General features: G+C 43.4%; 3 protein-coding genes and 1 long non-coding RNA gene across 5 annotated transcripts; 2 read left to right on the plus strand and 2 right to left on the minus strand.

The window, feature by feature from the left end:
• The first annotated feature begins 29,715 nt into the window (after nucleotides 1–29,715).
• Nucleotides 29,716–45,622, plus strand: LOC115105878 (hsp90 co-chaperone Cdc37-like 1). 2 transcript variants are annotated; one of them, XM_029628341.2, is made up of 8 exons: nucleotides 29,723–30,421; nucleotides 33,274–33,579; nucleotides 38,514–38,610; nucleotides 38,725–38,840; nucleotides 39,859–39,981; nucleotides 41,981–42,157; nucleotides 42,314–42,385; nucleotides 43,527–45,622. In XM_029628341.2, exons 1-8 carry the CDS (start codon nucleotides 30,314–30,316, stop codon nucleotides 43,644–43,646), a joined length of 1,119 nt encoding a protein of 372 aa, XP_029484201.1. In that variant the 5' UTR covers nucleotides 29,723–30,313; the 3' UTR covers nucleotides 43,647–45,622. The 2 variants fall into 2 exon arrangements, with proteins under 2 accessions (XP_029484210.1, XP_029484201.1); XM_029628350.2 differs by lacking the exons at nucleotides 38,514–38,610; nucleotides 38,725–38,840 and having other exon boundaries at nucleotides 29,716–30,421.
• Nucleotides 44,612–79,238, minus strand: LOC115105889 (GTP:AMP phosphotransferase AK3, mitochondrial-like). Its single transcript, XM_029628370.2, has 5 exons — nucleotides 78,815–79,238; nucleotides 56,281–56,400; nucleotides 52,926–53,098; nucleotides 48,010–48,128; nucleotides 44,612–45,769 (listed from the first exon to the last, which is right to left on the minus strand). The coding sequence occupies exons 1-5, from the start codon at nucleotides 78,993–78,995 to the stop codon at nucleotides 45,670–45,672; spliced, it is 693 nt and encodes a 230-aa protein (XP_029484230.1). The 5' UTR covers nucleotides 78,996–79,238; the 3' UTR covers nucleotides 44,612–45,669.
• Nucleotides 79,239–81,146: 1,908 nt separating this feature from the next.
• rcl1 (RNA terminal phosphate cyclase-like 1) lies at nucleotides 81,147–98,334 on the plus strand. The gene is made up of 9 exons (XM_029628383.2): nucleotides 81,147–81,325; nucleotides 81,823–81,894; nucleotides 82,645–82,820; nucleotides 87,522–87,596; nucleotides 87,848–87,972; nucleotides 88,211–88,336; nucleotides 90,478–90,634; nucleotides 94,540–94,643; nucleotides 98,163–98,334. The coding sequence occupies exons 1-9, from the start codon at nucleotides 81,196–81,198 to the stop codon at nucleotides 98,314–98,316; spliced, it is 1,119 nt and encodes a 372-aa protein (XP_029484243.1). The 5' UTR covers nucleotides 81,147–81,195; the 3' UTR covers nucleotides 98,317–98,334.
• Nucleotides 92,228–93,623, minus strand: LOC135571423 (uncharacterized). Its single transcript, XR_010463795.1, has 2 exons — nucleotides 92,994–93,623; nucleotides 92,228–92,575 (listed from the first exon to the last, which is right to left on the minus strand). It is a non-coding gene; the product is annotated as an uncharacterized LOC135571423 (long non-coding RNA).
• Nucleotides 98,335–119,922: the final 21,588 nt, after the last annotated feature.

The raw sequence follows: 119,922 nt of genomic DNA on the forward strand, positions 1-119,922 counted from the left end.
CGGACATCCAGAGCGGGGTCTGTCGATTCCATCCCCCAGCACCACTGCTCCGATTCCCATGGAGTTGGGAGGTGCTGCACTCATTGAGACCGGAGGAGGTTCCGTCTCGTGCACCATCTGTGGCCGCAGAGGTCACACTGCCGGTCGGTGCCGGGTTGGTTCCTCTGGGGGTCGAGGCAGCAGGCAGGGCACTCTGGCGTCACCCCAGGTGAGAAGGCACCATTCTCACCCAGAGCCCTCTGTTGCCACATGTTTTTGTTTGTTACTTTTCCTGAGTTTTCCCCGCATTCCCAGCATAAGACGCTCGTCGATTCAGGCGCGGCTGGGAATTTTATAGACAGATCATTTGCACATAGTTTAGGGATCCCCATCATTCCTGTGGCTATGCCCTTCCCAGTTCACGCTTTAGACAGCCGATCATTAGGGTCAGGGTTCATTAGGGAGGCCACCGCTCCTCTGGGCATGGTGATGCAGGGGGGTCACACGGAGAGAATCAGTCTCTTTCTCATTGACTCTCTGGCATTTTCCGTGGTGCTAGGCCTATCCTGGTTAGCTTTTCATGACCCCTGTTTCATGGCAACAGAGGGCTCTCACGGGGTGGTCGCGAGAGTGCTCGGAGAGGTGTTTAGGGGTTTACGTAGTTGCTACTGCGGTGGAAAGTCCAGACCAGGTCTCCACCGTAAGCATTCCCCCTGAATATGCCGATTTGGCTCTCGCCTTCTCCAAAAAGAAGACGACTCAATGACCACCCTATCGACGGGGCGATTGTGCAATAAATCTCCTGGTAGACGCCGCACTTCCCAGGAGTCACGTGTATCCTTTGTCACAGGCGGAGACGGCGGCTATGGAAACATATGTCTTAGAATCCCTGCGTCAGGGATACATTCGGTCCTCCACATCACCTGCCTCCTCGAGTTTCTTTTTTGTGAAGAAGAAGGAGGGAGGTCTGCACCCATGTATTGACTATCAAGACCTAAATCAGATATCTGTGAGCTACAGTTACCCGCTACATTTTATCGCCACGGTGATTGAATCAATGCATGGAGCGCGCTTCTTCACCAAACTAGATCTCAGGAATGCAACCTTGTTGGTATCCGGGAGGGAGAAAAGTGGAAGACGGCGTTCAGTACGACCTTGGGGCATTATGAGTACCTTGTCATGCCGTACGGGTTGATGAATGCTCCATCAGTCTTCCAGGCCTTTGTAGATGAGATTTTCAGGGACCTGCACGGGCAGGGTGTAGTGGTGTACATTGATGACATTCTGATATACTCCGCTACACGCGCAGAGCATGTGTCCCTGGTGTGCAGGGTGATTGGTCGACTGCTGGAGCATGACCTGTACGCCAAGGCTGAGAAATGCCTGTTCTTCCAACAGTCAGTCTCCTTCCTAGGGTACCGCATTTCCACCTCAGGGGTAGAGATGGAGAGTGACCACATCTCAGCCATGCGTAATTGGCCGACTCCCACCACTGTAAAGGAGGTGCAGCGGTTTCTAGGGTTTGCCAATTACAGGGCTTTTGGTCACCTGAGAGCTCTGTTTACCTCGGCTCCCGTGCTGGCCCATCCGGATGCCTCTTTGGCATTCATAGTGGAGGTGGACGAGTCCGAGGCTGGGATAGGAGCCGTGCTCTCACATCGCTCGGGTACGCCACCGAAGCTCTGCCCCTGTGCCTTCTTCTCGAGGAAGCTCAGCCCGGCGGAGTGTAACTATGACGTGGGGGACTGGGAGCTGTTGGCTGTCGTTAAGGCTTTGAAGGCCTGGAGACATTGGCTTGAGGGGGCTAAACACCCTTTTCTCATCTGCACTGACCACCGCAATCTGGAGTACATCCGGGCGGGGAGGAGACTGAATCCTCGCCAGGCAAGGTGGGCCATGTTTTTCACCCGTTTTGTTTTCACCCTTTATTACAGAACAGGTTCCCAGAACGTGAAGGCAGACGCACTGTCCCGGCTGTATGACACAGAGGAGCGGCCCGTGGATCCCACCCCCATACTCCCGGCCTCCTGCCTGTTTGTTGTAAGTGCTTGTGCACATTGTTGTCTGGTGCGCGACGGGTTTCGTACCCATACGGTGTTATTCTGGATGCCGGTGATTTTGAATATTAAACTGCTCCGGTTATTACCCAGTTCTGCTCTCCTGTGTCTGACTTCTCTGCCAGCAGTTACGCACCCATTACAAAGAGCAACAGTTACAACCTAGACTTTCTATCAACAATCATTTCTACAGTAAGATGTACAGTAGGCCAGATACATTTTTATCTGTACTGTTACTGAGTGTTGCACGATCAAAAAGCCTGTGTGTGTGTGTTCTGTTATAGATCGGTGTGATGTTATCCATCCGTTCATTCCAGTTCAGAATTAAATGATTCAGAATTAAATTATTTATTGTATTTTAACAGAAACAGTTCCAACCTAGACAGGTACAGTTGAAGTCAGAAGTTTACATACACTTATGTTGGAGTCATTAAAACTAGTTTTTCAATCACTCCACAAATTTCTTGTTAACAAAATATAGTTTTGGCAAGTCGGTTAGGACATCTATCACAATTCCAGTGGGTCAGAAGTTTACATATCCTAAGTTGACTGTGCCTTTAAACAGCTTGGAACAACTTTTTGGAGAAATGTCCTCTGGTCTGATGAAACAAAAATAGAACTGTTTGGTCATAATGACCATCGTTATGTTTGGAGGAAAAAGGGGTCTTTCAAATGGACAGTGACGCCAAGCATACTTCCAAAGTTGTGGCAAAATGGCTTAAGGACAACAAAGTCCATGTATTGGAGTGGCCATCACAAAGCCCTGACCCACTGAGAACATTTACATTTACATTTAAGTCATTTAGCAGACGCTCTTATCCAGAGCGACTTACAAATTGGTGCGTTCACCTTATGACATCTAGTGGAACAGCCACTTTACAATAGTGCATCTAAATCTTTTAAGGGGGTGAGAAGGATTACTTTATCCTATCCTAGGTATTCCTTAAAGAGGTGGGGTTTCAGGTGTCTCCGGAAGGTGGTGATTGACTCCGCTGTCCTGGCGTCGTGAGGGAGTTTGTTCCACCATTGGGGGGCCAGAGCAGCGAACAGTTTTGACTGGGCTGAGCGGGAACTGTACTTCCTCAGTGGTAGGGAGGCGAGCAGGCCAGAGGTGGATGAACGCAGTGTCCTTGTTTGGGTGTAGGGCCTGATCAGAGCCTGGAGGTACAGAGGTGCCGTTCCCCTCACAGCTCCGTAGGGAAGCACCATGGTCTTGTAGCGGATGCGAGCTTCAACTGGAAGCCAGTGGAGGGAGCGGAGGAGCGGGGTGACGTGAGAGAACTTGGGAAGGTTGAACACCAGACGGGCTGCGGCGTTCTGGATGAGTTGTAGGGGTTTAATGGCACAGGCAGGGAGCCCAGCCAACAGCGAGTTGCAGTAATCCAGACGGGAGATGACAAGTGCCTGGATTAGGACCTGCGCCGCTTCCTGTGTGAGGCAGGGTCGTACTCTGCGGATGTTGTAGAGCATGAACCTACAGGAACGGGCCACCGCCTTGATGTTAGTTGAGAACGACAGGGTGTTGTCCAGGATCACGCCAAGGTTCTTAGCGCTCTGGGAGGAGGACACAATGGAGTTGTCAACCGTGATGGCGAGATCATGGAACGGGCAGTCCTTCCCCGGGAGGAAGAGCAGCTCCGTCTTGCCGAGGTTCAGCGATCCGTCATCCACACTGATATGTCTGCCAGACATGCAGAGATGCGATTCGCCACCTGGTCATCAGAAGGGGGAAAGGAGAAGATTAATGTGATGAAAAAAATAAAAGCTGAAATAAATTATTCTCTCTATATTAATCTGACATTTCACATTCTTAAAATAAAGTGGTGATCCTAACTGACCTAAGACAGGGAATTTTTAATTGGATTAAATGTCAGGAATTGTGAAAAACTTAGTTTTATTGTATTTGGCTAAGGTGTATGTAAACTTTCGACTTCAACTGTATGTAAGAGTGTTTTTAATTAAAATAAACATGAAAATATATTTATGGGTATTTCATTGCTTTTTTTTTTAGGCATAATGGCAGTGAAATGTACCGATATTTACTTATAGTTGCATATTTTCCTAAGCTTGGGTCCCAGGCTGAAAAAGTTTAAGAACCCCTGAAGTGGATACTCACCTTTTCTCTCTCTTTCTCACACACACTCAGACACCCAACGTGAAACAGCCAAAAGAGAGTGGGAAGGAGAAAGAGATATAGACGGAGCTAGACAGACAAAGAAAAAGGAGATTACTGAGATAACAGTCTTTTCTCAGGCCGTGGGTCGGCAGTGGAGGGGTTAATCATTGGCCGTGTGTATCAATGGGCCACACAGGGGGTTTAGAGGGGGTCCAGCACAAGGAATGTCCTCAAGTGTCTCCCAGAGAGAGAGAGAGAGGCTTTCAGGGGGAAGGGGTCTGGAGGGGGGTCTGAGTTGAAACGGCTGGTCAAGAAAGACACCCATCCACTGTGTGTGTGTGTGTGTGTGTGTGTGTGTGTGTGTGTGTGTGTGTGTGTGTGTGTGTGTGTGTGTGTGTGTGTGTGCGCACACACGTGTGTGTGTGTGTGGAACAGGGGAGCGGGAAGACAGGGCTCAGTAGGGTTTTGGTGGGGGGGGGGTTTGAGTTGAGCTGGGCCTGGTCAAGAGAAAGACACCCATCCACAGCTAATCAAAGGACTTTACAATCAGATAACAAAGGGGTTAACTTCGCCTGGGTGGGCTTCCAACACACCACCAGCCCCAGGGATGCAGCGAGAGCTCTCACAAATACCCACCCTTCCCAATATCAGCCCCTCTCCCCCTTTGTATCACGCATTCCTTCACATGACTTGACCTCACTCATCTTAACTTCACTCATTGTTTCACCCCATGACAGTATATAGGGCATTTCACCTCTGTTTCATGTAGTTGAACTCTATCTATTTATCAAGACGATAAACTGAACTTAACTTAGTTTATGACAGTGGTTTTGCTATGCAGCTTCTTAGGGGTTCAATTGGGAAAATGGTATCAGATCTGTTTCCAAAATGTATTGCTTTTTTTCATGATAGCAGGAATCTGACCACAAAACAACTCTCAGACTAAACTAAGGTCCTCTCTCTTCCCAAACTTGCCAGATACCATATAAGGGGAACAAGCAGTGTGGTCAAAGACAGAACCATTTGTGACAAACAGTCTCTGCCTGGGACAAATGGTGGATGGAGGTATGGGGGGGGCTCAGGAGGCACAGGTGGTTACAGACAAGTTGACACATTTGAGAGGGAAGGATGAAATCTGTTCTGTAGTCTGACTGACTGACTGAAGCCCATTGGCGTAGTTTTCTGAGCCATCAGAGCTAAAGGCTCGGACACACCAACAGCGTTTGACGGCCGAGAGTACTTAGCACCTCTGAACAGAGTGTGGGCCGTAGTTTAGGAAACCGAGTGCAAACCGATATTTTATGTAGAATCTTTATTTTGTAAAGTGGATTCCCCCACGCTTAATACACATAAAGTAGAAAACAACAACAATTGATCAACAATTACTAAATTTCCAAAGTAAATGTAGTCATTATGGATCTGGCCCCATAGAACAGTTAAGGGCTCCCGAGTGGCGCAGCGGTCTAAGGCACTGCTATTCAGTGCAAGAGGCGTCACTACAGGCCCTGGTTCAAATCCAGCTCTTCCATTTCATCCCCTCTTTTCTCTATCAATCTCTTTCGGTACGCTCTAACGACATATTTCACCTCCTTGCTCTGCTCTACATCCATCTCCCTCTCCCCCATCCTCCTCTTGGCCTCTTCTCCTCTCTGTGGCTGGGCTGTCTGTCCTGTCGGTTCCCAGCAGTCTCCTCCTGTTTCCAGCACACAGTAAATATCCCATTGTTCCAGTGATTACCACATTAGGCACATCAAACATTATGATTCACAGGATACTGGTCTCCAGCGCAACTATATCTCTCTGCTACTTCCTGACACACTCAGCTCCATTCCACCATTCCAGGCCATTACATTTGTATTAAAGATACTGTACTGGACACCCCCTTGAAGGACAAATGAGTGACAAATCATCCTGCTAACACGTCATCCCTAAGAACATGCCTGACTAACAGCCATGTGTTATTCATTATATACCATGTTTAAAAAAACATAATTCATGACTAATACATTAAACATAACGACACTGAATTTACCATGAGCTTTCATGCCTTACTCCATACATATCCCCCGAGCAACCAATGTTTTTTTCTGAGAGATTCACACTCTTAATTTTCACATCTTTCTTTAACCCTTAACACGCTTTGGAATCGGCCTATATGTCTAGGACTGATTGAAATGTTTCTTACAGAAGAAATATGAGAAGCATGTGCATAACCATGGTAGAAATTGAAAGCGAACAGTTTGGAGAGGATGGGGAAATGATGACACCAAAGGTGAAGACCAAACTACAATTCACCTGACACAGAGACTGAATCCAAACATTACACTGTTGGTTTTCTGTACATTTGACCCGTACCATACTTTGACGCGTTTGTTGATAACGAAATCAAAATCATCTGGAGACATTCAGTAACATGATCAGGATATTCCTGGAGAATGTGGGGTAGGTGAAACATAAGACAACAAAAAAAAGATCACAAGGGTTTGAGTGAAAGGACTAACTAAGTGGCCACACACCTCTCCAAAGTGTACAACGTGATTGTTATGCACCTTTATGACTCAAAGAACAGTCTTCAACTGTAATGTGCTTCTTTTTTTTTTAAAACTCTCCTAGCTGTGCCTTTGAGGAGCTAGAGCAAGCACACCTGTAGTGTTTTTGTTTGGAACGCAACCCTGCATCCACGTCCTCACACAACGACTGTTGTTGTTCACGCAATCCAAAACCGGCCCATTATGCACCGCAATCTGGGTCAGGTGGGCATCACTTGAAAGCTTGCTCTATTGCCAATAGGAAATCAAATCAAATCAAATCAAATGTTATTTGTCACATACACATGGTTAGCAGATGTTAATGCGAGTGTAGCGAAATGCTTGTGCTTCTAGTTCCGACAATGCAGTAATAACCAACGAGTAATCTAGCTAACAATTCCAAAACTACTACCTTATACACATAAGTGTAAAGGGATAAAGAATATGTACATAAAGATATATGAATGAGTGATGGTACAGAGCGGCATAGGCAAGATGCAGTAGATGGTATCGAGTACAGTATATACGTATACATATGAGATAAATAATGTAGGGTATGTAAACATTATATTAAGTAGCATTGTTTAAAGTGGCTAGTGATATATTTTACATCAATTCCCATTATTAAAGTGGCTGGAGTTGAGTCAGTGTGTTGGCAGCAGCCACTCATGTTAGTGGTGGCTGTTTAACAGTCTGATGGCCTTGAGATAGAAGCTGTTTTTCAGTCTCTCAGTCCCTGCTTTGATGCACCTGTACTGACCTCGCCTTCTGGACGATAGCGGGGTGAACAGGCAGTGGCACGGTGGTTGTTGTCCTTGATGATCTTTATGGCCTTCCTGTGACATCGGGTGGTGTAGGTGTCCTGGAGGGCAGGTAGTTTGCCCCCGGTGATGCGTTGTGCAGACCTCACTACCCTCTGGAGAGCCTTACGGTTGTGGGCGGAGCAGTTGCCGTACCAGGCGGTGATACAGCTCGACAGGATGCTCTCGATTGTGCATCTGTAGAAGTTTGTGAGTGCCTTTGGTGACAAGCCGAATTTCTTCAGCCTCCTGAGGTTGAAGAGGTGCTGCTGCGCCTTCTTCACGATGCTGTCTGTGTGGGTGGACCAATTCAGTTTGTCTGTGATGTGTACGCCGAGGAACTTAAAACTTACTACCCTCCTCTCCATCGATGTGGATAGGGGGGTGTTCCCTCTGCTGTTTCCTGAAGTCCACAATCATCTCCTTAGTTTTGTTGACGTTGAGTGTGAGGTTATTTTCCTGACACCACACTCCGAGGGCCCTCACCTCCTCCCTGTAGGCCGTCTCGTCGTTGTTGGTAATCAAGCCTACCACTGTTGTGTCGTCCGCAAACTTGATGATTGAGTTGGAGGCGTGCGTGGCCACGCAGTCGTGGGTGAACAGGGAGTACAGGAGAGGGTTCAGAACGCACCCTTGTGGGGCCCCAGTGTTGAGGATCAGCGGGGTGGAGATGTTGTTACCTACCCTCACCACCTGGGGGCGGCCCGTCAGGAAGTCCAGTACCCAGTTGCACAGGGCGGGGTCGAGACCCAGGGTCTCGAGCTTGATGACGAGTTTGGAGGATACTATGGTGTTAAATGCTGAGCTGTAGTCGATGAACAGCATTCTCACATAGTTATTCCTCTTGTCCAGATGGGTTAGGGCAGTGTGCAGTGTGGTTGAGATTGCATCGTCTGTGGACCTATTTGGGCGGTAAGCAAATTGGAGTGGGTCTAGGGTGTCAGGTAGGGTGGAGGTGATATGGTCCTTGACTAGTCTCTCAAAGCACTTCATGATGACGGAAGTGAGTGCTACGGGGCGGTAGTCGTTTAGCTCAGTTACCTTAGCGTTCTTGGGAACAGGAACAATGGTGGCCCTCTTGAAGCATGTGGGAACAGCAGACTGGGATAGGGATTGATTGAACTAGATAAGTCATAAAATACAATATTACAGAAACAGGTGAGAAGTTTGGCGAGCAGAGTGCGTGGGAACGCAGAGAAGTGTCTTCCCAATAGATAAACGACAAACCCTGTTCAGAACCCAGGGTATGACGTCATGTCATCTTGCAACGGTATACCAATCATACTGATCACAAACGTTGACACTGTGTATGGCATGAGTTTTATGACATGGAAATAGGAAGTGCTCACTTGGACTCACGGGTGTTGGGCTTGCTTGTATTTATTGTCATCCTCAACGTCTCATTTCTCTAAAACTCCTAGTCTTCTTAATTTACAGCATGGAGGGGTGAGGACAGCTTTGTGTCGTGCTCCAGTTCAGAGCTGCTGTCGGTGAAAACCCTTACGGCGCTGTGAAGTGCCGAGACAGAGCTCTGACGTCATGTATGGCATGTTACTGTGTGTGTGTGTGTGTGTGTGTGTGTGTGTGTGTGTGTGTGTGTGTGTGTGTGTGTGTGTGTGTGTGTGTGTGTGTGTGTGTGTGTGTGTGTGTGTGTGTGTGTGTGTGTGTGTGTGTGTGTGTGTGTGTGTATATGTGTGTGTGTGTGTGTGTATGTGTGTGTGTGTGGTGCGTGCGTGCGTGCGTGCAAAATTATTCCTGTGGGGACATTTTGTTGGTCCCCACAAGGTGAAATGCTATTTCTAGGGGGTTTAGGGTTAAGGTTATAATTAGTGCTAGAGTTAGGTTTAGGGTTAGGAGCTAGGGTTAGGGTTAAGGTTAGGTTTTTGGATTAAGGTTAGGGTAAGAGTACAGGTTAGAGTTAGGGAAAATAGGATTTTGAATTGGACTGAATTGTGTGTCCCCACAAGGTTCACTGTACAAGACTGTGTGTGTGTGTATGTGTGTTTGTGTGTGTGTGTTGGAGTGTCAGTGTAGTATGTGTGAGTGTGTGGGTAGAGTCTAGTGGGTGTGCATAGAGTGGTCTAAGACTGTGTGTGGTCTAAGTCACTGCATCGCAGTGTTAGCTGTGCCACTAGAGATTCTGGGTTCGAGTCCAGGCTATGTCGCAGCCGGCCGCGACCGGGAAACCCATGGGGCGGGCACACAATTGGCCCAGCGTCGTCCGGGTTATGCGAGGGTTTGGCCCGGGAGGGATGTCCTTGTCCCATCGCGCACTAGCGACTCCTGTGGCTGGCCGGGCGCAGTGCACGCTGACACAGTCGCCAGGTGTATGGTGTTTCCTCAGATACATTGGTGCGGCTGGCTTCTGGGTTAAGTGGGCATTGTGTCAAGAAGCAGTACAGCTTGGTTGGGTCGTGTTTCGGAGGACACACGGCTCTCGACCTTCGCCTCTCCCAAGTCCGTACGGGAGTTGCAGCGATGGGACAAGACTATAACTACCAATTGGATATCACGAAATTGGGGGTGAAAAGTACCAAAAATTATAAAAATAAAAGAGGGGGTGCAACTCAGTATTAGGAAGGTGTTCTTAATGTTTTGTACACACAGTGTATGTCTCTATGTGTGTGTGTCTGTGTGCCTCTATACTTCTATCCCTCTTGTGCAGCCACCCTGTGGTCGTCAGAATTCTGCAGTAGCAGCACGTTGACCCCAAGACAGTGCAGGTAGCGAACTAGACCCTGCAGCATGTTGTCACACACCACACGCAGCTGCCATGGGGGGACATGGGATCCCTGGCTCTCCTCCCCAGGCTGGGGTCTCTTATTTCAGCCTAGGCTTGGCGTTGGACCTTGGGGTGAGGATGGGGCCACTGAGTCCTCCTGACACCCCTGATAACATGGAGAAAGAAAGAGACCATATTAAACCTGACTAGAAACTCCCATGTTGCCATCTAACAGGTACAAAAGACATTCGGTAACACTTTACATGAAAGGTACCTATATAAGGACTTCATAACACAGTCAGAAGCCTTACATAACACATTCATATGCCAAAGACTCATATTCCTTTGTTCCATGTTGTAGAATAAGACTATTGAAGCCCTTGGTTGCGGGAACTTGTCATGAATTGTGTTGTAATTTAATTGTATTTGAAGCACCAAAGTGTAAATTTCCCCAGGCCTTCCGATCAAGGGAGTATTCAATTTGTAGCCAAAAAACTGCAGCCATGACAATCCTGGCTCACCCTAAACAAAAACAAAACAGTGGTGTCATGATGTGGAGGAGTAGACTGGCCTGCTTCTTCTCTTCTTTCTCCTCTTCTTTACTCTTCTCCATCTGAAGCGAGGAGATGGAGCGGAGTTCTTGTGGCAGCCCAAAGCATGCTGGATACTGGGAGAGGGCTGAGTAGACGTCCCATAAGCATCGACAGCTATAGAGAGACAGAGAAAAAAGAAAGAGATAGAGAGAAGAGGGTCAGAGAGAGGACAGAGAGAGGGGGTGGGTGAAAGAGAAAGTGAAATAAACAATAGTAAACAGTAAAAAAATAAATAGTAAATGAACAGTAAACATTACACTCACAAAGGTTTCAGAGGAATAGAAACCTTTTAAATGTCATATTATGGCTATGGCTTTTGTTTGGCAATTCTTTATTTTTTTATCCACAGGGCCGAGGCAGGGATGTAGCTTGAGCCCCACCCTCTTCAACATATATATCGACTGGCAAGTGCACTAGAACAGTCTGCAGCACTCTGCCTCACCCTACTAGAATCTGAAGTCTACTGTTTGCTGATGATCTGGTGCTTCTGCCCCAAGCAAGGAGGGCCTAGTGCACAGATTCTGTCAGACGTGGGCCCTTACTGTAAATCTCAGCAAGGTAAAAATAATGGTGTTCCAAAAACGGTCCAGTTGCCAGGACAACAAATACAAATTCCATCTAGACACTGTTGCCCTGTAACACACAAAGAACTATACCTACCTCAGCCAAAACATCAGCACCACAGGTCATTTCCACAAAGCTGTGAACAATCTCAGACAATTATTATTATTTTAATGTATTTTTTTTAACCTTCATTTAACTAGACATAGCAAGATGGGCTTTCTACGTCATCAAAAGGAATATAATATTTGACATCCCAATTAGGATCTGACTAAAAAATACTTGAATCAATTATAGAACCCATTGCCCTTCATGGTTGCGAGGTCTGGGGTCCGCTTACCAACCAAGAATTCACAAAATGGGACAAACATGCAGATTTCTGCAAAAAATATCCTCCATGTACAACGTAAAACATCAAATAATGCATGCAGAGCAGAATTAGGCCGATTACCACTAATAATCCAAATCCAGAAAAAATCTGTTAAACTCTACAACCACCTAAATAGAAGTGATTCCCAAACCTTCTGTAACATAGCCATCGCCTACAGAGAGATGAACCCAGAGAAGCAAGCTGGTACTGGGGCTCTGTTAACAAACGCAAACAGACCCCACAGGGCCCCAGCACAGCAACAGCAACACAATTAGACCCAACCAAATCATGAGAAAACAAAAAGATAATTACTTGACACATTGGAGATAAATTACAAAAAAACAGAGCAAACTGGAATGCTATTTGGCCCAAAAGAGAGAGTACAAAGGTGACAGAATACCTGATCACTGTAACTGACCCAAGATTAAGAAAAACTTTGACTATGTACAGACTAATTGAGCATAGCCTTTAGGCAGAGGTTGCCGTAGGCAGACCTAACTCTCAAGAGAAGACAGGCTATGTGCACACTTGCCATAAAATGAGGTGGAAACTGAGCTGTACTTCCTAACCTTCTGCCAAATGTATGACCATATCAGAGACACATATTTCCCTCAGATAACAGACCCACATAGAATTTGAAAACAAATCCAATTTTGATAAACTCATATCTACTGGGTGAAATACCACAGCGTGCCATCACAGCAGCATGATTTGTGACCTGTTGCCACAAGAAAAAGGCAACCAGTGAAGAACAAATACCATTGTAAATGCAACCACTATTTATGTTTATTTATGAGTGTAATGTTTACTGTTTATTTTTTATTGTTTATTTTACTTTTGTTCATGATCTACTTCACTTGCTTAGGCAATGTAAACATGTGTTCCCATGCCAATAAAGGCATTTGAATTGAATTGAATTGAGAGAGAGAGAGAGAGAGAGCGAGAGCAAGAGAGAGAGAGAGAGACTTACTGGTCCGAGGCCAAACCACACGACTAACAACATTGGACACTCTATCCCATCCTGGAATATCCCAGGCCTAAAGTCATCTGCATTTGGCCTAAAGAGCAGGAACATGGACTTCAAAGAAATTATCACGTTTCAGGAGAAGACTCAGATGCAGACATTGCCGAAGTAACAGAAGTTTATTACTAGAACAGGCGGCATGCAAAACTACAGGTCAAGGGCAGGCAGAGGTCAGTAATCCAGATCAGAGTCCATAAGGTACAGAACGGCAAGCAATCTTGGGGTCAGGGCAGGCAGAAAAAACTGGGAAAACTAGAAAACAGGAACTAGAAAAAGACTGGAGCAAGGGGAAAAATGCTGGTAGGCTTGACGAACAAAATGAACTGGCAACAGACAAACTATAACGTCACAAGGTGAGACCCAAATGCAGACACAGAAGGCAGATGGTTAGAGTCTCTGATATTTATTGAACAACGAGGGGCAGGCAAGAGACAGGTCTGGGACAGGCAAGAGTTCATAACCAGGTCAGAGTCCAAACGATACAGGGCGGCAGGCAGTCTCGGGGTCAGGGGCAAGCAGAATGGTCAGGCAGGCGGGCTCAGTGTCAGGGAAGGCAAAAGGTCAGAAGCGGGAGGATAAAAAAAGAGAGACTAGGTCAAAACCGGAGCTTGGAAAACCGCTGGTTGACTTCGCAAGACAAGGCAAACTGGCAACAGACAAACAGAGAACACAGGTATAAATACCCTGAGGATAATGGGGAAGATGGGCAACACCTGGAGGGAGGTGGAGACAATCACAAAGACAGGTGAAACAGATCAGGGTGTTACATAAATCAGAAATACATACATCGTCATCCTACAACAAACATGGTACAGAGGAGATGGACCCACTGGTTGTCCTATAGCTTACAGAGAGCTGGTAGTCCCATCTACCAAACTACCTGGTGTGAAACAGGGAAGGGACTCAAGGGGTATGCTAATTTGGTATAGAGGCAGACCTAACTCACTCTATTAAATTAATCAAAACAGGAACATTTTACATTTGGCTAGAAATTCAAAAGGAAATTATGTCAACAGAGAAAAATGTCCTCCTGTTTGCTACCTATATCCCCCCACTAGAATCCCCATACTTTCATGAAGACAGCTTCTCCCTCCTGGAGTGGGACATCAATCATTTCCAGGCCCAGGGACATGTACTAGTCTGTGGCAACCTAAATGCCAGAATTGGACAAGAACCTGACACCTTCAGCACACAGGGGGACAAACACCTATCTGGAGGTGACATCATTCCCTCCCCCATATGCCCCCCTAGGCACAACTACCACTAAATAATCAACAAAAATGTGTCCCAACTCCTGCAGCTCTTTTGCACGCTGGGTATGTACATAGTCAATGGTAGGCTTCGAGGGGACTCCTATGGTAGGTACACTTGTAGCTCATCTCTTGGTAATAGTACTGTAGACTACTATATCACTGACCTCAACCCAGAGTCTCTCAGTGCGTTCACAGTCAGCCCACTGACACCCCTATCAGATCACAGGAAAATCACAGTATACTTGAACAGAGCAATACTTAATCATACTTATTCAGGAATTGAATAATATTAAGAAATGCTATAGATGGAAGGAAAGTAGTGTGGAAACCTACTAAAAAACAATTGGGCAACAACATATACAATCCCTTTTAGACAACTTCCTGGACAAAACTTTCCACTGTAACAGTGAAGGTATAAACTTGGCAGTAGAAAACCTAAAAGTATATTTGACTTCTCAGCTACCCTATCAAATAAAAAAATGTCAAACAGAAAACCAAAGAAAATGAACAACAGTGACAAATGGTTTGATGAAGAATGCAAAAACCTAAGAAAGAAATTGAGAAACCTATCCAACCAAAAACATAGACACCCAGAAAACCTGAGCCTTCACTATGGTGAATCACTAAAACAGTGCAGAAATACACTACAGAAAAAGAAGGAACAGCACATCAGAAATCAGCTCAATGTAACTGAAGAATCTATAGACTCTAACCACTTCTGGGAAAATCGGAAAACACTCATGAAAACAACGAGGAGTTATCTATCCAAAACAGAGATGTATGGATAAACCACTTCTCCAATATTTTTGGCTCTATAACAAAGAACAAACAGCAAAAACATAAACATGATCAAATACAAATCTTAGAATCAACTATTAAAGACTACCAGAACCCACAGGATTCTCCAATTACATTAAATTAACTACCATGACAAAATACAAACCTCAATGAAATGATAAAATATATAGACCACATCCTTGGTGCTGGTATCTTCCCCAATTTTTGGAACCAAGGTGTGACAATGTTGCGTTAGGAGGTAGGTAAAGGAGTCAAGCGCAGGAGAGCAGAGATGTCTGAGAGGCATACTTTTAATAGGCAAGTTCACCAAGGTATGGCACAATCCAAAAGTCAAACGCCCTCGACAACAGAGACACCCGTTACTCTAGCAAGGAGGAACAAACAAAGCTCCTAAAATAACACACTCTCATTAAATACGTGAAACAAAAAATTGGACACAACCTAACCGAGCTAAATCACAAAACAAAACAATCCTGCACACACCTAGGCAGACAACAGGGTAAATATATACACACAGAAATTAAGGCAAATTAAACCATGTGTGAAAGAAGCACAGACAAAACCAACAGAAAAGGAAAAAAGGATCGGTGATGGCTAGTAGGCCGGCGACGCCGACAGCCGAGCGCCACCCGAACAGGGAGAGGAACACCGGGGCCTCGCTGTGGTGGCGGTCAGCGCTTGCCTTCTGCCGCCCTTCGGCCCGTTTAAGGTACCCGTGGGCAGCCTCCCAGGTTTCGCCTCACCCAATCATCCACCACAGGAGCCTTGGTCTGGCTCTGATGCCATGGTACCAGGACCAGCTGATACCCCAACACGAACTGGAAGGGCGACAGGTTCATAGAGGAGTGGCAGAGTAAGTTCTGAGCCATCTCTGCCCATGGTGTATACAGTGGGGGGAAAAAGTATTTAGTCAGCCACCAATTGTGCAAGTTCTCCTACTTAAAAAGATGAGAGAGGCCTGTAATTTTCATCATAGGTACACTTCAACTATGACAGACAAAATTAGAAAAAGAAATCCAGAAAATCACTTTGTAGGATTTTTAATTAATTTATTTGCAAATTATGGTGGAAAATAAGTATTAGGTCACCTACAAACAAGCAAGATTTCTGGCTCTCAGAGACCTGTAACTTCTGCCCCACTGTACTTCGCCCACTGGCCGGTCCTGGCAATAGGACCGCAGAAACCTACCCACATCCTGGTTCACTCTCTCCACCTGCCCATTACTCTCGGGGTGAAAACCCGAGGTAAGACTGACCGAGACCCCCAAACGTTCCATGAACGCCTTTCACACCCTGGACGGGAACTGGGGACCCCGATCAGAAACAATGTCCTCAGGCACCCCGTAGTGCCGGAAGACGTGAGTAAACAGGGCCTCCTCAGTCTGTAGGGCCGTAGAGAGACCGGGCAAAGGGAGCAGACGTCAGGACTTAGAAAACCGATCCACAACGTCCAGGATCGTGGTGTTGCCCTGTGACGGAGGCAGATCGGTCAGGAAGTCAACCGACAGTTGTGACAAAGGCCGCTGTGGAATGGGAAGGGGTTGTAACTTCCCTCTGGGCAGGTGCCCAGAAGCCTTGCACTGAGCGCGCACCGAGCAGGAGGACACATAAACCCTCATATCCTTGGCCAAAGTGGACCACCAGTACTTCCCATTAAGACATCGCACCTTCCTACCAATGCCCAGATGACCAGAGGAGGGGGAATTGTGAGCCCACCAGATCAGCATGTCCCGAACCTCCAGCGGAACGTACACCCGTCCCACTGGACACTGTGGTGGAGTAGGCTCTACACGTGATGCCCGCTCGATGTCTGAGTCCACCTCCCACCTCACCGGTGCCACCAGACAAGAGGCCAGAATGATGGGAGTTGATCGATGGACTGCTCCTCCGTATCATACAGTCGGGACAGTGAGTCTGCCTTAGTGTTCTGGGAACCTGGTCTATAGGAGATAGTAAACCTAAATCGAGTGAAAAACATAGCCCACCTTGCCTGACGAGGGTTCAGTCTCCTCGCCCCCCGGATGTACTCCAGATTACGGTGGTCAGTCCAGATGAGAAAAGGGTGTTGAGCCCCCTCAAGCCAATGCCTCCACACCTTCAGAGCTCTGACGACAGCCAACAACTCCAGATCCCCCACGTCATAGTTTCGCTCCACTGGGCTGAGCTTCCTCGAAAAGAAAGTACATGGTCGAAAAGAAAGTAAATATCCTCCATGTACAACGTAAAACACCAAATAATGCATGCAGAGTAGAATTAGGCCGATAACCACTAATTATTAGAATCTAGAAAAGAGACGTTCAATTCTACAACCACCAAAAAAGGAAGCGATTCCCAAACCTTCCACAACAAAGCCATCACCTATAGAGAGATGAACCTGGAGAAGAGTCCCCTAAGCAAGCTGGTCCTTCACAAACACAAACAGACCCCACAAATCAAATCAAATCAAATCAAATTGATTTATATAGCCCTTCGTACATCAGCTGATATCTCAAAGTGCTGTACAGAAACCCAGCCTAAAACCCCAAACAGCAAGCAATGCAGGTGTAGAAGCACGGTGGCTAGGAAAAACTCCCTAGAAAGGCCAAAACCTAGGGAGAAACCTAGAGAGGAACCAGGCTATGTGGGGTGGCCAGTCCTCTTCTGGTTGTGCCGGGTGGAGATTATAACAGAACATGGCCAAGATGTTCAAATGTTCATAAATGACCAGCATGGTCGAATAATAATAAGGCAGAACAGTTGAAACTGGAGCAGCAGCACAGTCAGGTGGAAGTTGAAACTGGAGCAGCAGCATGGCCTGGTGGACTGGGGACAGCAAGGAGTCATCATGTCAGGTAGTCCTGGGGCATGGTCCTAGGGCTCAGGTCAGTTGAAACTGGAACAGCAGCATGGCCAGGTGGACTGGGGACAGCAAGGAGTCATCATGTCAGGTAGTCCTGGGGCATGGTCCTAGGGCTCAGGTCCTCCGAGAGAGAGAAAGAAAGAGAGAAGGAGAGAATTAGAGAACGCACACTTAGATTCACACAGGACACCGAATAGGACAGGAGAAGTACTCCAGATATAACAAACTGACCCCAGCCCCCCGACACATAAACTACTGCAGCATAAATACTGGAGGCTGAGACAGGAGGGGTCAGGAGACACTGTGGCCCCATCCGAGGACACCCCCGGACAGGGCCAAACAGGAAGGATATAACCCCACCCACTTTGCCAAAGCACAGCCCCCACACCCACAGAGCCCCATTAACACAATTAGATCCAACCAAATCATGAGAAAACAAAAAGATAATTACTTGACACATTGGAAAGAATTTACAAAAAAACTGAGCACACTAGAATGCTATTTGGCCCCACACAGAGAGTACACAGTGACAGAATACTTGACCACTGTGACTGATCCAATCTTAATGAAAGCTTTGACTATGTACAGACTCAGTGAGCATAGCCTTGCTACTGAGAAAGGCCGCCGTAGGCAGACCTGGCTCTCTAGAGAAGACAGGCTATGCGCACACTGCCCACAAAATGAGGTGGAAACTAAGCTGCACTTCCTAACCTCCTGCCAAATGTATGACCATATTAGAGACACATATTATCCTCAGATTACACAGATACACTAAGAATTAGAAAACAGACCCAATTTTGATAAACTCCCATATCTACTAGGTGAAATACCATAGTGTTGCCATCACAGAAACAAGATTTGTGAACTGTTGCCACAAGAAAAGGGCAACCACTGAAGAACAAAAACCATTGTAAATACAACCCATATTTATGTTTATTTATTTTCCCTTTTGTACTTTAACTAATTGCACATAATATGAAATGTGTAATGTCTTTATTCTTTTGGAACTTTGTGAGTGTAATTTTTACTGTTCATTTTTACTGTTGAATTCAGTTTAGTTTATTATCTAGTTTACTCGCTATTGCAATGTTAACATATGTTTCCCATGCCAATAAAGCCCTTAAATTGAATGAAATTGAGAGAGGGGAGAAAAGAAAGAGGGCTAGAAGGAAGGCGTGAGAGAAAAACACTGTGAAAAAATACAAGATTCAGAGATAAGACAGACAAAGATAAGACAGAGAACATTAAAAGAGAGAGACAGAGAGATAAAGGGACAGACGATACTATCTCTTCAGAGACAGACAACGTTTCAGTGTCCACACTAGGATACGGCTGAAGAATGAGGTCATATACTGTATCGGGCATGTATTCTAAGAAGTATGATAGCAATAATGGTCATTAGAACAAAGGCTTAAGTTCACTTTATTGGTCTTTGCAGGAATTATTCTCACATTCTCCAGCACTGAGAGAATGCTAAAGAAGATGACAAAAGGCTGCTCACCTGCGGGGCTGGCTGTACTGGAGCAGTCGTCTCTCCCAGTTGGTGTGTGTGTGCCTACGTGTGTACCTGCGTAGCAATGCTAGTGTGTGTGTGTGTGTGCCTGCATAGCAAAACTAGTGTGTGTGTATGTGTGTGTGCCATGTGTGTGTGCCTGCCTGCAAGTGTGCGTGTGTGTGTGTGTGTGTGTCTATACAATGCATTCTGAAAGTATTCAGACCTCTTCCCTTTTTCCACATTTTGTTACATTACAACCATGTTCTAAAATGTATTGAATGCAATGTTTGCTCATCAAAAAACACATAATACTCCATAATGACAAAGTGAAAACAGGTTTTTAGAAATGTTTGCAACTTTATTAAAAATAGAAACAGAAATACCTTATTTACATAAGTATTCAAACCCTTTGCTATGAGACACGACATTCAAATCAAATCAAATCAAATTCATTTATAAAGCCCTTCTTACATCAGCTGATATAAGACATTGAGCTCAGGTACGGCCTGTTTCTACTCATCATCTTCGAGATGTTTCGACAACTTGATTGGATTCCACCTGTGGTAAATTCAATTCATTGGACATGATTTGGAAAGGCACACACCTGTCTATATAAGGTCCCATAGTTGACAGTGCATGTCAGAGAAAAAAACAAGTCATGAGGTTGAAGGAATAGTCGGTAGAGCTCTTAGACAGGATTGTGTCGAGGGAGAGATCTGTGGAAGGGTACGAAAAAATGTCTGCAGCATTGAAGGTCCCCACAAACACAGTGGCCTCCATCATTCTTAAATGGTAGAAGTTTGGAACCACAGAGACTCTTCCTAGAGCTGGCAGCCCGAACAAACTGAGCAATCAGGGGAGAAGAGCCTTGGTCAGGGAGGTGACCAAGAACCAGATGGACACTCTGACAGAGCTGCAGAGTTCCTCTGAGGAGATGGGTGATCCTTCCAGAAGGACAATCATCTCTGCAGCACCCCACCAATCGGGCCTTTATGGTAGAGTTGCCAGATGGAAGCCACTCCTCAGTAAAAGGCACATGACAGCCTGCTTGGAGTTTGCCAAAAGGCACAGAAAGGACTCTCAGACCATGAGAAACTCGATTCTCTGGTCTGATGAAACCAAGATTGAACTCTTTTCCCTGAATAACAAGTGTCACTTCTGGAGGAAAACCTGGCACCATCCCTACGGTAAAGCATGGTGGTGGCAGCATCATGCTGTGGGGATGTTTTTCATTGGCAGGGACTGGGAGACATGTCAGGATCGAGTGAAAGATGAATGGAGCAAAGTACAGAGAGATCCTTGATGAAAACCTGCTCCAGAGCGGACCTCAAACTGGGGCGAAGGTTCACCTTCCAACAGGACAACGACTCTAAGCACACATCCAAGACAACAAAAGAGTGGCTTCGGGACAAGTCTCTGTATGTCCTTGAGTGGCCCAGCCAGAGCCCGGACATGAACCTGATCGGACATCTCTGGATAGACCTGAAAATAGCTGTGCAGTGGCGATCCCCATCCAACCTGACAGAGCTTGAGAGGATCTGCAGAGAAGAATGGGAGAAACTCTGCCAAGTACAGGTGTGCCAAGCTTGTAGTGTCACACCCAAGAAAAGTCAAGGTAGTAATCGCTGCCAAAATGTCAAAAAGACTGTTTTTGCTTTGTTATTATGGGGTATTGTATGTTGCTTGATGAGGATGAAAAAAACAATTAAATCCATTTTAGAATAAGGCTGTAACGTAACAAAATGTGGAAAAAGTCAAGGGGTCTGAATACCTTCCGAATGCACTGTACCTAGATTTCCCTGCTGACCAGGCGGGCGTGTGCTACGGCCGTCTGGGAGAGAGGAGAGGAAGAGCTGGGATCCTATGGGAGGTTCATTGCTCTGTTCAGAGGAGTCTTCGATTTTCAACCGGGGGGCTGAGCACCTACTCCAACCATGGCAGAGAGGACCAGACTGCTGCAGAGTACGGCCTCACCTTCCGTACAGTGGCAGCATCCAGAGGATAGAATGAGCCGGCACTCCGCACCTTATTCAGAAGAGAATTGCGCGAAGAGGCCCAGACGAAGTTGACTTGCAAAGACGACACCCTCTCATTGAACGCACTCATCGCGGTGCCCATCCATCTGGATAACCTCCTTCGGGAGCGTCAGCACTCCCATCAACTCTCTCCCTCATTCGTCGACCAATCTGAGTCCGAGTCTGAACCCATGGAGGTAGGGTCCACACGCCTCCCGCGCCTGAGCGTCGCCTTCCGAGACAGCTGGGTCTCTGTCCCTATTGTGGTCAAGAGTGGCACCAGCTTCAACGGTGTCAGCTACGTCCCAACACGGGAGCCACCAGAGCAGAGGAACGGCCCCGTGATCATCCGTTTCCTGGGATAGGTGTGAGTATTTCATCATCACTCTCCATCAAACCCTTTTTAGTACCATTTTCACTAGCTGGCTGTCCTTCGTGTTGTTTCTACAGCTCTAGTGGACTCTGGTGCCGTGGGGAATTTTATTGACCAGGCCCTTGCCTCCTCCCTGAACATAAGATCATACCCGCTCTCCTCTCCGTTTCCGGTTCAAGCGCTGGATAACCAACCACGGGGATCTGGAACAATGACACACATCACAGCACCACTCCCCATCACCGTGGCACCCCAGCACCAAGAACCTTTTCTCATCATCCAGGCACCCGTACACAAAGTCGTCCTTGGCCTCCCGTGGCTCCCACTCCACAACCCCACCATTTCCTGGTCAAGGATGGAAATCACGGCCTGGGCACCCGGATGTCAGAAGACCTGCTTTCCCTTACCCTGTGGTTCCACGTTGGTTGAGAGTCGTGTGGTTGGCCTCCATGTCTTTATTAAATGTTTATTGTTAAAATAACATGTTTTTGACGATTTTTGAAACACGCATTGTCTTCTCCATGCTGTCTGCGCCTATACCGTGGGTCTCCCATCCTCCTCAATTTTTCAAGTCACCAGCCTCCACTGACACACACACAGGGCCTGACTGTGAAGTTGATGTAATTGCATCTCGTTCTCACCGCCTCCAACTCTTTTCTGGTCCAGAGGACAGCGTTGTTCTTTCAGTGCCGTGGGGTCAGCACCTGTAGGTCACACAGGTGATATGGGGTTACACGGACCAGTACTGACCTCTCACCCCAACCTGTCAACGGCTATGCGGTTACCAGCCTAATCCTTCACCCAATGCTGGAGAAATCCACCCATCCTATTGTGTTTCTCACTTTCCTTTCCCCCCCATTTTTCACACACACTAGATACACCTCAATCCTGATGCATGGCAAACTGAACAAATAACATACACACACATTAGCCTATTCCTCACTAACTACTCCTTCACAACGTGTGTCACTAAACCTTAAAGTTTGTATCACTGCTAAGAATAGCTGGGTTATCATTAACTCAAAAGAGTGAGATAGGATTAACAGCAGTTGTTGAGGGTTACTGACTGATGTTTGGACTAGTTCTGCTTAGCTTTTGGTTTGATTTAAAGCCCTAATACCCACTGAGAAGACAGGGCACATTTTTTGGAAGGCTGGGGTGAGTTTAAAAAAAGGCCTGTTAACAAAAGGGAGACAAGGGGAGGTATAGGCCGGGTATGTTCCTAAACATTCCCAAATGCTCCTGCCTATCTCGCTCTCTCTCTCTCTTTCATGCTGTTTGGGCTCTGACTCCCCCCTCCACCCCACCCCCTGTCTCCCTCCTTCCCAGGCCGAGTATTCCTATTCCCCTCTCCCCACCGCTATCTGTTTGTCTCGGATATCCCCAGGAAAAGGCAACGCGGTGATCATGGTGTAAAACATCCAACCTTCCTGACGGACAGCCTGGGGAAGCAGACCAAAGGGTTTCTCTCTTCCCTCTCTCGCCACACTTTAACTCTCAGGTCCTCACAGATCGGAGCTGGCTAATGCATTGCCTAACAGCAGAGAGACAGAGCGGTGTGTATTGTAACATAGCTCAGAACAGGTCTGCGAAGCACGGGTATGAATTGCACTAAGGAAAGACACTTTTCACTGACTCCCCAGAGCAAAGCACAGCACAATGCATGGCGGTAGAGAATTGCATACTTCACAGAAGTTATACCAGTTATCCCCCCCCCCCCCCCCAACCATTCATCCCAGAAAAACAATAAGGGAGGGGGGGGGCTAAGGAATGTGGAACATGTAGCTTCTGAATTGCGTGGGTGAGCTACTGAGAGACAGGTAAGCAGAGCAGAAGACTCCACCTGGGAGTGAGTGAGTTTGTTTGTGTGTAGAGATCGACCGATTAATTAGGGCCGATTTCAAGTTTTCATAACAATCGGTAATCTGCATTTTTGGACACCGATTGTGGCCGATTACATTGCACTCCACAAAGAGCCTGCGTGGCAGGCTGACTACCTGTTACGCGAGTGCAGCAAGAAGCCAAGGTAAGTTTCTAGCTAGCATTAAACTTATCTTCTTAACATCAATCTTAACATAATCACTAGTTAACTACACATGGTTGATGATATTACTAGTTTATCTAGCTTGTCCTGCTTTGCATATAATAATAATTTCTCTTCGGATCACAGCCTACTTCGCCAAACAGGTGATAACAAACGCATTCGCGAAAAAAGCACTGTCGTTGCACCAATGTGTACCTAACCATAAACATCAATGCCTTTCTTTAAAATCAATACACAAGTATATATTTTTAAACCTGCATATTTAGTTAATATTGCCTGCTAACATGAATTTATTTTAACTAGGGAAATTGTGTCACTTCTCTTGCATTCCATGCAAGCAATCAGGGTATATGCAGCAGTTTGGGCCGCCTGGCTCGTTGCAAACTGTGTGAAGACCATTTATTCCTAGCAAAGACCGTTATTAATTTCCCAGAATTGTACATAATTATGACATATTATGTTATTATGTTATAATTAAGTCTATGATTTGATATTTGATAGAGCAGTCTGACTGAGCGGTGGTAGGCAGCCGCAGGCTCGTAAGCATTCATTCCAACAGTACTTTCGTGGGTTTGTCAGCAGCTCTTCGCTGTGCTTCAAGCATTGAGCTGTTTATGACTTCAAGCCTATCAACTCCCGAGATTAGGCTGGCGTAACCAGTGTGAAATGGCTAGCTTGTTAGCGGGGTGCGCGCTAATAGCGTTTCAATCGGTGACGTCACTCGCTCTGAGACCTTGAAGTAGTTGTTCCCCTTGCTCTGCAAAGCCTGCAGCTTTTGTGGAGCGATGGGTAACGATGCTTCGAGGGTGGCTGTTGTCGATGTGTTCCTGGTTCGAGCCCAGGTCGGTGCGAGGAGAGGGATGGAAGCTATACTGTTACACTGGCAATACTAAAGTGCCTATAAGAACATCCAATAGTCAAAGGCATATGAAATACAAATGGTATAGAGAGAAATAGTCCTAGAATTCCTATAATAACTACAACCTAAAACTTCTTACCTGGGAATATGGAAGACTCATGTTAAAAGGAACCACCAGCTTTCATATGTTCTCATGTTCTGAGCAAGGAACTTAAACGTTAGCTTTTTTTCATGGCACATATTGCACTTTTACTTTCTTCTCCAACACTTTGTTTTTGCATTATTTAAACCAAATTGAATATGTTTCATATTTATTTGAGGCTACATTATTGATGTATTATATTAAGTTCAAATAAAAGTGTTAATTCAGTATTGTTGTAATTGTCATTATTACAAATAAATAAATAAAACATATTTTAAAAATCGGCATCTGCTTTTTTTGGTCCTCCAATAATCGATTTCGGCATTGAAAAATCATAATCAGTCGACCTCTATTTGTGTGTGTGTCATTCCACTCATAGACCTTTACACCTGCCATGACTATCCTTTCTGTCTCGCCAACATAGGCAAATACATACCAGAACATTGTGTATTTGAGCCTGGTGTCTGAGTCTGAACTGATGTGTGTAGGTCCCAGACAAGTGTTTGTTTGGCTTTACTAGTACTGACCCACTGGTTGCATAGCCTGGCTCATTCCTCTCCAGTGGGTGGCGCTGCATTGTTGGTCTGAGGGGTCTCACGCCCCTGGGTGGGAGGAGGGGATACAAAGTGAGGGAGGGGGAGACAAGCACGTCAACTTAGAGTTGTGAGAAAAAAAACATACCGGTAGTTTGGTTCCGCAAAAAACGGGAACACTTGGGACACACCTTGACTGGCATTTTAGGCAATATTAACCACACCTGATTGGTGGGAATTGTCATAATAATGAGTATACACTTCCTGGCTCCAAGGACTTTTATTTCGTTATGGACTTCAGTTTGGTTATGCATCCCAAACTATAACACTTTCATCCACATTAGAAATTCAGCCTTTTTTTTATTTGTGTCTCATCAAATCATTTTCACATTTCTGATTGTTTTTTCATTTAAACCGCATAGTTGCTAGTATAATTCCAGAGCCTCTCAAGAGCTGCATTTACAGTGCATACACCTTCACTTTTTCCACATTTTGTTAAGCTACAGCCTTATGATAAAATTGATTAATTCATCAATCTACACACAATACCCCATAATGAAAAAGCAAAAAAATGTTTTTTTAGAAATGTTTGCAAATGACATTTAGAGACTTGCTCCGAAGCCACTCCTGTGTTGTCATGGCTGTGTGCTTAGGGTTGTTGTCCTGTTGGAAGGTGAACCTTCGCCCCAGTCTGAGGTCCTGAGCGCTCTGGAGAAGGTTTTCATCAAGGATCTTTCTGTACTTTGATCCGTTCATCTTTCCTTCGATCCTGACTAGTCTCCCAGTCCCTGTCGCTGAAAAACATCCCCACAGCATGATGCTGCCACAACTAAGCTTCACCGTAGGGATGGTATTGGCCAGATGATGAGCGGTGCTGGTTTCCTCCAGGGGTGACGCTTGGCATTCAGGCCAAAGAGTTCAATCTTGGTTTCATCAGACCTGAGAATCTTGTTTCCCATGGTCTGAGAGTCCTTTAGGTGCCTTTGAGCAAACTCCAAGCGGGCTGTCATCTGCATTTTACTGAGGAGTGGCTTCCGTCTGGCCATTCTACCATAAAGGCCCGATTGGTTGAGTGCTGCAGAGATGGTTGTCCTTCTGGAAGGTTCTCCCATCTCCACATAGGAACTCTGTAGCTCTGTCAGAGTGAACATCAGGTTCTTGGTCACTTCGCTGACCAATGCCCTTCTCCCCCATTTGCTCAGTTTGTCCGGGCTGCCAGCTCTAGGAAGAGTCTTTGTGGTTCCAAACTTCTTCCATTTAAGAATGATGGAGGCCACTGGGTTCTTAGAGACCTTCAAAGCTGCAGAAATGTTTTTGGTACCCTTGAATTGACCACAGGTGAATTCCAATCAAGTTGTAGAAACATCTCAAGGATGATCAATGGAAACAGGATGCACCTGAGCTCAATTTAGAGTTTCATAGCAAATGGTCTGTATACCTATATAAACAAGGTATTTCTGTTTTTTATTTTTAATACATTGTTCGAAAATTTCTAACAACCTGTTTTTGCTTTGTCATTATGGGGTATTGTGTGTAGATTGATGAGGGAAAAAGGCTGTATAGTAACAAAATGTGGAAAAAGTGAAGGGATCTGAATACTTTTCGAAAGCACTGTACATGGCTCTGTATAAAACTAAAATACTGACGGACTCATAAAACGCCAAACTTTTATTTATTAACTTAACTCTCATCTTACATATTTCATAATTTCACTCTTGAGCAAGTTATTAACCGGCGCTTAAGCCTGAAGGTCTAACTCTCTCTCACGCATACACACACGCACACACCCTCCCTGTGGGAACAGCAGCCCAAGAAAGGGCAGGCTGCCAGCTGGCTATGAGACATGCTTTTGAGGCTGAGGATGTTTTTTTTAGGTCTGGAGTCTGGACTGTTTCTCTCCCTTTCTCTCCCTGGTCCCTGTGGGAGGTTCTTGGCTCTCACTGCTCACTTCTACAGCAGTGGGGGATTCTGCAGGGCGCTCTGCTGTACTCTGCTACCACCTATTGAGCAGTACAGCATGGTGAGGTCCTCCTTAGGTGAGGTAATAAAGTGTATAATAATGCAGTGCCTTCAGAAAGTATTCATACCCCTTGACTTACTCCACATGTTCTTGTGTTACAGCCTGAATTCAAAATGAATTACAATTTTTTTCCTCACTCATCTACACACAATACCCCATAATGAAAAAGTGAAAACATTTACATTTTTGCCAACAAAAAAAATGAAAAAAATGAAAAACAGAAATCTCTCATTTACATACGTTTTCACACCCCTGAGTAAATACTTTATACCACATTTGGCGGTGATTACAGCATTGAGTCATCTTGGGTATGTCTTTGCACTTTGCAGCTTTGCACATCTGGATTTGGGGATTTTCTCCCCTCCCATTCTTCCTTGCAGAAGTTTTCAAACTCTGTTAAATTAGATGGTGGTGAACCGCAATCTTCAAGTCTTTCCACAGATGTTCAATGGAATTCAAGTCTGGGCCACTCAATGACTTTCACATTCTTGTTCTGAAGCCATTCCAGAGTTGCTTTTGGCTGTATGCTTGGGGTCATTGTCCTGTTGGAACTTAAATTTCTGTCCAAGTCTACGGTCTTTTGAACTCAGAAGCAGGATCTCGTCGAGGATTTGCCTGTATTTGGCTCCATTCATTGTTCCCTCTGTCCCCGACCAACCCTATTCATTGACGCTAACTGCTATAGCGCCTATTGACGAAAGTGTGTTCTTTGCGGTGAGCTTTTGGTTAAGAGCTCTGGCACTCGGTCTGAAAGTTAACATACATCGGATATCAGCGAGAAATAATAATACATGAAAAAAAAAAGGTTAAATTGACACACACCTCGTTAGGGTTTAGTGTCACCACACGCCATGTCGCCATAGTTACAGCGCTTGTTTGCGGAATACAAGAGGCGACAAGTGCTAATGAACTATCTAGCGTAAACCAAACACTTGTGTGTAAACCTAACCCCAGAGAGGAAGAGAAAATCTGTCTCCCTCCAGCAGGTGGCATTTTTTTCGTTTTGCCCAACAAGCAGGTTTTATGGAAGTCGATGAGTGTCTCGAATTTGGTCAACAAAAAAATGAATGGCTTATTTGCTACGTGAGGTTTATTTGATTGAATAGAATTTTCGTAATGCTTAAGTTGTTACAACTGTACTGATATTAGTAGGACCTATGACATCCCGGCAACATTGAGAAAAATCACTTTATTTATGAGTTGTCTCTAGCAGCATAGCATTTGTCAACAACCTTCATCAAATATTTAAAAAACGATTGTAATAATGAGATGTATCCACCAATCCAAAGAAAGGATTTGCGGGTGCTAGATAGCATGCCGTTCCGTTTTGTGGACACTTTGTACAAGATAATCAAATGCAGTACTACAGGATATTTCTTAACGTAGCTCTTTATTAGCTAGCTATAACTGGCATGTTCACGTATCGCCAACCAGGATCAAACTGACCATGACCTAACCATTTGGGTGGTCTTAACCAATCATAGCACAGTATGATATGGCGGTAAAATGCATCCAATTTACAATTCAGTATGTTTACACATATGAATATTACATGGACAATGACTCCCATTGTTAGGTTGGAGAGACATGTATCTTGTCAGTATATTCATAATCTTTGGTAACTCAGGAAATGTAGCGGAAGTGTAGTTTCGTCGGATGGAGGCCCCCTTAGCTGTATGGATCTGTGCAAAACTGCTACAGTATCTTTTTTTATTTGAATGATTTTTTCTCGCTGATGAATGTTTCGAAAGCAATGATTATTGACGTTTCTCAATGTTAAAACACAGCGTTGGGATTGTGGTTCACATGAAGTAGTCATGGGCAAAGCTAATGGCTGAAACTGTACGAAGGTAGAATGCCACCTAGAGTTTGAGAGCGATCCCCGAACATGTCTAGATAGATAGCCCAGCCTGCTGCTAACTAGCTACTAGGTATCGTTTATAGTCTTTATTTCATGTGTGAATGTTAGATCTGCCATGTTTTTACGTGGGTTAAATGTTAACCGAATTCAACAGGTGTCATATGTTATCTTACAATGTTTTAAAGGTTTCATTAATGGAAAGCGAAACAATGGACTTGTTCTATATTTTTGAAAGCTTATGGAACGAAACATTCCAGGGGTTAAGGGTCTGCACGGAGGGCATTGCGTCCTGCCTAAGACCAGCCCTTAGCGGTGGTACAGTATATTCAAAGGGTTTTAAGACTAGACCACAGCCTGTCGTTTCCAATGGGAACAAATTAGTGATGGTGGGCAGAGCCAAGCCCGAGCTAGCGAGACTCTATTTCCGCTTTGCATATTTCCGTTAGGGAACGCATCTCCTTTGCGCTCCTTATAAACAACGCGACATTTAAAAAACAATTTTTGCAAAGGGAAAAGTCTACAAAACTTAGTCCACACTGTTCATAACATACTATAGATCGTGCATTGTTTCCCTATAACGCATAGTATTTTTGCACTGTAGCATTCAATGGCTATAGTTCATTCTTACATATTCTATGTTGGAGCTGCTTTTGAACGCAAAAGTCAAATTGAAAACATTATTGGCATTGTTGAATTCGATTTTCATAACGGCAAGCGAGGACTGATTATGGTTTGGTTCGTTTAACTAGCAAGTATGTTTGTTTGGTTACCACGGCAACTACTGTAGCTATCTAGTAAACTTGCCAGCTACTTCGGTGGATGTTTAACACATGTTTATAGCAGCAAATGTGTTAATGTATAGCCATGGTATAAAATGGATAATCAACTCGGGGCTCTATGCATTCACTGAAAAATAATGCAATTCCGTGGAAGGTCAGTTCCACTCCAGTAGCACGTCATGGAACAAACCTCCCACGTTGTTCATTGTTTCCCATGGAACGCATAGCCCCCTCGTTGATTATCCCTTACACAATGTATAGTAATCGTGGTCATCAAATACACATTTTAACAACACCAAAAACAGATTTACCACGTGATCAAAGTTCCACAACACGTGGTACTTGAATAAAAAAAACATGGAGGATGAAGTTGATTGAAGAGGCTGCTGTATTTTTGTGCTCTGATTTACCCAAATATCACAGCTGTTAGTTTGGCTAGATCATTGCCTGTCTTGGGAAGAATTTAGGCAGTATATTTTCTCTAGTGTGACAGGTTCTAGAACTCAGTGGCGGTGTTTTGGAGCGGCTCGAGGAGGAGCATCAGCAGCAGCGATGGAGGGGTTCGGGACTATCACCTTCCCCATGTTAGCAGACGAAGAAGAGAGCTGCAGTGCCTCTGCTGTACCAAGTAACGGTAGCTTTTACAGCACTCTACTGCAGGTATTGTGGGGCTAAAGGCCAATACACTTTACCAATTGATTCGTACTAGACGGGTAGCAACGGAGCTAACGTTACGTCAGTCATCCAGGAAAAAAAGCCTCAGCACGCTAGTTTAGGCACCCCCCTTCTCAATAGCTGCTAGCTATTCGACACCCTTGCCGAATGATCTCTGATAATACTAGCTGCAGTATGCTGTTGGCTAGTTAACAATTCCATTTCATTACATAAAGTCAACAATAGAAACGAGTCTGAGTTGGTATTGAGTCCATCTGTAATGACTGATCTTACAGTACTGTGTTGGGTTAGCTAGCTCTGTCGTTTTGGACCAGTGCAACTAACGTTAGCTACCTAGCTTGCCTAGTAAATCAGAATGTGTGATAGCTAACGTTACCTCTGTAGATTTCCATTCTGGGATTCGAAAGAGGCCACTAGCTAGCTCTAGCTGAGTCTGCTAGCTCAGCAAAACGACACACAGCCAGTTTTCGCCACTGTAATGTAGATGCTTACCAATATTGCACGGCGAATTGGTGCATAGAACACTAGTTAACGTTACACCAAATACTTCTCAAATCTAATTTTATTGGTCACATACACATGTTTAGCAATCTCAGGTACCATGAATGATATAAGCACCCATAACTAGTATGTGTGTCACCTCTTGCCGGAAGTGTCCATACAGTATTGTCTTGACAGCTGTAGCTAGTGGGGTGGTACATATTGTTGTTATTGTTAGCGTGTTATGCAAAGCTACACAACCTGTGTTTTTACATGTCAGTTTGCACATCCATTGTACACACATCACCCTAACAGAGTTACTGCATTGCATCATCAAGGAGGATGAGATTTCAGCTGCAATGGAGGACAGGCAGTATTGGGAGCCCGGACCCACTTTTCATTCCGACCAGAGCTCATTTTCATAAAGCATCTCCGACTAGGACTGCTGCTCAAGGTTCAGTTTTGCCTTTAAAATCACAACGAATAAGATTACAGGGAGGACCATATCTCATATACGCACTCCTACTCTGAGACACTTTTTGAATACAGGCCCTGATGATTGTAGCTTTAATATTCTGCTGCAGAATGTAATGTAACAGATTTTCTGATATCAGTCATAATAAGCTATTTTGTTTTTCTCCTCTGTGACCATGGTGGTGTAGAGTTCATGCCATCTCTGTCACAGAGCCAGCAGCAGAATATAATATAAAGATAATTGATTGATATCTAATCAAATTTAGTTATAAATCCCTTCTTACATCAGCCGATGTCACAAAGTGCTATGCAGAAACCTAGCCGAAAACCCCAAACAGTGCAGATGTAGAAGCACGGTGACTAGGAAAAACTCCCTAGAAAGGCAGGAACCTAGGAAGAAACGTAGAGGGGAACCAGGCTAGGCTCTGAGGGGTGGCCAGTCCTCTTCTGGCTGTGCCGGGTGGAGATTATAACAGTACATGGCCAAGATGTTCAAACATTCATAAATTACCTGCAGGGTCAAAATAAAATAATTACAGTGGTTGTAGAGGGTGCAACAGATTAGCACTTCGGGAGTAAATGTCAGTTGGCTTTTCATAGCCGAGCATTCAGAATTAGACAGCGGGTGAGGTAGAGCGAGAGAGTCGAAAATAGCAGGTCCGGGACAAGGTAGCATGTCCTGTGAACAGGTCAAGGTTCCATAGCTGCAGGCAGTACAATTGAAACTGGAGCAGCAGCACTACCACTTGGACTGGGGGCAGCAAGGAGTCATCAGGCCACGTAGTCCTAAGGCATGGTCCCAGGGCTCAGGTCCTCCAGTAGGGGAGGGGGAGAGAGAGAATTAGAGGGAGCGTACTTAAATTCACACAGGACACCGGATAAGACAGGAGAAATACTCCAGATATAACAGACTGATCCTAGCCCCCCGACACAAACTATTGCAGCATAAATACTGGAGGCTGAGACAGGAAGTGTCGGGAGACACTGTGGCCCCGTCCGACGATACCCCCAAACACGGCCAACCAGGCAGGATATGACCCCACCCACTTTGCCAAGGCACAGCCCCCACACCACTAGAGGAATATCATCTGACCACCAAATTACTACCCTGAGCCAAGGTTGAGTATAGCCCATGAAGATCTCTTCCACTGTACGAATCCAAGGGGGGTGCCAACCCGGACAGGAAGATCATATCAGTGACTCAACCCTCCTAGGGACGGCATGGAAGAGCACCAGTACGCCAGTGACTCAGCCTCCGTAATAGGGTCAGAGGCAGAGAATCCCAGTGGAGAGAGGGGAACTGGCCAGGCAGAGACAGCAAGGGTGGTTTGTCATTCCAGTGCCTTTCCGTTCACCTTCACACCCCTGGGCCAGACTACACTCAATCATAGGACCTACTGAAGAGATGAGTCTTCAGTAAAGACTTAAAGGTCGAGACAGAGTCTGCGTCTCTCAAATGGATAGGCAGACCATTCCATAAAAATGGAGCTCTATAGGAGAAAGCTCTCCCTCCTGCTGTTTGCTTAGAAATTCTAGGGACAATAAGGAGGCCTGCGTCTTGTGACCGTAGCATACGTATATATGACAGGATCAAATCGGAGAGATAGGTAGGAGCAAAAGCCCATGTAATGCTTTGTAGATTAGCAGTAAAACCCTGAAATCAGCCCTAGCCTTAACAGGAAGCCAGTGTAGAGAGGCTAGCACCTGAGTAATATGATCATATTTTTTGGGTTCTAGTCAAGATATCAGTTGTTAATGAACTCTTCTCCCCTCTGTGACCCCAGGGTGCAGCTGCATGTCCATGGCATCTCTGCCAGCAGCAGTGGGTTAAGGCCTCCATCAGTTGTTCATAACAAACAACTCTTTTTCCTCTCTGTGACCAGGGTGTTTTCGTTGAAGAGTGCATGGCCTCTGCATCAGAAGACCGTATGGCGTCCCTGTGCCAGAGTCAGCAGCAGTGTGTGAAGGCCTCCATCGTGTCCAGCTGGCAGCTGGTGGAGGCTCAGGACCAGCTGTGTGGGCTGGAGCTGCACGGCTCTGAGAGTGTTGAGCAGGAGCATGCCCGCGCCATTGCCAGCCAATCAGAGCTCTCCCAGACGGAACAAGAGTGGCGCCGGAAGGAGAACATGCTGGGAGGCAGCAGGAGCCCTGTGCTCAGTGCTGACAGCAGCCAGGATGTGTTTGACAAGGTAACTATGGGAAACCTACACACACTCATTGAAACACAAATCAAATACAATTTTATTTGTCAAATACACATGGTTAGCAGATGTTAATGCGAGTGAAGCGAAATGCTTGTGCTTCTAGTACCGACAATGCAGTAATAACCAACGAGTAATCTAACCTAACAATTTCACAACAACTACCATATACACAAAAGTGTAAAGGAATGAATAGGAATATGTACATACAAATATATGAATAAGTGATGGTACAGGATGGCATAGGCAAGATGCAGTAGATGGTATCGAGTACAGTATATACATATGAGATGAGTAATGTAGGGTATGTAAACATTATATTAATTGGCATTGTTTAAAGTGGCTAGTGATACATTTTTGACATCAATTTTTCCATTATTAAAGTGGCTGGAGTTGAGTCAGTATGTTGGCAGCAGCCACTCAATGTTAGTGATGGCTGTTTAACAGTCTGATGGCCTTGAGATAGAAGCTGTTTTTCAGTCTCTCGGTCCCCGCTTTGATGCACCAGTACTGACCTCGCCTTCTGGATGATAGCATGTTGAACAGGCAGTGGCTCGGGTGGTTGTTGTCCTTGATGATCTTTATGGCCTTCCTGTGACATAGGGTGTAGGTGTCCTGGAGGGCAGGTAGTTTTCCCCCGGTGATGCGTTGTGCAGACCTCACTACCCTCTGGAGAGCCTTATGGTTGTGGGCAGAGCAGTTGCCGTACCAGGTGGTGATACAGCCCGCCAGGATGCTCTCGATTGTGCATCTATAAAAGTTTGTGAGTGTTTTTGGTGACAAGCCGAATTTCTTCAGCCTCCTGAGGTTGAAGAGGAGCTGCTGCGCCTTCTTCACCACGCTGTCTGTGTGGTTGGACCATTTTAGTTTGTCTGTGATGTGTATGCCAAGGAACTTAACACTTTCCACCCTCTCCACTACTGTCCCGTTGATGTGGATAAGGGGGTGTTCCCTCTGCTGTTTCCTGAAGTCCACGATCATCTCCTTTGTTTTGTTGACATTGAGTGTGAGGTTATTTTCCTGACACCACACTCCGAGGGCCCTCACCACCTCCCTGTAGGCCGTCTCGTCGTTGTTGGTAATCAAGCCTACCACTGTAGTGTCGTCTGCAAACTTGATGATTGAGTTGGAGGCGTGCATGGCCAGGCAGTCGTAGGTGAACAGGGAGTAGAGTAGAGGAGAGGGCTCAGAACGCACCCTTGTGGGGCCCCAGTGTTGAGGATCAGCGGGGTGGAGATTGGGGCGGTAAGCAAATTGGAGTGGGTCTAGGGTGTCCGGTAGGGTGGAGGTGATATGGTCCTTGACTAGTCTCTCAAAGCACTTCATGATGACGGAAGTGAGTCATTTAGCTCAGTTACCTTAGCTTTCTTGGGAACAGGAGCAATGGTGGCCCTCTTGAAGCATGTGGGAACAGCAGACTGGGATAAGGATTGATTGAATATGTCCGTAAACACACTAGCCAGCTGGTCTGCGCATGCTCTGAGGACGTGGCTGGGGATGCCGTCTGGGCCTACAGCCTTGCAAGGGTTAACACGTTTAAATGTTTTACTCACGTCGGCTGCAGTGAAGGAGAGTCCGCAGGTTTTGGTAGCGGGCCGTGTCAGTGGCACAGTATTGTCCTCAAAGCGAGCAAAGAAATTGTTTAGTCTGTCTGGGAGCAAGATATCCTGGTCCGCGACGGGGCTGGTTTTCTTTTTGTAGTCCGTGATTGACTGTAGATCCTGCCACATACCTCTTGTTTCTGAGCCGTTGAATTGCGACTACTTTGTCTCTATACTGACACTTAGCTTGTTTGATTGCCTTGCGGAGGGAATAGCTACACTGTTTGTATTCGGTCATGTTTCCGGTCACCTTGCCCTGATTAAAAGCAGTGGTTCGCGCTTTCACAAGATAAAAATACCAAGTTAGATGTCCCTGACAATAATAAAAGGGATGCGAACTTGCTACTTCTCGGCGACATTCGCTGTTTTGATCTCAAAATAGGTAATCCGTGTGAATCGTGTAGATCCGGCTTGAAGGTCTGACTGTTGAGGGCACCACACTTTTCTGGCTACAATCATACACTACATGACCAAAAGCATGTGGAAATATGTTTGTTGACCATCTCATTCCAAAATCATGGGCATTAATATAGAGTTGGTTCCCTCTTTTCTGCGATAAGTCTCTACTCTTCTGGGAAGGCTTTCTACTAGATGTTGGAACATTGATGTGGGGACTTGCTTCCATTCAGCCATGAGCATTAGTGAGGTCAGGCACGGATGTTGAGCGATTAGGCCTGGCTCGCAATCGGCGTTCCAATTCATCCAAAAGATGTTCGATGGGATTGAGGTCAGGGCTCTGTGCAGACCAGTCAAGTTCTTCCACACTAATCTCGACAAATCATTTTTGTATGGACCTTGCTTTGCGCACGGGGGCATAGTCATGCTGAAACAGGAAAGGGCCTTCTCCAAACTATTGTCACAAAGTTGGAAGCACAGAATCATCTGGAATATTATTGTATGCTGTAGCATTAAGATTTCCCTTCACTGGAACTAAGGGGACTAGCCTTAACCATTATTTCTCCTCCACCAAACTTTACAGTTGGCACTGTAAACTATGTTTACTATGCATTCGGTCAGGTAGTGTTCTCCTGGCATCCGCCAAACCCGTCGGACTGCCAGATGGTGAAATGTGATTCATCACTCCAAAGAACGTGTTTCCACCTCTCCAGACGATGCTTGGTATTGCACATGGTGATCTTAGGCATGTGTACAGCTGCTCGGCCATGGAAACCCATTTCATGAAGCTCCAGAGAAAAAGTTAATGTGCTGACGTTGCTTCCAGAGGCAGTTTGGAACTTTTGCAACCGAGGACATATGATGTTTATGCGCTATGTGCTTCAGCATTCTGCAGTCCCGTTCTGTGAGCTTGTGTGGCCTACCACTAGGCGGCTGAGCCGTTGTCGCTCCTAGACGTTTCCACTTCACAATAACAGCACTTACAGTTGACCGGGGAAGATTTAGCAGGGCAGAAATTTGACAAACTGATTTTTTTGTCCAGGTGGCATCCTATGACGTTGCCATGTTGAAAGTCACAGAGGTCTTCAGTAAGGTCATTCTACTGTCAATGTTTGTCTATGGAGATTGCATGGGGTGTGCTTGATTTATACACCTGTTAGCAACGGGTGTGGCTGAAATAGCAGAATCCGCTCATTTGAAGGGGTGTCCACAGACCTTTGTATATATAGTGTATCTCACAAACATTTTCCTCAATGGCCACAACTCCGACTCAGCTGCAATTATACATGGTGTCCCCCAGGGCCCTGTGCTGGGTCCCTTACTCTTCATCTACATCCTCCTCCTTAATCATATCCTCCATCACTTCAACCTTGACTTCCACTGCTATGTCAAACCACCTCTGACCCACATTGAATCCTGCCTCCCTGCAATACAAACATGGATGCTACAAAACAAAACAGTGATAAAACGTAACTCCTCCTCATAGGCACCAAATCCACCCTCACCATTGACAACACCACTGTATGTCTCTCGCTCCCTCCATGCACACAACCTTAGTGTCATCCTGGACTCCTCCCTGTCCTTTGACCACCACATAAGACACTGTCAAATCCTCATTCTTCCACCGCCGCAACATTGACCAAGTCAGGTCTTCCCTATCCCGTCTGGCCGCGGAAACCCTCATACATGAATTAATCTCCTCCCATCTTGACTACTGCAACACGCTCCTCTTCGGCATCAACTCAAGCTCCCTCCATAAGCTCCAAATGGTTCAAAACTCTGAAGCCTCTCCTCACCCACATTAAGTTCTGGCAGCACATCACCCCTGTCCTCTATGAACTCCACTGGCTCCCTGTCTCCCAATGCATTGATGACAAGATCCTCCTTCTGACCTACAAAGCCCTTCACCACCCCACCCTTACCTCAGACCTTCTCCCCTACCAACCCACACGCGCACTCCACCACAGCAGGCCACCTTGTCATCCCCAGTCGAAGTTAGAGCTTAGGCGACAGGGCCTTCTCCAGGGTTGCTCTGGAACTCCCTCGTTCCAGCCATCTGTGACTGAGTCTATCACTATCTTTCAGTCCCTCCTAAAGCCTCACCTCTTTGTCAAGGCCTACCCTTAAGCCTTTGTCAAGGCCTACCCTTAAGCCTTTGTCAAGGCCTACCCTTAAGCCTTTGACAAGGCCTACCCTTAAGCCTTTGACAAGGCCTACCCTTAAGCCTTTGACAAGGCCTACCCTTGAGCCCAAAAATACTAAATAGCCGTTTGGCTTAGAATACTGACACAACTGCGAATGCAAACAAAACAGAACAGTGGTAGAAAGTAGGCCTAGTAAACAAAATATCAGATCGATGAAGGCATGACGCAATCTATATTGAAGATGGTTACATTAACAGTAAACAAACGCAGTAAACAAAGGCAAATGGAGATCCAAATAACAAACACAGTCTACTACAGTGAGATGCTGTCTCGCCAAACAAATAGGCCTATAGGCTCGCTTCAAACATGGAGAACCATGCCGCTCATGAGTACAGCAACACGTTGTGATATGGCCCACTACACTTCTGTGGATCAAATTCGACCGACTTAATCAACTAAGCAATGCCAGCCTACACCAAACACATTTCCAGACTATCGAGTTTGTCCAAATATGTATTTATGTACTTGTTATTCTCTGAAAATATGCAACAATTATTTTTTTTTAAACTCTTTTGGACCCTCGCAGGTTTGCATCCATGATAAAGCGACCTACCTGATTAGTACACATGTAATCTTTCTCCACGTACTGCGAGGGGAAGCTCAATTGTATCTCCTTGATTTCTCGTGTGCTCTCTTCTTGACACCGTAGGTTCTGAATAGGATGTGAGGAATAGAGTGTTACGGACTCAAGTGTTTCTCCTTTTTTAATTCCCCCTTATAGAGTATTATTAATTCAAGAAGTAAAAACGTTGAATTGGAGGATCATGACCAGAGCAAAACCTTTGTTCAGAAGTATGAACAGGAATTTAGATATTTCGGTGAGTGAAATGTTTAATCTACAGCTTGTCATAGTTCAGAATTGAGTTGTTGTCCCTCTAGTGGGGCCGGGGGAGGAAGTGGTATTGGTCCAATGGTCTATTGTGATTGGTCAGGCATGTTGCGGAGGTGGGATGACAGCCAGCGGTTCCTGTCTGACCTGCCTCACCTCGTCTGTGAGGAGACTGCCAACTACCTGATCCTCTGGTGCTTCAGACTACAGGCTGAAGAGGTCAGAACAATCACACACGCACACTGTCCTGTTCTGTGTACAATAGTTGATAAAATATATGTTATCTAACAGCCAATATCACCCTTGTGTTTCCTGTTCAGAGTTGATGCATAAACGTTTTTTTGTTTGTTTTACAATTCGCATTTATTTTCAGCCTAAGATTTGTATAAATGCCTTGAAATTGTACGAGTGTTTATCAATAAGGCCCACCAGAGGGCGCTATTCCGTATGTATTCACAGTGAGTTAAGCAGGAAGTCCTGCCTCAAACGCCCCCATCAGTGGAGTGGATCAGGCCCGGAGTTCCGGCTGCCCTCTATTCGTTCTGCCATCTTAATTGCTGCTGTCTTAGTAGGAATGTCTAGCGCCATTATTGAGGTGTTTTCACCCCACCTCGACAGCTACTCACTGTAATAATGGGGGGGGGGACTAGTTTGAACTCACTGTCTGCATACGGTCAGTTGTTCCTAATGTCTAATAAACATTCCCTTTTATCCTCAAGCTCACACGCAGAGTATCTGGATAAGAACTCCATATTTTAATATCAACCACAGTGTTTCAGTTGGTCACTGGGGCATGTGCCTTTCACTCCACTCCCCATAGTGCTATGGGCCTCAGTCAAAAGTAGTGCACTGTTTAAGGGAATAGGGTGTCAAGAGTCTGGCGAAAGGCCTCATCTCCCCCTACCCTCACCCCTTGTGCTCAAGGGCATATCAACAGATTTTTCACCTAGTCAACTCGTGGATTTGAACCTTTCGGTTTCTGGCCTAACACTGTTAACAAGCTAGACTACCCTGCTGCCCAATGTTAGAGGTCGTTGTAAGGTTCCATCCTGTCCACTTTCCCCTGCCAGAAAGAGGCCTTTAAAAAAAAATATATATATATATATATATAAACCTGAATTTTTACAGTTCAGGTTTACAAACATTTACTTTATAGCATATCCTACACAGACTGTATTTATGTTATACAGATGAATTCACTTTTTTTCCTTTTTTTTTCTTTTTTTCTCAACCACAGAAAGAGGCGTTGATGGAGCAGGTAGCTCACCAGGCTGTTGCTTTGCAGTTTATCCTGGAGATGGCCAGCACCTCCCAGCAGGACCCCAGAAGCTGCTTCCGTCACTTCTTCCACAAAGCCAAAGTAAGCCTCTCTATCCCGGGCACTGTTTTTTGATAGTGATTGGAACGTGGGCACACGGGTGTTTTTTAACAATGCGCCGTAAAAAATAACAGCCAAAGAAGTCGCAGCGGTTTCCCAAAAGACCACGCAGTACACTCGTTACGACGTGAAACCGAACTGTGTCGTTACAGGAGCTTTTCTGTGCTGAAAATTATTATAGAATATCGGCGTAAGAGTTTGCTGTAGCTATTAAATGGCTATTCAAAGTCATCTTTAAATGTAAAAATAATAATAATAATAGTTACACTAGTTTTCCCCCATCAAGAGAAGAAATGTTCTGTTTGTATTATGTTTGCCTTGTGTTATGTATTTTTTTTTTTTCTTGTGCTATTTTGTATGCAATGTTTATGTAAATTCAGCATTTCTTCAGTTTGTGTGAATTGTGAGCCAAAATGAATATAGAAACGTTCGCTATAGAAAATATCAATGTGACCTGAAAAATAGGATATGATGACAATGGTTTTGATAATTGCTCAACAAATCATTGTAGCTTAACGGCAGGCAGGAATTGAGCTTCAAGTAGGCCTACAAATATTCCACAATTTAAACAATTCAAATAATTAAACCTGAGGTAGCAAGTTAAGCTTTGTCAAATGCGTGAGCTTTTAGATAATAGTAGCCTATGGGCATAATAGATACGAATATTGAAGCGGCTCAGATGTAGCCTAATGGCTTAATACTAGGTAGGTATATCGATTGCACATACACTACCAGTAGTTTGGACAACTACTCATTCAAGGGTTTTACTTTATTACTATAATCTACATTGTAAAATAAAAGTGAAGACATCCAAACTATTAAATAACACATGGAATCATATAGTAACCCAAAAAATTGTTGAACAAATCAGAATATATTTTAGATTCTTCAAAGTAGCCAGCCTTTGCATTAATAACAGCTTTGCACACTCTTGGCATTCTCTCAACCAGCTTCACCTGGAATGCTTTTCCAACAATCTTGAAGGAGTTGCCACATATGCTGAGCACGTGTTGGCTGCGTTTCTTTCATTCTGCAGTTCAACTCATCCCAAACCATCTCAATTGGGTTGAGGTCAGGTGATTGTGGAGGCCAGGTCATCTAATGCAGCGCTCCATCACTCTCCTTCTTGGTCAAATAGCCTTTACACAGCCTGGAGGTGTGTAATTTGCCTCCGCCCTATGGCAAAACGTGCAGAATTGCAGGAAATTAACTTTTAAAGCACAAGACTGTTCGCTTCGCTGTCACAACCCAGCTAAAATATTTAGCTTAGGAACACCTGCTCTTTCCATGACAGACCGACCAGGTGACCGCTATGATTCCTTATTGATGTCACCTGTTAAATCGACTAAAAATCAGTGTAGATGAAGAAGAGGAGGCTTGTAAATCAGCCTTGGTCTGTCTGCTGAGTCACTGTCGAGTCATTATACCACAAAGTAATTTTAAGAAAAATGGTTTACCCACCGTCTAACCAGTTGTTATTGATAAGCTAGGTTAAGGAATTATTCAACTTTTTGTATTGTAATTTAATGACCAAACTTGTTTTCATTGTTTTTTGTTATTATGTAACTAACATGTAAAAAAAAAAATAGCTGGAGGAAGGAAGGTGTACGGACAGTGATGTAATGTGGTCAGATGACCACTAGAGTGACAGGAGTCAAGACAAAGATTCCTACAACACAACAAGGCAATGATATACAGCTACATGATTTCATGCCAACACACTATTGCATTCATGTGAAAACATTGTAAGCATTTCTGTATGATTTCCAGTCTGACATGTTGATGTGATTGTAAGTGCCTTCTGTAAACAGTATGGTTTCATGCCAAAATCTGTAAACATTTATCTATAACTGACACTTTTTTAATATATGCCATTTTAGAAGACATTTGTTGCATCCGTTATGATTCAAAGTTCCTCGTGTCAACAGAGGATGATCAAGTGAATATACTTTAATGCTGTTGCCATTTCTTTCTATGTAAGGCAGGACAAGAGGGGTACTTGGATGTATTCCATACTGAGCTAGAGGCCTTTAAGCAGAGAGTAAAAGAGCACACTGTCAAGTGCAAAGGAGAGACACTCCCTAACTTTACAGAGCACCAGAGCAGCACAGCACGCTGTCGCCCGGAACCCGGAGAAGTTCTAGAATCTTTACCCCCTGTAAGTATTCCAAATGACATCATTTACACGTGTGGAAAGCTTGAGATTATTTTTAGTAGACCTTAATTCAAATGTTTTTTTGAAGCTATACATTCTGATATATATATATATATATGGTACTATATGAATGATTCTATTCCTATCATTCTGGAACAGGAACTGAAGTCAGGGTTCCAGCTGCAAGACATGCAGATTCTCCAGAATGTTCTCAGCACCATGAATCCACAGGTATTGGCTACACTACTACTCACTACAGTTTCCACAGAGTCAGACACGTACCGTAGGCCTGTCAGATCTGTTTATTCAGCCACACTATTTGTTGATTTAAAAAAAAAAAAAAAAAAAATGTAAACATTGATTGAGATAACCGATGGAAATATCCCAAGATACCGTAACTCAAATTCATGCTCAAGTTCAAGCTGTGCGAAACCGAAGGTAAATTAACAGTCAGTGTGTTGCTTTAGAACAGAATTACTTTCTGGAGAGTGAGAGAGAGTGAGAGAGAGTGAGAGAGAGCGCGGGGGAGGGAGTGCGAGTTAAAGAATGAGATCACCCGCAACTGGCCACCTAAAGTCTCACTTCCTGCCAAATCCTAAAAGATGGAGGGGAAATCAACAAATGTCCTCTCCTCCACAAATTATACTTGGTTAGCAGCAAGGGCTTAGTTGGAAGTCTAGATGTGGGCCAATTTCCAATGTTACATAAGCATTATAATCTGCTTGAGCATCAGTGTGTTAACCCCTGGATGCATCCTAAATGGTACCCTTTTCCCTATATAGTGCACTATAGGGGAATAGGGTGTTATTTGTATATTCACGGGTCTACTCTCCAAGCCCCCCCCCCACATGCTCACTAAACACTGGGCCTGTATTCAGTCTCAGAGTAGGAGTGCTGCTGATATAGGATCAGTTTAGCCTCTTAGATCATAATGCATGAGATTATATGGGCAGAGGGTTGGACCTGGTACTAGAGCAGAACTTCTATTCTGAGATGCTTGTTAAATACGGACCGTGGAGAGTTGTTCACTGGAGTTGGATATGGCAGACTCCTTTTTTAGATTGAGTGCTGCTGAAAGGTGTTACTACAGGGAACTTGGCGATAGGGAGTTATCAGTGTTCGCTATCAGATGCCCCACAGAGCAGGTGGATTAGGGTCGCAAACTACACTTCCCAGGGAGCAACGCTTTTGGAACAGTCAACTTTTAGCACCAACCCATAGAAATGAACTCGTCATATTGTAGAAGTGTGTCTGCTTTCTTCTTTAGGAGAGTTATGCCTACCTCTACTGCAATAATTTGCATGATTTATTTTTGTTTTCTCTCGGGAGTTGGAAGTTGCCCTTTACGTTCGGTCTCTGTTTGTACCTCCAGGTGGCAGAGTACCATGTGAAGCGCTGTCTGGAGGCTGGCTTGTGGACCAACCGAGAAGGGAGATGGTCCAAGGAGGACGCTACTTTAGAAACGGACGATCTGCGCATGATGGAGACATAACGAATGTGGCGCAAGCGCCCTCCACCTCCCCGTCATTTCCCCATCAGTTCATGACACTCAATAGAATATTACAAAATGGAGGGGAAAAGGGCTGAGCTCCCACAGACTTATTTTTGTATGCCGCAGAATCTGCGCTGGAATGTGTCCTGCACTTTATATTTGGTTCAAAACAACAAACAAACAAAAATATTTAAGGGAAGACCATTGGTAGGTATTTTGAAGCGCTTACTGTACCTTAGCTTATATCGCTAAAGTATGTCATATCTTGAAGGGAGTTTAAAACGGTTTTCATCTACAGTAGGCTTGACTGGACCCGGCACAGTCCTTCCCTAGCAGGGGGGGGGGGGGACCCGAGCATTAGAATAAAACACGCTCTTGTTGTAAATAAAAGTACACATTTGTTTTTTTAATTGAAGAAACAAAAGGCCTGTTCCTGGACTCGTGGTTCTGCAGTGGACGTCTCCGACATGCTGTCTAAAACTGCTATGACACCTAGCGTATGTGGTCCAAACTCTCCTAGAAACTTTCCTTGAAACTCCCGTGTGTCCAGTTTGTCATCATTAGGCCAAACATTGATACTACCACGGTGTAGCTATGGTGACATAACCATGCAAAGTGATCAGTTGACTGCTATGCCGAATTCTTGTTTTTGTTACTGCTCGTCACTCCACATCAACCCTCAAAAAAAATGTGTCCCATCACAGAAGAATAAGCTTGTCAAACATATGTGTTTGGCTGCTAAACCTGCTCACAGACTTGATTGTGGAATAGAAAGAAATGGTCAAACTTTCTGGCTGACGTAGCGTGATTAACATCCTGTGTTAGGTTCTGCTTCGATGCTCCGTTTTGAAATAGAACAGCTTTAAAACAACTGTGTTCAGGGGAAATGCTTTTCATACCAGCCATATTGGGTACTTAGACTTTTGCAGAGCGTCCAAGGTCAACATTAAATGGAAAGCTGTTAGTTGCTTTTCACAATTTGTCTTTTTATTATATTAGTTTATTTTACATTTTGAAACAGTTTGCCTGAATACAGTCTCTTCCAGCAAGTGAGACTTGATAATAAATAATACACTTGTTATGAAATAGAAGTTTAAGGTTCATAAAAGTATACACATTTACTAAAGTAATTATTCCTTTGACTGATCATCAAAGTACAGATAATGTGCTACAAAAATACTGCATGTAATATGCTGGTAAGACATTCAGCATACATTTTCAGTATAGATTAATCAGATTACAAATCAAAACTCCCAAGGCATGGCCACGGTCAGAGAAAATATACAAATATCGTTATTAAAACTATGCATCGGCTAATTGCAGCTTTTTTTGAGAATATGTTATCACTCCCGTGATAACTTGTGAGCCTGGCATCCAAATAGATTGTATCACTTCACGGGAGTGCAACGTTCACTCTGGTTTAACCAGGCTAACAACTTAAAATGACCGCTATTCTAAACTACTGCATTTCTGGTGACACGTGTTTCACTGAAATCATTGGCACTGTGTTTTTATCATTCATTAATTGCATGGTGATTCACTTTTTTTTGTTTTTATAATTTAAGAGACACAATATATTGTCATGTCAACAATAGGCACTTGGCCCTAAAGATGAATTCAAGGCAACTTCACCTAATATAATGGCACTTTTCCATTTACCCCATTATAGTTGTCCTCTACACCGACAGACCACGGACTGGTGTGAATTGGATACAAACCACATCACCTGGCAACAAGCTACAATACAGACTTCTATGGTCATTGTTTGGCATGACTATAGAAGTTGGCCAGAGCACAAACAGATCTGGGACCAGGCTACATATGGAATGAACAGAGATAGAATGTGACATTAGTTGAATGTGTGGTCCTCATCCACATATGTTGTAGTAGTAAATAACATGGTCTTATATAGGCACTGAGATACTGTTACATTTTGGACCAAAGAGTTGAGTCCCATTAAAGTTGTGGTAAACTGATCCATTCTTTTCCCGGGAGTGTATTCTATGCTTTCACAACAACCTTTTTAATTTTGTAGGGAGAGTTTTTTGGACAGGAGGGCCTGAATGTGAGGCCAGATCTTGTTGGTTTCCGTTCCTGAGAATGTCTCCAACACCCCTTTACTCCTGTTGTCAGAAACAGTGATTAGTACCTCATGACAGACATGAAAGTTATCACAACAAACATAAGCAGTGAACCAGGTCATGTTCAGTAGGTAAAAAAAAAAATGTTTTGAAATGGGGAGGTACTACTACATTTTTCTCCAATGAGAACAAATTTCCGCTAAATGTTTTGCTGCCGTATGCTCTACTGAATGCAACCCAGTTCTTAACGACACAATACTTTCAAGGTTGCCAACATAGATCATTCACTGTTTAACAAAGGGAAAGGCAGTACTGTACAGTGTAATGCATTCACGGTCTGGTCTCATTTCTGAACCTGAATCCTTTGTTACGGTCCCAAGATATTTCAGTTCTCAGACTGGCCTCTGTAGTAGGGTTTATTCAACTTGATCAATTTACCAGTGACGAAGAGCTCCAACATCTATGTTATCAATAACTTGGACGCTATAACATCCTATGCACACAGGGAGCTCTGCCTACTGTTTTTGCTTTTTTAATTGGCCAGTGAAATAAGTAGATGTGATTTTCATCTTGACCGCCACACAATGCACTTAGCTATGCATTTAAATTCTAATTTCTATCTAATTGAGATGAATGTCAGTTTGTTATGCCACCTTATGTCCCAGCTTTGAAAGGGCAGATATACAGTAAGCCTTAAAGCCTATAATGAGTAAGCCTTAAAGCCTATAAGGGCCACAACGTTATTATACAGTTACAGCTTATATCATTTAACTAATATAACGGTATATCAAATGTGTTGTACTAGACTGATATGTTTGGGACAGAAATCGTGTGTGTGTGTGTGTGTGTGTATATATATATATTCTCAGCAAAAAAAGAAACGTCCCCTTTTCAGGACCCTGTCTTTCAAAGATATTTTGTAAAAATCCAAACTTCACAGATCTTCATTGTACAGGGTTTAAACACTTTCCCATGCTTGTTCAGTGAACCATAAACAATTAATGAACATGCACCTCTGGAACGGTCGCTAAGACACTAACAGCTTACAGACGGTTGGCAATTAAGGTCACAGTTATGACACCAAAGAGGCCTTTCTACTGACTCTGAAAAACACCAAAAGAAAGATGGCCAGGGTCCCTGCTCATCTGCGAGTACGTGCCTTAGGCATGCTGCAAGGAGGCATGAAGACTGCAGATGTGGCCAGGGCAATACATTTCAATGTCCGTACTGAGACGCCTAAGACAGTGCTACAGGGAGACAGGACGAACAGCTGATCGTCCTCTCAGTGGCAGACCACGTGAAACAACACCTGCACAGGATCGGTATATCACATCTGCGGGACTGGTACAGGATGGCAACAACAACTGCCCGAGTTACACCAGGAAAGCACAATCCCTCCAGTGCTCAAACTGTCCACAATTGGTTGAGAGAGGCTGGACTGAGGGCTTGTAGGACTGCTGTAAGGCAGGTCCTCACCAGACATCACCGGCAACGTCGCCTGTAGGCACAAACCCACCGTCGCTGGACCAGACCGGACTGGCAAAAAGTGCTCTTCACCTAAGAGTCGTGGTTTTGTCTCACCAGGGGTGATGGTTGGATTCGCGTTTATCATCGAAGGAATGAGAGTTACACCGAGGCCTTTACTTTGGAAGTGGAGGTTCCTTCATGGTCTGGGGTGGTGTGTCACAGCATCATCGGACTGAGCTTGTTGTAATTGCAGGAAATCTCAACGCTGTGCGTTACAGGGAAGACCTCCCTCACGGGGTACCCTTCCTGTAGGCTCATCTTGACATGACCCTCCAGCATGACAATGCCACTGTGTGTGATTTCCTGCAAGACAGGAATGTCAGTGTTCTGCCATGGCCAGCGATGAGCCCGGATCTCAATCCCATTGAGCACGTTTGGGACCTGTTGGATCGGAGGGTGAGGGCTAGGGCCATTCCCCCCCAGAAATGTCCGGGAACTTGCAGGTGCCTTGGTGGAAGAGTGGGGTAGAAAGAAAGAACTGACAAATCTGGTGCAGTCCATGAGGAGGAGATTCACTGCAGTACTTAATGCAGCTGATACACCAGATATTGACTGTTACTTCTGATTTTGACCCCCCCCCCTTTTTTTTTTCCAGGGACACATTCAATTTCTGTTCAGTTTATGCCTCAGTTGTTGAATCTTGTTATGTTCGAACAAATATTTACACGTTAAGTTTGCTGAAAATAAACGCAGTTGACAATGAGGGACGTTTCTTTTTTTTGCTGAGTTTATATGGCTCAGGTTTTCGACGCCACCTGTAGTACTCCAGCACAGGTCGTGTCTGGTTCTCGTATGCCTTTAGCCTCCTGGTGACGGTCTCTGGTGTGTCATCATCTCTCTGAATCAGAGGCTCTCCGGTGACGTCATCAAGGCCCTGTAGGCAAACCAAAACAGTCCATGAGTGTGTATAGAAGTGGTATATTGGACGATTTAGTAGCACAACATAATGCAGTGAAGGTCTGTATTTAAAAAAAAATTCAATTATTAACTTTAGAGGCGAAAGTGCAGGACAAACGATTCAGAAGTTAAGCCATTGTCAATGTGTCCAACGTACTGCCATAGTATGTAAATTGTAAACACCACAGCCCAAGCCTGTGTTGCCTATTATGAGACATGCAGGGAGGGGGAAAACCTGTATGCCTATAGTTAGTAGCAAAACATGACCAATGATGACCTTGCTTTACCTTGAGCTCTCAAAAAAATGACCACAAACTTTCAACTCCTCGTGTGACCATGACGACAAAAAACACTCAAAACAAGTGATCACATTGAACAAGATTTTTCCCACTCCTCGAAGACGTGAATAGACCCTTGAGAGAGCACACTGTTAAAATAAAGTGCTTTGAAACACCAAAACTAGTGGCAACTGAGCTGCCACCAACGCAAAGGAGACAAAACCTTAACTTGGCTGGAGTATTGAAAGACATCATCCTGAGATGTTTTGAAACATGACGCAGTGTGTTGGTACACCACTTTAATCAAGTATTGTGCAACACCTTGCCAGGGACTGGGAGCACTACCGGAAAATGTTGAAAACACTATTTTGGTGTTTCAAGTTCTGTTTAATGCCGAATTAGATACCTTCTTCTGGGGGTATTTTCATTGATTTATGTATGTGATCATTTGCCAGTTTAACCAATTGTGTCAGAATCTGTTGAGCACAGTGCTCAATCCGCCAGCAGTAACTGGATGTTTAGCAGCAAGCATCGCAGGATACTGTATTTCCCTCTACCATTAAAAAGTTGGAAATGTGGGAGTGGGTCATCTTATTGAACTTAATTTTGCCGGACAGTTTTGATATCCATTCATCATGATCCATTACACATCATGGCACAAACTGCTAATATAGAAGTATACTTATATTTCATACATGCATATGTACCCCTTCCTCCCGATTTGGCCCATACCTGGCGCGAACTCGGGACCTCTGCTTTGCTAGCACCTGACCGCCCTAATGAATCTTCTTACCAGTCACACGCCACACAAAAAGCTAGCTATACGCTTCATGCTACATGTGCTACACATATAACATTGTGTAAAATATATATATTTTTAAATCTACTACCCACAATCCTCTAAAAACATATAAGAAGTGCAAGGATTTTAAAACCAGACCTAATTCATTCAATCACAAAATGTTCTCTCTTTGGTTATCATATAAAATATACTTTCAGTACAATTTGAGAAACATGTTAAGTTTGATTTATTTGTAACATTTTTGGTTCAATTAATAAATCATTAAAAGAAATTGCATTATTTATATTACGTACATGTTGGTTGTTTTTTTGAGTCAATTTCAATTTATCACAGATTTTTATTTTCTTTGTGGTTGAGTGTGTACAATTCCAATATCATAACACTTACAGTAATGTATGTAGATTGATGACAACAAAAAAATAATACATTTTAGAATAAGGCTGTAATGTAACAAAATGTGGAAAAAGTCAAGGGGTCTGAATACTTTCTGAATGCACCGTACATTGGGTTTACATTCAAACACCCTCTAAACACCAGATATCAGGTTAGATGCACTACGTTTTATGGTTTCATTACACAATCATGGTGTTTTGAGGCTTACTATTTTTACAGTGTAGACTATGCACCTGCCTCCCAGACCAAGCAGCCTCAAAGTGCCAAGTTAAGAGGCTGTTATCTACTAAAGTTCCATCCTGTTTGCAAAACTCACGTGAAACAGTTGGTCTTGACGAAATGTATAGGTACACATATAGAGGTTTATGAAGCATCCAGTCCTCTCAGTCTCAACACACAAGCCTAATATCACCATACGCATTGCCAAGCATCGGCTGGAGTTGTGTAAAGCCATTGGACTCTGGAGCAGTGGAAACGCGTTCTCTGGAGTGATGAATCACACTTCACCATCTGGCAGTCCGATGGATGAATCTGGGTTTGGCGGATGCCAGGAGAACGCTACCTGCCCCAATGCATAGTGCCCACTGTAAAGTTTGGCGGAGGAGGAATAATGGCCGGTAGTGTAGATATTACAGACTCAGTAAGGGAGAGTTTGAAAATGTCAGTGAAGACAGTTGCCAGTTGGTCCGCGCATGTTCTGAGTACGTCCTGGAAATCCGTCTGGCCCCGCGGCCTTGCTCACATCGGCTACAGAGAGTGTAATCACAGTCGTCCGGAACAGCTGGTGCTCTCATGCATGCTTCAGTGTTGCTTGCCTCGAAGTGAGCATAAAAGGCATTTAGCCCGTCTGGTAGGCTTTTGTCACTGGGCAGCTCGCGGGTGGGTTTCCCTTTGTAGTCTGTAATAGTTTGCAAGCCCTGCCACATCCAACAAGCATCAGAGCCTGTGTAGGAGGATTGTCGTTGTTCAGCCACGACTCAGTGAAACATTAGATATTATGGTTTTTAATGTCCCGTTGGTAAGAGCTCATCCAGTTAATTCTACAGTGATTGCACGTTGGCCAATAGAATGGATGGTAAAGGCAGGTTACACACTCACTGACGAATTCTCACAAGGCACCCTGATATCCGCCCCTTGTATTTCCTTATTTTCTTCATACGAATGACAGATTTGGACCTTGTCTTGGAGCAACATTACAGTTGAAGTCGGAAGTTTACATACACTTAGGTTGGAGTCATTAAAGCTCATTTTACAACCACTCCACAAATGTATTGTTAAACTATAGTTTTGGCAAGTCGGTTAGGATGGCTTTAGAAGCTTCTAATAGGCTAATAAACATAATGAGGCTGTGGATGTATTTCAAGGCTTACCTTCAAATTCAGTGCCTCTTTGCTTGACATCATGGGAAAATCTAAAGAAATCAGCCAAGACCTCAGAAAAAAATGTGTAGAGCTCCTCAAGTCTGGTTCATCCTTGGGAGCAATTTCCAAATGCCTGAAGGTACCACGTTCATCTTTACAAACAATAGTATGCAAGTATAAACACCATGGGACCACGCAGCTCAGGAAGGAGACACATTCTGTCTCCTAGAGATGAATGTACTTTGGTGAGAAAAGTGCTAATCAATCTCAGAACAACAGCAAAGGACCTTGTGAAGATGCTGAGGGAAACAGGTACAAAAGTATCTATATCCACAGTAAAACGAGTCCTATATTGACATAGCTGCTCAGCAAGGAAGAAGCCACTGCTCCAAAACCACCATAAAAAAAATCCAGACTACGGTTTGCAACTGCACATGGGGACGAAGATCGTACTTTTTGGTCTGATGAAACAAAAATAGAACTGTTTGGCCATAATGACCATTGTTCCGGTTGGAGGAAAAGGTGGAGGCTTGCAAGCCGAAGAACACCATCCCAACCGTGAAGCACAGGGATGGCAGCATAATGTTCTGGGGGTGCTTTGCTGCAGGAGAGGCTGTTGCACTTCAAAAAATAGATGGCATCATGGAGCAGGACAATTATGTGCATATATTGAAGCAACATCTCAAGACATCAGTCAGGAAGTTAAAGCTTGGTCGCAAATGGCTCTTCCAAATGGACAATGACCCCAAGCATACTTACAAAGTTGTTGCAAAATGGCTTATGGACAACAAAGTCAAGGTATTGGAGTGGCCATCACAAAGCCCTGACCTCAAACCTATAGAAAATGTGTAGGCAGAACTGAAAAAGCAAGGAGGCCTACAAACCTGTCTCAGTTACACGAGCTCTGTCAGAAGGAATGGTCCAAAATTACCCCAATTTATTGTGGGAAGCTTGTGGAAGGCTACCTGAAACGTTTGACCCAAGTTAAACAATTTAAAGGCAAGGCTACCAAATACTAATTGAGTGTAGGTAAACTTCTGACCCACTGGGAATGTGATGAAAGAAATAAAAGCTGAAATAAATGACATGACATTTCACATTCTTAAAATAAAGTGGTGATCCTAACTGACCTAAGCCAGGGAAATTTTACTAGGATTAAATGTCAGGAATTGTGAAAAACTGAGTTTAAATGTAATTTGGCTAAGGTGTATGTTAACTTCCAACTTCAAATGTATATCTTTTGCGTCAGACTCATTAAAGAAAAAATCGTTGTCCAGTTCGAGGTGAGTAATCGCTGTTCTGATATCCAGAAGCTATTTTTATGTCATAAGAGACAGTAGCATCAACATTATGTACAAAATAAGTTACAAACCATGCGAAAAAACACCCCTGTGGCGCCATTCTTATCATATTCCACATCTTCGGTCTGAAATGAGTACAATAACGTTCAAGGACATTTTTATATGAATACCCAAATTTTGATAACATGAGTGTTAGATGGTTGCATGGTGGATTAGGACAATTAAGTGTTTTTAAAGAGCAGCTGTATATTCATATAAAGCTAGCTAACGACAAGCGCAACTGTGTGTTGGGAGAGATGGAACAAGACATAGCTACCATATCAGAGTTTTTACTATCCTGTTACATGGTTATTACATGTGTAATAACATTCTAATTACACATTCTAAGACCTGTGTAAAATGTGGCCATACACATTTAGAGCAGAAGCTTCACTATAACTCAGTAGTATCTACATTTCAGTCATTTAGCAGATGCTCTTATGCCTTGCTCAAGGCTATAACGACAGATTCATCACCTTGTTGGCTCAGGGATTCGAACCAGCGCCCTTTCAGTTGCTGGCCCAATGCTCTAACGGCTAGGCTAGCTGCCACCCTTTATCTAGCTGTCAAATACATCTGTGGCTCATTGACCCAACTTACAGCGATCTTGGGTGGGTTGAAGTCTATGTTGTAGACACGTCCGCTGGGCAGATGGAGCCAGCGAGAAGTCAGTCTCTGTTTGGTGGTCTGGTAAGGCACGTCCAGGTTGATGACTGTGTCCACACTGCACACGTTGTCCAGAGTCTCTGCCTGAGACACGGTACGGGGGAACCCTGCCAGACAGGAGAGACCCAGTCATAACCTTAGAGATATACGCCTAGTGTACAAAACATTAAGGACACCTGCTTTTTCCATGATAGACTAACCAGGTGAATCCAGGTGAAAGCTATAAGCCCTTATTGATGTCACTTGTTAAATCCACTTCAATCAGTGTAGATGAAGGGGAGGAGACAGGTTAAAGGAGGATGTTTAAGCCTTGAGACAATTGAGACATGGATTGTGTATGTGTGCCATTCAGTGGGTGAATGGGCAAGACAAGAGTCAAGTGCCTTTGAATGGGGTATGGTAGTAGGTTTGTGTCAAGAACTGTAACGCTGCTGGGTTTTTCACACTCAACAGTTCCCCCTGTATGTCCATAATGGTCCACCACCCAAAGACATCCAGCCAACTTGACACAACTGTGGTAAGCATTGGAGTCAACATTGGCCAGCATCCCTGTGGAACGCTTTTGACACCTTGTAGAGTTCATTCTTCCGACGAATGGAGGCTGTTCTGAGGGCAAAAGGGGGGGATGCAACTCAATATTAGGAAGGTGTCCTTAATGTTTTGTACACTCAGTGTATAATACACTAGCGTGGCTGATGTTATAGATCTTCATAGTTCGAAAACCCTGACAGGAAAGGAGGAGAGTCAGGCTCTTTTCCAATACATTTTTCCACGATTCTTTGCATCATCTCTCCTTGCCTCCTTCTTAACCATATACGGTGAGAAGCTCCAAAGTTCCTTCCCTCTGGACCTTTTCCTCCAATGCGTAAGAGAAGGAGATGACATGGAATCCGAGAAGAAAGGAGGCGAGGAATCATGGAAAGATTAATTGAGAGAAGATAGGTCACCTTATAACAGACTACCCTACCAGGAGCCTAGCTCGCCAAGCCTAACTGCTAAGGATAATGCATTTACATGTACCACACAACCAGGCTTAGAGTTCCGTTGGTGAGATGCTTTGTAAAAGGTCAAATCATTCTAACTCTTTATAGTACCCTAAACATGATACATGTATGACTGTACAATTTGTCATTATCTTCCACTTGGACAGCCATTTTGAAATGTAAAACCGCCTTGGGCCAGGCTGAACATAAATTGATCTGATAGTCCATTCCCCTTCATCACATACAATATCAGTTGTCATATTAGTGGCCTAAGGTTTTTAACCCATTGAGAGACATTTTTATTCATAGTGGCTTTTTCTCACAAAAAGCATAGAGTACATCTATTCGTCTATAAAAACATCACAAAGTTGTCATAAATAGCATGAAAGCAATCAAGATCTGTTCAATTGTCACATTCATTATAAGGAGTGGACCAAGATGCAGCGTGGTATGTTTCCATCCTTTATTTCGGAATAGAAAACTTCAAAGAACAAAAACAACAAAACGCACAAACGAAACGTGAAGCTAGAATAATGCTCACAGGCAACTATACATAGACATGATCCCACAAAGAACAATGGGAAAATGACTACCTCAATATGATCCCCAATCAGAGACAACGATAAACAGCTGCCTCTGATTGGGAACCATACTAGTCTAACATAGACATATGATTCACCTAGATAAATCATACACCGACCTAACCAGCATAGAGAATAAAAGCTCTCCATGGTCAGGGCATGACAGTACCCCCCCCCCCAAAGGTGCGGACTCTGGGTGGGCATCAACCGTCAGGGGCGGCTTCGGTGCGGGGCGAAGTGCCCACTCCGCTCGTGGACACGTCATCGGAGGAACCGGACCGTGGCTCATTGCCGGAAGAACCGGACCGTGGGTCGTCACCAGAGGAACCGGACCGTGAATCGTCGCCGGATGCTCCGGACTGTGGATCGTCGCCGGGGCTCCGGGCCGTGGATCGTCGCCGGGGACTCCGGGCCGTGGATCGTCGCCGGGGACTCCGGGCCGTGGATCGTCGCCGGGGACTCCGGGCCGTGGATCGTCGCCGGGGACTCCGGAGAGTGGACCGTCTCAGGATGTTCCGGACCGTGGACCGTCTCAGGAGGTTCCGGACCGTGGACCGTCTCAGGAGGTTCCGGACCGTGGACCGTCTCAGGAGGTTCCGGATTGTGGACCGTCGTAGGAGGTTCCGGACCGTGGACCGTCGTTGGAGGTTCTGGACCGTGGACCGTCGTTGGAGGTTCTGGACCGTGGACCGTCATTGGAGGCTCTGGACTGGGAACTGTCGCCGGAAGCTCTGGACTTTGGAGGCGCACTGGAGGCCTGATGCTTGGGACCGGTACAGGTGGCACCGGGCTGATGACACGCACCTCAGGGCGAGTGCGGGGAGGAGGCACAGGACGCACTGAGCTGTGAAGGCGCACTGGAGACACAGTACGTATGGCCGGCGCAAGATATACTGGGCCATGGAGGCGCACTGGAGGCCTGGAGCGTAGAGCTGGCACAACGCGTCCTGGTTGGATGCTCACTTTAGCCCGGCAAGTGTGGGGCGCTGACACAGGATGCACTGGGCTGTGAAGGCGCACTGGCGACACAGTGCATAGAGCCTGCGCAGGATATCCTGGACCGAGGAGGCGTACTGGAGACCAGGAGCGCTGAGTCGGCACAACCCGTCCTGGCTGGATGCTCACTTTCACACGGCAAGTGCGAGGAGCTGCCAAAGAACGTACCGGGTTGTGGATGCGCACTGGAGACACATTGCGTATCTCCGGAAAACATGGTGCCTGACTGGTCCCACGCTCCTCACGGCGATTGTCTTGCTCCAGACACCAAAACATCCACTCATGATGAGGTTTACATACCTGCATTCAAATATGGCTGCATTCTATCTATAGATGCATGTTAGCACATATGCTACTGCTTAAAAATCTTCTTCTCGTGAACCATAAATCAGATTGACTCCAGATTTGGTATATAGACTCAATGAATTAGCCTCTTAAGGAAATGGACAATGATTAGATGCTGCATTCAAAGATAACCAACCTACTGTACTAGTCAAGCGTCACCTGTGTCAACCTTGTGGTGTTGAGAGATAAACATGGTAATGCTTTCACATGATAGAGTGCTTGCTTTGTTATCCACCTGATCTCGTGTCCTTTCTGTCATCCCGTGAACCCTGTTCATTGGTGCTCAGAGCTATATTTGTTATTATAACCTTTTTCTATATTTCCCCATTTTTATCCCCTCTATCGGTCACAGTAATGAGTGTGGTGCAGGTGCTTATTGCTTACCATCCAGCAGCCAGCTGCTCTGGTCTATGTTCCTCATCTCTGTCAGGATGAGACGGGACATGACGTCATCAGGTACCAGCTGACCCTGGTCAATGCATGACTTCATCAGAAGACCCAGCTCTGCAAGGAGAGGAGACACAGTGGGGGAATAAAGCTCAGAGCTGTGATCTTTACTATTTAAAGCATGTACACATTATGCACTTCATCAGAAGACTCGGCTCTGCCAGAAGACACAGACACAGAGCAACACAAAGCTAAGACCCAGCTCTGCCAGGAGAGGAGACAGACACACAGAGCAACACAAAGCTAAGACCCAGCTCTGCAGGGAGAGGAGACACAGACACACAGAGCAACACAAAGCTAAGACCCAGCTCTGCCAGGAGAGGAGACACAGACACACAGAGCAACACAAAGCTAAGACCCAGCTCTGCCAGGAGAGGAGACACAGACACACAGAGCAACACAAAGCTAAGACCCAGCTCTGCAGGGAAAGGAGACACGGGAGGAAGTTAAAGCTCAGAGCTGTGATCTTCACTATTTACACATATACACATTATGCACTTCATCAGAAGACCCAGCTCTGCAGGAATCCGGAGAAGAGACAGAAAAACACAAGGATCAGAGCTGTCATCTTTACTATTTATTATCTCAGAAGACCCAATTCTGCAAGGATAAAACAGAAAGCTGTCATGGGCAATTCCACGACAACAGAATTTGCGATGAGACTCAAGATATTTCACTTAAAATATATGCCAAACAAAAACCATTGATTTCAAAGTTTAACAAACCATGGTCTAACACAAGGACTACTTTTAACAATTTACATTTGACAAAATACATTTCTGGAAGAACTGTGCATTATGGATATGAATGTCATTCTCTTCATGGTGATGTATCCTAAATAGGTACACAAAAGTAGAAATATATATTTGAATATATTTGGGTATAATTCTACACAATGGTTCATATTTTAATGAGTTCTGCCACCAAACAAGACAACATTTTATAATTGTGTAGGTGCTTACTGCTCCAGAGCGAAGGTTCACCTTCCAACAGGACAACGACCCTAAGCACACAGTCAAGACAACACAGGAGTGGCTTCAGGACAAGTCTATAAATGTCCTTGAGTGGCCCAGCCAGAGCCCGGACTTGAACCCAATCAAACATCTCTGGAGAGACCTGAAAATAGCTGTGCAGCGACCCTCCCCATCCAACCTGACAGAGCTTGAGAGGATCTGCACAGAAGAATAGGAGAAACTCCCCAAATACAGGTGTGCTAAGCTTGTAACGTCATATCAAAGAAGACTCAAGGTTGTAATCGCTGCCAAAGGTGCTTCATCAATGAGTAAAGAGTCTGAATACTTATGTAAATGTTATATCATTTTTTTATATATACAGTTGCAAAATATAGACGTTTATCTGATGGTCACAGATACCTTAAAAAAAAGATAGGGGCATGGATCAGAAAAACCAGTCGGTATCTGGTGTGACCACCATTTTCCTCATGGAACGCGACTCACTTCCTTCACAAAGAGTTGATCAGGCTGTTGATTGTGTCCTGTGGAAGGTTGTCCCACTCCTCTTCAATAACTGTAGTTGCTGGATATTATTCTGTCATACACGTCGATCCAGAGCATCCCAAACATGCTCCATGGGTAACTTGTCTGGTGAGTATGCAGGCCATGGACATTTTTAGGTTCCAGAAATTGTGTACGGATCTTTGCAAAAATGGCACGACAATGGGCCTCAGGATCTCATTACGGTGCATTCAAATTGCCATAGATTAAATGCAATTGTGTTCGTGGTCCGTAGCTTATGCCTGTCTATACCATAACCCCACCGCCACCATGGGGCACTTTGTTCATAACATTGACATCAGCAAACCTCTCGCCCACACAATGCCATACACACTGTCTGCCATCTGCCTCCAGCCCTGTACAGTTGAAACCAGGATTAATCCGTGAATAGTACACTTTTCCAGCATACCAGTGGCCATCGAAGGGGACCATTTGCCCACTGAAGTCGGTTATGACGCCAAACTACAGTCAGGTCAAGACCCTGGTGAGGATGATAAGCATGCAGATCGGCTTCCCTGAGATGGTTTCTTACAGTTTGTACTCAAATTCTTCGGATGTGCAAATTCTTTCCTCAGCTGTAATGGTGGCTTGTCTCAGACGATCCCGCAGGTGAAGAAGCCTGATGTGGAGGTCTTGGGCTGGCGTAGTTACATGTGGTCTGCAGTTGTGAAGTACTGCATAATTCTCTAAAATGACATTGGAGGCGGCTTATGGTAGAGAAATTAACATTCAATAGTCTGGCAACAGGTCTGGTGGACAGTCCTGCAGTCAGCATGCAAATTGCCTGCTCTCTCAAAACTAGAGGCATCTGTGGCATTTAGCTGTGTGACAAAACTCCATCTTATATTTCAGCTCATGAAACATGGGACCAACTCTTTATATGTTCTGCCAAAAGAAGAGACACAGGAACACACACAGCTCAGAGCTGTCATCTTTATCGTGTATTCTCTACTAACAACATATTCTACCAAATCCTATCTTGTCCAGAACAGAGTTATATATCTTACATAACCTGTACACTAAGGACAAAAACATCCTGTATCTTTACCAAGTCGAGAAAATACTAAATCTCCCCAATTGATTACGATATGTACTGTACTCAAAGAAACTACAGGTAACTACCCAAATAAAGGAAACACCAACATAAAGTGTCTTAATAGGGCGCGCCAGAACAGCTTCAATGCGCCTTGGCATAGACTCTACAAGTGTCTGGAACTCTATTGGAGGAATGAGACACTATTCTTCCATGAGAAATTCCATAATTGGGTGTTTTGTTGATGGCGGTGGTAAACCTTGTCTCAGGCCCCGCTCCAGAATCTCCCAATAAGTGTTCAATTGGGTTGGGTTCTGGTGACTGAGACACACACTTTAAACCCCCTTATGCTCCTTTGAGACCCCTTTTTCAAAGTCACTGAAATCTTCTAGCCATGGTAAGTCACTGAGATCTCTTATTCTAGCCATCGTAGCCAAAATAATGGGCAACTGGGCCTTTTAAAACCTGATCCTTAGCATGGGATGCTTAATTAACTCAGGAACCACACCTGTGTGGAAGCACCTGCTTTCAATATATGTTGTATCCCTCATTTACTCAAGTGTTTCCTTTATTTTGGCAGTTACCTATTTATTTCTAATAGGTTTAGAAAAACTTCAGTAGATCATTTCCTATTTAGGCCGGAATACATTTCCCCCTCAGCCTTTCACTTAATTGGTCTTTGTCCAACAGCAGAAAGGAATTGCCTGACAGTCAGGGCAGGGGGTTGTGCCGGGCTATAGACGGTGCAGCATGACCCATATGCATGCTAATATAGCCTACGGTGGATCTCATCTCAGTCTAGAGCAGAGAGGCTGCACACTCCACACTGAAAATTGGTGCTTTGGATATACAGGCTTGCATTATGTGAACTATTGGCCTTCTTTGAGGACTTGGCACATGGCTTGCTGTGCTTGTGTGTACTTACAAAATGTACAATTTAACTGCTAACTAGATCACAGATTTGTGGAAAATGGCACGGGCAATGAAACTGAGTATTTTCGTCCTGTTTTCACTTGGGTGTTCTGAAATAAAACTCTATTGCCTTTTATGTCCTTCTTATCATTCCAGTGTAATTACAAAGGTGCTCTGGAGAGTGAAGTCCTTGAAGTCAGTTGTCCGCTATAGGCTACTCTTCAGTTTACGATGTCCTCATATCTGATGATGGACATCAGCCAAGGTAAGAGCTGGAGCAGTGTGATAACATGTTGCAGTTACATAACTACCTTGAACTTCACTGTAAAAAGCTCAGGTAGCAGCTTGTTTATGTATCAGGTTGCCTGTGGCACAGGTTTACGTTAGCTGTAGGTCTATGTGAAATACAGGTGTGTGAATTGTTTCAAACTAAAGTGGTTCTTTGTCACAATGACTGTTCTTTCCACTTAATGATATGTGATGGGGGTCTCGTCACTCCTCTTCAGGCTCGACCTAACTGCAGTAAGATACCAGGATGATTGTGGAACTGGACTGAACTGTTTCTCTTATCATAGTCCGACCAGAAACGCACTATTGGCTACTGTAGGGGGGAGTATTTTATTTTCAAGGTGTTGGTCTATTGTTATCTCTGTAATAGTTGTTTTGTTGAAGTTGCTCTTGACAACAAGTAGTTAGACAGGAAATCCCAGGGGTTTAGGCCAGGGGTCATTAGAAAAACTTTGAACTTTTTTGAACTGTTGATCTGCATCTTTCTCCCCAGCGGTCGGTTGATCAGCAACCACCACACCATAATAGTAGGAGTGTGCAAACTCAGAGATTTTTTCCATGACTTTCATTGCACGCTTCATTGCATCATCTTGTGGGTGACACTTTCTTTTTTTTTCCTCTTTCTCTCTCTCTGTTTGTTGCATTTTGTGCTTACATACAAAACAATCTGATTGCATCACTATTAAAGTGGCAGATGCCACATTCATTTTTGGACTTGTAAATGTATGATATATACCCAATATTCTTGAAGAATATAACGTAGAAATGCTTCAATAGCTTAGTTCAACAGCCGTACCCATGGCTCTAAATAAATCAAATGAAAATTGGTAGCACTGGCGCTCCCAACCTAAAAAAGTTAGGAGCACAACATAAAATCTAGGAGCACCAGAATATATATTTTTTTTAAATTGATTAAGATATAGCATATTGGGCCTATATAAATTCTAGGTACTATTGAAGCACATGTTGTGCTCATAGATATTAGAACCAGTAGATAGTGATAGAGTGGATGTCATCCACCTATTCCTATGTATTTGATTTTGAAGACGAATGGGGCTGAGTGGCACAAAAAAATATGCTAAAGATCATGGTGAAAGTGGCCATAACTAGCAAAGGATCATGGTCGATGTAGTCGTTTTCATCCTGCCTGAGAGAGTCAATCGGGAGCCTCCTCCTAGCCTGCTGGCCTGTGATTGGTCTGTGTCAGCACGTGGTCAGCACGTGACGACAAATGTAGTAGTCAGAATAGAACACCATTTAATTCAATATCTAGATTTGTAGCAAACTTTTAAATAATTAGTCGTTGGAATCAAACCTGATCATAACAAACTAATTTGAGAGCCCAAAAATTTTGAATTGCGAGGGCAGACCAGGGCTTTTGGCACCACTAGGTTGCTACGCAGTAGCCAATCAGCAGAGCTCATGACTTGGGGGCCTGGTTGTGCTCTAGAAACTCATATTTAAACCTGTAAATACATTTGTTTATTATAAAAAGCTAAAATGTTGATACAAAAATCTGTAATTAAAGTTAGAAAGTAATTTGTGGAATATTAGGTGGTTTTTACATTGTGTAAAAGCACTACCTATTGAGATGCATTATATTGAACATTCTACACAGTCTCAAATGTGTGAGTGAAGACATGCAAGGGATAAGTCATTCATTAATCTTCTGAAGAAGCTATCCTTTTTCCTTTCTTTCTGTGCCCACAGATGTTTAGATAGAGAACTAATGAAGTAAAATGACTGAACAAGGTGTAAACAAATGTCTGGTTTTGGAACGACCCGTGCAATGGTTTACGAACATGGCCTAAAAACAAACGTGTTGGTCCAGCAGCCACTGTGGCAGGTAGATGAAACAATTTGCCAGCCACTCACAATTCTTACCAGCCAATACATTTATTTAGTTTTTCCAGGGTCCTGATTTCCCCTAGTGTTTTTCCAGGTTTTCACACTCAAAATCTCACTTTTTCTAATAGAAAAACAGCTACATTTGTTGTCCACAGCCATGCTTAAACCACATCGGGAGACCACTTTTGAGGTCTGGGAGAAAAAAATATATATATTTTCGCTTGCACACCTCAATAGACTGGTGTTTGGCTGCCGGTGTTTCTGTACTGCATGCGCAATAGCAGAGATTACAAAACAAAAGACCACCTGTTTAAAAGAAATCATCATAATGGTTGAGATTATTCTGTCAGGGAAGCCTACTTTGCAGTTAACATTTAATTTGGAAAGTTTTCTGGGAAAGTCTTTAGAAATGTTTTGGCATCGCTAACTGGCGACACAAAGTGGTAGACACAGGCATTCCCATACCATTAAGTATTCTGAAAGTTGGAAGTAATACAAATCACTGATGCATTCTTTACAGGTAGTCTTTGGATTGAACGAATCTGCGCTCACTTTTTTTCTCTAGGCACAACTGCACAGGAGCACAACATAACATTATCTCACAACATTATTTCCATAATTATCATCTGGGTGATGTTTTTCTCTGGTCGCACTGCTGATCCCAAAATAAAATGTCAGGTCACACAGCAAAATATCTAGGAGCATATGGTCGAACTTTAGAGTCCTGGTCGTACCCCATCAGAACACAAAATATAGGATTGTTTTACTGCAATGTTTGTGAACAAAGTAAATGTAAACATTATAGCCTCAAAACATGGTTTAAACTATAATTTTGATATAATGGATGGTCAGCCCTTGCATCCATACGGGGCTGGCCCCTAGCCATGTGACATAAGTGTCTCCTAACCCCTCCTGTCTCAACCTCCAGTATTTATGCTGCAATAGTTTGTGTCGGGGGGCTAGGGTCAGTCTGTTATATCTGGAGTACTTCTCCTGTCTTATCCGGTGTCCTGTGTGAATTTAAATATGCTCCCTCTAATTCTCTCTCTCTCCCCTCCCGGAGGACCTGACCCCCGGTACCATGCCTTAAGACTACCTGGCCTGATGACTCCTTGCAGTCCCCAGTCCACCTGGTCGTGCCGCTACTCCAGTTTCAACTGTTCTGCCTGCGGCTATGGAACCATGACCTGTTCACCGGACGTGCTACCTTGTCCAGGACCTGCTGTTTTCAACTCTCTCGCTCTACCGCACCTGCTGTCTCTAACTCTGAATGCTCGGCTATGAAAAGCCAATTGACATTTACTCCTGAGGTGTTGACCTGTTGCACCCTCTACAACCACTGTGATTATTATTATTTGACCCTGCTGGTCATCTATGAACGTTTGAACATCTTGGCCATGTACTGTTATAATCTCCACCTGGCACAGCCAGAAGAGGACTGGCCACCCCTCAAAGCCTAGTTCCTCTCTAAGTTTCTTCCTAGGTTCCTGCCTTTCTAGGGAGCTTTTCCTAGCCACCGTGCTTCTACAGCTGCATTGCTTGCTGTTTATGGTTTTAGGCTGGGTTTCTGTATAGCACTTTGTGACATCTGCTGATGTAAAAAGGGCTTTATAAATACATTTGATTGATTGATAAGCGGTTGCTTAGGGCCCCCGGCCACTAGGGTGCCCCTGATCATGTATCTATTTTAGGGTCTTTCTATAAAAGAGGGTACCAGTGAGGATTTTCTACATTGGAAAACTTGTTACAACTGTTGATAAGTCATTAATTATAATCAGCCATTTTGTTTCATGTCATTACATTAAGATATAGTGGTGATAATAGCCAATGGGGTCAGTGCCGTTTAAAATTCCATGAGCATGGCCTTATTTCTATTACAGCATATTGCATGACTGTCATTCACATTCCATTCACCCAGTTCAATGGAACAGTGATAGGTTTAGGCTACTAAATTATACTTCCCCTATACCCATGAGCTTGCTACAACCTAGCCTATAAATGAAAATTTTCAACGTAGGTGACACAGTTCAAAATAAAAATTTGAGGCGACAGACACATGGACAGACAGTGACACATTCAATACCATCTTCTACACTCTTGCCTGCATCTAGCTGATATAGGGTGTAATCATTAGTCTGTTGCAAACAAGAGTTTCTATTGGACAAATTCACGTATGTTTATCATGTTTAGTTCTGTATGCTTCCATTAAAGAAAAGTTTTTCAACAGAATCGGCAGAATGAATACACAGCTGATCACGAATTAACAAAGTTCACTTTCATAGCAGCCAAGTTGTATTCCTTCTCGCAGCTATGCACTCTCCTCCTCTCACCTGTTCCCTTCACTTGTTGACTTCAATGCACAACACATCAGCTGTATGTGACCAGGCAAAACAAAACTTTCCAAGCCAAACCATATCATAACCGCTACACACAGCCTATACATCGTTGTCACCATATTAGCTAAAGTAACGTCATGGGCACACAAATCCATAATAATTTATGCATTGCAAAATTGAATGCTTCTAATTGAGACACCTAACCTTGATACTTAAAAACCTAATTCGATACTGTCATGAACATGGTTCTTCCATAATAATGCATAATACTTGCGCATTTGGTGTCCAGCTGATTAGCTACGCCGTGATATTTTCACACATCTGATCCGGGAAGAAATTTGCCAAATGACAGTCAAGTGATGAACAGCTTTGGTGATAGCTAATGCAATGCAAAAACAGCCCAAGTGCTGGAAAAAAAGGTGTTTGCGAGGATTGGTGAAGACAGTTGTGCCTGGATCCACGTTGGATCCAATATCCCTAGCGAATTGATGTTGAGCATCTGGTTATGGCTGCTTGATATACAGCCGGGTCCTGTTATATTTAACAGAGAAAGCATCAAAGTAATGCGTTCATGTTTTCACACCTCAGATTGGACACAGTCTACCATGCGCAATTGTGTAGGAAAGACTATTGTGCAACACCCAATGCTATTCCTATGTTTTTATTTTATTTTACCTTTATTTAACTAGGTAAGTCAGTTAAGAACAAATTATTATTTTCAATGCCGGCCTAGGAACAGTCGTTCCTGTTCAGAGGCAGAACGACAGATTTGTACCTTGTCAGCTCGGGGGTTTGAACTTGCAACCTTCTGGTTACTAGTCCAACGCTCTAACCACTAGGCTACCCTGCCGCCCCTATGAATTATTCTGGATATTATAACAAATTACATAACCTAGTGGGCTTCTTCGCAATATGATTTGGTAATGAAATAACATGACAAGTACATTTTGGTTGTCCATGTTACACCTGCAATTTTAAACAATACAAGGGGCTTCAAGTAACCTACATGAACTTGGAGCTCAGAAATACAAGTACTGGAATAGGCGTACATTGAAAATCAGACATTTCCTCAATCTGGTGCTTGAAAGGTTCTTGTAATTGTAGCCAATGTATAAATTCTCCTGCTCCCATACAATGCGATTTCATTTTTGTAAGAGATTTGTACTTTCGTTTGAAGGGTGTTGCACTACTCTGTTGCGGTAAAACCGTGTGCGGTTATTATGACGACAACATTTAATGTTGGCTTCTTTTAATCATTCCATTTAAAAAAAAGGTTTTTGGTCACTTTCATCATAAAAACAGTAATAGGGAGATTCAAATGGTGAGATTAATGCTATCACTATTCATGGTTTGTGTGCGCCTGAGTCGGCCAAAGGCTACAGAAAAATACATAATCGGCATGCATACAATCTATTTAGTCAGGTAAAACAACGTCCACTTTATTCTCACATGTGAAACTGCATGAAAATCTTGTGTTTCAAACCATTTTCAAATGTTGATCCCAATGTCACACATTGGCCCAATTATTTATAGAAAGACCCATGTACAGTGCCTTCAGAAAGTATTCACGCCCCTTGACTTTTTCCACATTGTTATGTTACAAAGTGGGATTAAAATTGATTTAATTGTAATTTATCAACGATTTACACAAAATACTCAAATGTGAAAGAAAATGTTTAACGTGTAAAAAATTATTATAATAATATATATATATATATAAAAAAAAACTAATATATCTTGATTAGATAAGCATTCAAACCTCTGAGTCAATACATGTTAGAATTCCCTTTGGCAGCAATTACAGCTGTGAGTGTGACTTGGTCAAATCAAATTTTATTGATCACATACACATGGTTAGCAGATGTTATTGCAAGTGTAGCGAAATGCTTATGCTTCTAGATCCGACAGTGCAGCAGTATCTAACAACTCCACAATACACACAGTCTAGTAAAAGAATGGGATAAGAATATATAAAATATATGAATGAGCACTGACAGAGCGGCTAAGATTCAATAGATAGTGTAGGATACAGTATACACATATGAGATAAGTAACGCGAGATAAGTGGCGTTACTAAAGTGGCGTTACTAAAGTGGCCAATGATATCAAGTCTGTAAGTAGGCAGCAGCATCTGTGCTAATGATGGCTGTTAGAGAGAATAAAGTAGACGGCACGGGTCAAAGTCATTGATTTATGACCCTGTGTCATGATGACGTGTACATGTCCAAATATGGGCCTCCGGCCAGGCCATCCTGTTCCTGTGGTCACGTGTTAGAGGGTGTGTGTTATTTTATATCTATATTGCATCCTTTGAAGTAGTCATGTTGATTGATGTCTAGGGGCCTGGTTGAACTGGGGGGGTTGAGTGTTTGAACTTTTGAACGTGTATGTCCCCCACCCCCAGTTTTATTGCCCTTATGGTTGTTATCTGATGAAGCAGGAATGTCCTGGGGTATTGGCTGTGGCATACGCATTATAAATGTCCAGAACAAGGCCTGCGATTTTTAAAATAAAGGCCCGAATATTAAACATAAAAAATATGTCTCCTATGCCAATTCTCAGGGTGCTCTGCAGCTCATGTCATGAGCCCAATGACAAAAGCCTGGAGGCTGTTTTGCGTGAGGCTCCAGAATGTTTTAAAGGATTTTTGGGTACGAGTGAGGGACATATGTCTTACATATTCCAACCTGAGGAATCTACAGTTAAGATATTCACAGACAGCGGCCCCAAACCCCTTTATCGGGCAGAACCCGAGAGTTTTTCTCCAGCGCTAAGGATGAGAGAATGGCTTAAAATAAGACTCGCGCTGTGTCAAATTGAACAGGCCCTGAGTGCTTCAAGTCTACCCGGATATGTGTTGAGAAGAACAGGTCTGCGGACGAAATGATCTGATGGCCGAGGTTATTGTTGAGACATACCCAGGACCCACAAGGCCGAAGGCGGATCTTTCCCTGGAGTTAAAACGTCCGGAGTTTCGATGGAGTGGGCAAAAGACTTTGCGATGGTGAATTGGAAACGGATAATGTTCAGGGCTAACCGGACCCTTTATCTGTAAGAAATAGTAAAAAATGTTGAATTATAACGTGTGTTAAAATGTAGGTACTAAATATTCAGAATTAAATCATTGGTTTTGAAAATGTATCTCACCATTTAACGAAAGGGGAAGCGGCCTTTTCTCTCACGCCAGGGTCTGTCGCAGACAAATGTAATGTCTGAAAAAACATGTATTATTTTATAGTCTTTCCTACAATTGTATGTTATGAACATTACGGGTTATTAAAGTTTGTAATAATGTACAACTGCAGGCCTCCAAGGTTTTTTACATAAAACACTCGTGATGCATGTTTAAATATTATTCAAATTTGTTAATTAATTCTAACATGTCTTAAAGGTTGTACAAAATATTTTGGAATTCAATAAAAGGAATTTAAAAACTGTATCTCTCAAAATGTATTTTCCCATAGTTTTTCCTAGAAATGATTAATCGTATGAACGAGTCAGGGACGCCCGATGAAAACCTGTTATCACAGATTCCCGAAGCCCTCATAACCTTAATTAATCGGATGAACGAGAGTCAGACATTTTCGGCCCCTGCCACCCCAACAGCGATAGACCAACCATTAACGCCCATGTCCGTAGAGTCTGAAATGCCACATGATGTTTTTGGGGAATTGGAAAATTGTCTAATAAATCTGGAGGGAGATGGTATTGATAGACGTGTCTGGGTTGTGTACCGGAATAAATTCAACAATACAGAAACTTCACGTTTATAGCCCACAATGCTAGAGCCTACGACTCTTACCTTCTTCTGAACCCATTGATACAGCAAGGCGTGGCACCCAGGGTCATAGCTCAAGGTAGTAAAATCTTGTGTTTTGTAGACCCAGCCTTCAACCAGAGATACATTGACAGTTTAAGCTTCTTACCCATGCGATTGGCTCAAATGCCAGAGGCCTTGGATTTTGAAAACTCTGTGAAAGGCTGGTTCCCCCACTTCTTCACATCTGAGGAGAATCTACATTATGTCGGATCATATCCCAGCCCCGAAATGTACGGGTGTGATCAAATGTCTCCCAAAGAGCGTGAGAGATTCATGACGTGGTACGAGACAGTAAGACATGGCACCTTTGATTTCCATAAAGAGATGGAATCATACTGTGACAATGATGTGGTTATACTTTGTGAAGGATGCCTCAGATTAAGAGAAGAGGTAATCAAAGATTACCATTGACCCCTGGAGTTGTACAACTATTGCATCGGCATGCATGAAAACCTATCGTACACACTATCTGCCTACATCCTCTATAGCTATCCCCTCGCCTGACAACTACCGATGCCAATTCAAGTCATACTCTAGTGGGTCCATTCAATGGTTGGAGTATATGGCCCAGGATAAAGACATTTTTATTCAACATGCTTTGAATTGGGGGAAGAAGGCGTTTGGCTCTTACCATGTAGATGGCTACACCCAGATTGACGGGGTTGAGACCGTGTATGAGTACAACGGTTGTTTCTTCCATGGTTGTAAATCTTGCTTTGTGCCCCAGACCATGTGTGTCCTAACCCAAAATACTTTTGGGGAAATGTACCAAGGGTTTCAAGACAAATTGGATTCTTTACAGGCTACTTACGGCCTAAAAGTGGAGGTTTTGTGGGAGCACGAATGGACCGCCCTCAAAAAGTCTGATCCTCATGTTCAAGCCTTCCTTTCCAGCTATGACACCCCAGAACCCCTGGAACCCCGACAGGTCTTGTATGGCGGCCGTACCAATGCTTTGACATTGCGGTATGTAGCGCAACCCGACGAGACAATAGGATATGTAGATTTTACATCCCTTTATCCTCATGTAATGAGTTCCTCATGCTATCCTATGGGGCATCCGGAAATTATTCATCGTGATTTTGACTTACCTCAAAACTATTTTGGTCTGATCAAAGCAACTGTCTACCCTCCTAGGGGTTTGTTTATACCAGTGTTGCCTTACAGGGGCCCTCAATGAAAACTTTTCTTTCCCCTTTGTCGCACCTGCAGTGAAAACAAACAACAAACCCCATGTGATCACTCCGATCAAGAAAGAGCCCTGACAGGGGTGTGGGTCACAGTTGAATTCTCTAAGGCTTTAGAGATGGGGTATCGTGTGGCCAAAATCTTTGAAGTGTGGAACTTTTCCAAGAAATCAGACACTGTTTTTAAAGAGTACATCAAGACCTTCTTGAGATGCAAGCAAATGGCTTCAGGCTATCCTGCATCGGTCACAGATCAAGAGAGCAAAGACAGGTACATTCAAGACTATCACGACAGAGAAGGCATACTTCTTGACCCTGACAGAATAGAGGTCAACAAAACCAAACGAAATGTGTCGAAATTGTACTTAAATTTGCTTTTGGGCAAATTATCGCAGAGATGTAATATGCTAACAACGTCGATTATTAAAGACCCCGAAGAATTTTTGGAATTTGTTTTTTCGGACCAATACGAAATTTCACATGTTTCATTCTTGAGTCAAGACATTGCCATGGTGCAATGGCGACGTAACAAGAAGTGGGTTCTACCCCCGGGTAATGTAAATGTGTTTCTTGCAGCATTTACCACGGCCTATGGCCGACTTGAACTGTACAGGCTCATGGAGCAGCTTCAGAGGCGGGTTCTTTACCACGACACAGACTCTGTGGTCTATATAAGCAAACAGGGGGATTGGAGCCCCCCACTCAGCAACTTTCTGGGTGGCTTAACGAGTGAACTCGCAGAGGGTGACCATATCACAGAATGGTCCTCCTGTGGTCCCAAAAGCTATGCTTTTAGGACTAAAAAGAATCACGTGGTGTTGAAAGCCAAAGGCGTGACTCAAAACTATGAAAATGCCCAGCGTGTAAAACTTGGAATCAATCACACGCTTGGTCGAGGGGTTCCTAAATGACAGGAATAGTGACTTTGAGATTTTGAGCTCCTACAAAAAGATAGTTAGGGATAAAAAGGGCTTCCATCTGAGGAATTCCCCACTTACTAAAATATTCAGGGTAGTCTATGACAAGAGACTGCTTTTGTCTGACGGGACCACATTGCCCTATGGCTACTGACTTATGCTACAAGCCACAGTGTGTCTTAAAGCTTAAGATATAATGACTGCTGTAGAAGGTTTTGACCCCCGGTTGCAACTACCATTTTCGGCCTTAATCGCAGGGCCTTCTAATAGTGGTAAAACTTGTTTTGTAAAAAGTATTTTAGAGAATTCTGAACATGTGTTATCTCAAAAGATAATGTTGTGTGATGTTATTCTTGTTATCAACCTCTGTATGATGAATTGTTGAAGACAATAAAAATCAAGTTTGTTGAAGGAATACCTGAATCCCTGTCTGATGATGAACTTTTACCTTCTCATAAAAACAATCTGCTGGTTTTGGACGATATGCTATTTGCAGGTAGCGAACATCCCGAAATTGCCCGAGCGTTTACCCAATATACGCATCATAGAAACCTGTCCGTGCTTTACTTGGTGCAGAATGTGTTTCACCAAGGTAAAAATAGCCGCACCATCAGTTTGAACGCCAATTACATGGTTTTGTTCAAAAATCCTAGAGACAAACTACAAATTAACACTCAAGCTCAGCAGATGTACCTGGGAAGGAAATCCTACTTCATGGAAAGCTACGAGGACACTACCCAAGCGCCATTTTCTTATTTAATCGTGGATTTAAAAGCAAATACTCCAGAACACCTGAGGCTACGAACAGGTCTGTTCCCGTGGGAGTGGCCGGCTGCGTACATTCCTAAAAAGTAACCGCTATGTCTCTGCGTTTAAAAAGAAACCTGCCCCTCTTGAGAAGCCTAGTTGGGGCTACATCTAATGAACGGAAGGCCATCTTGGGTCACTGTTCTTCAGATCTCATATTATCCCTATGTGAGATTGCTTTGAATCTTCTCAAAGGACGCATTCCACTCACCCTGACACAATTGAAAAAATTAAAGAGACAAAAGACCGCGATCAAACTCTTTGCCAATAAAAGGGTCAGTCTTCAAAAGAAACGACATAGCATACAACAGTCTGGCGGTTTTATTCTACCTTTACTAAGTATAGCCGTGCCCTTCATCACCAGCCTTATTGCTGCCAGATGTGGGGGTTGAACACATAGGGTGATGGCCAATAAAATGTATCTGGTGCCACAACAATAGTTGGACAGACTTAAAAAACAAGTGCAGGGTCCTGAAAATATCAGACAAACAGCGGAAAATGATTTGGATAAGGCCATGAAGGATATTTTGAATCAAAAAGGATTGAACCCCTATGTTAAGGTCCAAAAATACACAAACCTCTTGCAAAGGTATTTGTCCTTGGTGAAACAAGGGGAGAGAGAGACAGGCCATTTAACTATTTCCCTACAGGACCCTTTAAAAGATGACGAGCCTAGCGAGTGCCAAGCCCCTGTAATGCCTGTACCTGTGAGCTTACCGTCTGAAGATCAAATGCCTGTTGAAGATAAAGTTATGCATGACTTGTTAACCCATGTTCCGGCACGTAACAGGAAAAATGTTAGCTACATTATGAACAAGATAAAAGACTCAAATGGGGCAGCTACTTGGAACGACAAAGGAGAGTTTATCCTTCAGGGTTCTGTTGTCAAGGGTTCACATATGCTTGACTTGCTTAAAAGTACCACATCGGCCCACAAGGTTGCTGATGACAGAAGACCTCCAGGGTGGCTTCAGTTTCTTAAGGCCCTGGCCATCCTCAACATACCCCTCTCGGGTGTACCCAACTATAAGCTTCGTCAACAGATTCACTCTTTAAAACACAAACCTTCAACGAGATACAGCACCCCTAAAGGTGCCCCAAAACCCCCGCATCCATATGAAATGAATGATGATAACCCATTTACCCCCCTGAACGCCTCCGGACCTTTCCCTAATCCCGATCTCTCTGGGTGGTTAGACTTTTGAATGACTTTTGAATGACTATGATTAAATTCAATACATTTTATTTGAAAAAATAAGCAATTTAACATTTGTGGCATTCTTGAAACATTTGGCGTGAGCATACGCCTTGATTATACGTTCTTAAAGGATACACATTTGAACACTTTTGATATTTTCTAACAAAACAAGCTACAACGTTATCATTACTTCTTAAATCATCCTTATAAAGAGACATAACATCTTCAAAAGAAACTCCCCGGGCTCTTTGGCATAGGTAGAATACACAGTGTTGACCGCATGTAGTGAAAGGGTATCTTGCACTTGTTTGATGTTGTAGTAGATCTTTGAGCAGTTTTTGGTTAAAGATTCTTTAATAGATTTGGGGAAATGTGAAAAACCGGGGGGGAAAGCCATAGGAATCAAAAAAAGTTGAGATTTTTCTTCCTCCTTCCTCTTCTAATGTCACAGCTAGCCAATGTTCACCAGGCATGTGTTTAGGATGGGTATTGACAATAAACATGGCAGGCCGTTCCGTCCATTTCTCCATAGGTAATTCATCACAAGCCAACACTCCACAAAATTGTTTTCCAATCAGTCGGCTCATGAGCCCTTCCAACTCTTGGGCATTCATGTCTTTGCTCAACGATCCTTAATAATAATCTACTAAAACCTGTCTTCGGCTATTCACCTCCAAGATTGAATCAGAGCATGCATAAACAATCATGCCAACGGTGCAGGCTAAAGGTGTACGGAAACGCATTTCCAGCCTGAGGTTACCTTGGGACACCACCGAAAGATTTCCTGAGGTGTCATCATCAGGGGATAAATTGAAAGCATACATTGTGTAACCCTCTGCAAAATAATTTCTGTCAATAGGTAAAGAGAGATCTTTTAGATGCCTCCCGGTAGCCAGGAATAGATTGTAAAATTCTCGCACAGATATGTTGTTATTAAATTGCGGTTGGAAAGCCTTAGCAGGGACCTGACGTTCGTCCTGACACAGAGCTACATACTCTGCATTGAAGTGTTGAAAATTAAATGGGTTTTTATTTAAGCTGCCCGTATTGGAGGCGTGATCAACCAAACCTATAACCACGTATCGCGGTAAAGGGCCTAAAAATAGGTTTTCTTGACTGCAGATTCTGCTGCCCACAGGTATGCTAAAGGTTTTCATGGTAATTCTTTGGAGAGGGTAAAGGGCATTTCCTTTCAGCAAAGCCTGTGAGTGACCCAGACGAACTGCCGGAGATACCGATACTTTTTTAATAAAAAGCGTGGCCCCCAACACTTTTAAACTAAAGTCCCCGTCCTGTGCAGACATTAGGCAAAACTCATCCTTGGCCCTGGTTAATTTTAGTCTTAAATCAACCGCATTTAAGAGTAAACGTTCTTGAAAGAAAATGTCAGAGTGTATAGGGCCTAGCAGGTGAAACTCTCGAGATTCTGCACAGTAGCGAGCGCGTGCCTCCAGTCCTTTGTTTGCACCGGTGGATGGGTCTGTCGATTCCATAGAGCCTCCTGCAGTATCCTTGCTAAAACGCCCTGCGCTGAATTGGGTCTTGAGAGTGTCTTCAGAGTAGTTGAGTAAGCACTCCATGATGGCCCGGTATGGGTATGTGGCACTGCTTTGACTGATTAGACGTTCCCCCAAAGTCACATCCACTTGGGAGAAGATGGTGGCCACTGGGTAATTAATGAGACTCACTTTGGCATCGTTTGCAATATCAGTACCATCTCTTTTGGTCACTTTTAGATGCAAATGCACCAAGGTGTTGCAGATAGTTGTCACCGTGGCCTGGTATGAAAAACTCTATGGGACCGTTGTCTGTAATGGCAGAGAGTGGGGCTATCTCCACATAACTGGACCTCTCTACTGAAGGTTGGGTTAAGGGGGCCGTGAAAAGATCGAGCTCTGTCTTTATAGCTTCAGAGGACATGTGGTGTAAAAGAGCCGTGGTGCTTGTTCTTTTAGAAAATACTTCAGAGTATTCCTTTTACCGTTTTTGGTCCAGACCTCCTTCACTTTACCCCGTCTTTGACTAACTGAGTTTCTTTTAACCATTAAGCTCCGTTTTTTAGGCGCAAGCCTGCGCCTTATACCCGGAGGTCTCTTTTTTGGTCTTCGAGACAACATCATCAACCCCGAGCCTTCTTGACGCTCGACATCTGGTGACGCCCTTCTGGTCATAGCATTGGCTACAACCTCACTTACTATATTTTTCGCTGCTGATTTTAAATGCGGTTTGGCTATGCTGAGGCCTCTCTTCATAAATGGTAAAACCATCCTAAAGAGGTTACGAAATATACCTCCTATCCCCGAACCATACGATCAACATAGTATGAGACATAGCGGTTAGGGTCGAGATTTCGGTGTTCCATAACCCTTTTTAATTTAGATGTACTATGTATATAAAATATATAATACTAATATTATATATGTAGAGTGGTTTTGGTGGGTCTAAAGTGGATTTTTACAATCGTTTTACCATAAGTAAATTCAATGTTTTTGTTCTGTTCCAGTTTAAGCTCAACAAGAATGTTTTCAATATATTTCTTGCTTACAGGTACGTAGTGTGACTTGTCGTAGGTGACAGTGACTATGTCCCCATCCTTTCCGTCTATATGTACCGTTCTCAGGAGTGGCACAGCTGTCTCCAACCCTTTGATAGGATATGATGTCGGTATACACAAATATGTTGTAAAATCCTGCATGTATATCCGCGGGAAATGGGAATAATTTATCTTTCACATACGTCCATTTATTGGGACCCATCCCCAACATGTAGGCTAAATTACCTCCGGTCTTTATCCCCCCGGCAGCATCTCCTGAGATTTGTACACGTTTATGTATAGGGTTGTAGATCAGGAATATTTCCATACTGTTCTGCGATAGACGTTCATTCAACTCGGAGACGATCCTGACGACGGTTCTATAGAACCCTTTTTTAACCTTAATAAGTTTTGCAGGTCTTTGATATTATACCAGCTATGGGGGTATGTAATCTCGCTGAGACCTACTTCCCAGGCCTCTGATAACTCTATAGGCTTTGGAAAATTGGTTGTATAATTCGAACTCTTATTATTACGATATATATGTGCGGACGTATTACTGGGGAGAGTCAGGTAGAAGCCGCTGTGTTCCATTATGCATTCCGGTGTACACACGAATGATGATGTATTTTATCATGCATGGGGGTTTAAATTAACCCCCGATGCCTCCACCACATCCTGCTCTAATACCCAACTGTTGAACTTTTGGGGCCAGTTTTTCCAGCGGACCAGCACCTATTTTTGACCCTTTTCTCTCTTTTGATCTAGAATCTCCTCCACGTGAAACACTTTGTCTTTACCCAACTGTACCTTCTGTAATTCCTGCTCATAAAAAGATCCCTCTATAAGTTCCCCATCATAATCTTTTAATGTGTAGACCGGGGGTATGCGTGGCAGACATTCTGTAACCGTGAATAGCTCATCACTGTATCCTTGCTCATATTTTTCGTCAAATACCCCTCTACTTGGATATACGAAGTCAATTTCAGTTGGTCGGTGGTATGTATTCCGAGGAAATTAAAATATTTTTCTTTTATTTCTACTTTCCACCTTCTCCACTGCTGTCCCGTCGATGTGTATGGGGGGGTGCTCCCTTTGCTGTCATGGGTGAACAGGGAGTACAGGAGGGGACTGAGAACGCACCCTTGTGGGGTCCCAGTGTTGAGGATCAGCGGAGTGGAGATGTTGTTAACTATCTTCACCACCTGGGGGGCGGCACGCCAGGAAGTCCAGGACCCAGTTGCACAGGGCAGGGTCAAGACCCAGGGACTCAAGCTTAAATGTGTATTTTATTTAACTAGGCAAGTCAGCTAAGAACAAATTCTTACTTACAACACTGGGACAATTGTGTGCCGCCCTATTGGATGAGGAGTTGAGGGTACTATGGTGTTGAATGCTGAGCTGTAGTCAATGAACAACATTCTTACATAGGTATTCCTCTTGTCCAGATGTGATAGGGCAGTGCGATGGCATCGTCTGTGGACCTATTGTAAGTAAGTTAAAGTGGGTCTAGGGTGACAGGTAGGGTGGAGGTGATATGATCCTTGACTAGTCTCTCAAAGCACTTCATGATGACGGATGTGAGTGCCATGGGGCACTAGTCATTTAGTTCAATTACCTTGGCTTTCTTGGGAATGGGAACAATGGTGGCCATCTTGAAGCACGGGGGGACAGCAGACTGGGATAGGGATTGATTGAATATGTCCGTAAACACACCAGCCTGTCAGCGCATGCTCTGAGAACGCGGCTAGGGATGCTGTCTGGGCCGGCAGCCTTGCGAGGGTTAACACGTTTAAATGTTTTACTCACGTCAGCTCAGTCTTTGGTAGCGGGCCGCGTCAGTAGCACTATATTGTCTTCAAAGCCCTCAAAAAGAAGTTGTTTAATTTGTCTGGAAGTTGTGAGGAGGGACCCAGGTGCAGAGAAGAGACCAGACAAGGAATCAATGGTTAAGGATAAACATAATACTTTACTGAGAAACAGTCACCACAGGATCACAGTACACTTGAAAAACAAACACTAAGTCTCAAAAACTCACTCAGGAAACAACCGCCGCACATGGTAAACAATTGACGCTTCTGCCAAGGACAACAGAAAACACACCTCTTTTAACAGGGAAATCATCATGCGTATATAGGACACAACTGAGTGTCGTTAATGTCTCTGGTGGAACCATGACAGTGAGTCTTTCTGGGTAAGTCTCTAAGAGCTTTCCACACCTGAATTGTGCAACATTTGCCCATTATTCATTCCAAAATGATTCAATCTCTGTCAAATTGGTTGTTGATCATTTCTAGACAAATATTTTCAGGTTCTGCCATAGATTTTCAAGCTGATTTAAGTCACAACTGTAACTAGGCCACTCAGGAACATTCAATGACGTCTTGGTAAGCAACTCCAGTGTATATTTGTGTCACAACCTCATCCGTTTCACATGTCTTTGTGATTGTCTCCACCCCCCTCCAAGTACGCCCATCTTCCCCATTATCCCATGTGTATTTATACTGGTGTTCTCTGTTTGTCTGTTGCCAGGTCGTCTTGTTTATCAAGTCAACCAGCGGTTTTTGTATCAGCTCCTGTTTTCCCCAAGTCTCTCTTTTCTCGTCCTCCTGGTTTTGACCCTGAGCCCGCCCACCTGATCCCTCTGCCTGCCTCTGACCCTGCCTGCAGTCCTGTACCTTTTCCCAGTCTCTGGATTACCGACCTCTGCCTGACCTGGCCCTGAGCCTGCCTGCCGTACTGTACCTTTGCTCCTGTTGCTGTAATAAACATTGTTACTTCGACACAATCTACTTCCTGGTCTTACCTTTATCCTGGTCATTTGGCCTTGTGTTTTAGGTTATTGTCCTGCTGAAAGGTTCATTTGTCTTCCAGTGTCTGTTGGAAAGCAGACTGAACCAGTTTTTCCTACAGGATTTTGCCTGTGATTAGCTCTATTCCGTTTCTTTTTATCATAAATACCACCTTAGTGACAAGCATACCCATAACATGATGCAACCATACCATGTCAGCTTTTTGTTCTCCTACGCATCTACCAATAGGTGCCCTTCTTTGCAAGGCATTGGAAAACTTCCCTGGTCTTTGTGGTTGAATCTGTGTTTAATGCTCGACTGAGGGACCTTACAGATAATTGTATGTGTGGGGTACTGAGATGAGGCAGTCATTCAAAAAATCCTGTTAAACACTATTATTGCACAGAGAGCAACTTATGTGACTTGTTAATCAAATTTGTACTCCTGAACTTAATTAGGCTTGCCATAACAAAGGGTTTAATACTTATTGACTAAAGACATTTCAGGTTTTCATTTTTAATTCATTAAAATGTCAAAAGACATAATTCACTTTGACATTATATGGTATATATTGTGGGGTATATAGTGTATCTGTATATTATGGGGTATTGCCAGTGACAAAAAAAGGGCACTTGCCCAGGGCCTGACCTCCAGAGGGCCCCCATTGATTGTCTCCACTCAGATATCATATTAACATGGCATAAATCATGGCAAAATGTGTAGAATTTCAGAAAAATTGCTTTAAACTGCGCAAATGTATCTCCACCCCATGCTAAAATGCAAAAACTCCAACATTTTCTCAACTCCCATGTCAAAATGTGTAGAACTTAAGGAAATCTACTTTAAATAAAAAATATATATTCGTCTTAGGGCCCCCAAAAGCCTAGTGCCGGCACTGCATCGATAGCTTGGTTACATTTCTCCAGCCCCAATCCCTCAGTTTTTTACTGAAACGGGCGATAAAACGCGTTGTTATTGTTTCTACTGTTGATTGCGGCTTTAAACCATACATTCATATTGATTTAGATTTATGATTTGGGTTATTGAAAGTAACCCTATTAATAGCCAATCACACAAACGTAAGAACATGATAGCAACATCTATCCTATCTAATGTGACAACTGCTTCGGTCATGCATGAGAACGACACAAGCAAGTTAGAACAGTCTGACTACGTCGAGGAAACTGACTAATGCATTATGCATTACTTCAAAATCAGCCACAGCAGCCATTTCCGTTATCTGCGTAGGTGGGTTGGTTTAGAACTGCACCCTGATCTAATCTTACCTGTTTTGGCTTTAATGTTGGCCCTCAAAAGGTCCCCACTTGAAAGGTGCATTAATCCGAAACTTTTTACTATGCGCCCCGACACAGTGCCTTTCCCCGAGCCCGGAGGTCCCATGATAACCGCCCGGAATATCCTTTGTAGAAGCATTTTCCAATGTTGTGTTAATGTTGTAACCACCATATAAAGACAAGTATTGTCCTTCCCATGAAACTGTTATTTGTGCATTTACACAAGGAAACTTCCGCCCAAGCGAGCTTGGATGTCTAAGTCTTTCCACTGTGCGCAATCGTGCAAACGCCTACTGTGGGCGTCTCCTGTAGTAGTTTTAGCTTGTCCCTTCAAATTAGCCTTTTTTTCCTGAAAATCTTTACGCGGATAGAGGAGGAGGTAGTTCATAATGAGAAAACAGCTTCGACTGGCTGCATGGCTGGCTGCGCTGCACGGCTGGCTGCGCTGTACCGAGGGCACGTGAGGACGCTTCAATCCACACATCACATCCATCAAGACCAATTATGAACAATATAAACCAATGACCGTGAAATAAACCCTGGATTCACAGCCGCAGAAGTAAGGGTTCTGAGGGTACTGCAGCACCCACTGATAGATCAAGTATATATTTATATATTATATATAAAGACATTTTCATTTTAAAAAATAAAGACAAAAATCTACCAAATTAGTGCACTAGGCCTTTATTACTCCTGTTTTAGCAGAGACAAATACTCATCAGACAAAAATGTTATGCAGCAGTGCAGTTAAAGATAAAGAAAAAATATATAATAGAAATGAGGAATAGGCCTAAATACACAATGAATGGCGATGAACAATAATGAGTAAAAATAACATGGCTATATACAGGGAGTACCAGTACAGAGTCGATGTGCAGGGGTACGAGGTAATTGAGGTAGCTATGTACATATAGGTAAGGGTAGACAACAGTGACTAGACAACATGATAGATAATAGACAGTAGCAGCAGTGTATGTGGTGTGTGTGTGTGTGTGTGTGCGCGTGCGTGTGTGTCTGTGTGTGTGTGTGTGTGTGTGTGCGTGTGTCTGTGTGAATGGGTGTGTAGCATCAGTATGCATGTGTGCACTTATGTGTGTGTGGGTGTATGTAGTATGTGTATGTGTGTTTTGGGGTGTCAGTGTAAGTATGTGGGAGTGTGTGGGTCGAGTTCAGTGTGTGTGTGCATAGTCAGTACACGCGAGTTAGTGCAAAAAAAGGGTCAGTGCAGGTAGTCCGGGTAACCATTTCATCAGCTATTTAGAAGTCTTATTTAGCAGTCTTATGTCCCGGGGGGGTAGAAGATGTTCAGGGTCCTGTTGGTTCCAGACTTAGTGCACTGGTACCGCTTGCTGTGTGGTAGCAGAGAGAACAGTCTATGGCTTGGGTGGATGGAGTCTTTTACATTTTTGGGGGGGCCTCTCTCTGACACCAGGGAGCTCGACCCGCATAGATGGAAACAGAAAAGTCTGAGCCTTTTAGGTAAAAACACTGGGGTAAATCTAGCCCATTCATAGACACTAACTACCTTTGGCATCTATTCCTGATGGTATCTTCTGGCCGGGGGAGTTACGCTTGCTCTACGGTTTTGGAAACATCTTTCATATCAGCGAGAAATAATAACAAAAAAATGTAAAAAGTTCAATTACAACACACCTTTATAGGGTTAGTGTTCCCACATGGCGATATCTCCATTTTACAGCGTTTACGGAAGACAAAGGCTACTACCTGTGCTAATTACCTGTCTAACGTGCTTGAAGTGTAGTTTGTCGGCTGGAGGCACACAACCTGTGCAAACCTGCTACAGTAAGTGTATATGTTTAATTTTTACAGATTTTTTGTTGATATGAAAGATAAGTTCCATATGTTTCAAAAACCGTATCGCAACCAATGATTATTGAAGTTTCTAAATGTTTAAACAGTGCTTAAAGCTGAGAATCCTTGGGATAAGGCAGAATGCCTTGTTTAGTGTCTTGGGTTCTGGAGAACAATGGTATATCCTGTATGGAAATGCGCCATAAGGGTATGTGTTTTTACATAGGCTTTTATTTTAACCAAAGACCATTTGGACAGAGAATAAATCAATTATTGAATAATTACTGATATTTACCCACGGTCAAAATGTTTCTCATCGCGGTGTGATGTATTTCTGTCACAGTGTGAGCCATTATTAACCTTCTCTGCCTGAACTTTGTGTCCTGTGGTGTTTGATAAAGCTCGAGATAACGGGTTTAAAGCTATGCTTAGGGCGCCATCTGGTGGTTAATACGAATACCACGTTTAAAATGCCCTTTATGTCCCTCGTGGCGTCCCGTAGTTAACCCTTTACTTTCTCGACTCCCCATATTGAACACACGTGTGGAAATAACAACAGCATGGCAAGCCAGGGACTCACTTACGATGGTTGTAATTTTTTCAGACAACGACTAGTGTTGTCAACTCTAAGTGGCAAAAGAGTCAAAATCAGAAACATACGATCTAAAGACGATAACCCAGGACTTAGAGGTAAGTGGACTGCGAAACACCAATGTGGCGTCTCATTATTACATATGGCTAGCATTACCTAGCTAGCTGTTACTACGCAGTTAAAGTTCATCCATTCCAGCACGCCCAAGTAGACTGAATTGTTGCTTTTTGGCACAAATGCCATAGAACTTAATCAACCAGCTAAGTTATTGGACAACATCTAATGCATGATACAGTAGGACCATAGCTACATAACAATGAATATTCATGTGATCCTTTTTGAGGGTTTTGTTCGTTAACATTAGCTAGGCAGCAGTCACTACCCAGCTAGCATTTGTGTTCAACCAAAGACTAACACTCCTTTGGTTCAGCTCTATAGAAAATCATGCTTCTATAAACACACACCCTTAATTCTGCAAAATATCCCATAGCTGTTTGTAGACAGTCAAGTAAATGCTGCATGTGCCTAATAAAGAGATACGGTTGTTATTGGGGTTGAGCACACTTTTATTGACATTTTTTTGTGTATGTTCTAGATTTTGAAGCCAGCTTCATCCGGCTTCTGGACAAGGTAACCAATGGGACCAGAATAGAAATCAACCAAACAGGTAAACCATGGGCAGATGGATACACAGACCCCAGCGTCTGTCGTGCTCACTGCTGAATTCCAATGTCATTGGGTTTGTTTGTACTCTGCAGCCACCTAACCTTTGAATGCATGATGCATGCATATACACCAAACTGTCCTTGGCAGGACCTCAGTTTTACACACACTTCAGTCGTTGTCACACACACACACACACACACACACAGGTCAGCACGTGTTTGAAGGGGCAAGTTATTGACAGTGGGAAAACAGGAAGGAACTCATCAGCCCTTCCAGGAGAATGAACATGGTATTACTGAAAACAGGTCATATTTTGTAATCCTGAGCCTGATTTTCTTTTCTGGTTGTAACATGAATGTTGCAGTTCAGCTCTTGAATGTTTTTTTTATGTTGCGGAGACCGTGGCGCCGCGGCACCCCCGGCAGTGTCATTGATGTTGGAGCGCAGCATTTGCGAGGCGTGATATGCACATGCTAGCGTGGGTGTAGTTGCATATGTTTACATGCTCCAAATGTCTGCTTTTGATGTTGTTCCTAGGCGTTCCATTTTTCAACTCCTTAGACCCAGAGACCAGGCAGGCCAGACGGATATCCCTGTCCTGGGCCATGTTCATAAGGGCACATCGTAGCAGGGCACACTGCAACAGAAAACAACAATCTGTGCTTCCATTGGACAACTGTATGTACTACCATCCAGTTTGAAAACATTCTTTCCGCACTGAAAACAACCCTCTCCTCTCTCTGCCCTGTAGGTACGGTGCTGTTCTACCAGCCGGGCCTGCTCTATGGTGGTGTGGTGGAACATGAGTGTAACACCCAGCGGTCTGTTGGTTACTACCTGGAAGCTCTACTCATGCTGGCTCCCTTCATGAAGAACCCTCTGAAGGCTGTGCTGAAGGGGGTCACCAATGACCCTACTGACCCCTCGGTTAGACCCATGTTCCCTTTCTTATATATACATGTGTAGCAGCTGGCTAAGGGGCAGTTTAAAAAAAATATATATATATTTCACCTTTATTTAACCAGGTAAGCAAGTTGAGAACAAGTTCTCATTTACAATTGCGACCTGGCCAAGATAAAGCAAAGCAGTTCGACACATACAACGACACAGAGTTACACATGGAGTAAAACAAACATACAGTCAATAATACAGTAAAAAAACAAGTCTATATACAATGTGAGCAAATTAGGTGAGAAGGGAGGTAAAGGCAAAAAAGGCCATGGTGGCAAAGTAAATACAATATAGCAAGTAAAACACTGGAATGGTAGTTTTGCAATGGAAGAATGTGCAAAGTAGAAATAAAAATAATGGGGAGCAAAATAAATTAAATACAGTTGGGAAAGAGGTAGTTGTTTGGGCTAAATTATAGGTGGGCTATGTGCAGTAATCTGTAAGATGCTCTGACAGTTGGTGCTTAAAGCTAGTGAGGGAGATAAGTGTTTCCAATTTAAGAGATTTTTGTAGTTCGTTCCAGTCATTGGCAGCAGAGAACTGGAAGGAGAGGCGGCCAAAGAAAGAATTGGTTTTGGGGGTGACTAGAGAGATATACCTGCTGGAGCGTGTGCTACAGGTGGGAGATGCTATGGTGACCAGCGAGCTGAGATAAGGGGGGACTTTACCTAGCAGGGTCTTGTAGATGACATGGAGCCAGTGGGTTTGGCGACGAGTATGAAGCGAGGGCCAGCCAACGAGAGCGTACAGGTCGCAATGGTGGGTAGTATATGGGGCTTTGGTGACAAAACGGATTGCTCTGTGATAGACTGCATCCAATTTGTTGAGTAGGGTATTGGAGGCTATTGGAGGAGTTAAAAAGATTTGTGGGGTGGGGGAGTGGTCCAAAATAGCAGAGGATTGACAATCGTATTTATTTATTTTTGCTTTGTGTGGGTGTTTTTTAAATGTATTCATTGGGCACAGGGGAAGGTAATGTGTGTTTTCCCTGATTCACATTTACCATATTATTTCTTTCACCCGAGCCACATTTCATCATCTGCTTGCAGATCAAGGTGTTTTACTTCCCTTATGCACTACGCTTTTCCCTCGCGCTAACAATACCACCGGTCAATATCGTCTGACTGTCTATCCTGCTCTCTATCCACCATTCATGGTGACAATAGTGGTAGGTGGATAATTTGTCCAGAACTGCAATGGGCTAATTAGCAGTCTTATCCCGCATGTGGCGGGTCATCATTCTCTCAAGTCGTCCTTTCCAGCAGCCTACCCCCTGCATCCCACTGCTGGATTGTTTCTGGTTCTAAGTAGGGTTGGTCCTGGTCGGTCCCTGGATGGAAGACCAGATGCTACTGGAAGTAGTGTTGGAGGGCCAGTAGGAGGCACCCTTCCTTCGGGTCTAAAAAAAAAAACATATCCCAAATGCCCCAGGGCAGTGATTGGGGACATTGCCCTGTGTAGGGTGCCGTCTTACGGATGGGGGTGTTTACTAAATATGTGGTCACTAAATATCGCGTGGCACTTATCGTAAGATTAGGGGTGTTAACCTCAGTGTTCTGGCTAAATTCCCAATCTTTCCCTAATACCTTTTTTTGTTCATTTTCTTTTCATTACTACTACTCGCTGTTTATTATCTACGAATAGTCCCTTTACCCCTACCCACAGTACATGTACAAATGACCTTGACTAACCTGTACCCCCGCACATTGACTCAGTACCGGTACCCCCTGTATATAACCTCGTTATTGTTACTTTTTTTACATTGTTTTTTACTTTAGTGTATTTAGTAAATATTTCCTTAACTGCGTTGTCGGTTAGGGGCTCGCATTTTACGGTAAGGTCTACATCTGTTGTATTCGGCGCATGTGACAAATCAAATTTTATTGGATTTGAATACCATCATGGCCACCTAATCATGCCCAGCTTCCAATTGGTTCATCCATCCCCACCTCCTCTCCCCTGTAACTATTCCCCTGGTCATAGCTGTAAACGAGTCTTTTCTCAGTCAACTTATCTGGTAAAATATATAATAATGTGGCCACACATGCTCCCAGTAACACTCCGTCTGCTCTGTCTCCTCTACCATCCGAGCATCTATTCCTCGTACTTCTAGAACATTTCAATATAGCCAAAATATTTAACATTTAAAGTGTATTACCTTTTTATGTTTGGCATAAACACAACCAGTGACAATGTTTTAATCTCATTAGGCTACTTCATAAGTCTCCTGTAGGTTACCTGCGCACGTTTGTCCAACATTTAATTCCAGCATCTATGCACGGGTCAGTTACAAAGCAGCAAAAAGTTTAATGACTTGCAGAGATTGTCAAGCCTTCGAAACTGGGTACAAGATGGGGAGGGATGAATTTTCTGTTTGTCAAGGTTTTAAGTAGCTATGTTTTTAGGGCTGTGACAATACCAGTATCGCAATATGTTTTTCATGACGAAAACATGAAGCAGATCAAATGCTTTGGTCCTCTAAAAACCTACTTTATGTAAAATATTGTGTCCTATAGTTTGGAAAATAATACATGTGAGACTGGATGACAAGATAATGTTTGTTTCCAACATTAAGGTAGTTTTCCTAAAGAAGTTAAATCCGCTATGTGTTTTGTTTCCTTGCCACGATATTAATGAGTATCGCCATACTGCTATGTTTCCATTTACTTGTCCAGTGAGTTTTTTTGTTGTTGTAGACATTTAGAAAGTTCGCATAGAAAATAGATGCAACAATTGCCTGCTAGGTTGCGTTTCCATTGAACTATCTTGAAAAACCGCTGGACATAATGACGTCACATTTCGCTAGAACTTAATGTTGAGTCAAAATGTAGGGGTTGAAGTGTTTCCATGACCTATTTAGGGCAACTGCGCATCAATAAATTGGCGGCAGCCTATATGCCCAAACGCCTTTCTTGTTTCATGCCTCGAGTAGCCTGTGAAAGCCAGCATGGATAGAATGCAATAATTGACTAATATTCAAATAATTCTCATGTGCCAATGTATCGCCACGGACCGTGCCATGGTGAAACTTGCACTCCTTTAGATCTGAAATGATTGGATGGTGAAACTTGCACTCCTTTAGATCTGAAATGATTGGATGGTGAAACTTGCACTCCTTTAGATCTGAAATGATTGGATGGTGAAACTTGCACTCCTTTAGATCTGAAATGATTGGATGGTGAAACTTGCACTCCTTTAGATCTGAAATGATTGGATGGTGAAACTTGCACTCCTTTAGATCTGAAATGATTGGATGGTGAAACTTGCCGGCGTTTTGGGCGTTCTTAAAAGTCAGGTCGGGACAATCCGTGTCCTGTAAAGAAGCCTGTTTTTTATAGTTGGGAAGGGGGGGCGAAATGATTTTGCAAGCAGTAGGCATTTAGAATTAAAAGTGGAGCTAATAGTTACATGATGACATCGCCTGCGTACCTTCAAACTTATTCTGCAATCATCATTTATTCTTGTCGCAATAATGTTGGCCAAAAGAAAGATCCGCCCCTGTCGCACGAATACAAATGTTGTCGATCTTTAGAAAATGTCTCCTATCTGCTGTTTCCATTTTATACTATCATTCAAAAGTTTGGGGTCTCTTAGAAATGTCCTTGTTTTGAAAAAAAATACATGTTTGTCCATTATAACGATATCAAATGGATCAGGAATACAGTGTACTTAAATAACTATTGTAGCTGGAAACAGCTTTTACATTTTTTTAATGGAATATCTACATAGGTGCACAGAGGCCCATTTATCAGCAACCATCACTCCTGTGTTCCAATGGCACGTTGTGTTAGCTAATCCAAGTTTATCGTTTTAGAAGGCTAATTGATCATTAGAAAACCCTTTTGCAATTATGTTAGCACAGCTGAAAACTGTTGTGCTAGTTAAAGAAGCAATGAAACTGGCTTTCTTTAGACTAGTTGAGTATCAGGAGCATCAGCATTTGTGGGTTCGATTACAGGCTCAAAATGACCAGAAACAAAGAACTTAGCGAATTTCTGACGTGCACTTTGAACATGTTAGAATAACTGTCCACGTTTACTTTTCCTCTGCCAACAAGACGAGTAACGAACAGCGAAATCACTAGCCTATGTCAATCTGCTATAGTCGAAAACTTTAAGCTACCTGTGATATTGGTAATCGCCTATTCCCAACAGACTCTGGGACAGTCGTGGGACTCCGACTGGGGACGAAACGCTTTGAACCGTCATCCAACTCGGGCCTCTTTCTAGAGGTCTGACTTTTTGACCTGAAGATCACGGACTTCATGATTTGACCTAGTATTTTTCAGAGTTCCCAGTTGTCATGAAAAGCACCACAAGATGCTGCCAATTAGCATCAAAATATTTAAAAAATAGGATTTCCCCTCGCTGATCATTGTCTGCAGCCGGCTTTGGTCGTAAAATAATGCAACAGTTAGGGAGAGTGAGCTTGTGGCGTGAGGTGGTCGGCAATCCCTCAACCTTCTTGCCATGCGTGGCATCGACTGTGCCACAAGTTAATTCAATGAGGGGGGGGGGGGGGGCGCATTGTTTTTGTTTGTAAAACAGAGTTGGCGGAATTGTCCTTTAAATTGTTATGATGCAGGGGGTTGTGATTTCCACTCATGCTGAATGGAGACGTGCTCGTAAACGTTGTATAAGTGGAAAACCAAACCTCTTCTCTCGCCCTTTCTGCCAGGTTGACCAACTCAAGTATACGTCCATTCCTGTGATGAAGAGGTTTGGGATTGATGGAGAGGGGCTGGAACTGAAGGTGAGGCTTTTAGAGCACATTCCTAGCATTACTATGGGTTTACCTGTCTTCATATGACATACAGTATAACTGCTATCTTTGTCTGGGACTCTTCGTTGGTATGTGGTGAAATGTGTTATTGGTATAATGTTTTATAGCATTTTTTTTGTTGTTGAGACTTTTTTTGCAACTTGCCAGGCTTTTGGAAGAAATGATTCTGAATGATTTTACCTGGTTAAATAAATAAAGACGATTGTGTTTCCTGTGTCCAGGTAGTGAAAAGGGGGATGGCTCCAGGTGGGGGAGGCGAGGTACTGTTTACGTGTCCCGTTCGCAAGACTCTCCGTCCCGTCCAACTGTCAGAGCCTGGCAAGATCAAGCGAATCAGAGGAATAGCGTATCTTTTTCAGTCTCTTAATTAAATGTTTTGAATCTTTTGTCCTTTCTCTTATGCTGTGGTCGAGAGTCTTGACTCCAGCAAAATGTATGGAAGTTAGGTCTTTTTGTCTTTGTTTACGTTCTTGTATTTTTCTGTCATTGCCACCTTGCTTTACCTGGCTCATATAACACAACTTTATTGATCCGTTATACGGAGACAACAGAAATTGTTACACACCTTGACATTGGTCGTACAGATACTCTGTTAGAGTCTCTCCACAGATGGCCAACAGAATAGTGGACTCTGCCAGAAGCATACTGAATAAATTCATTCCTGATATCTACATCTACACAGACCACATGAAGGGGGACAAGTCTGGAAAGTAAGTCATCTCCCAGCCTGTGTCATATTCATTCGTCCATAGCGTAGGAAAACGAAGGTAAACCCTCTCCGTTTCAGTCAACCGTGGTCTTTCTCTGGTGCTGTGACTTTGGCCACTAGATGGGGCTATAGTTAAGAAACGCTGGAAGATTTACTTTTCAAGAAAGGAGGCGGCAAACTGTACTCAACTAGGGATGTTAATCGGCTAGCTGCCGAAAATACATTTGACCGGTCATGCTTATTGGTCTATAGGTTAATTTGCATAGTTTAGTGGAATGAAATTGGACCGTGTGTATTTTTGTTAGTTCGTCTAGTATCTTATTTATCACATGCACACCAGACGGTGGAAATTCAGTGGAGTAATATCACCTGTCGAACAGCGCGAGCGGCAGTCGATTGCTGCTGGAGTGAAACGTGTTCTTATAAGCCCAGTCATTGCGCAACAATTCAAAATGCATGTTAAAAGTAGTTTTGATGGCCTTGATGAAAAGGAGGATCCCAGCTTTCGATTGATACAATGTTTTATTTCTCAACTCCTCTAATTGAAGCCCGTCCTGCATTCGAGTGCCTAGGCAATACGTTTGGCAGGCTATCGGCATGTTATCTGCCACCGTGCAATTAGAGGCAGTGTGCATTTTCGAAACATATACTTCACTGTTTGAAACCGGGAAGTTTTACTTCAAATTATGAAATGATGTCTTACCCGCTTCAAAGTAGCCTAGCCAAAATCCGACCATAGAACCACGGAGGCAATTATTTTATAAGGACTTCCTCATAATGCCATTGAAAACAGGATTTCTCTCCCGTTCTATTGGTTTTCATATCAACTTTCTTTCGCTGTCCAGAAGCCAAAGGCACAATCCTAGTAATATTATCAACCTATCCACCGCATCGTTCGATTCACCCTCTAAGGAGCTTTTCATCTCTGTCACATGTGGAACCACTCGCATCAGTTGTGCTGTTTAGAACTGTGTTTTCCAGTGAATTGCATTTTGGCAAATGTTTTACATTGCCTGCATCATTAGTAGTTGTTAAATAATATACACTACATGACCAAAAGTATGTGGACACCTGCAGTCCTGTTCTGTAATCTTGTGTGGCCTACCACTTTGCGGCTGAGCCGTTGGCTTCCCTAGACGTTTCACTCCACACAAACAGCACCTACAATTGACCAAAATGTGCATCCCTAATCAAAATCGATGAACAATGTCCCCTTTTGATGATCTTAGTTTTTACTGCTTAATCAACAGCCAAAGCATACATTTCTGATGAGGCACAATCTGTTTATCATAGGAAACATTTGTCATCAGTCATGTTGAACACTCGTGCTGAGCAATTATAATAGTTTGGGTTATAAATGATTCTTTTTTTACATTTAAATGCATTGTGGGTTGAATGCTGTAACAATACAGAATAAAATGATTAAAGTCTCATGATGGTAGGGACTGCCCAGTACTGCTTATCACTTATTAAGCATAATTTATTCACATTACTTTACTAAAATGTTTTTGTTGTGTATATTACATTTGTTTTAGGCCTATTTGATGTCTTGGAACGAAATAGAAAAGTCCTCATCTCTATAGAGCTGCTGACTATGCTGTCTGACAACCACTATTTTAGTAGTTCTTAACGTAAATAAGGCATACGTTTATGACTGCTGAATACCAACTATCGATCTGAGATCATGTATTTTCGGGTAGAGGCACCTCACGAAACAACTGCTCTCTCCCTCGCGATTGTGCATTTTTTTGGCCCTTCTCTCAGACTAGCAGGTGCGGATTATGGTCATTGTAGTTAATTACCACATTTTCTGCGCTAAACTAGGTAGAAAATTGTAGGATCTGATTAATCTAGAGAAACTGCGCGTTGCGCGCAGAAAAAGATGGAACGTAATGGAATTACGATAATGGAACAGATGTCAGGTCAGTTTGTTTTAAAAAATGGAAAATCACAGAAATGTTGGTTAATCGCTCAGCGCTAATGGCCGCACTAACAAAAGTGGTTCTAGTCCACTTCAAGGTTCAAGGGTACTGTTTCGAGTAGCAAATAGTAGCTAGCGTTTCACTTAGTGACGCATACACACATTGATAAGGTTGTTTTCCCCAGAAAACCGTTCAATCACGGCCGATTTCTCTCCCTCAGGTCTCCGGGCTTTGGCCTGACCTTGGTGGCTGAGACCCTGAACGGGACGTTCCTTAGTGCAGAGCAGGTGTCCACCCCCCAGGGGCAGGGAGACCCTGTGCTGCCTGAGGACCTGGGAAGAAACTGTGCCAAGCTACTGCTGGAGGAGATCTACAGGGTGGGTGACACACACACACACAATCAATCGAAACCCAAGCCAAAGGGCGTGGTGCACTTAAAAAAAAAAACTTTTTAAAGACGTTTTAGTAATTTAGCCGACGCTCTTATCCTGAGCTACTTAGAGTGGTGAGTACACCCTTTTCCCGGGTGGTCCCACCCGGGAATCGAACCCGCAACCCTGGTGTTGTAAGCGCCATGCTCTACCAGCTGAGCCACTCAGGACTCCTGTCAAACGTGTTTTAAGTTGAAGTTGAAGCTCTTGTTGACTTTAAATGTACTATTTAACCTTTTATTTAACCATAAGGTCCCATGGAGATCAGAAGACCTTTTTCCCAAGGGACACTTGGACTATCATGTCTAACTGTCATTACAGCGGTTGAGTACATACCGGACATTAAGTGTCTGGACTTGTTAATTCACACATTCAAATCACCATCTGTTTTAAGGCTAAATGTTTGCTATTCTCAGTTTGCGGTATTTACCCTCAGTGACGCAAACAGACTATCATGTCTAACGGTCATTACAGCTGTTGGGTACATACCAGACATACCAGACACGTTTACTCTCACAGAGCGAGTGAGACATCGTTCAGACTCAGCTCATGGTTACAGGGAATGTGGGTAAACAGGCAGGACACTGTTTGTTTACATGTTGTGATTGAGTCAAGCCCTCAACTGTGTTACAGAGACGTATGTGTCTGACAGACCCTAATGTGCTGTGGACATCTGGGCCCGTATTTGCGAAGCGTCTCAGAGTAGCAGTGCTCATCTTGGATCAGGTTCTCCCTCTAAATCATTATGATTTAAAAGGATAAACTGATCCTAGATCAACACTCCTTCAAGACGCTTTGTGAAAATGAGCCTTGACTTGTATGAGATTACCCGTGCCTGGTCGGTTTTCACACACGAGTCAGAGACACAAAAAATCTGTTGTCTGTTATGTCAGTCTGTCTATAAAGTGACTGTACCAATCTAGACAACATGAATAAATATGTTCCACGTCTTTAACCAAATCAAATCCAATTTTATTTGTCACATACACATGGTTAGCAGATGTTAATGTGAGTGTAGCAAAATGCTTGTGCTTCTAGTTCCGACAATGCAGTAATAACCAACAACCAGTGCAATTCTAGAAGTGTTAATGCTGGGTAAGTGGTTAAGGCGATGGATTATAAATTGAGGTTAACGCTATGTCATTGTGAATGTTATCTATAAGTGGTAATATGATAACGATGTGATGCAAAACTCGCCTCACGTCTTTGAGAATGTACTCCCCCAAAGAAAAGGGCACTTTATCAACAACAAAAGCCGCGGAGTCTGTGACTTCACTTTTCTCCTCCTGACTCACACTGGTCACCCCCTTTCATAAGAGCATGTGAATCCAGTTAGCCAGAAGAATTTGATGATTTGTTTTGAATGATGAATATTGTTGCTTACTTCTCTACTAAGCTAGGCCCGTGGAGAGCGACTGCTTCAATCTCCTCATTGGCCAAGAGGAGGGAAGGGTAAGACTAGGAGATAGAAGAGTCACTGGTGTCTCCTGGGAATGGTTGTTTGAAGCATATAAGGGTGGTTGAGTTTCTTTTGGAGGACATGCGATGCACACCTGTGTTTGTTCAGTGGCTAATCAGTAGTGCTGGCTGGCAGGCAGGCAGGCAAGCAGCAAGCGTAGTGGTCGTAGTAAACGGGAGATATGTTTTGGAGCGCCTGGTGAGATGAGGGACAAGGAGAGCGGCTGTAAGTAGTGGTCTTTTTAATATTTGAATATTTATTCATCTCTTTTAGAGTTGAAATCAATACAATGCATTTGGCAAATTGTTAAATATGAAATTAAGTATGTAAAGTTGAACCTCTGGCTTTTAGATGATTTGATAGTATTGGTCCAGTAACTCACCCATATGTTACCTTCATGTCAGAATGTCTTGCGCTTTGGTGGTTTTCTATGCATGGTGACAAACAAGCATAATGTCAGCCTTTTTAAACTTCATTTTCTGTGTGGTTCAGAGGCAGGCTACGCCTACGCATCTTAGACAGTGGATTGTAGCACTCCCTTTCCCTTCTTCAAAATAGTAGGCAAAATCATTCAAGGTATTTTTCTGGACCTAGGTTACTATAATTCAATTTGACCATTTCTTTTCCACCAGTTGATGAGATGCCAAATACACTGGGGTCTGAAATTATTGACACCGTTGATAAAGACGAGCAAAATGACTCAAATAAATCATACAAATGCTGCACTATATTGTATGCTTAAAAAAAAGGGAAATGTATATTTTATACTAATACAATTGCTCTGAGAAATATATTTTGTTCAAGAAATTAAAAAAATCTCAAAGGTATGGACTAAAATGGACGTACCTATTTTCAATCACCTCGTGAAGATATTGGCACTGAGGCTTTTTCTTCCCAATTACAATCTTGTCTCATCGCTGCGACTCTCCAACGGGCTCGGGAGATTCGAAGGTAGGGTCATGCGTCCTCCGAAACATGACTCGCCAAACCGCGCTCTTTAACACCCACTCGCTTAACCCGGAAGCCAGCCGCACCAATGTGTCGGAGGAAACACTGTTCAACTGACGACCAGAGTCAGCCTGCAGGCGGCTGGGCCCGCCACAAGTAGTTGATAGAGCGCAAAAAAAAAAAAAATGGCATGGAATTCTAAGAAAATCGTGTCTTCTAAATGAACTAGTGTAGCCCACAGCCATATGGCATAGCCAGATCAGGGCCTAACATAAGAACAACTCAAGAGTATGCTTTTCTGTTCTTCTGAAATATACATTTTCTTCACGTCGTGTTTCTTTTAGACCTGTCTAAGATAAATGATGGATTTATTGTGATTGTGTAGGCTATATTAAATGGATTTATTAGATGTTTTAGAATGTGGAAGCCAGGAGATGCTAAACGTGTTTAGGTTAATTAACAATTCAATTACCGCAAGACAGGCAGTTATTTGCTTGACAATCACCGGCTGACAAAATGTCATGACCACCACAGCCCTACCCATGATGCAATGTTACTGTTTTAAATGGTAGGTCCAGACCATGCCTTATATGATTTAAACATTTTGTCTTATGTCCTTATTCTGTTACATTTTTCATCAGGGGTCAGGACATATCTTTCCTAGACGGATCATCGGGTCAGACTGACTGTCTGGAGATTACAAACAGTGAATTGTTTGGATTCCCAGTAGTATCATAGAACACATAATGACTGGAGACAATGTTGCCTTAGTTATTTGAAAAACCGATTTTAAGTGATTGAATCATATTCATGCTGATGACCAGATGTTGGGCATAAAGAAGGTTACTGTCACTGCATGCTCAACATAGCACGGGATTCACAGCCAGACTAGTCTCTCTGTCTAACCTCTGTGCTCTTTAGTAAATCTAAGATGTTGGGTTGGGCAACTCTTTTATTTTTTTCTAGGGTTGGGCAGCTCTGCTGTGTGCCCTGCAAGAATTTTACTGTGCCGCACCAGTCAAATTCAAACCTTCGACGATGGCTGTCAATTATCGTCGATAGACAATGCTATCGCCCAACCGTACTAAAATGTAATATGTCGAGAAGCTACAAGGGGATTGACAGAGATGATTGGACTGTAACCTTGTCTGTCTGAGTACTGAGTACACTTCAGTATTAGAGTTGGTGTATTTGTTGTCTCTACCATGTTAAGATTGTTCATGTTTCAAGTTGGGTTATGTCAATTCTTATTTTTGAATAATAGAATGATCAGTCTAATCTGCTTTTTGTTATCTTCTAAGTAAGGCCGTGACGCCACATTTGGTCTTATCTTAGAGGGGATTGAGCTTTTTGGGACCTCTCCCCTTGTGACGTCGGTGTGTTATGTTGTTGTTTCTGACGCACTGACCCCCCCCCCACCCACACTCTGCGCTCTCTCTTTCAGGGCGGCTGCATCGACTCAGCCAATCAAAGCCTGGCTCTCGTGTACATGACCTTGGGTCAACAAGATGTATCTAAAGTGCTGCTCGGCCACCTCTCTCCATACACGTAAGTTATTTATTTATATATATATTTTACAGTAAGCTGGTTGGCAGGACCTGCGATCCAACGTTCTCTCCTATAGCTGGAATTTAAACCGGCTGTGGTCAAACAAAAAGGGACTAACCTGATAGTGGAAAGCAAACAAGTTATTTACAATAATTGTTGTCATTTACGGTAAACCTTTGGCCACATTTTTGTTGAATCTTTTGTTTGACGATTTGTGCAAAACATTTAGGTGAATGCTTCTGGTTCTTCTACGAACTTCAAAATAATGTTTTATTAGTACATCTGTTTTAATGTTGTATTTAATTATTTTATGAGAACATTTTGAGATGAAATCCAATCCATTAATATCCTACAAATGCGGTAGAGAATATTGGCCCCGAATGGAGCAACATTTTCTGATTTCTCTTTTCAAAACTGGTTGAATGGCTATTTTTACCCTGTAGGCACCTGCACTTACCACAGGTGAGAAATTACACAGTAAACAAGAATTTTCCTCCAACCAAATGAATTAAAGTGTTGAATGATTTCGTCCAGGCCATTATTACTTTAAAGTGAAAATAAGACATGTTTGTTTGGATCTAAAAAAAAAGATATATAAAACAAATACACATGTGAACACAGTTTTACATTTCAATATATTTTAGAAGAAATCGTGCAAGGGTGACTTTATTTGACTGCATCTGTAGTAGAGAAAGTTAAGACTAAGCCATAAAGGTAAATAACTGGTATCCATGTGTGTTGACATTTGTACATGTTTGTCGTTGTGTTTCGATCCCCTGATAGCATGGCAGTGATAATGTGGCTGTCGGGGACAACGGGTTCATCACTCCTTCTCACGTAGGGTTTTTACCGGGCACATTCGCCCACGGTTGGCTCCATGTCAACTACAATTCCAACAATTTTTTTCCCCATTTAGAAATGTCAATCATCGCTTTCAAAGTGGTTTTTGAAACATATGCTGATATGCCAGTGATCAAAATCAAATCAAATGTTGTCACATGCGCCGAATACAACAGGTGTGGACGTTACAGTGAAATGCTTACTTTACAAGCCCTTAACCAACAATGCAGTTTTAAGAAGATACTTTTTTTTTTTTAAGTAAGAGATAAGAATAACAAATGATTAAAGAGCAGCAGTAAATAACAATAGCGGGACTATATACATTTACATTTAAGTCATTTAGCAGACGCTCTTATCCAGAGCGACTTACAAATTGGTGCGTTCACCTTAAGACATCCAGTGGAACAGCCACTTTACAATAGTGCATCTAAATCTTTTAAGGGGGGTGAGAAGGATTACTTTATCCTATCCTAGGTATTCCTGAAAGAGGTGGGTTTTCTGGTGTCTCCGGAAGGTGGTGATTGACTCCGCTGTCCTGGCGTCGTGAGGGAGTTTGTTCCACCATTGGGGGGCCAGAGCAGCGAACAGTTTTGACTGGGCTGCGCGGGAACTGTACTTCCTCAGTGGTAGGGAGGCGAGCAGGCCAGAGGTGGATGAACGCAGTGCCCTTGTTTGGGTGTAGGGCCTGATCAGAGCCTGGAGGTACTGAGGTGCCGTTCCCCTCACAGCTCCGTAGGCAAGCACCATGGTCTTGTAGCGGATGCGAGCTTCAACTGGAAGCCAGTGGAGAGAGCGGAGGAGCGGGGTGACGTGATATACAGGGGGTACCGGTACAGATTCAATGTGTGAGGTCACCGGTGTTGAGGTAATATGTACATGTAGGTAGTTATTAAAGTGACTTTGCATAGATAATAACAGAGTAGCATCAGCATAGGAGGGGGGGGGGGGTAGCCATTTGATTAGATGTTCAGGAGTCTTATGGCTTGGGGGTAGAAGCTGTTTATAGAAGCCTCTTGGACCTTGACTTGGCGCTCCGGTACCGCTTGGCGTGCGGTAGCAGAGAGAACAATCTATGACTAGGGTAGCTGGAGTCTTTGACCATTTTTAGGGCTTTCCTCTGACACCGCCTGGTATAGAGGTCCTGGATGGCAGGAAGCTTGGCCCCAGTGATGTACTGGGCCGTACGCACTACCCTTCCCTATCAGCAAGAAAGAATCATTCAAACAAAAAAGACTTTGTCACAGTTTTGCACCTTCATTTGACGAAATACACTTCCTCCCCAGTTACGCGTACACACACACACACGTGTTCAGACAAAGCTCGATAGCAAATCAACAAAAATCCATGGCAAAAATTAAAATGTGAAGCAGACCAAATTCTTTGGTTCTTTAAAAACCTGCTGTATGTAAAACAGTGTGCTATAGCTTGGAATATATTGACAGCATAATGATGTTTGCTTCGAACATTTTAGGGCTGTTTTCCTAAAGAAGCTAAACGCTTTGTGTTTTGTTTCATTGCCGCAATACTGGTATCGTCCCGGCCCTAACCCTAAAAAGGTGTAGTAAAATGATTTCTCTCTGATATGAGTGTCGCAGCAGTCTTAGGCACTGCATCTCAGTGCAAGAGGCGTCACTACGGTCCCTGGTTCGAATCCAGGCTGTATCACATCTGTCCGTGATTGGGAGTCCCATAGGGCGGGGGGTGCACAATTGGCCCAGCGTCGTCCGGGGTAGGCTGTCATTGTAAATGAGATTTGTTCTTAACTGACTTGCATAGTTAAATGAAAGATGCGTTATGTTTCCAAAACCGTATCGCAAGCGATGCATTTTAACATTCAGAACGAGCATCAGGGATCTTTAAAAAAAAATGTGTTTTAACTCCCCCCGAACAGAAGATGCTATTGTCAATATGAATGGGTTCCAGTCCTCTCAGAGTATGAACTATGAACTGTCCATTTTCAGTTATCATGGTACCGGTGCTGTGTCCCTGTCAAGTACAGTACTATGATAACTGAAGATTGGCAGTGCCAAATCAATGGTTCTCTGATCACCTTCTGAGGCAGCTAGGCAGGACTATACAGCTCTCTGTGCTTTTTCTTTTCTGTGAGTGTGGATCGTCCAATTTTGGATTCTGAGTTCTCATTATTGATGTTCTACAGTATGTTTGGACGGTCCATCCATTTCCTGTTTTGTGTGTATATGTTGTTGTGTATGGGTGATCATAAAGACCTTTGAGCTGCTGTTTGGTGTTTTTGAAGGCATTCCAAAGCACACACTGTCCTCGGTCAGTGCTTGTCCCCGGTCATCTACTCTGACATCACACACCGGGTCAGGGGTAGGGTTGCAACATTTTGGGAATGTTTTGTTCTGGTTGGAGGATTCCAGATTTCCTGCGTATTCCCTCCTAATTTCGGGAATCCTCCAACAGGGATTTCGGGAAAAGAAGGGAATTTATTAAAAGTTCCTGGAATTCTGCCACCCTTGTCAGGGGTCACAGTGCTTCTCAGTATTCCAGTGTTTGATGTTCCCTCTGGCCTTTACAGTCTTTTTCTATGATGCTCTGGTGTTTTGTATTTGACTGTTGTAAAATAACAAATAATCTGCCTGAGGTTAGCCTGTCTTGTGTTGTACTGCTGTATTTGAGTAGCCCAACCCACCTAAACTCTCGCTCTCCTCTCAGGATTGAGTTCCTCAGACACATGAGAGACTTCTTCCAGATGATGTTCAAGATCGAGACTCAAAAACCATCGGAGGACGAGAGGAAAGGAGGAGACAAAGTACTGATGACCTGTGTTGGAGCCGGCTATACCAACATCAGCAAATCGATCAAATAAAGACTGTACAGTATTTTTCTACCTGTGTCGTTCTTGAATTGCGGTGGTGTTTGGATAAATCATTTTTTTCCTAGATTTTTATTTAAATGTATTTGGGCACGTTCTAAATCAACTGTCAGCTTAATGATTTTAAATCATTTTTGCCATTTGGATAACATTGTGCAGTAGGAGTAGTAACACCAATAAGACATTTTATGTTGAGGATATTTGTAAATGGAGGTCACGTGCTCAAATCGAAGGTCACGATTAACCCTTAAATGATGTGATCAATAATGTTGCTCACAATGTTATTTCCCATCATTTAAATTGACTAACACCAAGTGAGTTTTTGGATTTAAACTCACCAAATTATCAATGGTATCCTCAAATTGATGATGTACTAAAAGGGTTTATTTAATAGGCTCCTCCCCTGAGACATTTGCCACTGGTGGGAATACTCAAGGAACTTATCTTTGAATTTCAAGGCAGTAACCCCAATTACATATTACTGAGGTACAGACATTATACAATAAGTATTTTAATGGTCTGTTATTGATCGAGACAATATATTAAATACATTTGTTCACTTTCTTTCAAAATAATAGATACCTCGAAATCCCCAAAACATGTCACTATAACATTACTCATCACTACTGGAACAAGCCAATTTGCATACTCAAAGTAGATTTAAACAATACATAAACTAGGTTTTGCATTATGTTGATCATTGATAAACGGTTCAATATAAACAGAACCATGTATGATGTGTAACTATTTGTGTTTTTGTATGGTTGCAAGGGATCTAATTAAAATACGGGAATCTGTAGGATTTCCTCTTGAGCATGAATTATGACCACATTTCCACTGTTCATAAATTCAGTATTCATTCTATATAGCTGAGCATCTCAAATAGAACTCTATCGGTCTTTAAATCTACACCACATATACCATGTTGAACAAACGTGCATCATTGACAAATAATTTGAATTCTTGTCTTCTAACTGTTGCCAAATAATGACATCAGCACAAAACATTAAGAACACCTTAATTTTGAGTTGCACCTCCCCCGTTTGCCCTCCAAACAGCCTCAATTCGTCGAGACACAGACTCTATAAGAAAGATTGATTCTTCCATTAATGTAATTGTCTGCATCATTTCCAATACCCCATATATATTTTGGGGTATATATAGTAGCAGTCAAAGTTGGGACACCTGCTCATTCAAGGGTTTTTCTTTTGTTTTTACTATTTTCTACATTGTAGAGTAAAAGCGAAGACATCAAAACCATGAAATAACACCTTGACGACAGCTTTGCACATTCTTGGTATTCTCTCAACCAGCTTCATGAGGTATTCACCTGGAATGCATTTCAAATAACAGCTGTGTCTTAAATTAATTTGTGGAATTAAAAACGCATAGGCCTACTTTAGGACATAGACACATGGCCTTATTTATTGGCAATAACAAGCTTCAAATTGGACAGAGAAAACAAATGGCCACTTCTATAAAGTAAATGAGACCGGAGCACAAGTCTTATCTCTAACCTCCCTCCATAAAATAAAGCCAAGAGATGCGTTAAAGAGCCGTCTAAATAGCAACGTGGATATTCCAGTTGTTTTAAAGTGACAAGAAGCAATGGAACTTAACAAATAACAAAAGCCCGTGCGACTTCCTTTTTGCTGCAGCATAGGTACCGTGGGAACCGAACTGATGCAATTCTGTGTGGTGTTCTTGCTCCTCTCATGCGGCTGGCGTGGAAACCACACCAGTATTGCTTCACTAACCGATCTGTCAGTGACACTCGAACCACCATGTCTTTTCAAAGTAAAGCCGTTTCAGTTTGTCCACAGGTTCCCACGAACTCAACTGTACATTTGGTGCACATACTCACTGTGATGACTCATTGCGTTGTGTAAAAGGGGCCTATATCTGATACACCGGCCTGGTTTCTCACTACCAGACTCACTCAATGAACATGCACATAGCTTACAAACAAACAACTCATAACCTTTTTTACTACGTTAGTAAATATACGATGTTCTCAGTGGCGGCCCGTCATTCAGGGCAGGTGGAGCAGAGCGTTGTATCTACCGTCGCTTTGATTGGACTGATCATGTCAACATCATACTTTCAAAATGTTTGCTAGCAAGCTAGACAAGCAGTCATCCTTCTGAATCATGTCGACAATCTACTGGCAAATCCTTTTCAATCCTTGTCATATGAAGAGAAATTATAGATATAACGTATGGGTGCTAATCGGCCATTGGACATAAATATTACGCAAAAAGTTGGAAATCGCAAATTCAACAATGAGTGGTTTGGAAGGAATCAGTAGCTAACTGCAAGTGCTGCAAAGCAATCACTATTTTGCTTACACTGCATGTTATTCGGTGCAGAGGGTGTGTGGTCCAAGTCTGGGTTTAAGGGTCTCTTCTTCAAGCTTAGAAGGATAAACATTCACACGCAAAACCATGAGCCAGAACCGGTTGAATACATTGGCCATGCTGTCAATCCAGCATGACTTCTGCGGCATTCAAAACAACTGGAATCTCGGGAAGTGGGAAATTTCAGACTTCCAGTGAGTTCAAGACAACTGGCAACTCTGGAAAATAAATTGCTCAGACTGGGAAAATACATTTTTGAACGGTCATCCAACTCGGAATTCCAAGTCGGGGACTCAAGCTTCTTTCTAGAGCTCTGACCTGAAGATCACTGAGTCATGATTCGACCAGCTGTGCTGTGACAAGGTAGTGGTGGTATACAGAAGATTGCCTTATTTGGTATAAGACCAAGTCCATACTATGGCAAGAACAAGTCAAATAAGCAAAGAGAAACGACAGTCCATCATTGCTGTAAGACATGGTCAGTCAATACGGAAAGTTTCTTTGAAAGTTTTTTTAAGTGCAGTCGCAAAAACCATCAAGCGCTATGATGAAACTGCCTCAGGAAGAACCCCAAAGGAAAGGAAGACCCAAAGTTACCTCTGCTGCAGAGGATAAGTTCATTACAGTTACCAGCCTGAGAAATTGCAGGCCAAATAATTGCTTCATAGAGTTCTAGTAAGAGACACATTTCAACATCAACTGTTCAGAGGAGTCTGTGTGAATCAGACCTTCATGGTCAAATTGCTGCAAAGAAACCACTACTAAAGGACACCAATAATAAGAAGACTTGATTGGGCCAAGAAACACAAGCAATGGACATTAGACTGGTGGAAATATGTCCTTTGGTCTGATGAGTACAAATTTGAGATTTTTGGTTCCAACCGCTGTCTTTATGAGACGCAGAGTAGGTGAACGGATGATCTCTGCATGTGTGGTTCCCACCATGAAGCACGGAGGAGGAAGTGACACTGTCTGTGATTTATTTAGAAGGCACACTTAACCAGCATGGCTACCACAGCATTCTGCAGCAATACACCATCCCATCTGGTTTGCACTTAAATAAAGGTTAAATAATAATACATTTTTTAAACTAGGCAAGTCAGTTAAGAACATTCTTATTTACAGTGACGGTTTGGTTTGGGATGAGTTGGATCGCAGAGTGAAGGAAAAGCAGCCAACGAGTGCTCAGTATATGTGGGAACTCATTCAAGACTGTTGGAAAAGCATTCCAGGTGAAGCTGGTTGAGAGAATTCCAAGAGTGTGCAAATATGTCAAGGTAAATGGTGGCTACTTTGAAGAATCGAAAATATATTTAGATTTGTTTAACACTTTTTTGGTTACTACATGATTCCATGTGTTATTTCATAGTTTTGATGTCTTCACTATTATTCTACAATGTAGAAAATAGTCAAAATAAAGAAAAACCATTGAATGAGTAAGTGTGTCCAAACTTTGACTGTGTAGTTTTTTCTTCATTTTAGTCACGTGATTTCTCAATTTGCCGTACATTTGCCAATCAGTTGTGCAGCCAGACTTATTTGCCATTCATTTTGCCTCATCCCCCTCAACCATACAATGTTTCAATTCCTCATCAATCCACAGGGATTTAAAGGTTTTTATAGTCATTTTCTTAATAGGTGCAAGCTTATTGGTAATTGGGATAAGCAATTTCATAAACGTGTGCAACGTCCGTTTTTTCCTCGTTACATACCACAGACCAACAAATTATTCGTTACATCAACAACTTAGGAATCACTACAAAAAGTATTGTGTGACACCATATTAGGCCCAGCTCTTGGAACTTTGGTTTTCCTAGATATGGCTACTATATTGTGATCACTACATCCAATGGATCTGGATACAGCTTTCAAGCAGTTTTCTACAGTATTAGTAAAGATGTGATCAATACATGTTGATTTCCCTCCTGTGCTGTCTGTGACTACACTGGTAGGTTGTCTGATAACCTGAACCAGGTTGCAGGCACTAGTTACAGTTTGAAGCTTTTTCTTGAGTGGGCAGCCTGATGAAAGCCAGTCAAATATTTAAATTACCCAGAAAATATAACTATGATGACTGTAAGCATTTGGTGGTCTATAGCAGCTTCCCACAAGAATGATCTTTAGGTGAGGCAGATGAACCTGTAGCCATGTTACTTCAACAGTATTTTAGAAGAAAAAGAAACGCCCACCTATTAAGACGAGGTGCTGGCTAGCAGAGTAGAAAACTTGAAAATAAAAGAGAGCCGCACACTCTAGGAGCTCAGATGCAAAAATGTAATTACCAACGTTTTGACAGCCAAGGTGTCTTCATCAGGGTATAATCACAAACACTGCGGGATGACTCGTGTATATAGTGTCAAAAGACACAGGTGTCTGTAATCATGGCCAAGAGTGGCCTAATATCATTGGTTAATAATCAAATATTAATATGTCATACAAAGAACAGCATACAAACAACAAATGGATAGCATACGATCATAGATTAATTTGACTACACAAGCTTACAAACAATTACAATGGCAAAGTCACAATGATCACAAGAATGGCTTCAGATCAAAGTCTACGTTCAGAGTCTGATGAAGACAGTTTGGCTGTCGAAACGTTGGCAATTACATTTTTGCCTCTGAGCTCCTAGAGTGTGCGGCTCTCTTTTATTTTCAAGACTTCAACAGTATTTAACATCAGATGCTCTAATCTTTACAGGAATGTGGTTCTGAATATAAACAGCAATACATCCACCACTGGCATCTGTCTTTTATCAAATCAAATTTTATTGGTCACATACACATGGTAAGCAGGTGTTATTGCAAGTGTAGCGAAATGCTTGTGCTTCTATTTCCGACAGTGCAGCAATATATAACAAGTAATATAACAATGTGATAATGTGCGTCTAGGTGGTAGGTGTAGGAGTCAAGCTTTATGATACGATTTCCAGCCTTATCTCAGTATTCCAAGGCATTGGTTGTTCAGTGGTAGAATTCTCGCCTGCCACGCGGGAGGCCCGGGTTCGATTCCCGGCCAATGCAGGATGTTTTGAACATGTAATTTCGAGAAGTATGCAAACCCCTGAGGAATAAATCTGTGTTCGATTGCCAGGCCAACAGAAATCTCAACTGACTCTTGATAAATCAGAGTTTGCTTTCACTTTCAGTTTGGACATTTACTCATTCTCAGGAGACTTTGGTGAATCCATTGTAAATGTGATTTACTTTGTGCAAGGCTTTAGTTGTTAAATGGGAAACGAGAAACCAACTAGTCAGTGACAACTGTCTTGAGTTTGGCTTTTGTGACAATGTCCTGGGACATCCCACAAACTCGTCACCTTCTAACTATGACTGTGTGGCCTGTGAGTAGTATAGAGCGAAATCGATTACATGTACGTGTTTGTGACAGTCCCAGCTTTCCATAGAGGGGTCACAGTGCTTTCTAGCTCTAACCATTCAGTCTATACAGATGTTTTTGTTAGAAGGGTTAAAGCCCAACACTGCAAACTTATGGTTAGTACCAATACTCCACGTTTTTTCAAAGGTCCAACACACCAGCTCCTCGTTAGTATAGTGCGCAGGAGAGCGGGGATGTCTGAGAAGCGTGTTTTAATAAGAAAGTCCACCAACACAGGAATGGCACAATCGAAAAGGTACAACGCCCTCGACAACAGAGAACCCGTACAAACGCACGGAGGAACAAAGTTCCGACACTCATACACTTAAGAATCCGTGAAAACAAATAACGGCATAATCTAACCGAGCACATCACAATAAAAGACTACTCCCGCACACATTTAGGCAGGCAACAGGTGACAATTATACACACAGAAATGAACGCAAATGAAACCAGGTGTGAAAAGGAACCAAAGACAAAACAAACAAAAAAGGAAAAAGGGATCGGTGATGGCTAGTTGACCGGCGACGTCGACCGCAGAGCACCGCCCGAACAGGGAGAGGAGCTACCTTCGGTAGAAGTCGTGACAAACGTTTTCAGAACAACTACCTAATACACACAAATCTAAGTAAAGGGATGGAATAATACTATATACATATAAATATATGGATGAGTAATGACCATGCTGCGTAGGCAAGATGGAATAAAATACAGTATTTACAGTTGAAGTCGGAAGTTTACATACACCTTAGTCAAATACATTTAAACTCAGTTTTTCACAATTTCTGACATTTAATCCTAGTAAAAAATCCCTGTTTTAGGTCAGTTAGGATCACCACTTTATTTTAAGAATGTGAAATGTCCGAATAATAGTAGAGAGAATTATTAATTTCAGCTGTTATTTCTTTCATCACATTCCCAGTGGGTCAGAAGTTTACATACACTCAATTAGTAATTGGTAGCATTGCCTTTAAATTGTTTAACTTGGGTTAAATTTGATGCTGCCACCCCTGTGCTTCACGGTTGGGATGGTGTACTTCGGCTTGCAAGCATACCCCTTTTTCCTCCAAACATAACAATGGTCATTATGGAAAACTTATTGGGGACATTGGTGACATTATTAGTGACATCTTCCTGTGACATCGGTTGCTGTAGATGTCCTGGAGGGCAGGTAGTTTGCCCCCGGCTATTTTTGTTTCATCAGACCAGAGGACATTTCTCCAAAAAGTACGATCTTTGTCCCCATGTGCAGTTGCAAACCGTAGTCTGGCTTTTTTATGGCGGTTTTGGAGCAGTGGCTTCTTCCTTGCTGAGCAGCCTTTCAGGTTATGTCGATATAGGACTTGTTTTACTGTGGGTATAGATACTTTTGTGCCCGTTTCCTCCAGCATCTTCACAAGGTCCTTTGCTGTTTTTCTGGGATTGATTTGCACTTTTCGCACAAAAGTATGTTCATCTCTAGGAGAAAGAACGCGTCTCCTTCCTGAGCGGTATGACGGCTGCGTGGTCCCATGGTGTTTATACTTGCATACAATTGTTTGTACAGATGAACGTGGTACCTTCAGGAGTTTGGAAATTGCTCCCAAGGTTGAACCAGACTTGTGGAGGTCTACAATTTTCTTTCTGAGGTCTTAGCTGACTTCTTTTGATTTTCCCATGATGTCAAGCAAAGAGGCACTGAGTTGGAAGGTAGGCCTTGAAATACATCCACAGGTACACCTCCAATTGACTCAAATTATTATTCAGAATATTCTAAAGCCATGACACAATTTTCTGCAATTTTCCAAGCTGTTAAAGGCACAGTCAACTTAGTGTATGTAAACTTCTGACCCACTGGAATTGTGGGTCAGAATACAGTGAATTATAAGTTAAATAATTTGCCTCTAAACAATTGTTGGAAAAAATACTTGTCATGCACAAAGTAGATGGTCGGTCCTAACCGACTTGGCAAAACTATAGTTTTGGTAAGGTGGAGGTGATATGATCCTTGACTCTTCTCTCAAAGCACTTCATGATGACAGAAGTGAGTGCTACTGGGCGATTAGTCATTTAGTTCAGTTACATTTGCCTTCTTGGGTACAGGAACAATGGTGGCCATCTTGAAGCATGTGGGGACAGCAGACTGGGATTGGGAGAGATTGAATATGTCCGTAAACACACCCGCCAGCTGGTCTGTGCATGCTCTGAGGACACAGCTAGGGATGCCGGCAGCCCTGCGAGGTTTAACACATTTAAATGTCTTACTCACAACGGCCACAGAGAAGGAGAGCCCACAGCGGGCCGCATCGGTAGCGGGCCGCATTGGTGGCACTGTATTATCCTCAAAGCGAGCAAAGGTTTTTAGTTTGCCTGGCAAGACGTCGGTGTCCTCGTGTCTGAGCGGTTGAATTGTGACTCCACTTTGTCTCTGTACCGACAACTTGCTTGTTTGTTTGCCTTGCGGAGGGAATATCTACACTGTTTGTATTTGGCCATATTCCCAGTCACCTTTCTATGGTTAAATGCGGTGGTTCGCGCTTTCAGTTTTGCGTGAATGCCGCCACCTATCCACGGTTTCTGGTTAGGCTAGATTTTAATAGTCACAGTGGTTACAACGTCTCCTATGCACTTCCTTATAAACTCAGTCACCGAATCAGCGTATATGTCGATATTATTCTCTGAGGCTACCCGGAACATGTCCCCGTCTGCGTGGATTCTGAATGGTCAGACCAGCATTGAATAGTCTTTATCACCGGTACATCCTGTTTGAGTTTCTGCCTATTGGAAGGGAGGAGCAAAAGTGGACAGTGAACCCAGACGGGAGCTGCGGCAGAACGAAAAGAAGAGGAGGGAGGGGCTCCTCAGCCCAGCAGAGAAGTTGTCTCAGCTCCAGAAAGGCACACGCCACAGAGAGAGAGTGGAGTGAGTATGTCCAGTTATAAATATTTTAAATCCATGGACAGATCAGAGATCAGAATCAGAAAGATAAGCTCAGCTTCAGCAGCCTAGAACATCAGATTGAAAATGGAATGGAGAAAAGGTTACTGCGGCACAGGTTCAGGACAGATCCCCACCGGAGCCTGGCCCTGACAACGGTCACATAGAGTGGTGGGACCCACCTGGAGAGGTTCAGCACTTGAGCCAAGAACGACAAGAATTAGTCAAACAGATGTTCAGAGAGGAATCAGCTGTTTTTGCCAAAGATGACATGGACATAGTGTGTACTGAAAATCTCAGAATGGAGATAACATTGACTGATAACATACCAGTGGCAAAGAGATACAACGGTGTGCCACGCCCCTTGTATGCTGAGGTGAAAAGCCACCTTCAGATGCCCCTGAACAAAAACTTCATCAGGAAGTCAACGTCATCATACGCATCACCTCTGGTCTGTGTACGGAAAAAAATATGGGTGTTTAAGACTGTGTTGATTACAGGTGATTGAACAAGAAGGCATCCCATACCCCGTATACAGGAAATACTTGATGGTTTGGGGGGAAACTCATGGTTTACAGTTTTAGATCAAGGACAGGCAGACCACCAAGGCTTTGTGGGAGAGGAGTCCAGAAAATTCACTGCCTTCAGCACCCCTTGGGCCTTATAGGAATGGAATATAATTCCCTTTGGCTTATCAAACAGTCCCTCTGCCTTCCAACGAAGCATGGAGGAAAGTTTAGAGGGTATAAGAGATAGAATCTGTATACCATATTTGGATGATGTTCTTATTTTTAGTCGGTCATTTGAACAACATGTGGAAGATGTCCGTCAGGTACTCAGACAGCAAAATAAATGGGCTATTAATCTCGGGGCTGATAAGTGTAACCTATTCAAGAATGAGGTCCGTTATTTAGGAAAAATCATGTCTGCTGAGGGTTACAGAATGTATGTTAAAGAAATTATAGCAGTGCAAGAACTGGTAAACAGGCCACCAACAAACGTGAGAGAGCTGAGGAAACTATTGGGGTTTCTAGGGTACTACAGGGGTTATGTACAGAACCTCTCACAACATGCAAAATGTCTCTATGACTTACTAGCAGTGAAGTCGGAGACCCCAGCATCCGGGAAACGAAGGACCAAGATAGCTATGCAGTCGGGACAGGCTCTGCCCCACCAGAAAGTTATATGGGAGGATGCTCACCAGAGAGCATTAGAACACTTGGTGAGTGTGTTGACTAATCCACCTGTGCTTGCTTACCCAGATTTCAAGGACCCTTTTATCCTGCATGTTGATGCCTCCGAAGAGGGATTGGGGGGTATATGTTATACCAACGACAAAGTGGGGTCATTGGATACGGCTCCCGCAACCTGACACAAGCAGAGAGAAACTATGACCGTCACTCAGGGAAACTGGAATTATTGGCCCCCAAACGGGCAGTGACTCAGCGGTGTCGAGTACCTATTTTATGCTCCCTCTGTGACAGTGTACAGTGATAATAAACCCTTGACAAATGTACTAACTACGGCAAGGCTGAATTGCAACCGGTCATCGCTGGGTGGCGGAGCTGTCTGACTTTAATCTCACACTGAAGTATCGTCCTGGAAAGGTAAACACCGACGCAGACTTTGTGTCACGCTCTCCTTTGCATGCTGAACATTACATGGAAGAATGCACAGACAAACACTCACCTGAGATGGTAAAAGCAACCCTCAATACTGTTCAGACTCAACAGAATGACTGTGTAACGTGGATCTCCACGGTCACACTAAGGGCATCAGTGCAAGATGAGCTGTCATGGTGGGGGGGGGGGACAGTTACAGACCGACTGTAACAGCAAAAAGGACACAAGTTGTGGTTCCAAGTCAGTATAGAACACTGATTTACAAGTACTTACAGACTGAAATGGCCCTTATAGGAACAGAAAGAGTGTTGAGCATGAGACCGCTTTTATTGGCCGCGCATGCAACATGACATTGGACACTATCACTAAAGTGTGTATGTGTATCAAAAAAAAGAAACCCAGTGTAATAATGTTATGATGACTAATTATGTATACATTTCAATCAGGACTGACTAGTCCAAATGCTATTATGTACTGTATATGTATGAATTTTCTCTCTTGCTCCCATTCCCAATTGTATATAATATAGTCAGGAGTTTAGAACAATGCCTTGGTACAAATGAATTAATCTCCAGACTGTCTAGAATGCTATCTACACTGACTGACCTTGGCTTTAGGCGAGGAGGGAAGGCTCGAGAACTATAGGGCCTCTCTACCAGTGTCAAGAAGAGATAGAACATTTAGAAAACGCTGACGTCATTTTCAGTTTATAACCTGTGGTAAAATGTGTATGAAGCAGTACTCTCTTGAATTAAACGCTGTTACCTGACTTTTAAGACCGGGGCACTGTCCATTCTTTATGCATTGACAGAGTGTTTAATTTTGATTGGGAAATAAAACAGAGGAATTTAGAATTCCTTCAACAAATAACTAGGGCCCCAATGCAACATGTATGAGCTACAGCTCCTTTCGAGATGATTTCAATTGACTATGTGCATTTGGAGAAGAGCAGAGTGGGCTACGAGGACATTTGAGTTATTTTAGATAGCTTTACAAAATTTGCACAAGCCTACCCCACCAGAAATAAGTCAGGGAAAACTGCAGCAAAAAAGCTTTTCAATACTTTTTTCCCCAAAGTTTGGCTTTGTGTTAAAAATCCATCATGATCAGGGAAGAGAGTTTGAAAATCAGTTATTCAGAGCCTTGCAGAACTGTACGGGAATAGCCAATTCCAGAACCTCTCCATATCATCCACAGGGAATCCGAGAGATTTAACCGTACACTGTTGTCAATGTTGTGCACACTAGATGAATTATCTGAACAAGGTCATTCATGCATATAAACTCAGCTAAAAAAGAAACAATCCTTTTTCAGGACCCTATTTTTCAGAGATAATTTTTATAAAAATCCAAATAACTTCACAGATCTTCATTGTAAAGGGTTTAAACTCGGTTTCCCATGCTTGTTCAATGAACAATTGATGAACATGCACCTGTGGAATGGTCGTTAAAACACTAACAGCTTACAGACGGTAGGCAATTAAGGTCACAGTTATGAAAACTTAGGACACTAAAGAGGCCTTTCTACTGACTCTGAAAAACACCAAAACAAAGATGAACAGGGTCACTTCTCATCTGGGTGAACGTGCCTTAGGCATGCTGCAAGGAGGCATGAGGACTGCAGATGTGACCAGGGCAATAACTTGCATGTCCGTACTGTGAGACGCCTAAGATGGCGCTACAGGGAGACAGGACGGACAGCTGATTGTCCTCGCAGTGGCAGACCACGTGTAACACCGCACAGGATCGGTACATCCGAACATCACACCTGCGGGACCGGTACAGGATGGCAACAACAACTGCCCGAGTTACACCAGGAACGCACAATCCCTCCATCAGTGCTCAGGATGTCCGCAATAGGCTGAGAGACACTGGACTGAGGGCTTGTAGGCCTGTTGTAAGGCAGGTCCTCACCAGACATCACCGGCAACGTCGCCTACGGGCACAAACCTACCGTCGTTGGACCAGACAGGACTGGCAAAACGTGCTCTTCACATACGAGTCGCGGTTTTGTCCCACCAGGGGTGATGGTCGGATTTGCGTTTATCGTCAAAGGAATGAGCGTTACACAGAGGCCTGTACTCTGGAGCAGGATCGATTTGGAGGTGGAGGGTACATCATGGTCTGGGGCGGTGTGTCACAGCATCATCGGACTGAGCTTGTCATTGCAGGCAATATGTTCATACAAATATTTATACATGTTAAGTTTGCCGAAATTGTTGACAGTGTTGTTGACAGTGAGAGGACGTTTCTTTTTTTGCTGAGTTTAAATGTACCACCAGTGATGCTACTGGGTTCTCACTGTATTTCCTGCTATTTGGAAGGGCTCCACTGCTACCTGTTGACCTTGTCTTTGGGTTACAGATAAAGGAACAGGAGAAATCATATCAGGATTGTGCTAAGAAGTGGCAGCAAAAGATGGCGGAAGCCTATGACATCACCAGTAGAAACATGGAGAAATCAACGGCAAAGGGAAAAGCCTACTACGATCGGAAGAAAATGAGTTCGGTTCTGGTCTCAGGCGATCGTATACTGGTGAGGAACATGTCAGAACGTGGGGGGCCGGGAAAGCTAAGATCACACTGGGAAGACCAAATCCACGTGGTGGTACCAGGAAAGGTGATGACAGCTCTGTCTATGAGGTCAAACCGAGAGGGGTACAGGCAGGGCACAGGTTCTGCATCGCAATATGCCAATATGTCATGTAATTCCCTACCATTTGAGGAACCTGTTGAAACACCCAGTAGAGGTCTGTGGAGAAGGGAACCACCCAAGCAAAAGCAGCAAAATAGGGGAGAGGCTGAATCTGAGAAATTAGGATTCTTTTCCAGTATTTATTAATAGGCCACGTAGGGATGAAGAGAGCAAACAGAGTAGCACACAGCTAGTATCAGACAATAGTGAGGAACGGGGCCAGACTGATAGAAACTTCACTGTGAAGGAGTGCCAACCAGTCCTCAGGGAGAGCCCAGCGAGGACGGGGTTAAATACGGAAACAGCTGAGGGCTCAGAGACTCAATAATCTCATGATGAAGTGGACACTGATTCATTGGGGTCACACATGACCTTGCCCTGCCGTTTAGCCCGGCAGAGGAGGCCCAGAGGCATTCTAACCTATAACACTTTAGGGCTGCCAAGCTCTTATCAGGATATGAACTAGAGATGCTGAGATGTGTATATATTTTCTTGTTTACCTTTACTAATCACAGTGTGAGAATGTTTAGTGGGGGTTGCGTCTTTGCCCATAAAGGTAGACTGGACATGTCTATATAGTTATATGGCTGTTAGGCCAGTTTTCTCAGTTGTTCTCATGACCAGTACTTATATCCTCTGTTTGTTTTGAGGCCAGTGAAATGTTTGGGACAACATTTAGTTTTTGCAGGGGGGGTGTTGTAAGGGGCTTATTACAGTTGCATTCCAGCCACTAGGGGGTACTCTGGTGAAGCCCATAGGAAATAAACAAACAAAAGAAAGTGCTGTAAACTGCTGTTACATGTGCTGACATGATTAAAAGTAAAGTAAACAGCACCTTTCACGCTGTGGTTTATATTATAAAAAGGGTAATGCATTCACAGCTTGTTGTTAATGCATTAAGCAGTTGCTGAATGCATGATCTTATTTCTTCACAAGAACTGCATTTACAGTACTTGTCCCTTCTATGGAGACCATCTGAGAGAACACATGGAAATCCTTCAAGTGAGTAGGTTGTCTCCTCACTTTCGTTGACCTTCGACATACTGGAGTAGCTGGTGTCACCTCTCTCTCTTCACCAGCGTTGCTTTGGTTAATTTCCATTGCAGCTTCTTCAGCGTCACTCATTGGGACTTTCCATGGTATCAGCTCCTGACAATGTCTGTGGAAATATGGAATCTTTGGACCCTGTAAGATGAGTAAACTCATCTTTTCTCTCCTCATTTGCTGACTGTCTTGTACTCATTCTCTCAGGCTGTGCTGGAGCAACTTTAGCATCATCTGCCTGACTGGATATAAAACCACAAGGCTGGAGTAAATCACGATGAACAGAACTCTCTGGTCCGCTATCATCATCTTCAGGGTGGACCATATACACAGGAAGATCTTCTCTGACCTGTCTGATTACAATGTGAACTTTAGGCTCCCACCGGTTTGCCAGCTTCTGCTTCCCACACAGATTGACATTTCGTATCAGCAAGCGATCTCCTTCCATTGATGCCACAATCCCACCTTTGTTGGCGGATTGTGACCTCTCGGTTTCCTCCATGGTGCACTTGTAAGCATGTTTCAGTCTTTGATAGAGATCCTGTACATACTTTTGAGTCTTGTGGTTGTGTCCCGCTGGATCTATGTCGAAGCAAAGATCGATCAAGAGTCTAGGCTGCCTCCCAAACATAAAAAAGAAGGGTGTTTAACCTATGGTGTCAGTACGTGCACAGTTGTACGCGTGGACAAGTTGGCGAACATACTTCCTCCAGTTTTCCTTTCTTTGATCCGAGAGAGTGCCTAACATATCTAGCAGAGTTCTGTTAAATCTCTCCACTGGATTGCCCCTGGGATGATATGGTGTAGTGCGAAACTTAGTTCCTGATATATTGCACAATTCTGAAATCAGTTCTGATAAAAAATGTGCTCCTTGATCAGTATGTATTCTGTTTGGAAAACCGAAGTTGCATATCGCGTTCTCCCACAGGTCGTTTGCCACAGTTTTAGCTGTCTGATCTTTTGTTGGATAGACGAAAGGATACTTTGTAAAGTGGTCAGTCAATGTCAAAATGTTCCGAATGTCTCCAGAGCCTGGTTCCACTGTTAAGTCCAAGCACAAGAGCTCCATTGGACAAGAAGCATTTTTGTTCACAAGTTTGGCAGCCTTTTGCACTCTGGACTTCGGTAACACACATCTCTCGCAGGTTTTGCACTTAAGTTACACATCACTCGCCAGTAGAAGTGAGCTCTGGCCAGATCCAAGGTTCTTTCGTCACCCATGTCCCCAACTTCATCATGGATACCCTGTAGAGCTTGAGCGCTATTACTGTAAGGAATCACCAGCTGATCACGTGTTTCATCATTCCTCTGCGATGGAGGACATTTCTATTCACAATGAACTTGGCCACACTCAGAGAAGCACTCTGACTTCTGGTTGTTCCATTCTCCTTCCCTGCTCGTCAAGTCTCTGTCCATCCTCCACCAGTTGGATGACCCTGGTGACCCCTCAAGGTCCTGCCCTCCTGCTGAAGACGGCTCCAATCTTCCAGAATAAGTCCTGGTAAGGCTGGCTGCCAAGGCTCCGGCATCTCGAATCTATCTGGGATGGCACTTTCTCTGCAGAGTAATATATAAATGGCACCATACGGCTCTTCATGATCTTCCACGCCGTCTTCCTCTATTCCCGAGACATGGAGTGTGCAATCCACCGTGTATGTTGATGTTGAAGTCACAGATTAAGAGTGCAGACAACCACCTATACCCTGCAGCATCTAGCTTAGCGGACCTCTTCTATCCGATGCTGACCCTCATCCCTGATTCTCTAATGGACACGCGATATCAAGTGTGCCTAGTGTGGTCTCAATCAAATTATCCATAGCCTGTACAATAGGCTATAGGCCTAGGCTATATGAAGAGCACGTTCAGAGAAGTACAGGACAAAGTTGTATTTCTAAGAAAATGTACTTCCTTCCCGAGTTTTTGCACTGCTGGGATGGTGTATATAAAACTAGGCTACGCTGCATTACACACTGCAATGGACAGGCTATCCCAATTGTAAGCCCTGGCCTGCCGTGCTCTTGTTGATGTAAATCCTTCTGTGCTGCCTAAAGAGGCGAGTCAAATGCTTCTTCCGAATGTATTTATTTATTTGTTTAAAAAATATGCTATATCTGTTCGCACAGACTATGTCCTGGGCAGTTTTAGAGGAAGAGTGTGAATATGAGGACCCGGAGGTAAGCTTGCTATTGCTATAATTGCCCATAATTAAGCTATTTATCAGAGTTATTAACCTCACAATAAACAGTATTCAAGTAATTGACATAACTTGCATTACTAGGAAGCGGCAGCTGCAGAGATGGACAGTAGGCTAATTTGAAAAGGCCTAATTCATATACTACACTATACTTCGCCTGGCATAGAACGTTTGCTCTCTACCCAGTCCACTGCTCAGAAGAGATGGCTAACTACACACCTAACACATTCACTTCAAACTGAAGCTGGAATGACAGCAAACTAGCTGCATTTCCTGTTTTTCTATCGACATTTCTTTGTATATTCTGTATCCATAAACATGATGCTTTCATGATTTCGACTGGATGACAAAAGCTGCCAGCCTATCTGTCCCGTCCCGACTCTCGACATGTTCATTACCATAGGACACATGGAGATTGAAATTCAATATTGAAACCATGTTACAAATATCAGCGTTTTTTTGAAAATCAAATGCCAATCTAAAAGCAATGGGAGATAATGTCTAGATGCTTTTCACAGTGTAGATCTAGTATATAAATTGCTTGACTGAGCTGATGAGATCGTGGATTGAGCAGTCAGATAGAACAGAGTAAATAGCAGTGGTGGCTGCTGAGGGGAGGACGGCTCATAATAGTGACTGGAACGGCGAGAATGGAATGGCATCAAACCATGTGTTTGATGTATTTGATACCATTCCATTTATTCCCCTCTAGCCATTACCACGAGTCAATCTTCCCCAATTAAGGTGCCACCAATCTCCTGTGGTAAATAGGCATTTCAGCATCATAGATTTAGCCGGTGGTAACTTGTAGAATAGACACAGGCTGGAATGCCGTTTTAACCAATCAGCATCCAGGATTAGAACCCCCTCCCCCGTTGTATAAATAGTCTGCGTTTTAATATTATATGCCCACGGGGAGCAATTATGGTGCCTGTAAGTGTATTTAGACACAGCCTATTAAAACATGTTGTTTTGTTTAGAATTTGCTTAGAATAATGTACTCTCTTTTTAGGCCTTATCAATAATGAATTGAATATTGCTTATTGACTATGTTTGGCATGTCCATGCTCAGCCATAATGCAATTTACAATAGGCCTAGCCCCTATGTGTGAATGCTATGTATATATTTCGACATTGAAGCCATGCAATTACTTACAGCACCAGTCAAAAGTTTGGACACACCTACTCATTCAAGGGGTTTTCTTTATTTTTGACCATTTTCAACATTGTAGAATAATAGTGAAGACATCAAAACTATGCAATAACACATGGAATCATGTAGTAACCAAAAAAGTGTTAAACAAATCAAAATATATTTTATTTTTGAGATTCTTCAAAGTAGCCACCCTTTGCCTTGATGACAGCTTTGCACACTCTTGGCATTATCTCAACCAGCTTCATGATGTAGTCACCGGGAATGCATTTAAATTAAAACGTGGAATTTATTTTCTTCTTAATTGCGTTTCAGCCAATCAGTTGTGGCAAGGTAGGGTTGGTATACAGAAGCCCTATTTAGTAAAAGATCAAGTCCATATTATGGCAAGAACAGCTCAAATAAGCAAAGAGAAACAACAGTCCATCATTACTTTAAGACATGAAGGTCAGTCAATTCTGAAAATGTCAAAAGCTTTGAACGTTTGTTCAAGTTCCGTCGCAAAAACCATCAAGCGCTATGATGAAACTGGCTCTCATGAGGACTGCCACAGGAAAGTAAGACCCAGAGGTACCTCTGCTGCAGAGGATAAGTTCATTAGAGTTACCAGCCTCAGATTGTAGACCAAATAAATGCTTCACAGAGTTCAAGTAACAAACACATCTCAACAAATCAAATTAAATCACATCAAATTTTATTGGTCACATACACATGGTTAGCAGATGTTGATGCGAGTGTAGCGAAATGCTTGTGCTTCTAGTTCCAACCATGCAGTAATATCTAACAAGTAATCTAACAATTTCACAACAACTACCTTATACACACAAGTGTAAAGGAATGAATGAGAATATGTACATATGAATATATGGATAAGCGATGGCCGAACGGCATAGGCAAGATGCAGTAGATGGTATAGAGTACAGTATATACATATGAGATGAGTAATGTAGGTTATGTAAACATTATAGAAAGTGGCATTGTTTAAAGTGACTAGTGATACATTTATTACATCCAATTTTTTATTATTAAAGTGGCTAGAAATTTGAATCAGTATGTTGGCAGCAGCCTCTAATGTTAGTGATGGTTTAACAGTCTGATGGCCTTGAGATAGAAGCTGTTTTTCAGTCTCTCGGTCCCAGCTTTGATGTACCTGTACTGACCTCGCATTCTGGATGATAGCGGGGTGAACAGGCAGTGGCTCGGGTGGTTGTTGTCCGTGATTATCTTTTTTGGCCTTCCTGTGACATCGGGTGATGTAGGTGTCCTGGAGGGCAGGTAGTTTGCCCCCGGTGATGCGTTGTGCAGACCTCACTACCCTCTGGAGAGCCTTGCGGTTGTAGGTGGAGCAGTTGCCGTACCAGGCGGTTATACAGCCCGACAGGATGCTTTTGATTGTGCAACTGTAAAAGTTTGTGAGTGTTTTTGGTGACAAGCCAAATTTCTTCAGCCTCCTGAGGTTGAAGAGGCGCTGTTGCGCCTTCTTCACCACGCTGTCTGTGTGGGTGGACCAATTCAGTTTGTCCGTGATGTGTATGCCGAGGAACTTAAAACTTTCCACCTTCTCCACTGCTGTCCCATCGATGTAGATAGGGGGTGCTCCCTCTGCTGTTTCCTGAAGTCCACGATCATCTCCTTTGTTTTGTTGACGTTGAATGTGGGGTTGTTTCCCTGACACCACACTCCGAGGGCCCTCACCTCCTCCCTGTAGGCCGTCTCGTCGTTGTTGGTAATCAAGCCTACCACTGTAGTGTCGTCTGCAAACTTGATGATTGTCATGGGTGAACAGGGAGTAAAGGAGAGGGCTGAGAACGCACCCTTGTGGGGTCCCAGTGTTGAGGATCAGTGGGGTGGAGATGTTGTTTCCTACCCTCACCACCAGGGGCGGCCCGTCAAAGTCCAGAACCCAGTTGCACCGGGCAGGGTCGAGACCCAGGGTCTCGAGCTTAATGACGAGTTTGGAGGGTACTATGGTGTTAAATGCTGAGCTGTAGTCGATGAACAGCATTGTTACATAGGTATTCCTCTTGTCCAGATGGGTTAGGACAGTGTGTGGACCTATTGGGGCGGTAATCAATTTGGAGTGAGTCTAGGGTGTCAGGTATGTTGGAGGTGATATGATCATTGACTAGTCTCTCAAAGCACTTCATGATAACGGAAGTGAGTGCTAGTCGCTTAGCTCAGTTACCTTAGCTTTCTTGGAAATGGAACAATGGTGGCCCTCTTGAAGCATGTGGGAACAGCAGACTGGGATAGGGATTGATTGAATATGTCCATAAACACACCAGCCAGCTGGCCTGCGCATGCTCTGAGGACGCGGCTAGGGATGTCGTCTGGTCCGGCAGACTTGCAAGGGTTAACACATTTAAATGTTTTACATTTAGGAGAGTCCGCAGGTTTTGGTTGTGGGCCGTGTCGGTGGCACTGTATTGTCCTCAAAGCGAGTGAAGAAGTTGTTTAGTTTGTCTGGGAGCAAGACATCGGTTCCGCGACGGGGCTGGTTTTCTTTTTGTAGTCCGTGATTGACTGTAGACCCTGCCACATACCTCTTGTGTCTGAGCCATTGAATTGCAACTCTACTTTGTCTCTATACTGATGCTTAGCTTGTTTGATTGCCTTGCGGATGGAATAGCTACACTGTTTGTATTCGGTCATGGTTCCGGTCGCCTTGCCCTGATTAAAAATGCTCTTTCAGTTTTGCTCGAATGCTGCCATCAATCCACACTTTCAGGTTGGGGAAGGTTTTAATAGTCACTGATACACTTGCTAATAAACTCGCTCACCGAATCAGCGTATACATCAACATCAACAGTTCAGAGGAGACTGCATGAATCAGGCCTTTGTGGTCGAATTGCTGCAAAGAAACCACTACTAAAGGACACCAATAATAAGAAGAAACTTGCTTTTGTCAACAAACACAAGCAATGGACATTAGACCTGTTGTGAGATTAGTCCAAATGTGAGGTTTTTGGTTCCAACCACCGTGTCTTTGTGAGACGCAGAGTAGGTGAATGGATGATCAGACAAGATTGTCTGGTCTGATGAAACCAAGATTGAACTCTGGTCTGAATGCCAAGCGTCACGTCCGGAGGAAACCTGGCACCATCCCTATGGTGAAGCATGGTGGTGGCAGCATCTTGCTGTGGGGATGTTTTTCAGAGGTAGGGACTGGGAGACTAGTCAGGGACGAGGGAAAGATGAACGGAGCAAAGTACAGAAACATTCTTGATGAAAACCTGCTCCAGAGACCTCAGGACCTCAGACTGGGGTCACTTTCACCCTCCAATAGTAGAACAATCCTAAGCACACAGCCAAGACAACGCAGGAGTGGCTTCGGGACAAGTCTATGAATGTCCTTGAGTGGCCCAGCCAGATCGCGGACTTGAACCCGATGTAACATCTCTTGAGAGACCTGAAAATAGCTGTGCAGCGATGCTCCCCATCCAATCTGAAAGAGTCTAGGAGTACTGTATCTGCAGAGAAGAATGGGAGAAACTCCCCAAATATAGGGGTGCCAAGCTTGTAGCGTACCCAAAAAGACTTGAGGCTCTAATTTCTGCCCAAGGTGCCTCAACAAAGTACTGAGTAAAGGGTCTGAATACTTATGTAAATGTGATATTTCGTTTAAAAAAAAAAATCATACATTTGGTAATATTTTGAAAAACCTGTTTTTGCTTTGTCATTATAGAATTAGGCTATAATGTAACAAAAGGTGGAAAAAGTCAAGGTGTCTGAATACTTTCTGAATTCTTATTTATAAAGTTACATATAACTAACTTTAGGTTATAGTTTCATATACCAAACCACTGTATCAGTGGCGATTTTGGCATGGAAATCTTAGTGGGGCGAACTCAATAATTGCACTATAACGGTGCCAAACGGTGCCCACAAACTGTTATGGCCTACATAAAGCTGTCCCGACAGATGAGCTTAGCTTTCAGCACCATGGAGTGAATCCTTACCACACCTGGCTATCAGTAGAGCCTCGTCTGGCAGCGAAACAGTTCATTCAGCCCCATTGACTGACTTTTTAAAACCTTAGCTGATACGGCTGACTTTCTTAAACACTCCTTGTGGATTTGTGTAAGTCGATAAGAACCCCACTGTCCTTCAATAATAAATAACACAAACATGAGTTTTGACTTTTGAACCATACACAAACATGATTACATTTTCTGTTCAGAAAATTCATAATGTTTGTTCTCATATCATTATCTATAAGCAAGTGCAAGCAAACGAGCTG

The sequence above is a fragment of the Oncorhynchus nerka genome, linkage group LG4, assembly GCF_034236695.1.
Source record: "Oncorhynchus nerka isolate Pitt River linkage group LG4, Oner_Uvic_2.0, whole genome shotgun sequence".
NCBI classification, from domain to species: domain Eukaryota; kingdom Metazoa; phylum Chordata; class Actinopteri; order Salmoniformes; family Salmonidae; genus Oncorhynchus; species Oncorhynchus nerka.

Excerpts from the sequence above, each read along its gene's own strand:
- LOC115105878 (XM_029628341.2), top strand. The coding sequence starts at position 30,314 with ATGGAGGGGTTCGGGACTATCACCTTCCCCATGTTAGCAGACGAAGAA. Across the intron at positions 38,841-39,858 it reads TCAGACTACAGGCTGAAGAG|AAAGAGGCGTTGATGGAGCA; the intron begins GTCAGAACAATC and ends TCTCAACCACAG. Across the intron at positions 39,982-41,980 it reads ACTTCTTCCACAAAGCCAAA|GCAGGACAAGAGGGGTACTT; the intron begins GTAAGCCTCTCT and ends TTTCTATGTAAG.
- LOC115105889 (XM_029628370.2), bottom strand. The coding sequence starts at position 78,995 with ATGGTGGTTACAACATTAACACAACATTGGAAAATGCTTCTACAAAGG. Across the intron at positions 56,401-78,814 it reads CAACATTAAAGCCAAAACAG|AGCTGGGTCTTCTGATGAAG; the intron begins GTAAGATTAGAT and ends CTCTCCTTGCAG. Across the intron at positions 48,129-52,925 it reads TCAACCCACCCAAGATCGCT|GGCCTTGATGACGTCACCGG; the intron begins GTAAGTTGGGTC and ends GTTTGCCTACAG.
- rcl1 (XM_029628383.2), top strand. The coding sequence starts at position 81,196 with ATGGCAAGCCAGGGACTCACTTACGATGGTTGTAATTTTTTCAGACAA. Across the intron at positions 82,821-87,521 it reads ATGACCCTACTGACCCCTCG|GTTGACCAACTCAAGTATAC; the intron begins GTTAGACCCATG and ends CCTTTCTGCCAG. Across the intron at positions 90,635-94,539 it reads TGCTGGAGGAGATCTACAGG|GGCGGCTGCATCGACTCAGC; the intron begins GTGGGTGACACA and ends TCTCTCTTTCAG.